At 42.0% G+C, this 144,179-nt stretch overlaps 1 protein-coding gene across 4 annotated transcripts; it reads left to right on the top strand.

Annotated features, from left to right (window-relative positions):
• Positions 1-52,019: 52,019 nt before the first annotated feature.
• On the top strand, positions 52,020-119,127 carry Dyb (Dystrobrevin). Of its 4 annotated transcripts, none has more exons than XM_080264881.1 (18): positions 52,020-52,241; positions 61,738-61,914; positions 67,220-67,302; positions 67,992-68,122; positions 68,692-68,777; positions 71,841-71,992; positions 74,416-74,524; positions 76,657-76,704; positions 81,207-81,373; positions 82,012-82,127; positions 88,516-88,608; positions 94,294-94,390; positions 94,964-95,079; positions 98,994-99,156; positions 105,868-106,084; positions 107,094-107,237; positions 114,530-114,663; positions 117,365-119,127. In XM_080264881.1, exons 1-18 carry the CDS (start codon positions 52,058-52,060, stop codon positions 117,485-117,487), a joined length of 2,340 nt encoding a protein of 779 aa, XP_080121007.1. In that variant the 5' UTR covers positions 52,020-52,057; the 3' UTR covers positions 117,488-119,127. The 4 variants fall into 4 exon arrangements, with proteins under 4 accessions (XP_080121007.1, XP_080121004.1, XP_080121013.1 ...); XM_080264878.1 differs by having other exon boundaries at positions 98,973-99,156; XM_080264887.1 differs by lacking the exon at positions 76,657-76,704.
• Positions 119,128-144,179: the final 25,052 nt, after the last annotated feature.

The raw sequence follows: 144,179 nt of genomic DNA, 5'->3' as shown, positions 1-144,179 counted from the left end.
GATAAGTGGAAATTGTACACTGAGCTGGTAGCAGACATAAGTTTAGAATTTATAGTAAAATTCTGGCATCTTGACCATTGGCTTTTTTTTTTTTTTTTTTTTTTTTTTTTTTTTTTGTTAAGGGCAAATCCAACGTGGGGCTCATCATATTTCGGTTGTTATCTTCCTCCCCGGCTCGGGTTCCTAACAAAGCTCATCACTCAGAGTGGATAACTGCTATAGGCCAGGTATCATATTTCGTATGCAGTATGGAAAAGTACTATATCCGAATATTGATAGGGAGTTCTTTTTTCTCCGGGATGATACTACTGTCATCCTGAGAGTGGCTTTCCTTGTTAGACAACTTTTTTTTTTATAATAATAATGATAGGCCCAGAGATGACACACGGATCATCCAAGGATTTCTGGTGTGTCCCTACCTCACGCCGCATACTAATGGTCTAATTAAGGCCACCTAATGAACCCCTCAGTGTTGTCTGGATGGAGGCCGTCTTGGTTCGCTAATTGGCTCGTAGTCAGTTTCTTGACTTTCGTGGTGCTCAGAATAAAGTCACTTTCCAGAGCCCCCATTTTTTAATGCAAGGTAGAAGAAGCATAGGTTGGAAGCCCACAAGATTGGTCCTTCCAAGAAAAATGAAATTAATAAATAAAAGCCAAATTTAAGATACATTACTTTCGATATACCGGGACACGTTTCGTTTGAAAGACTGGACATTATTTTCAGAAGGAAATGCAGAGACAGAAAGACATTTCCAAAGTTGACTTGTCTGATACATGAAGGACCGGGAGCAACGGCTAACTGTTGCGTTACAGAGTTAGACAAAAGGGGTGAGAGTTTGCTGTCGGACAAGTGCTACGCGCCAACCGTAATGGAGGAGGAAGGCAAGCACAGTTGAGAAGAACAGTGACCATTGAAGTAGCGATAGAAAAGAGATAAAGATGCAGCAGTACAGCTAAGAGACAGAGGCCGAAAGGAGTCAGTAAGAGGAAGAGGGCTGATTAAACGAAAAGCCTTTAACTCCACCCTGTGGAGAAGAGCTGTTTGGCGGGCCCCCTCACACATGAGGGTTGTGCTCTACGCAGGGGCGAATAAAACCTCTGTGTAAAGTCTACAGCTGTTCAGGGGTAAAGAAGACATGGAGTCGGCTGACCAATAATACCCCCAGAGTCCTTAGCCAGACTAATGAACGTTCGGTGTACTTGTTGTACCAGTGATACTCTCTGCTGTGCTACACATCAGACACTTTTGGAGAGTCCTGCCCTCTTCCTCACTTGTCAGTGGAAAAGAAATATTTAGTGGTACCCGAATCCACTGTGTGAGCAGTGAATATTTCACTGTACGAGTATGAGTTCATTCCCTCTCGCCGAAAAAGGCCGGAAACATTCCATGCAGGCTATATATGCGCAGCGGAATCCTTTGCTTAATTGAAGGCGTTTATTTTAGGCCACCCTGGATAAACTCTGGGACTAGGTGTCAGGAAATGTATTTATATAAGGCTGATATAATTTCCTTTTGCGGTAAGCTATCTTTAGGGAGGGGAGAAAGAGAGAGAGAGGAGAGAGAGAGAGAGGAGAGAGAAAGTGGCTATTACTTGTATTTATTCCAGTTAAACCACTCGGATGACTTCTTGCTTTATTTCAGCCTTACTGACGTCAAACGATGTTATTCACCATACAAGAAAACTAGCGGTGAAGGATTAAAGAGCGAATGAGTAAGGAACGACTGAGAGTAAATGTGAGCCTTATAAAAGAGAGAGAGAGAGAGAGAGAGAGAGAGAGAGAGAGAGAGAGAGAGAGAGAAATATTCCCTCCCGGAAATTGTGGGACTTTTCTGACTAATTAACCAGAGAAAAATCCTACATAATTGGGCTTTGGAGAGGAAAAACAGCGACAGGAAAAGTCTGAGGGGAAAGTTGTGAATTAAAAGCAGAACTAAAGCAAAAAGGAATTACCGATATATTGCAGGGAAATGCGGGTTAAAAATAGTAGTAATAGTAGTAGTAGCTGTAGTAGTAGTAATAGTAGTAATAGCAATAGTAGTATACTAGTAGTAGTAGTAGTAGTAGTAGTAGCTGCAGACCCAAAGATAATTTCTTCGTGATTTCGGTGGACTGCATACCAAAGCTGCCTTCTTTCGTAGCCCACCATTCTCCTTTGAGGGGATAGGGAGAGGATTGAGGGACGTTTGTTAACTGGGTTGTTCCACTACCCTGCACCTGAAGACGTCTTTCTCGTTTCGCCACATCCCTTTCGCCACATATCTCCCTCCCTCCACCACATCCCTCCTTCCCTCTGTCCACCACAACCTTCCCTGTCCCCCTCCAGCACAGCTCTCCTTCCTTCCCTCCCTCCCTCCACCAAACCCCTCCTTCCCTCACCACTGCCCCCTTCCGTCCACTGTTTCCTCCCCACCTCCCCCACCACTGCTACCCCCTCCCCATAGTCTTCTGAACCACATTTATTGGTTGCCACTTGCCCCACCACCACCCAGCCTGTGCCCCGCCACCACCACCGCCACGCCACACTCTTGAAGCTGCCTTATCATGCCAACGTCACCGCAGCCTCCCAATGTGCTGCAGGGGACGGCGTGAACAGGTGGAGGAGGACTGGGTGCTGGGGATGAGGTGGGGTTGGGTTGGGCGGGGTGGAGTGAGATGAGATGAGATGGGATTGGGTTGGACAGGGTGGGGTGAGGTGAAGTGAGATTAGATGAGGTCGGTTGGGGAGAGATGGAATGAGGTGAGGTTGGGTGGAGTGAAGTGGAGTCAGATGGGGTGGGGTGAGGTAAGGTGAGATGAGGTGGGGTTGGGTAGGGAGAGATGGAGTGAGGTGGGGTTGGGTAGGGAGAGATGGAGTGAGGTGGGGTAGCGAGCGAGGGGAGAATCGGGACGACTGGAGATACGATGTGAAGTGAGGTGGGGACGACGGCTGAAAGTATTATTTGCTACTGAGAATTACCAGCTGTACTGAGACATGAAGTATCGAAGAGTTTCAGTTCCATCAGAGCGTGAGAAATGATTCCTTTGTTGACTCTGCGTGCAACACTTGGCCATCTCTCTCTCTCTCTCACACACACATTGCTTTGCTAACTTCACCGTAGACTACTGTCAGCGTTACTGAGCGTTTTGTGTGTGTGTGTGTGTGTGTGTGTGTGTGTGTGTGTGTGTGTGTGTGTGTGTGTGTGATATAGTGATTCTGTCGGGTACGCCTTTTGCTGGTATGATAATCATGTTGCTTAATAACCAAAATAATAATCATGGAATTATTACAATGGAAGGTGTTTTCTTGTATGCATTTTTATGTCAGGTGTGTGCAGGGTCAAGAGAATAATATAACAACGCGATCCGGTATCTTACTAAGATGTTATCAGATTACTCCTGATGCTGACTATATGACGCATGTGTGCCGCGCTTCACGTGGTGCGCGGACAAAAACTCACTTCCCGGACCAAATCTCACTGATGTAACACAAACAAGGAAAAAACAAAAACACGCCAGAAAAATACTGGGTAAACTTTTGGTGAATATAAAACGGAACGCTAGCGACAGTTGAAGCTTGATTTGGTAACTAACATTATGCGAAGCATGAAACGTTAGTGATGAAGCTTAATTCATAACTTTATTTGTATGGTGTGTAAGTTCATATATCAGTTGCCACGGAATTGCCGTGGAGTTCATCACGAAAAACAGTGGTGGCCCAAAGCTGTCTTATCATGGATAGACGTTCGTCAGAAGAAGAAAAACTACATAGTTGTAAGTACCTCAAATAGTGAGACTGGAACGAACAACGTATGAGAAGGCTGCAGTTCCTCATTGAAGCAGAAGGTTCTCATCCATCATTCTATAAACAGTTATGGACAGCATTAGGGAGGATGAGTCCCTGGTCAGCACAATTATACTGAAAGGTGGAAGAGGCCAGCCTCGAAAGAAAACAGTAAATGAAACTATGTGGACCCTCCGAGGTGTTTTTGAAGAACCTTTGCGAGGGTTTGGTTGGTGAAAAAAAAAAAAAAAAAGACAGAATTCCAAAGAACTGTTGGACAATGTGTCCTTTTCTAAACACCTATGTATGTAAAGAGTTTTAACTAATTTTCATAACATGTAAATTTTATATTTCATTGTACCTTGTATTTCGCAAATAACACTTTTCAGTTAGTTTTATCATTTTACAGATAAAGCACGTCCGTGCATCTTTTACATGTGTTTTACTCAAAAACTGGTTAGGCCTACGCTGAAATTTATTATCTAATGACGCATTTGTTTTCCTAATACAGAAATGAAATTCTATACGGGGATTTTTTTCTCTCTCCTCATTTATGTCTAACTGGTGGGCTTTTGTCGGTAAGATTTTTGCCTCCCGCGAAGCTGACGGGTCTAAGTGGTACACCTGGGGGATTTTTTTTTTTTTTTCCCCAGAAAGTTCAAATATCTGCTTTTGGAGAGCTGTGGGCGATTTTCTTCTAAAATACAAGTTGCTCAGCTTGAAATTTTGAGTTGATTTAACATGTCAGTTGTCGCATCAGCTGACTATTAGGCGATTTGCAATTTTATTTTTCTCCCTCAAGGAAAGTTCGAGTATCTTCTATTGGAGAGCTCTGAGCAATTTCCTTGTGAAATACAAATTACCCGGCTTGAAATTTTGAGTTGATATGACATGTCAGCCGTTGCATCAATTGATGTATAGTTTCGCCGCAGGTCAATGAATATAATCAATTCTTGCTGCCCCACGACTGCTTCACACACACGTGTATAGAGGTTCATGTTATGTGGGTGGCAGTCAGTAACACACTATCTGCTTTTCATCCCATCACCTTTAGTTGCTCTCTGGTTATTTTTAAAAATGTGTGTGTGTGTGTGTGTGTGTGTGTGTGTGTGTGTGTGTGTGTGTGTGTGTGTGTGTGTGTGTGTGAAATTATTCTTTCTGCAGAGTACTCGTATGTTGTTTAAGGAAAATTAAAAGAATGACATTATATTCTGTATTGAAATATAGGAAGACAACCAGGGTTGGTTGATAACTGCCTGCTCCTCACTGTGATGGCAGCTGATGTGAAGCCTTGATATTGCTTAAAGGGAATAACTTGAAGTTACCTTAAGGTTAAAACTTACATTATGTACTTTATATGTAATACATTTTTATTTTGAACGTATTTAGTTTTACTTAATCTCGGTACGTCGTATAATCATTATTAGCTTTTTGGCATGTCTCCTAAAAAGAATACATGACTAATTAGGCAACCGTCAATAAATAAATCCATATAAAACAACAGTGAGGAGGCGCTATGTCATACTACAAATACAGTAATGCTCGAAAAGCAGAGTCGAATCAACAAGGTGGGAATATTTTGAGATAAAATATGATATATCGATCTCTGACGTCCTCATCCTGGTCAAACACCGTCCTCACACACTTGGCCTTATTTCCTGGGTTGACTGAGTCCGTTCTCTTGTTGACCTAAGCAGACCATATATTTATTTATTTCCTTCAGCTCACAAGATGCACTCGTTATCGACAGATTTCAAGGCCAGAAAATCAATGAACCTCCAATTCAGTAATTTTAACTGTACTGATGATGTGGATACTGCTCAGTGGGAACGTGAGGAAGCTTATTGTTTCTTGTGAAATTTGTAAATTGGACATATACTGTAATAATAATACGGTTCTGGTACTGGTGCGTGTGTACTGTACGTTATTAAGTAATGAACCCATATGCAGTTAGAATTAGACAGGAAATAGCATAATTTTGTATAATATGTTAACATATACAAACAGGAAGCCTGTGTCCCCTCCTCTTCTCGTCATTTCCCTCCAACGTGCGAGTTGATAGAATTTGAGCCAAGTTGCCAGCCACCTCAAGTTATAATGAGGAAATGGTTGCCCGGACAGCGTGAGAGGGAAACAGTCGGGAGGAAAGTCTCCTTTGGCGTTCAGAACCTATTCTATCGATTCATTTATATTCCAATCCTTCTTATACCAACAGGAGAGTAAGGACCCGGGGTTAGGCTACCCAGTTCCGACATTTACGGAGAGGGGCGACCAGCCTCATTTGTCCGTGAGTGGCATTATGTGAGGAACAACTCCCAATCACTCCTCATATGGAACCCTTAGTAACCCCATCCTGCCGGAGTGTCTTAACCCACTATATCACCGGGCGTCACTTGTTTATATGGTTACTACCCAGCGTAGTAAATGGTTGTCTGAGTTGCAGGAAACTACTTGGCTTGTCACTTGGTATTGTGTCACCTGAAGGCAGCAATGACTACAGCCAGTGAATGGATGGTGGGCACCCCCACCTACCATCATGGTGTTGAAATTTCTGTTATGGAAATGTAAATATCTCACAATTAAGTGCTTCATATACATGTACTGGTATAATTGACATAATATTGCTACTACTGAAAATTAATTCCTTTAACGATCTTCTTACTCCAGTCTCCTGCACAATTGTTCTTTGTCATCATCCCATAGTTTGATCTGCATTCTCTCAGTTTTCTTCGTGCTTTTTCTGAAATATCGCATTGTTTCTCTTGTTATGCTTATAACAGCTTCAAAGAGGAAGATGATGAGAGATGACGTTGCTTATAGGGCTTGTGGAAGGGCAGGTGGGGCCTAGAGTTTGGTAGTGGATGTCCAGGATCTGTGGGGAATGTGGCAGATGACTGGATACCAAAGGTGATGTCAGCAGAAAGGCTGAAGTCTTGGGTTGGATGAAGCGATTCTGTTCTGAGAACAATCGGTGAAAAGTTAAGGTTACAGGGCAGGATTAAAAGGTTTGTCAATCATTTTTTTTTTTTTTATCAAAATCAAAATTGAGGGAAGTGTTGAGTGCCAACCAAGGATAATGTGATTCAGTTTTGAGTATAATAAGTCAAAGGTTAAGGTCACAGGGCAAGATTAACTCGGACTTGATCCGATTTTAACCAAACTTAGTGAAAATGTTGAGGCTAAGGCAAGGATTAAATGAATATATTTTGAGAAAAATCGCTGGAAAGCCAAAGTCTCATGGCTGAGTCAAATGTTCAACCATTAGATCAACTGTTGGATACTGGCGTTCCATTGTCTGAGTCTTTTTGTTTTTCTTCTTCTTCTTTTCTGTGATGGCCATGGGAGGCTGGTTAAGAGCATGAGAGTCGGCTCAGTGTTCTTGCTTGCATCTCGCTCCCATTGTTCCCGACCTTGTTATGGTTCTTGACTGGTATGATGAAAATTCTCCAGTTTCCTGTGATTTAAACATGATTTTAATCTTGTTTGTGGTGTCCTGGGGCGGTTTGTTGATTCTTCCTGAGAATGACAAAACTAACTCACTGTGATGACTAAAATGTTAAGAATTTAATTATATAACTTATGATTAATCTCTCTGAACTGAGACGGAGACGGCCACGGACAACACCAAGATACTTGGTACTGTATATGCCACATACCTGCCTCTGATACCTGCTAGCCACGTGGATATGCCACACACCTGTCACCCATACCTGCTAGCCACGTGCATACTCCATGCTTCTGCCACTCATACCTGCTAGCCACATGCATATGCCACACACCTGTCATGTACCTGCTAACCACGTGCATATGCCACACACCTGTCACCCGTACCTGCTAACCAGATGCATATGCTACAGTATACACCTGTCTCCTACACCTGCTAGCCACATGCATGTGCCACACACCTGTCACCGACACCAATTAGCCATGTGCATATGCTACCCACCTGTCACACATACCTGGTAGCCACATGTACGAGTATATGACACACACCTGCCTCCCACGTCTGCTCTTTGCTGCAATCAGTACATACGTTACGTACTCATACAGAACACAGAAGTAAGCTATTTTTACAAGTAGCAAGAAAAAAAGGGGGGGGGACACTTTTTAATGAGAATGCGGGACACTTTTTAATGAAAATGCTCTAATCCTCTAATTATAGAGTATACTCATCGTCATACTTCCTGTAACCCATAAATATTCCATGTACGCACTAGAGAATTTATACATGCAACAGCCACACTTGCAGCCCACACGTCTACACCTACACGTTCATGCACTGCACACAAGGACATGCTCCAATGACCCCCACACATCTACCCCCAGACGCTTATATTTGCGCTCACACACACACACACACACACACACACACACACACACACTGTTCTACATTCTTGTTCCTCTCATCTCAGTAATTAACACCGCTGACTCCTACTGATCCTATCACACTGCAGTAAATTGCCTTGGACTTAACACTGGCAATACACATGTTTCGTCCATCACTAATTCACACTTGCCGCACACCTCTGTCTGACACAATCATACGTATAATTCTTTTTGCACCTCCTACATCCACCTACCACACATATTTCTCTTGCTAACCTTTAATCTGCTCCCTCCTCTTCGTACACACCCACTTACTCTTCTCAACCATCCATCCTGTTTTCCTTTACATTTAATTCACTAGCCTACCCATTTTGTTCTACACGCAGTTTCTTGCATCTCTTTTTAGTACACAGTTTGCGCGTCACACGTTAAATTTTACATCTCAATATATTAAACTTCATGCGTTTTCATTCCCATTCCTTATCCTCTTGACAAGGTAATTTGCTTCCTAATCCCTTATATTCTTCATGTTTCCTTTTCTAAACCTCATTTATAAACCCCCACATTTATAACGTTGCTAATCACACTCAGTCCCTTTCATTCTAATTGCGTTTGAATTCAATATATTTTTTAACCCGTGCGTGTATATATAATTATTACACCCACACTTCTAAGCTTATTGTCAATACCACCCACACCTACATCACCTTTACACAGTACAGAATTAGTTCACACTTAATCACACAACATTTATTTGCTTTTACTCCACGATTAAATCACACAACATTTATTTGCTTTTACTCCACGATGTAAATACCCACACCTATGCACTTCACCACCTCACCTCTCACACACTTATCACCATTGCTCATATACAAACTTCATTACTAAACACAGGTACGGCACACTCCCATACGCACAAATAACCAAACAAAGAGCATCATATATTTACACACACACACACACACACACACACACACACACACACACACACACACACACACACACACACACACTTTCGATCCCTTGAACTGAACTCCTACACACACTTATCCTACAGCCCATTATACACACACCTGCCATTCCCACACCTGCGAGACACACACCTGCCTCATTACCTGCTATAGTCGTATTACCTTAACCTGGCTTTGATTTTTGTCCTCCTGTAGCTTACTTCCCGTATCTTAGTGACAAAAGAAGACAATACCACAGCTCTCCATTCTTCTCATAGAATTTTTTTTTTTTGACGAGCGTCAAATGGTTTGGCCATGTGCAGAGGATGGAGAGTGAGAAACTGACGAGGAGAGTGTATGCGAGTGAGGTGGAGGGGGAGAGAGGGAGGGAGAGGCCAAGGATGAGATGGATGGATGGAATGGAGAGGTATATGAGAGAAGGGGGTCAAAACCTTACTAGCCACATATACCACCGGCCACATATACCTTTCAGCTACATACACTTGCCACCCACATGCATATGCTTGCCACATAAACCTGCTTTACTTGCCTCCACATCTGTTAGACACACACAGCTGCTAGACATAGACACCCCTCTCCCTCCCCCCCCTCTGTGTGTGTGTGTGTGTGTGTGTGTGCTTGCCCGCAACTTACCTGAGAGATGCAGATGAGGTGCTTGTCCCAGTCCCGCTAACACGGCCGCTCCACAGCCTCTGTCTCTCTCACTGCCGCGGGATGCCTGGCTTTCACGTTTTAATCTATATTTTGATGGAACGATAATCCCCAAGGTCGTCCTGGGTCACCACAATAATTTCCCCCTCCTCTCCAAGCGGCTCTCTATCCACTCATCTCCTGCCCTATGTAATCCGTTGTGCCCCTTCATTTCCTTCGCAGCTTGGACTTGGTACGGTGCACCTGTTTGATAAAATTGTTCTCTGGGATTATAAATAGTAGTAGTAATAGGTGTGTGTGTGTGTGTGTGTGTGTGTGTGTGTGTGTGTGTGTGTGTGTGTGTGTGTGTGTTTCGTCCAGGGTTTATGGTGACTGCTGACCTTAAAAATATTTTGGTTTGTATTTAACTCAGGAAACTTTCATTCGTTTTTCTGTTTCGTTCACTTCTCTGTTCCTGTTTTTCTGTTTCGTCTAGTTCTATGTTTTTTTCTTTGCATCATCCAGTTTTTTGTTACGTTTTTTTCCGCGTTGCGTCCAGTTCATTGTTCTTGTTATTCAGTTTCGTCCAGTTCATTGTTCACGTTTTTTTTTTCTTTTTTTCTTTTTTGCGTGTGTTTCGTCCAGTTCTTTGTTGTTTTTCTGCGTTTCGTCCAGTTCTTTGCTGTCATGTTTCTGCGTTTCTTCCAGTTCTTTTTTCTTTGTTTCGTCCAATTTTTTGTTCGGTTTTTGCGTTTCGTATCGTCCAGTTTTGGTTGTCGTTTTTTCGCGTTTCGCCCAGTTCTTTGTTCTTGTTCTGTTTCGTCTAGTTCTTTGTTGTCGTTTCTCCGCGTTTCGTCCAGTTCTTTGTTCTTGTTCTGTTTCGTCTAGGTCTTTGCTGTCGATTTTTGTGTTTCGTCTAGTTCTTTGTTTTTTTCTTTTTGTCCTGTTCTTTGTTCACGTTATTTTTTGCGTTTCGTCCACTTCTTTGTCGTTTTTCTGTGTAGCTTTTCGGAACGTTACGCACGCCAGCCGTAAACCCTAACTTAGCTCGGTCCAACTCGCCGCTTAATTGTCCGTGCTGCAGGGGGCACCAGTGGTGATTGTTGCTGTACTCTCTCCACTTTAACTAGGCCTAAAATTGCCGTCTTTCCATGGTACATCCTGAGCTATGGCAAAATATGAACACTAGAATATGGGACTAGTTATGAAGTCCTATGGAAAAGACTTAGAGCTTAACTGTTAGAGAAAGGATGTAGAGCCAAACTATTGTCTTATTCTGCTACAGAGCTATGGGAAAGAAACGAAAATAGGACCGCTCTTTCTTTGTAATGCCCCGTCTGCCTCGTCTCTCATTTGTCAAAATAATTCAGGAGTGTCATAAAAGAATTCACACTCATAGAAATGAAGTCTTAGATATGATGAGCACAGGAATATAATGTTTTGGCGCTTGTTGAGAACGTAAAGATAAGTACACACACACACACACACACACACACACACACACACACTGCCATGGGCTCGCCGGCAGTCAAGCACCTTTACCATCAACATTTCCCTCACAGAGTTAATGCCTACTATCATGGGAAGGCTGGGTCCCCAAAACAGGAGAACTCAAAATAGTGCGTAGTGGAATAATCCACACAAATATTCACATCATTCAAAGCTTCCAAGTCGTTGTTCAACCCCATAAATAAATATAATCTGCTTTTTGGTTTGTTTGTTTGTATTTTCACATATTACTCTGTAAATTTGCATTGCATCAGTCTGATAGACGGAGTCCACCTTCGACTACAAAAATAAAAAAAAGGAGGTGCGACTCATGTGCTTCTGCGAACATAATCCATCAGTTTTCATCCTTTATCATTATGTTGTTTCCTCAGCTTCCACACCTGGGTTTCTCGCACACAGTACTATATACATTTATCCTCTTCGTCGCCATCCAAACCTCCTCATATCCTCAGACTTACTTACAGATACTCTTTTCACTACCGTAGTCGTACCCAATATCTATTTATCTATCTATATATGGTATATATTTACAGTATACACTGTATATATATATATATATATATATATATATATATATATATATATATATATATATATATATATATATATATATATATATATATTTATATATGTATGGTGCTGGGGAGAGACGCCTTCACGTGGCGGCACCGATACTCTGTATGGAAGCTGCACCTGTAAATAGGCAAACCGAAATCTCTTATTTTGTTTCAATCCTCCTGTCTCACTGGTTGTGCACAGGCAATTATCTCCCGGAGCGCTGCCAACACCTCTCCACACTCCCTCAGCCTTTCATTCGTTTCGCTGTTTACCTCAATACCTAGAGCGTCCCTCGCCTCTTTTTTCGCACCACCACCATTCCTGTGCCCCTCACAACCACGCTAAATTGCCTCTCTCTTAGCAGTCACAGCCTTTCTTTCTCGCACTGAGAAAGTATACCTTCCTCTCCTCGCAACCCCCGCCACCTTCCTTATTTTCCAAACAACATTCCTTCCATTTTTAAACTGCAGTTGTTCCTCCCCACAACCACGTTTACCTCAAAGCCCATTTTACCCGAGCATCTTCACTTCTTTTTCCAGTTATCTCTTTCCACAATACCTCTTTATTTCGTTGTTATCTCTCTCAGCAGTCTTCATCCCCTGCTGCAGTTTTCACTCGCAGCATTGCATATCTTATAACCAAGACTTTCTGTCTAGCATACGGTATATGTTTGTCCGTTTGTCTAACTCTGTGAAAAAAAAAAAAAAAAAACGTTATCGTGATGAAACGTGGCATAAACCTAAAATAGTGTCATAATTTCACTGCGGAACTTTTTTTTTTTTTTTTTTTTCCTGATTTGTTATTACGCTGGAACCTTTGTGTCAAGTGATTCTCCTTCCTAACTTATTTCCATTATTGCTACAGCATAACTTGGCTGGAAGGTTAACGCAGGATGTGAAGTTTCGAAATCAGTTGATCAAGGGATAGAGGAGTATGTATTTAGATAGCATGTATGGACTCAGTCTTAAGGGAGTGAAAACGATCTTTGTAAGTATGGTTTAAGTGTGGTTTAAAGGATGAGGAGACAGGGAAGGGGCCTGAACTTGGTATAGATATTGAGAATACAAATTAGATAAGGAATGAATGAAAAGTAGTGAGAGTTACACCCTTTCTTCAGCTTGACAACTAACAGAATGACTCTAGTCTAAAGATATCGCGAAATGGAAGAAAAATGAATAATTATGTGTGGATGGCATCTCTAAAACTATCTATCTATCTATAGCCCGACGCCCTAATCCCGCAAAGGGTGGCCGCAGACAAAACGCCTCCAAGTCACTCTGTCACCCACCATTTGACTCCCCTCCCCCCAACTCACCCCCCCCTCCCTCATATACCTCTCAACTCCATCCCTCCACCTCATCCTCGGTCTACCCCTCCCTCTCCCTCCCTCCACCTCACCTACATACACCCTCTTAGTCAGTCTTTCATTCTCCATTCTCTCCACATGTCCAAACCACCTCAGTGTATTTCTCCTAATCTTTTCAACCACATCCACATCTACCCCACAACGTTCCTTCACTTCTTCATTCGTCAACCTGTCCCTCCACGTCACTCCACATGCTCCTCACAAGTAACTCATTTCCACTGCTCTCACTCTTGACTTGTTCCCCTCTTGCAAGGTCCATGCCTCGCTTCCATACGTCAGGGTAGGGATCACAATACCATCATGCAGTGACTTCTTAATTTCCATACTCACCTCCCTATTTCTCATCACTGCTTTCAGTGTACCAACAACCTTTCTTCCCTGCTGTACCCTTTCACGTACTTCATCCCCCAAAGTTCCATCCTTACTCATCACACTACCCAAGTACTTGAATGCACTCACATTCTCCATATCCTCACCATCCAACCTCACTGCACACTCTGTGACTTCATTCCTCTCAAACACCATAACTTTACTTTTGTTTACATTAACTTTCAGCTTCCTCCTCCTACACACTGTCCCAAATTCATTCACCAAACCTTGCAACTCCCATTCATCTTCACTCAACAATACTGTATCATCAGCAAACAGCAACACTGGAAGCTTCCAAATCTCACCCTCATTCATTAGGGCCACCCCCACATCCACTGCCCTACCTTGCACCTCCCTTACAACCCCATCCATATATATATTAAACAGCCATGGAGACATCACACACCCCTGTTTCAGTCCCACATTGAGATCAAAGAACTCACTCAGCTCACCATCCACTCGCACCGTAGCCCTAGCTCCCTCGTACATACTCTTCACAGCACTCAACAATTTTCCCTCCACTCCATATATTCTTAATACCTTCCACATACCTTGCCTATCTATTCTGTCATAAGCTTTCTCCAAGTCCATGAAGGCAGCATACACTTTCCTTCCCTTCTCTAGATACTTCTCCACTAAACATCTTAGAACAAATATCTGATCTACACACCCTTTTCCCTCTAAAACTGATCTTAATATTTCGAAGGCTTTATTGTTGTGATGAAGAGCGGATTGAGGTGGTTTTGGCATGTGGAGAGAATGGAGGATGACAGTTGGGTGGGGAAAGTGAGTAGTGTGAAAGTCTGCGAGAAGCAAACCGAGAAATCATCTGGGACAGTGGAGAACCACCATCATATAATCAAGGCTGACGCATGCCAGAATGTTGGAGCCGTTATAAACGATAAAATACGATACAGTATAGGTGTAGGCTACCCACTCAAAGTCAGCTTTCTGTCTCAACTCACTTCTTGATTATTTTCATCTGATGATGATGATGATGATAATGATAACTGCTACTTTTTTCTGGCATTGCAGTATAGGTGAGCCCTCTCCATTTCAGCTTTCCGTCTTCTTGATTATTTTCCTCATTATGCTTCCAATCCTGTATGCTTTTTGCCTACCCTAAACCCTCAGGTTGTTTCCCCTTTTAAACTTTTTATCTTCTATATTCCTTCTCCTCTGTCTCCTTCCTTTTCAGCTTTTCTCGCTCTCTCTTCATTCCATTTTCCCCAGGAATTTCTGCCCCTTCATCTCATTTCCACGCTGAAGCCTGCCTTCCTCAACCTCCTTCTTTCACATTCCACTTTCCTATCTGCCCTCGCCTCATACTCATCTCTTTTCCCTCAGTCCACTTTCCTTTTAACATTTTATTCTCTCATTTTTCTTTCTTTTTTCTCCTGGTCTTTTTTCTCATATAGCCCACCTCACCTTCAACCTGCCCGGTATCCCCAGACACCAACATCCTTCTGCCGTTCTAATTTGGGTGTCCCTTTAAACTCATCCCGTGTGGGCGCTGGAGGTCACATGTTACCAGGATCTCCAATTTACTCGGGACATTGTACGCAAGGTTTTTAACATGTGAAGTGATTTGTAGCTTATTTCCTAACGTAACAGAGGCAACACTTACATTATCATTAACCGTATATTATTGTAATGATTTTTTTTTTTTTTATCCCATGACAAGGAAGAGTTAATATTACTGAGAAAACAGAAGTTTATAACCCAATTCCTTGATAACTTAATTTGTCATTTGTAAGGAAACGTTGCTGCATGTGCTTGTGCCTCATTATTTATTAAGTAATCGGCAAAATTGTGCTCCAAGTGTAAAGAATGGTGAATAAGTATCGACCACGAAAACTGCCGAAAATGCACCCGAACGAATGGTAAAGTTGGATGCGGCCTTAGAGTGGTTTAACGTAAGTTGTTAAATTACACTCGATAAAAATGTTACAGAATCAATGAGAACCACAGTTTTCAAAACAACTAGGCACATTTCTAAGCAATCCTGTTTATATTTCCTAGTGTCCCATTGGTCACCCAGAAGTACGGTACAATTGGAGGCCTGAGTTTAAAATGATCACTTTGAGTTCGTGTGGTAGGGAAAGACTGGGACCTCGTAAAAGTTTATTGTCTCCCTAAATAACCTTCATGCAGTCTGTGAGCATAAATCTAAGCCTTCTATTCCCCGCTTTTACCTTGCCTCAGCTTCCTCACACGTTACTCTCATCCCTTGTCACTCCTTTCTCCTCATATTCTTCCTCTGCCAGTATCTTCCTCTTCACCTGACCTCCTCCCCCACTCCCTCTACCTTCTACATTACTCCTTCCTCCTCCTCCTCCTCCTCCTCCTCCTCCTCCTCCTCCTCCTCCTCCTCCTCCTCCTCCTTCTCACTCCCTCATCCTACTCCCCATCATTTCCTGCTCCTCCTCCCCCGCCAGTCCTTCCTTTTTCATCCTTCCATCACTCTGTCATCCTTCTCCCCATCATTTCTTCACCCTGCTCTCCACTGCTCCCTCCTCCTCCCCTATCACTCCCTCATCGTCCTCCCCATCACTCCCTCATCCTTCTATCCGCCACTCCCAGTCTTCCTCTCCATTATTCTCCCCATTCTTCTCATTCTTCTCCCCCATCACTCCCTCAACCTCCTCCCTACCATTCCCCCACCCTTCTTCCCCGCCACTCCCCCTCCCTCCACATCCCCTGCCTCCTTTAAGCCACAAGCATCCCCCACTCTCCCCTCCTACCCAGCATTCCCACCCCCCCTCAAAATCCCTGCCAGTCTCTTTCCTTCTCCGGATATTATATTTTGACAGGCGGGAGGAAATGTCGAAGGAAACAGAGGGAGGAAAAGCGAGGGAGTAAAATGGGGGAAATACAGTGAGGGAGAGGAAAATGTAGAGGGAAGAGTGTGCGGATGACGCCAGGAAAGGGGTGGGATGAAGAAGGGAAGGAAAGATGTGATAGTAGTTTAAAGGCTGGCTGGCTGGGTTTACAAAAAAAAAAAAAAAAAAAAAAAAAAAAAAGGACAAAGGAAAGGATAATGAATGTCTTGAAGTTAACGGTGAGAATGTACTACAATAAATGGAAAGAAAACATGCTAAAATGAATGAAGTTATATAAAAATAATTAACATTAATATGAAATTGGTTGTTGAAAAACGATGCAGAAAACATGAGGCATGTAAATGAATCAAGAATTAAAGGATCCGAATAAAGTTTAATAAGGTGAACAGACTGACAAATGAGGAGGTGAAGGAGCGTTGTGGTGTGGATGTGGGTGTGATAGAAAGCGTTAAGAGAAATGCACTGAGGTGGTTTGGCCATGTAGAAAGGATGGAGAGCGAAAGACTAACGAGGAGAGTGTATGTGAGTGAGGTGGAAGGGGGGGGAGAGGGAGGGGGAGGCCGAGGATGAGATGGAGGGATGGAGTGGAGATGTACTGTACATGAGAGAAAGGGGTGTGAGTTGAGGCGAGGGCAGTGAATGGCGGGGGACAGGTCGACATGGATGGGATTTATTAGTGACCACCCCTTACGGGATTAAGGCGTCTGGCAATAGATAGATAGATAGAAGGTGAACAGTCACGACAAAACCGCTACCACTGGGGAGATCATCATAAAAATTATTTAACATGATGTCACCTAAACTGATTTCTTTACGAACCTGAACTTTATGAACCTTTATTAGCATGATTGTTTGAACTGACAGAAGCAGTCAGAGTACCCCTGACTGGCTGTGCACATGGCATAAGTGACCTGATATGATTAGAATATAGATGGCCTCGAGTGACTCTGATGTACTCTGAGTTGATGTGAATGGATCTAACTGGACCAAAATGGATCAGAAATGAAAGGATCCCAAAGAGCCTGAATGGACCTTCATTTGTTTGAAAACCACGCCATTTTATCGTACCATAAAATTTGGATGGCTTGTCGTATGACAACCAATCTGTCGTCGAACTCCTAAATGACGCCATATTTTAAATAAAAACTAGTATGTTTGAATATTTAGCTACAATATGAAAACAGGTATTCTGCAGCCAAAATATTCTGCCATGTGACGGGAACCACAAGACTGTTATATAAACGTGTCAGGATTTATCTCGATGATCTCGACATCGTTCTCGTAGCCTGTTCTCGACTGGACAAGGAAAGTATTCGTCCTCGTGTTGAGCACAGGTTATTTGTGTGTGTGTGTGTGTGTGTGTGTGTGTGTGTGTGTGTGTGTGTGTGTGTGTGTGTGGGAGGGGGAGGGGGCGAGGTGAAGGTCAGTGCATACGACCCTTCTAAACAGAGGTGTCAGTATTTTTGTTCGCCGATTCCTCTTCTCTCATCGTTTCCCTTCGGTTTTTCTCTTTTCTCTGTGTGGCATCTCTTACCGTGGCTATCACTGGACACTTTATGTGAACTCTCTTCATACCTTCTTCTCTGTGATATTATTCAGCGCCGTATAGCCACACACTCTCATTTCTTTTTTGCTTGCCTTTTTGATACAAGAGTTTACTGGATTCTCAGTGTTTCTCGTACTCAACTCAATAAGGGAATTTTTCTTTACCCAAGACCTGCAGTATTTCAAAACATTGCATCCGTGCATCACGAAACGAACGTACCTTGATTATTTTTTTCTCTAGCATTTTCTTTGGAAGGAACAGTGTCTTGCCGGCTTCGTATCTAGGCTTTCTTTTTTCTGTATAAAAAAGAAAAAGAAAATATAGACGCGTATGTTAAAGGAAGTGGCTTGACGGAATAGGCAATTGTGAGAGAACGTTGACGTGTTGAGGAAGCAGAAGGGGCTGTTGGGAAGGAAAGTGTGTGGATAGATGTCAGCGAAGAAGGATATTGGAATGATGTTCTAGAAAACTTAAGTATTGCCTAATTATTATGCTTCACAAAATAGCGTACCAGAAACCCGAAAAGGTGGTGGGATAAGCGGAGAAGGATTTGAATATTAAATAAAATAGAAGATGTAGTTACTGTGATTGAGTCTGTTTCTGTGTATGTATGCATATATCTGAACAAAATATCTCGTGAATGCCTAATCCGATCTGCGCCACATCTGACACTGTGTGTGGGGCTGGGAAGAAGTGATTCCGTTTTGGCGCAGATCGATAACATTTCAAATTCTTGGGTCAAAGTGTAAGTTCATTCGCTGCGTCGCAGTGCTTTCTGGGCACGTTTGTTCTGGTCTTAAATGTATGGAGGTAAACGGACGTCAAGTAACGAAACAGGAAAGAACGGAGAGGGTGGGGTGTTGGAGGAGAGGGGGAGAGTGAAGAGGGGGGTAGTGAGGGGTTAAGTGGGTCATTATTTCTTCCTCCTCTTGTCCCTCCTCTTCCTCTTACGCCCTCTCGTGTTCTCTCCTATTATTTTCTCTTTCCTACGGATTCCTCTCCCTATCTCTTCCGCTGTTTCCCTCGTCCCTCTGTCTCTTCCGCTGTTTCCCTCTTCCCCCCTCCCCTGTTTATTCGCTTTCTCCGCTTACCTTCCACTCTCTCACGTTCTTGTTAGTTTCTGCTCTTTCCATCACGTCTTCCCTTTCGCTTTCTCTTTTATCTTTCTTCTCTCTCTCTCTCTCTCTTTTTTTTCACTATTTGTTTTTCTCTCTCCCTAGTGTCGTCCTTCGAAGCTCCGATTTTTCATATGACGCGTCACCATTTACACTGATCATCACGTTTTTGGCGCCACTTTCTTTTGACCGTATTTTCTCTTTACGTGGCACCACGTGCCTAGCGGTTTGTTTTGCATACTACACCTTAATATTCTCTTGTATGTTATAGATAGATAGATAGATAGACAGATAGATATTTAGATAGATAGATATTTATACACTAGTGCTACCCTCGCAAATATATGCTGGAATAACTAATGCCTTTCCATCACAAAATGTTTGCAAATACCGTTATCTGTGTTTCCTTACCGTTATTGAGCCAACAGTGACTAATTCTGACCAAAAAAAAAAAAAAAGTCTAAAACATGATTTTCTCACATTTTTGCATGTTGCTATTTCTGACAATTTCTCTCCGTCGCGTCTCGTGCAATCACTTTTTTTTTTTTTTTCTGACACTCCCAGAACTTACCACGACCTGATGCATAAAGAAATAGGTCGATATCTATTACCGTTCTCGTGGAAGAAGCGAGCAAACGTAAGGACAGACATTTTGCTTATCGCGATTTCGGACATTTTCGTGCCGTCCCATCGGGCAGGATCTCAAAAATTTTGATATTTTTATGACACTCCCTGGATTTACCCCGACCTAATGCAAAAAGAATTAGGTCGATGTCTGTTACCCGTTCTTGTGAAAGAAACGAACAAACGCACTGAAAAACGCACATACAAAGTTTCTCTCTCTCTCTCTCTCTCCAACCTAAATTCAGTCACTCATTCATTGCCAGACGTCATGTATCCCAAACGGGGTGGCCAAGGGCTTAGCGTTAATTGTTTTACAGGGAGGAGCACTAATCCTCCACCAACCCCACTTGACACGTAGGGATGCCAACAGCATCTGGTGTTCCCAGGCGGTCACCCATCCAAGTACTAACCAGACCCAACGTTGCTTTGATATAGGAAAAAGTCCCTCTCCTTTCTTTTCCTCACCACTCTCTTCTCTCCTTCCTACCTTCCCTATCGCATCCTGCTTCACCTTTTATTTTTATTTTCTTCTTTATTTTATTTTCTCCTTTGTCGTCTTTCGTAGCTTTCTTTTTCCATATTATCCTTCACGTTATATATATATATATATATATATATATATATATATATATATATATATATATATATATATATATATATATATATGTATATATATATATATATATATATATATATATATATATATATATATATATATATATATATATATATATATATATATATATATATATATATATATATATATAGAGAGAGAGAGAGAGAGAGAGAGAGAGAAAGAGAGAGAGAGAGAGAGAGAGAGAGAGAGAGTGGTAGGTGGGGGCGCTCACCATCCACTCACTTGATGTAGTGCAGCTCTCGGGTGTCTGCCCTTTCCTCTCCTCCATCCTTCTTTTCATCCATCTTCTGTCTTTCTTTCCTTCATTCTTTCCTCTTTCTTCTGCCTGCGGGTGACTTTACACTCCCTCTTGTGACTTTCCTTCATTCTTTCCTCTTCCTTCTGCATGTGGGTGACTCTACAATGAGTGACAAGCCAAATGGTTTCCTGTACACCAGGAAACCATTTACTACACTGGGTGGTAACCATATAACCAAATTTTGGCTCCTGGTGGTTTAGTCGGTGATAAAGATGCTCCAATCGGATTGAGCCGGTAAAGGTTTATATCCAAGGAGTGGTTGGGGTTTATTGCTCACGTAATGCCACTCAGGGATGAGTGAGGCTGGTCACTCTCATCTTAAATGCCAGGACCAACTTTCCTAGCCCCGGGCTCCTACTCTCCTCATGGGGCAACGTAGGATTAGATGATGGATGGATGGATATATATATATATATATATATATATATATATATATATATATATATATATATATATATATATATATATAATCAATCTTCTTCGTCTCTCGTCGTCTCGTATCGCCTTTTTTCATTCCTTGTCAGCTTTTTCTCCCACTGTATCGCCTGCTTCTTTCCTCTGTTATTCTCCCTTTTTATCCCTCCGTCTCTTTCTGCTTCATATCCTTCAATTTTTCCACGCTTGTCACTCTCCATTGTCTTCATCTCCAGGGTTCTTTTAAGCCAACAACTTCCCTCTTTCACCATATTGTGCAATCTCTCTCTCTCTCTCTCTCTCTCTCTCTGCATTTCTTTCTTCCACCTAATATCACTTCTCCGTTTTAGACTTTTTTTTTTTTTCCTTCACTGCTACCTAATTTTACCTCATCCTCTTTCAACCTGCCTCATCTCCCACTCTTCTTCCATTCTGTTTCCATCCCTGCTCCACCCTTCTTCCCTTGTTTTCCTTTAATACCCCCTCTTCCCTCTTTTTCCAGATTTTCATTGTCTTGTTCTCTTTCTCAGTGTTATTGTTCGTTTTCGCGATTCCTTTTGTGTTCCTCTCCCTTCCCCTCGTATTGTTCAACCTTGCTTCTTTTCTCTTGCCTTCCATCTCACCTTGGCTTCACTCTCTTTCTCTCATGTTTCCTCTCAGTTCTTGCCATTCTTCCTTCTTCTTCCTTCTCATCTTTTATCACTCTTCTTCTTTCAGGCTGTCTTTTGTCCTGCCACCTTGCTTTTTGTCACTCACTCCGTCCCCAACCCTTAACGTCTCTTTGATTCCCCTTTTTTCTTCTGTTTATTTTCTCGTGGTTTTTGTCAGTGCTAGTGTTTCTTCTTCCTTCGCAGCTATAGTTTCCTTTCACCTTTCTGACCCTGTTTTGTTCACCTTCCCTTCTTTATATCGCTCTCGCAGTCTCACCCTTATCTTTGTTTCCCTTTCTTCTTTCCTTTCATTCCCCCTCTTTTCTTCATCTACTTTGCCTCCCCTCTGCCGGTCTATCCCTCCATCGATCCCCGGTGTCTCCTTCCCCCTTTCGTTGATCCTACCTTCCCTTCCTCCCCCTCTCCATCTGGTAAAAGCTTCCCTGTCTCCCTTCAACTCTATCTTTGCCGTCTTTTCTCTCCTCAGTTCATTCCTTACCTTTCATTTTAAAAATTCATTCCTGCCCTTCTTTCTCAGCCCCACCCCTGACTCGTACAGCTTCCATTTCATCCCTTCCTCTTTTCTTCATGCACCTTATTATCCAGATTTCCTCTTTCACTCCCATGCGTCTTTACTTCCCTTCCTCCTGCGTCCCTTCCCTTCCCATCCCTTTTCCCTTCCCTCTGTCACACTCTCATGCTGAACGTAGATAAGCGGTTATTTATTAATGATAAAATGTCCCCCTCTGAAAAGTAAAAAATGAAATATATACTGTATATATATCACACGTTTAATTGCAAATCCTTACTTTTAGGACTGGCTGAGTTATTTTTACATAAAGAGAAGCTGCTGGTATCCAAAACTCTAATGTATACTGTATATGTTGGGTTCAGTATTGCTGTAATATGTATCATTTTTATAATACCCTATACTGTATTTCGTTGTTATTATTACTCTACGTGTTTAGCCTTGTAGTCATATTGTTCTGATTTTGTGTACATCGTTATACCAAAGTGTATGAAAGGCTAGTACAATATCACTGTACCTGGGAGCTCCACATTAATCACGTTACAGACGAGACTATTATATGGTCTTCGAAATACGGAAAATTCACTTTGATCAGTCATTAGATAGAATAGGACATATTTCACCAATACCAGGTAAAGAAATAAAGAAATCATATCAAAGATGATGAGAAACATAAATCCGTCTCCAGCCCTGAATTCAAATTTCAAGGGATACGACAATGTACGCTTAAAAAAATACTGATTATCGGTCCATCAGGCCAAACAGTAAAGGAAGTTCTTTTTTAGTATGAACTTATAAACCAGATTCTGCAGACATGTTCAGGCATACTCCAGTCAATACTGCTTAATAGCTGGTGAAAGCACAACATATAATGCCTCACAACTTAACTGATGTAAACAGATTTACCCAAATACCCACTCAGCCATCCACCCACCTACCAACCCATTCACCCACCCACCAGCCCACGCACCCAGTGCTTAGTGTTGGACAGAGTAACGCTTTCATATACGGTAGGGAGGTATGTGCATGGGGTTGTTTAGTCAGCGTAAACTCATTGCGTCTCCGGTACCAGACTGACATGCAAAGTCTCCTACTAAACTATTAGTTGATGGGAGGCACTGAAATTTATGATCTCACTACCCTAGGCTCCACCCACTATCCTGACCAACCAATTGGATGCACCAGTACCCATGACGATACATCCCTTGCTCCTCCCAATCAATGATACGGCATTGAGAGGCACCGAAACTTCCAACGTTACTTCCCTAAGCTCCGCTCACTATTTCCTCACGGAGACAGAGAGCGGTACAGTAACTTCTGTTAGTAGTAATCACAGACACAGAAAAGATAATCGGCGTATGCCATTTGAACTGCAAACGTCTCCCCCCCCCCCATACACATAGCAGTGACTCTGTGGGCACTTTTCACAGTCCTAGCTCAGACACCTTTTCAACCAGTGACCTCGAAAAATTTTTAGAACCTAGTGTTGCCCGTAAGGAAGCCCTTATGAGTACAATACAAGTGTCATAAGCGTTCCATTTCCATCACAAGTGCAGTATTGCGACATCCGTGAATATAAGAAATTAAACATTACAATCAAGCAGATCAATACTAAACACCCTGTAGCAGGAAGGATAACCAAAACATGATACACAGTACTGTAATGTTTATTTTCATTTAACAGACAACGGAGGAAGTACTTCAGAAATACTCATCACGCTGCAGCTTTGAATTAGGACTGTACAGTGACAGTCCCAGGATGATGCTTACACTGTTTCCTCACGAGAACAGAATAAGTGACGTCTCCCGATAATTGCGGTATCACTAAAGTTAGCTTATTCTGATGTGGTAAATGATAAAGTTGCTCAGTGGCAGGTCTCAACCCACACAGGAAGTGACGTCTATGGCACCATGGCACAACAGACTGTAAAACTCACGGTCAGTATTTCGTAGACTCTCCACGGAATAACTGTTGTTTTTAGTGCGCCTCAACACATCCCCTGTCACCATTCTATTCCTATTCAGTACTCACCACATTTTGATATATATTTGACAAAATTAATTCTCCTGGGTGGGTTGTATGCGTTAACCTTGGATGACAGGTGACCTGGTAGGAGGCAAATTCCAGATTTAAAATGATGCTTTAATTAAGAACTGGTCTCAACAAGGGCATACTGCTGGACATACATGGCACTCGGCATTGCTGTTATAGCCATCAATGGGAAAAAAAAATTAAAAGTTCACACATTCATGCATGGCCGAGGTCTTCAAAAACATCAGCGAAGAAAGCATAAACTCTTTAGCAAGTACAGTGTGCTTTGTTACTACGATTACCAATATTTTTTTGCAAAGATATAATCACAGCTTCATGTACAACACGGATACAGTACAATGCCCAGACCCTCTAGCATGTTTACAATTAGTATTTCCTTGTCCTTGCCCCACGACGTTTTATAATTTCTTCTTACTTTTCGTCACCACTTGCTCTCATATCTTTCTTCAGCCATTCCACGACAATATTCACATCTGCCAGGGCTTCATTCTCAGGCACTACATATCTTCTTTCTGATCCACTAAACCTATGAACTCTTGTTATTTCCTTGTCATTGTTATTCATGGAAAAGATAAACTGCGTCTTCAGGTGTAGTGAACTAAAACAAAATGGGCCTGAAAGATATCTACAGAAACAAGATTTGAAATGATGTGGACGGCGGTGCGTGAGTCAGAGGAGCTAAATATAGAAGGCAAGACGAGAGTGGAAGAGTCGATATCAGATTCAGAAACCTAATTAGCTACTGGAACAAGATGAGGAGGTGGAAAAACTCAGAATATTGGACGCAAGGCCCAATTAAAGGCTCAGTGTTAAAAGAGGCACGGAAAAGGGAAAATGTTACACCACTTTTTATTATTCTTAACTTGTATATGAGGTAGACAGTCTGTTCCCTGACGCCTAGAAGCCTTATGCACAACAGATGGCGCATACACTTTCATATGTCACCTTGGACGCACTGAGGTTCATCTTTCTACCTAACGCCGAACGACTTTAGCCAGCTGTGTGTGTGTGTGTGTGTGTGTGTGTGTGTGTGTGTGTGTGTGTGTGTGTGTGTGAGAGAGAGAGAGAGAGAGAGAGAGAGAGAGAGAGAGAGAGATCATTTTGAGTCATTAGGCCAAAGAATTTACAGAGATAGTCGCCTATGACTGGCTGGTTACAAGAATAAAAAGCACTCAGAGAGCGCATACCTCCTCCAATGCCATTGTCATTAAAAAGGATCTGGATCCGGATCCGTGGATATAGGATCAGGATCCGGGTCCAAAGCTGCCCCAAAATTTAAACCAAAACCTAAAGGTGCATCTTTCAAATCTGCATGCTATAAAATGCCTCATTACATCAGGGGGGTCTCCCCCCAGTTAGCGATAGGGGAGTCAGTGGCAAGAGGGTCTGGCCTAAAATTTCAAATAGGCATAAAATCGTCAATTTTCACCCGATTTACTCCAAATTTGATATGTGACCTTTTTGACTAGTTATCCTGTTGTGTTTATACGTCAGCACTAAAATGACTGCCGGGGACGGGTTTGCTGTGCCTTGGCACCGCTTCTTGTTTGTTCTGATGTAACTCAAGATCTTTTCCTAGCTGTGGCGTCACATTAAGGGAAAAGGATTTAAAAACGAGCCATGTACACCTGATTAGTGGAAAGGAAAATAAGACTGGGAAGAATGCAGCCAACCCAGGAAATAAGTTGCATCGAAAACTACCTGATGCAATTATGTTCAAGCATTTAAGAGTACCGCTTTAAACTTGGTGTGACTGTGGATGAATTATAATGAACTGAAGAGAGTATATACCAAACTTCACTTTAATCCGTTCATTAATAAGTAAACCACTGAAATTATTTCGGGGTCTTGGAGTATTGAATCGCCCTATTTCTGTCTATCTATCTATCTATCCGTCAGTTTGTCTATCTGTCTGTCTTCTTGTCTTCTATCTATCTATCTATCTATCTATCTGCTTTTCTATCTGTTTGTCTGTCCCTCTATGTGTCTAATCTATCTATATTCTCTCTCTCTCTCTCTGTCTCTCTCTGTCTGTCTGTCTGTCTGTCTCTCTCTCTCTCTCTCTCTCTCTCTCTCTCTCTCCCCTCATCTATCATCTCTTCCCCTCTTCTCACCCACGTATTATATCTCTTTCCTGTGTTTTGCCAGTTTTTTTGCTCAGGTAATTTTCCACAGTTTGTTATTTCTTGTCCTACTTTCTTTGCCCCTTCTATTAGTCTCTCGCACGTGTCTATTTGTAACAGAATTCTCTCTTTATTCTTCTCTCCCTCCTCCACATTCCTTTTTAATATTCATCTCTCCCCAGCAATATCTCACCACTCGACCACTGATATAATCATACAGATCTCTTCCTCCTCTCCTTCCTCGTATCTATCATGTTTAGTTCTCCTGCTCTCATTCTCTTTTTCTCTCCCATCCCCATTTTTCTTCATTTCCTTCCTCTTCTCTTCCTTCCCCTCTTCGTCTCTCTCCTTTGAGTTATGTTTTCTTTATCCTCACCTCCTCCAGTCCCTCTTCTCTTTCATATCCTCCTTCCCTCCCACTTCTCCTCTCCATTCATTTTTGCCTTTGTCGCAGGACGCCACGCTAATGAGAGCAACGCGAGCATGTCTTGTTCTTGTTGCTGAAGAACAGTTTGAAATAGCATTCGAACCATTAATCTTCCGGCACTAAATTTTACAGTACATACCTTTATTGCGTCTGTCCACCCAGCCTCAGTTCCAACTCACTCTATCCGTTTCTGTGTTCCTCTCGCCCACTTTTCTACCCTGACCTCCCCCCACCCCGTCCTCGACATCTTCACTTTTAGAGGATATTCTGAAATAAGTCTTCACTGCACTTGAGTCACTGACCCTACAACGCCCATTTTACCGGGTATACTTTCCTGCCTCAGTTCCACAGCACACCAATAATCCATCCCATTCCATCCATTCCTTTGCTCACCTCGCCCATTACTTTAATACTACTTTCATGGTTTCATGACTTGAAGCAGTGCATGTGGTCAACGATTGCACTGGTTGATTTCCTCTTCTTTTTCCCTTTCTCCTTCCTTCCCTGTCTTTCTTTTATTATTATTTAATCTCTCTTCCTTCAGTCTCCTCTCCCCCTCAAACACTCCTTCCCTCCCATTTCGCCTTTCCTTTCATCTTCCTCCCCTCCTCTTCTTTCTGCTCCTCTCCCTCCTTTTCTTTCTGCTTCTCTCCCTGCTTCCCCATCTTTCCTTCCTGTACCAACACAGGGCCAGGTCACAGAGGGAATAGACAATTAGCTCACCTTTGTTAGTCGCTTGTGCTCGCTGCCTCTTGTCTGTGAGCGTTCCCCTCCCTGTTCCCGCCTGCCCTCCTCGCCGCTCCCTTCTTTCCTCCCCTCCCCCACTCCCTCCTTCTCTCCCCTCCTCAACTTCCTACTTCTCTCTTTTCGCTCTCGTGTTCCCCTCCCTTCAACAGAGTGCTCACAACTCATCACGAAAATAATGAATGTCATTCTCTCACCCAATGCCTATAATTCCACAGTTTATTGAGGATGGTCTCGACAAACACGGCCCAGACCTGTGTAGCTCTACCACCACTCCAAGCCGCCTTCCTTCATGCACTCTTATTCCTTTTAAGCACCACTCTACCTCGTTCAGTATCTCCTTCATTTATTCTTCCCTGAGCTTACATTCTGTTCCCTCTCATGGTTAACCTTTCATATTCCTTGCATCCCTTACGACAAAACCATTTCTGCATTCCCTCTAAGTTTACCTTTTACGTCAACTTCCACTTTAGTTTATCAGCGCAATGTCATATGTCCACTTCCTTCTCCAGGTAATTCCGCATTCACTTCCTCCTTAACTCTAATTTGCCAGACGTCAGAGAAACTATAACGATTACAGAATAATTGACTGGCTTTTTTATTTTCCCAGCACTCCATTTCGTCTCCAACTGAGCTGTTAATTCATGTAACATAGCATAATATCCAGATATGTTAGCTAATAACAAAATATCTAAGAGGAGAAAGTGAAGTTACGTTGAGAGACTGACAGACAAATGAAGAAGTGAAGGAGCTCTGTGTTGTTGATGTAAATGTCCTAGAAAGCATTAGGAAAATTACTTTGAAATGGTTTGGCTATGTGGAGAGGATTGAAAATGAGAGACTAGCTAGAAGAGCATATGTGAATGAGGTGAAAGGGGGGAGGGGGAAAAGGATAACCTAGGATGAGGTGGAGGAATGGGGTGGAAAGGTATGTGAGAGAGGGGGTGTGACTTGGGGAGATGACAGCGAAACTGCGGAGGACAGAGTGATTTGGAAGTGATTTATTTGTGGCCACATCTTAGGTGATTTAGAAGTTTGGCGATAGATAAACAGACAGTAAGGTAGGTAGGTTGCTGTGTAAATAGATAAATAAGACAACTTGAGCACTTCATCAGTTACCTGACTCCTGTGCTCCTCACTTTGCTTCCACAGTCTCAGACAACTTAATGAGCTGAGTCTGATGCTCGACTGTTGACGTTTACGAAGAAACTTGTTATGTAATGAGGTCCTGTCGTCCATTCACTTCACACCAACAGCCACCCCCGGGGAGAGGGGGAAAGAACACTTCTCCAGTATTCCCACTTGTCGTAAGAGGCGACTAAAAGGGTTCCTTTTGTCTCCAGCCTTTTGCTTCTTATTGTCCTCTTTTGCTTTTCTGTCCTACCTCTCTTCTTGATATTTCCGTGTTTCCTCCCTTTATTTTCCCTCTACTCCTACAGTGCCATATAGCCATATTATGGCTTGGTGCTAATTCTTCAGTATTCTCTTCTTCCTTCACACCAACAGAAGGCACATCACTCAGGCATTAATAACAGCCGGCTCATTTGTGACATGATGGGGCCATTATATTCTGGATCTGGTTTAGCATAACATGTACAACGTGATGATGGGGCCTAATGGAAGGGCAGTAAAAACTTTTTTGAATACGTTAAATCCTGAAATTGCTGCCTTCAGCAGTCGAGATTAGAATCCGCATCCAAACAAACCACAACTTACTCCAGTCCACCGCCGTGCTCGTTATGTTCTTTCTGCTTTTCCCTTTTCTCCCTCGGTCTTCCTTTAATTCCCTCATCCTAAGGACGCCGTGCCTACTTCAATCCTGCAATCTCCAGTCAGTTTTATTAAGCTCAGGAGGATCTAAAGGAGGTAGATAAAGGCTTCATTATCCCGTTCATCAATATGGTGCTTTAATAACCTGAATCAAATATTTTGGTAGCGCTAAAGAATCAGTTATAAAATGACGTCTGTCACGTCTTCCCTTCAGCATCTCGCTCGTTTTTTGATGTTCGTCTTTCGCCTATCCTTCTGTAACTCTCGATGTCTCTATACCAGTCCTTCCCCTTGCCCAAAGCACTTTCATTTTCATCATCGCTCATTTTGGACCTTACACACCAGTTCATATTTTAAAAATGTTCCTCACAACTTAGAATCTTTTTTCCTCCCTCTCTACTGCTTACTTCCTTCCCTTTTCTCCCCATTTTACTCCTTCCTTGTTCTTCCATTTTCCCAACTCCTTCCTTCATTCGTCCCTCCTGTCCATTCCTTCCTTCACTCCTCCCTCCTCCCGGAGTCATCCTTCACTCCCCCTCCTCCCCAAGCCTTCCTTCACTCCTCCCTCCTCCTCAAGCCTTCCTCCATACCTCTCCACTCATTTCTTTAGTCGTTCTTCCTCCCGACTCCCTGCTTCACCCCTTCCTCCTCTACACTTATCCCTTTTTTTTCCCCTCCTGCTCAGTCCTTCCTTCCCTTTTCTCTTTTCCCTTCTCCATCCTTTCCCTTTCCCTCCTCCACACTCCTTCCTCCACTCGTCCTTCCTTCTCATTGCTTCTTTTCTTTTTCTTAGCTTCCCCCTCCTTCATCTACTAGCCCTCCTCTTCATTCTTACTTTTTCTTCCCCCGTACTTCATTCTCTTCCCTCTTACCCTTTCCCTACTGCTTCCTTCATTCGTCTCATTACTTCTTTCCCGTGTGTCAATGTGAAGGAGTATAGCAGTATAAGGAGTGTAAGTAAGCGAGTGTTGTATAAGTGTAGGGAGTGTAAGGTGTGTAAGTAAGTGTTGTATAAGTGTAGGGAGTGTAGGTGTGTAAGCGAGTGTTGCATAAGTGTAGGGAAGTTAATGCCTCACCTTCTCCTTGGGGACTACACCTTTTCTCCCTGTCTTCCTCCACCTCCTCCTCTTCGTAGTCCTTCTTTCCCGCAAACGTCCTCTTAGCATCCTCTCTCTCACTCTCCTTCCCTCTCTCTCTCTCTCTTTCTCCTTCCCTCTCTCTCTCTCTCTCTCTCTCTCTCTCTCTCTCGTGTGTGTGTGTGTGTGTGTGTGTGTGTGTGTGTGTGTGTGTGTGTGTGTCCTCCTTGTTCCTTCCTCCCAGAATTAATGTTTGCCCTTTTCCTTCCGTGCTATAACAGGAGTTGCATTTAGCAGGTTACGTTAGCGATACATACAGTCAGTCCATTTAGCTGTTAGCCTCAACAAATATAGTCAACATTCATTAATCAAACTTTATTCACGCGCTACATATAAAATTGTTGGGAGTACACATGATATGTATTACTCATAGTGTGTAACTCTTTTAGTGCGATAGCGTTTTTGCCGCACAAGTTAGTGATACGGACAATGAACACAAACTGCCTCAGGAACATCTGTGGAGCAACGAAGTGCCTTTGGGAAGTAGATGGACAGGTAAATGACCACATCATGAAACTGGTACGGTGTTTTGGTCGTATATGTTCGTGGGTGTAAGTGTCGTTGTTGAATGGAAGCTGAAGTGTCTGATGGTACGTTTGTTGAGACTCTCCTGAAATGACAATGCGATAAGAGTCAGTGCATAAATAAATCAAAATGAACCATTATCCCCCATGCGCTCTTCAGTATGGCGCGGGTATATACTGGTAATAAACGGCAATGATATATCTTAACTCGTGCATCATTCATCAGCGGTATTAGCATTCTTACGGAGGGATTCTTGAAATAAGAGTGGAAAAAATACCACCATTACAGTTCCTTCTGTGCCTCAACTCTTCCCCGTCGTCACATCCCTACCTTATTTCCCACTGTTATGATATACGTATGTGGCAATTGTGATTAAAAAAAAAAAAGGAAACGGAAACCCTTAGTATGACGGCAGTCATCTGAGCTTCCAGCGATTAAAGTTGGACATCTCTTCACTTACCATTACTCAACTCAAAGGGCAAAGCCACCCACACTGACTTTTTTTTTTTTTTTTTTTTTTTTTTGTTAACTGCTCTAGCACCATGTGTATGTTTGGGACCGCTATAAAAGAGTAGCTCCCGTTACATTTATCTCCTGACATGTTTCATCCATTCAGTTCTGTCCTCCGTTAATTTTCAAGCCTCCTTATCGTTCATACCTCGCCTTTCCCTTACGATATTATGCCATCTTCTTGGTCATCCACCCCCCTACTACCTTCCATTTCATTCTCACACTCACTTTTCATCATCCTAGTTTTATCCGCTTTCATTGGTGACTCTGCAATCGTATACCACACCATTCTTCCCTTACTAGTAGACTTCTGTACTTTATTAACAGCTTTCACGGGTATATGTTCCACTTCCTAAATTTTCCAGTAAAATAACCTGATCTTACATCGGTAGACTGACATGTAAACAGTCAGTTGTTTAGTCAAATATGGAGAGTGTAAACACTGTACTATTAATTTTCATGTCGAATAGCAATGAATTTTAATGACTGCAGGTTGGACGTCCCTAATAATTTACCGTCAGAACACAACTTTGTAAAAAAGTTTTGCAAACATAATCACGATAGTATGATTAATTAGAGTTGGTAATTAACCAGATAAATTACAGTATGGAGTTGGGTCGGGTATATACTTGTGGGCTCATCACATGCAGTTTTATCGGCGGCGTGCCTGTGTCGTGTCAGCGTAACCATCTGCCAGGAAAACCGTTATGTGGCATAACTTTTAGTGGCAATAATCATCAGTTGGCATAATAGTTAGCGGGCATAGACTTCAGACGGCATCCCGAGCACCAGGATGACTATTGCTGTGCTATCGTAGGCGAATCGATGTTATTTTTTGTTATTGTTTTTCTGTCACCGAACTACGGTAATACTGTAATCTAATTGCGGACTTTATCTTATTTTGGTTTACCCGGGCAGTTTTATCCAACCTGGGAGAGACTGTTGAAAGTGGTATGGTATTATTTATCTCTCTTCAACCCAGTTACTACAAGGGGATTCTCCTTAAGCCAAAAACTAGTGTCCTGGAGAAACAAGCTTGATGTTTATAATTAAAAAAAATCACACTGAAGGAGTTCATCTGGCAGGCTGAGTTACTGATCTTACCTAATAATCTTTCATCAGTTGTCTTCAGTGTTGCTGCTGCTTTGTGAATATGTTAAACAAAAATGGCAATTCGAATGCAGTGATCCCTGACTCTCCATTTATCGTTATTTCCCACATCATTGCATCATAATTTTCATGTGCACACGTATTGCTTTTCATTTGATTGACCAAGATGTTTATCTCATTCGTTTTAGTCTGTATTTTGCGTCAGTAAAAACGTAAGTAAGTTATTATAGCTATTGAAGAATAAGTTGATCTTACAATCCTCGGTATATTCCCAGTTTGGGTGATTCCTGTGCTACGATAATGAAACCCGTCGCATAATGACCGTAGACTTTATCTTGCTTTATTGCCTTCTCACTGAAATAGGATCGTTACATTATATGAGTGTCAGAAAATATGGCATAACTGGTAAATGAATTTGAGAATACTCTTAGATTTTGATTCAATACTAATATGCCCGTTTAGCCTTTTTCTTTTTTATAAAGAAAATTTAGATTTGGCAGTGAGTTATGTTTTCTGTGCCTGCATTTTACCTAACTAAAGCTACTGTTATTACTGTGTTGAAAATCAAGCATGTTGTGTAAGGAACCAAAATAATTGAAATGAAACATTTGACGGAGTAGAGTAGTTCGTTTTTTGGAATAGGTTACCAGCACCGCACTGATGTATTAAAAGTGTATCTGTTCTATTTTTAAACTATGTTTTACATAGGTGCAGGCGATGGCCAGAAAAGGGTAATTTGTGTGTGTGTGTGTGTGTGTGTGTGTGTGTGTGTGTGTGTGTGTGTGTGTGTGCGCGTGTTGTGAACTACTGTATATAATTCAAACAGGTTTGGTCAGATATTAGCCAAACATGGTGGAAGGATTGGGGTTTAGTGAGGGGGTTGGCTTATTGTTTCTGAGAATAGTAGGCCAACGTCAGGGTCAGTGGAAATGTCACCTTCAGACAGTTTTGATCCGATGTGTATGAAACTTGGTAAGTCGGTTAATGGGGAAAGACTGAGAGGATTCCATTTTGAGAACAATGAGCCAATGTTCAAGGTAGCAGATAAAGTTCATGGGTCAGTGTTACGTTGCAAGGTCGGCTTAAGCAGTTTTGATGTGGTTTAGCTAGATCAAAAAGAACACTCAGTCACCGGTCAAGGTCACAGTACAAAGCCAGAGTTCGATCTATGTGTTTGTCTGTGTTTGAAGAAAAAACGATAACTATTTAATCAAATTAGGTAGAAGGGTTGAGGGTCAGCTACGGGGTTGACCTGCTGGTTTTTAGAACAACAGTTTTATGTGACGGAATTGAGCCACTTCCACAACTTAAGTTCTAAGTTGAGGTTGTATGAATTAAAGAAGCTAATGAGGCAGGAATGAGTCCACTTGGTTAGTAATAATATCGATCCTGCAGTGATACCAGAATTAACCATGAATTTAGCCGAAGAGTGTAAGGGTTGAGGTCAGATAAAACACGCTGTAGAGCATTAGGTATTGCCGCCGCATCACTGTTGTGGGGATGGGGTTGTTGGCCGGGCGTGTAGCCAGGCGTAAGATCAAAGTCAGGGTTATATTGGAACTTATTTATTTCACAGAAAATATAAACACAGTGGAAAACACATGGAATACGACTTTCTTCAGTTGATGGTGACCTTCAGCGCTCTGAGGGTAAGGCATACAGTATATCGGTTAATGAGGTGCAGTGGGTTAACGTATATCGAATAACTGCCAAGTTTTAGCTGCTTGGAAACGAGAAGTGTTAAAAAAAAAAAAGTCCAAAGTTCTGTTCAGTCACAAACTCACGGACATTCGCACAGTGTGTTACGTACAAATACTGCATAACGGTAAAGCGTGTGAGAAATATGTCAAATCAGTTTCCGTTATAAATATCAAGAATTACACACACACACACACACACACACACACACACACACACACACACACACACACACACACACACACACACACACACACACACACACACACACACACACACACACACACACACACACACACACACACACACACACACACACACACACACACACACACACACACACACACACACACACACACACACACACACACACACACGGGTCACAGTAAATAAAAGAGGAAAAATGAAAGGGAAGGAACTGAAATTAAGAAAAAGTAGGTGATTAAGGACGAGGAGGATCAGAGTAAATCACACACAGAATCACCCAGCAGACCCCGGATCATTATAATGCTGCCCTGGTTTCACATAAAGCCTTAATGAGGAGGCAGAAGGTAATTAGAGGAGGCGGTTATGCTGGCCAGGGATAATGAGGGACGCGATGGTGGGAATGAAGAAAGAAGAGGAAAATTTGAGATGAAGATGTGATGGATAAGATGGTGGGTTGGGTGAAGGTTCTTAAGACGAAAAAAGACATTTATGGACTGAGCGATTGATCTGACCACGGAAGGGTTGAAATAATGCTGTAGTTATGATACAGGGTGATGCAGAAAGGGAGAGACTAGTACCAGAAAAATGCATTGAAAGTAAAGAACGAAAGGGGAAATAAGTGAACGTAGGAAGTGAGTACATTACTTTATCTCAGTGACAAATCTTTTCAGTATCTCTAAGTTTTATCGACTCCATATGTAAATGAAAGACCTTATTTATCTACACTTGCTGAAGAAAACTAGTAGCCGTTGAAAGTGTTCTTTATTAAATATACATGTCAACGGAAGTAATGAAACCGATGTTATTACTCGTACTTGGACTTATACTGCATACACGTTTGTTGCCACAGCGATGTTATTACTTACATCTGGACATACACTGCATACATCTTTGTTGCCTCATTGTTTACTGATATGTGTCATACTTCTTTATACAAGTCTTGTTTTGATACAGTCGGCAAGCAGATTGTTAATGAGCTGTTTTTCCTATATTACCTTTTCATTTCATGGGGATGTTTTGAACACTTCACACCGTAAATCTGCTTCATCATGGAGTCTTCTTTTTCGCTTAAACCTGATAAGAAGCAGAAATGAGAATACAGCCTCACACATACGTGTGGATGGGAAAGGCACGATGATTTCGCACATTACATTAGATAATAATGAATTACTGGATTTTGAAGTAACTGCATTTTCTAGATTGCTTGAGTGTTTCTAACTGCAGTTACCATTGATCAACTATTTGAACTCATCTTGGCAGTAATCAGAAACGTTTTCACTATTAATCGCAGCTGGATTCCGGGTAAAAAAAAATGAGGCCTGGGGTGCGAATAACAGAACTATTGTGAGTGGATGCGTCGCCTCTGTCCTACTCGAGGAAAAAACCGCACTTTCCGCCTCGAAATCTTTCTAGAGCTAGTGACACATGAAGTGAAGGGGGTCAGGGATATAGGTAGCAAAAAGTCCAGTCATTGTGCTGAAGCATATAGGCTAATTAGCGACACACGTGTAAGTGGATATCAATGAAATTTTGGCATATTCACTTGTATGAGTAAACGTTTTACATTATGTAACATTAAAATGAGCCTAGGCTGATGTAGTTCTGAGTGGAGTGAGACCGTGAGAACACACCTTCAAAGATGCTTCCCTTCTCGAAGAATGTAAAAGTTTCTCTCCTGTACATTACCTCATACACCGTTTTATTCTCCAGACTTCTCGTCCTTTGATCTGCTTAATTTACCTATATTCCCGTTTGTTTACCCCATTATTTTTAAAGTTCCTTCTCTCCAGCCAAGCCCATTTTCCTTCCTTCTTGTCTGTCTTGTTTAACTTCCAGTCTACCTGACTACACCACTCTCAACACTGTTTACCAGCATTCGTTCCTGGACTTTTTTATTTTTACTCCTGCCTGTCATCCTTGCTTGTTATTCCTCACATCTCTTAACTAAACACGAATTTCTTACTTCATGCCTTCCTTCTCTTCTGTCTGCTACCTTAATTTAAGTCTTAATTTACAGAGCGGATCTAGTTTTTCTCTTTCCTCTCTTATCAGCTGGGCCTTCCTCGTTTTCTCCTGTTCTATTTCTCACTACTCTGTCCTATCATATCTTCATGCCTGCTTACTACTGCTTCCCAGTTACCTTTCTTCCTTCCAGTCTCTTTCCACTTGCCTGTTAATGTGGTAAATTTTTCATTCTCTCTCTCTCTCTCTCTCTCTCTCTCTCTCTCTCTCTCACACACACACACACACACACACACACACACACACACACACACACACACACACACACACACACACACACACACACACACACACACACACACACACACACACACACACACACACACACACACACACACACACACACACACACACACACACACACACACACACACACACACACACACACACACACACACACACACACACACACACACACACACACACACACACACACACACACACACACACACACACACACACACACACACACACACACACACACACACACACACACACACACACACACACACACACACACACACACACACACACACACACACACACACACACACACACACACACACACACACACACACACACACACACACACACACACACACACACACACACACACACACACACACACACACACACACACACACACACACACACACACACACACACACACACACACACACACACACACACACACACACACACACACACACACACACACACACACACACACACACACACACACACACACACACACACACACACACACACACACACACACACACACACACACACACACACACACACACACACACACACACACACACACACACACACACACACACACACACACACACCATCCAGTCCACATTTTTAAGTGTTACCTTCATTCACTTCTGTCCATTACTGTTGAACCACACTTTCCTTTTGTCAGCATCTCAACCTAATCTTCCCTCCGTTGTTCTCATGCCTTCAGTCTTACGTACCTTCCTTGTCTTGTGCTTACCAACAATCCCTAACTTCTGCTTACTAATCTCGTCCATCTTGCCTGCTGTCTGGCTAACAACCTGAATTACCATGCATGTTCTGTTTGCCAGCGTAACCTAACTTTTCCTCCTCATATTTCCCCACATATTTTTAGTTTGTTTGGGCTTGCCTATTAAAGTAAGCAGTTTCCTTCTCTCATCTTTACATGGCCAATCTTTCTTCGTACTCCCTTTTCAACTTGACGACCTTCCTTCCCATCCTGCATGCCAGTCGAACATACTTCTTCGTCGTCTGCCTGTAGACTTAACCTACCTTCTATCACTCATGCTTTCTTATAATAGCGTGCTTGTCTTCTTTCCTGTGTGTGTGTGTGTGTGTGTGTGTGTGTGTCTGTGTATGTTTGTGTGTGTGTAATAGCCTACATGTCTTAAATCCTGTCTGCCTTATCTCTCTTTTTTTTCTGGCCTGTGTCTCATATTTTCTATTTTTCTTTTTTTCACTCTTAACATGGCCTTAAGATGTACAGCTCAGATCAGGGAGTGTGAGAGGAAGTGGGAGGCCAAGAAAGTGGGGACACTATGTGAATAAATTTCTGAATCATAGAGGTTTGTAAATCCAGGAGAGTGAGTGACGTTTATGGGGCAGAAAAAATTGGGGTTAAGTGGTCTGTGGGGGGATGGCACACAGTCAATGATCTGTAACAAGTAAAAAGTGAATCGACTGGGGTAAAGAGCAAATCATCTGGGGCTGATTGTGGATGGAAGTATGCTCTAGTGTAGACTATTAATTTCGACAAAGAGTTTAAATGTGAGTGAATGTGTTGCCTCCCTCCCCCCCCTCTTTGTGTGTGTGTGTGTGTGTGTGTGTGATTACCCCGCTGGGATAGAGTACCAGCAGGCATGCAGCATATGAGCGTGCTTCCTCTTCCCGCACGTAAAAAAAATCCTATTCATGCCTCTGCTCTCCCAACTCACCTTGAAACAAAACTTGGATGTGCCAGAACTGATACACCGTGACACCATGACCGGATAAGCACGTAGCCTACTGTGTGGAAAGAACTCGGTGATCTCCTTGGAACTAAAGTCAGGCATTCTTCATTCTACTGGTCAGTGGGAAACTCAGTCCACCAATGACTAAATCTGTTTAATAAGGTCTTAATCCAACACCACACCAGGCAGCAGGACTCACCCTATTCGAACTTTTCTGGCCGAACCCACCACTGTTCCACATAGTACAGTATACCAACATCACCTTGCCAGCCAAGACCAAAAGCTGCATCCGTCGCATATCCTTAACTGTTTAGTTCATGTACAAAATATATAGAGTCAGCACCTGGATGAGTAACCACTGCACAGCCCACGTCACATGTCAGTCAATTACGGTAACTTTCCATAAAATCCTTCCCCTCTCTCTGTATTTGTTTTTTCCTGATCCGAAAGTGCCATTAATGCCTTTCAGTATTTTTCACTTGCTTTTTTCACTGTCTGCCTTTGCGTAAAATCAATATTTTCACTGCACATTCTCTACCATTCAGGGGACCCTTTTTGTACATCACTGATCGGGTTATTTGACACCATTTTACAGTTTGTCTCTCTATTCTTCCATGTACCTTATAAATTTCAGCAGAATTCACGGCGGTACCTTTTATACATAGTTAAAATTACAGCCTTCTCTCACTCCACTGGCGCAACTCAGTTCATCCAGGCCTTTTTGTATTCCAGGATAGCGGGTGAACAACCCTGTACAGGCTCAGAGGCCTAAGTTATGCAACTGAGAAGTGCTACTAAAACCCTAGTCACACGTGCGTATTTTGAGGCCACACGTGCGTATTTTGAGGCCACGAATGAACTATGTATGAAATACGTGGGGTAATACCTATCTTATTCTTGGTTAATCGCAACGGTGACCTGAACAGACGCTGAAATACCTGGCCATGCGTGGGCATACGGGAGGGGGTTACGTAAATTTTGCCTTGTTTAAAATTTACATTGAGGTGGCTACGTAAAAGTAGGTACGCAACGGATGTGCAATATTACGCAGCTAAGTCGGGACCACAGGCCTACCTAACTCATGTGGGGTAGTACGCAAGGTATGCGTTAGTCATTCTTATCCATACTTGGCTTGTCGTCCGTGATTTGTAGTAGGTATACTGTGGTATTCATGTTTGACTTCCTCGTGTAGCCACACATATAAATGCCACGTACAACCACACGTGGCCACGATTTTTTTTTCTTATACCTAGCCATACGTGCCTATACGTGGCATTTTTATACGTATTTTACGAGTGACTGGGGCTTAAGCACATGGCATGAACCCTCACATTTACGGTCCCCCACCCCCCCTTTTTTTTACAGACTTCTTACTTTCAACATGTTTACTTTCATTTGAATTCCCCAGTTGCATATACTTCATTGACTTTTTTTCTGTTCCACTGCCTTTTTTGCTTCCTGATACCACCATGATGCGTCTCACATTAGGCGATACCTTTGAAACACCGCATGCTCGTTTAACTCTGCTAACCAAACATTCTTTATACAGCCAACAAAATCTAACTCAATCTGCCCCGGTTTTATGCACCTGAGTTCCTTATCTGTTTGTTGCTCATATTCACTTATCACTGCCTTGCTTTCAGTTCTCCAACTTTATTTTTTCCGTGTGAGTACCTTCCCACCCTCCTAATATCACCAAACATACTGCAGTCTTACGATCATACAATCCTTCATACCGTCCTCTCCCGACTCTCGTATCAAGGACACACCCAGGCGTCTTCCTTCCTACAAGCAAATTATCAGTAAGGCTTCTATAAATTTTAGCATAGTCTCTGTGCACTGTGCATATTAATGTTCTTTATATTTATGCACAGCTTTCATTCCTGATAAATTATAGGAAGAAAACGAGAAAATTCCGAATTTCAGTGGGAATACCAAATTCATGTCTCGTGGTTGAGTGGCACTGGACCACTGAGGCGGATGTTTGAAACGGCACACAGGTGCAGAGTCTGGAGCCCCGGCACACTGAGGTTGGAATAGAATATATTCTGACGCCTATTTTGATAGCAGTTAAAACTGGAAGAACAACTTGTTCCACTGGACCACGTCCCACGCATTTCGTTTTGTAATACCAGGTATAGTGCAGGTGACAGTGAGAAACGAAATACTTACACATATGAAACGGCGAGTTCTTCTTCCTCCTTGTACCCAGCTTTTGTGATTGGACAGTTTGTACAACAGAATCTTATTCTTAGTGGCATAGTAGGCTTCGTAGTTCCTCTTCCTTATCGATTTATATAGTATATAAAGACTCAGTCTCTGTCATGTTTGAATATCGACATAATGCCCATCAGTATCATACAGGATGATATTGAGATGCAATGTCCAAATAAATCGCAAAGGGAAATGTTACTAAATCATTGAAGCCAACTTAGAATATGACGCTAACACCGACTCCGCGTCAATGTGACGAGCCTCTTAGCAGGATTTCTGAGCAAGTTATTGTTGTTGTTGTTATTCAACGCTGGTCTGTCTGGCTGAACAGACCCATCGACCACAAGCACTCAACTGCCGTCCTGCAGCAGACAGCGCCTCGCCAGGGTTGGAACAGAGCCCTTCCACATGGCGATGTGCCGGGGACATGGATTAGGCATAGCTCTCAAGAGGGTGAACTGTGAGTAAATATATATGAGCGGTAATCTCAGCCATGATTTTGACTGTTTGGTAATGTGGTTGAGTTCCCCGCCTGGCAGTGTTGTGCGTAACCAACTACCGAGTGTTGACTCCACGCCACACCCATGGTAGTACCTCCCAGGATGATGGTAAGCATCTAACAACTACCTCTTTGGAGGGCTGACGGGTGCTACACTTCACCCAAAGGTGAACAGAGGCTATGCAGGGCAGGGGCGTCTATCTTCCCTGAGCCGGGAACATGCCGCATGCCAAGTAGGTAAAATGTATCACGGAAGGAAAAAGAGAATCTTGCTTTCTAGCTTGGTATACAAATAGCATGATCAGAGACGTGCTCACAGCGGACGCATTTCTTCCATATGTAAGCGATATAGCGTCTGGGATACTTGGTAAATAAAGACGGAGTGACGTTAGTGAGCGATGGCCAGAGGGAAATACTGTAAACACCCAGCAGTGTGTCTGACAGATGGTGATGGACTGGGGGCCCTGGATGATGGAGGAGGCCAGGGAGGGAGAGGAGAGAAAATGTGAGCATGGTGTATTATGTTCAAGAGGAAATAAAAAAAGAAAGGGAAAAAAGGTGAGAGGAAAGTGAGAAGAAGGCAATCGATGACCAAAAGAAGTGAAAAAAATAATGAATGATCGATACATAAAGACGGGTGAATACGTAAAGCATTGATAAAGGAGGTAGATGAAATTCAAAAGGAGGTAACAATGACAAGCACAGAAAAGTAGAGAAAAGGAAAGAACAGTAATCATTTCAAGCACTTCGACGAAGGGAATAAACAGTTTCCAGAGAGAGACATAATGAGTAAATTGATACTATATTGCTTTTGTCAGTATAGTGCTTTGGGCCAGCGGCCACTGTCTGATTCAAGACTTTCTTTTGTCGGCCGTTCTCTGGGCATTCCTTTCCCTGAGTAAGAAGGTTGAGGGGTGATGAGGAGGGCTAAGGACTTATGACTATAAACATAAAAATCAGCGAAATTAGTAAGTGCTTAATTACATGGATTATTCATAGAAATGTAATGATACAAGGTCACAAATTTAAAATACAAAATAATTGACTCGAACAGTGCATATTCTTGTAATCATTTGGACGGTGAAGAAGCAGGCTTGGAACCTGGGAAAGACTATGAGGAAGAATCTTGTAATATTGGAAGAAGGAAAGTGAGAAAATCGGGCAACATTTGACGGGCTTATACGAGAAAGGGTGGCTCAGTTTTATGGGTTCATCCACGGCAGCACCATTTTGTGCTGCGGCCGTGGAAAGTGTCTGCTCCTCGTAGTTTTCGAGACTATTATGTACAGTCACTGTAACTTAAGTTGCTTTCTTTTGTGTGGTGGAACGTGGGCGTTCGCCCTAGACTGGCTTCCTGTGGAATACCTTTAGCGTTCCTTGATGCGTCAGCTGTATGTCAGAGTCCCGAGAAGACTAACCAGCATATGCACAAGAACAAATAGAAAATAGCAAATGGATATGTAGATGCGTTGTTTAGATGGCTTCAGGACCATCTGGTACAAGCTGGGGCTTATTTAAGTCGCAGTGCCTCTCTTCACGTACCGTACTGCTACGGCGTCCCTCGTGCAAACTGGCTTGGCAAGACTGGAAGTGAGTTTTCTCGGCTCGCTTTTGGCTTATGCTGAAGGCCGTAACGGGAAGGATTGGTAATTGAAAATAACACTCCACAATTATTTCCTTTGGTACTGCTTTTGCCCCATAAAAATGCCCTTTCCATCGTATCCTTGCTGCTCCCTACCGAGATGCTAAGGCTCCGATGCACTGAGGTAACGCTAGTGGGTCAGTATTTGTGAGTGAAGGAGGTAGAGAGAGCCAGAGAGGCAGGCAGGTGAATCGGAAAGAAGTAGGGGCTATCGGGGGAAGGGCAAGATGATCATACTTATAGACGTCATATTAGGGATAATTGGCAGGGGAGCTGATTGACACTTGAGGGATGAGAGTGGGAAATGAGAAGGCTCCTGTTTGCAGTTGATATTGTGTTGATTGTGAATGAAGAAAAGTTTGGAAGACTGATTAGTGAAATTATGAATATAAGTGCGTGACGAAATCTGAGTTAATGTAAAGAGTATAGACATGTTGTCTGAGAGATAATGATACTGCGCTGTGTAAGGCTGTACAGTTTCGTGATGAAGGAGTTAGTGTCTGTATCTAAATATCTCGTAAGTGTATTTACAGTTGTGATGGTATCGATGACAGTTCAATAGGGCAGGGAATTAACGGTGCACTATTAGGACGGGAAAGTGAGTATGGAAAGTAAAGAGATTTCGGTAGGCTAGCTAGTTAGTTCCGACTTTGACTAATTGGTATGAGACTTAGGACACAAGCCACAACTGACAGCAGCAGAGATGATGCGTCATAGTGCGTGTGGAAAGAGGTGAACAATTTATTGAGGGTGCAGGCCAAGGAGTGTAGAGGTAGGCACAGCAAGTATAAGTGAGAGGAATGTAGCGAAATGGTTTGTTCATGAGGAATAGAAAATGAAAGATTAACTAAATATTGTTTAGAAAATGGTGGGAGAAATAGGAGATGATGACCAATAAGGAGATGGAAGGGTAAAGTGGAAGAACACTTGAGGCAAGACTGTTTGGACTGGCGGGAGGGAGTGGAGGTGAAAGGCGATATAGGACCTTGAGTTTTTATTTTTTTCGTGGCCATATAAGATGAACTCTGTGGTTAGGCGTTTGTCATTAGCTAAATAGATGTGAATTAGTAAAAAACGAAGAGCTGGAAGTAGAGTAAAAAAGTAGTGGAGGTAATGTAGTAGAGAGCTGGAGGAAATTGAAAAGCATAAGTAGACCAATTATTCAGTCAACTGCACTGTTCCTTGACCGCTGAATCATGTGATAATTTATTCTTTTATTATTGCTGCTTTCAAACCTTGTTATTCAAAATAAAGAGGGACAAGAGGTTAATGACAAGTGTATTTAACCCCTCCAGCTGGAAAACCATATCCTAAGCTTTATAAAATGCAAATGAAGTCATGGTACTGACCGGGTTAGGGACCACGAAAATGTGTTGTCCTGGGAGTATGTTTTTCCTTGGGGAGTAGAGACCTCTGAATTGGAAGAGGGATGAAAGAGGATGATGCGTCAGGTATTAGGAATATCATTGAGGGATACTAAGAGAAAAGACGATATTGAGGGAAGAGGAAGGTTAGCATGCGTAAGTGAGAACATTAGAGAAGCTTGATCTAATTTGGATAAAAACTGTATAAGTTGGTTTTGCTAGGTCAACATTTGACCTGGCCTCATGACCCTGGCCTGTGACCTGATGTTCTAGAGAATAATAATAGGTTTGCTTAGTGGCTGACCCTCAACCCTCAACCAAGTTTGGCTGCAATCGGATAAAAATATTTGAGTTATTTTGTTCACACACACACACACACACACACACACACACACACACACACACACACACACACACACACACACACACACACACACACACACACACACACACACACACACACACACACACACACACACACACACACACACACACACACAGCTCAAGCATAATACCTGCTCTTGGTCCGGGGGTGCAGGTTTGATAAACTCATCTGACAGCAGCAAGAATAAATTAAAAAGGATATCACCCGGTGTCCAGGGAGAAAGCGATTAGGTGGACTCTGCATCACATAAACCAAGAGAGATAAAAGAAGGTGTATCGGACTTACTAACGAGACTGTTCTGCAAAAACAGACTTTATCAGTGACTTCAAAGTAGAGAATGAAGAAATGAAGCACTATAGAATAAGGAGAGGGAAAAGGAAGTAATGATAGAAGACCATAGTGAATAGAACTCGGAGGAATGTGCAGCTTTGAGGGAGGGAAATAGCCAGGCACATAATCATTAAATGCGTAATAACAAGGAACAGTAAGAAAAAATTATTCAAAACAAAAATATGAAAGGATTAAAGATACCAGTAAAATGAATATACAATGATGAAAATTTTAAACCATAACGAAACTATGAAAACAATAAAGAATGAAAACTAAAAGAAGGAAGGAAGGAAAGGAGAAAGGAAAGAAGGGAGGAAGAAAGGACGGACTGAAGAATGCCGACATGAAGGCAGTGGACCGTGCCGAAGACAAAAGAGGGGGACTGTAGACGATGAGGCTTCAGGTATCTTGACTCGGCACTTCAGATGCGCTTGGTCAAAATCGCTTTACCTCGCGATCCTCAGACGGGTTAGGGGGTGAAGAAGGGGGAGGGGTGGTGGTGGTGGTGGTGGTGGTGGTGGAGGTGGGTCAAGGTTGGTTCCGTGAAGTGGAAGGGGCGTGAGTGAGTGCACGTGGGTTGAAGTGGGTGGCGGTGCTCGAACGTATAACCCCCTTTTTCTGGAATGAAGACGAACCTTACTTACGAGTGAGTGAATGGGTGCTGGGTCTTGTCTCTGAGCATTGTTACTTTTGTGTTTTCTATTTTTTTTCTACCTATCCAGTCTATTAAAATAGTGGAAAATTAGGCAAGGATAATAAGTGTGGATGGAGTCTTGGCAAATCGACAAACCAAATTAAAAAGAGGTGAAATATTTTAGTGTGCAGACATTGACAATTATAGGAAATATCGACTGGGACTGAACACCTAGAAAAATTGGAAGATGTGAGAGTGGCTGGGTGTTAAATGATGTAGGTTGATGGAGGTAAGTGTAAGGAATGAATGGCCGTAAGTGTGTCAATGACTATGTTTCAAGATTCTCAGCGTGTGTAGGGTACGGGGGAAACGGTGTAAGTGGGTCAGCCTTGATCTTATGAGAGTAGCACCCAGTAAGCAGATACAGTGACTTAATCAGAGTGTTAGAGGATGTTTTATGTGCAAAGTTAATGAGTAGAAATGACAGACCTGGAAGATGTATTCAGAGAGGTATTATATTCTCCTGGATGGTGTTGTATACCAGACTTGAAGGAAATTTTTTAAGTATTCTCCACCTGTTTCCTCCTTTGTTCTCCCAATTTAGCTTTCTGAAAATACTTTCAAGGCATGATATAAATAATTTTGGTGAAACACTATCTCTCTGACGCACGCCTTTCTCAGTTTTGATTTTTTCTTAGTCTTTATGTAACGTAAGTTTAGTAGAAATGTTTTCGAGCAGTTTTAACAATGTTCTCGTTTACTCCTTGTTCCCGCAATGAATTTATAATTGTTATGTGCTCCACAGAGTCGAAAGCCTTTTCGTAATCGACAAAACCTAAGGACAATGATTTATATTCTGTAGTTTTCTCAGTTAGTTGATTCTATGTGTGTAGATGATCAGTAGTCAAATACCCGCTTCGGAATCCTGCCTGCTCACCAGGTTATTTTTACTTCAGATTTGTTTTACTGATGGTTATACTGGTTTACGGTTGTACTTGCTTGACGCAGGTACACAGCAGATGGACTTGATTACTAATACCTCATCTGTTGCATTTTGGTTTTATTCCATATTTATAACACCTAGAATCTTTACCATACCTCATAGATTTCTTGTACCGTGGCACTTTGACGCGGTTTCCACCTTTTTTTTTTCTTTCCCAGCCTTTTTCTCTAAGTCTTTTTCACTCCACCATGACCACATTACGTTTCATCTTCCCTTTACTTTCCTCCATGTTCTTTTACTATCGTTCCCCTCTTTTATCCCTTCTTTTACTCTTCTATCCTTTTATTACATTATCCTTGCATGTACCTCTTCTATTCTTTTTTATTTCTCACTCTTACCCTTATTTGCCTCTTTTCTCCTCCCATCATTCTTGTCTACCACCTTTGATTATTCTCTCCTTCCTCATTTATTTCTTCTCCGAGCAGCCATCATCACACTTCCGTTCTTCCCCTTGTCCGGTCTTTCCTCATCATCTCTATTTCAGATTCTTCCCCATTATCTCATCTCTCCTCAGTTTCGCTCTCCTTTCCTGTCTCCCCTTTCGCGTCTCTTATCTCTCCCCCACGATAATTACCACGTTGCATATTCCTTTCCTATCGTTCTCCGTACTCCTTTCCGCTGCCCGTCTCCATCGCCTCATTTATCTTATTCTTCCTTCACTTTCTCACACCATTTCCTACATTCCTTTTCCACTGTCTTTCCTGATTTCTTTCATATCCTCGTCTAGTTCAGCTCTTGTGTTTTTTTCCTTGTTTCTCTCCCGTAATTAATGTTTATCTTTAGTTATAACTTCATTTCTCCCCCGCCTTTCTGTAGTCATCCCTTCCCCTGTTTCTCCCTGTTCTTCCCCCCCCCCCTATTTTTACTTGCATCTTCGTCCATTGTCTGTATTTCGTAACTCTCATCTTCTATTTGCATTTTTCTTCCGCTTCTACTTTCACTCATCCCCTTTAGTTGTACATTTCCATCCAAGACAGTACACTCTATCTTTTTCCCCCGTCTACTCTCATCTTCCCTTTCCCCCAATCTTCGTGGTACAGTCCGAGTGAAGGTAGTTTTCTCTCCCCCATTTTCCCTCCACCTCTCATCTTTTCTTCCCTCATTTACATTTCCCCTCCATCTCTCATCATCCGCTTCCTATCTTCCTTTTTTCCACCCGCCTCCCATCTTCCGTTACCTCTCCTCCATTCTCCCTCCCACTTCTCATCTTCTCTTCCATCTCTTCCATTTTCCCTCCACCTCTCACATACTTTCCCTTCCATCTTCGTAGTACACTCCCGACGAAGACAGTTCCTCTCCTCTATTTCCCCCTACCTATCATTTTCTGTTCCCTCCCGTCCGGTTTCCCTCTATATCTCACCTTTCTTTGCCTCCCATCTTCGTAGTACTTTTCCAACGTCAGCATTTCCCTCTCCTGCATTTTCCCTTCACTTCTCTTCCCTTTCCCTCTAACGAAGACAGTTCTCTCTCTCTCCCTCCCGTCTTCCCTCCACTTCTCATCTTCCCTTCCCCCCACTTCGTATCCCTCGGGAACCTGAGACAGGGGCCTTGGATCCTGGCTCAGCGCGAGTCAACATTTGCTCGTCAAGAGGGGCTCGGTCAAGGTGAGCCGAGAGAGGAGGTGTGGAGGGAGATAGCGGAGGTGGGAAGGAGGCGACCTAGATTAATGCCTATCGATTACGCGGGGGTCATTTAGGCAGCCATTCGGTTTTTGTCAAGTCCTGATTGGTCCTGATCTTCCCCCCCAGGCCACCACACGCAACCGCCAAATTTATAATCCAGGTTCCCGTTTCAGTTTTATTGGGTGGGAAGGAGAGGAAGGCTTAGATTAATGCCTCTCGATTACACGGAGGTCTTTAAGGCAGGGATTCAGTTTTTGCCGTCGAATTTATAATCCAGGTCCCTATTTCAGTTCTAGATACGAATAGGCTGGAGTATGAGGAGTGGAAAGAGTATGAGCGGTATGAGGAAGTTTTAAGACGAATAAGCGAATGAGCTGAGGATAAGTGTAATATGAAAGAAAGATCACAACACTAAAGGAAGCATCATAACTGTTCATCTTTATTCTCCTCTTATACACTCGTTAAACTGTAGGTCTTCGTATCTTGTTTCATGTTCTTCATCTTGGAAGTCAAAACAAACACACTGAGCTGTTTCAGTTTGTTCCCCTGCCTGTTTATCCTCATGCTCTCTGAAACGTTCTTCTTTTCCAGATATCTAAGCCGACTTCATCGTAATATTCAACATAGGTTTGTGTTACTGCGCTGGTACACTTCTTGCATTAGCATTGAAAAGGAAAACTCGTCAGTCACACAGGTTTCCATTGACAGCAAAATCCTCCAAATTGTGTGCAATAATGTGTGGCAAATGCCGTTAACCCATGAAACAAACTTTCATATCATGTTACCTAGTAGTTGTGTTGACATTATTCACGACAAAGGCAGTCACTTCGCCAGCATGTTGATTCAGTTATCTGCAAAAAGAATGGTGCTGAGAATGAAACATGCACTGCAGTTTAATGTGTTCATGGCGTAGTATTGGCATAGCTTATCTGTTTGCACAAGAGAACGCGTAGCCTGTAAACAAAGTATGTTAGAGGATTATAGTTTTATATATATAAATTATATATATATATAAATCTATCGATCTGTCTGTTTATTTACTGTACTGTATATATATATATATATATATATATATATATATATATATATATATCTATATATATACACACACACACACACACACACACACGTCTTACTTCCTCGTCTTTTCACATCGCTCGTGGCCTTCATCACAGGATCACTCTTTCACATCGCACCAGCATCACCACCACCGCCCCTCCCCGCCTCGAGTGTCTCGTCCTCTCTGCTTTGTCAGCTGGTGGTCACGTGTTCCTCTGCTTCTGTTTCTCTACTCGATAGTGGCACGATACGGCACGGTTCAAGGAAGTGGTGCGGCGCTGGGCGAGGTGGGTGGCGTGGTGGGCGAAGTTGTGTTGAGAGGGACGGTACAGCACGTGTACGGTATATCATGTATGTCACGGAACGAAAGATGGCTAGGGAGGATGGACAAGTGTGGTGGGTGCGATAGTATTAAGGAAGGATGAGATGTATAGGACGGGGTATGATTAAAGACTTGCGATAGCGATGTTAATTTTGACAACCCAGAAGAAAGGGGCAAAGTATGGAGAAGGTGCCCTGTTATTAGTGATATATTATACTTCACGTCGGAACAATAGAAACTTTAGGTTTGGATGATATACAGGTGACTGAAATTGCACTGGTAAATGAACGTAGTGACTGAGGTGAAATTGTCTGTGGAGGGTCAATAGAATATTAAAGGGAATGGGTAGCAATGATAAGGGTTACGGGCGGCAGATGTACGCGAAAAAGTCGGCTGGTGTAATAAATGGCTTGCACTGAGAGATTAATGTTGATTGAATGTATATGAAATGCTGATAAAAAAAAAATGATATAAATGGTGTGTGTTGTAGGGCACGTATGGGCAATGGTTGTGTGAGAAATAGGCCCAGTTTTTGCTGGGTAGGAAGGAGCACAGGGATGATTGGAACAAAAAGTGCTACTCCTATGAGTAGTGTGTTTTGATATACCATGAATGACAGTGAAATTATAAACAACAGGACAGTAGTCCTCCTACATACCATACACCTCTACATGTCACCACTTCGGCGCTGACACCCACCGTCCATACTGAATACATGCTAGGGCTGTCTCATACAGGACTGGTGTATTGGTATTAGTGTGGGTATTTTTACATGTCGGCGGGTCTTCTGGTAGATCAGTAAAGTCTGCCTTATTAAATTCAAATCATTAAACTCTTCCTTGCCCCAGCTGGGATTTGAACCGGGGTCCTCCTTCCCTGCTTTCCTACCGACGTGTGGTAGGGAAAACCTTGTACCATTTCTGGGGACAGTGAGACTGTGCAGATAAATATTAGGGATGAGAGAGGATAGTATGGTTACTTATTCGCAATGTGCAGATAGATTTTGTTAGCATGAAGATTCAGATATTACAAACGTATGTGGCTCACCCATAAGCAGTAGAACATGAATATACAGGTAGTCGCTGTTAGGAAGCCAGCTGGGTTAAATAATATCGTCAAGTGGACAAGTGCATGAAAAACACAGGTTAGGACATACGACAGAAAACATTTACACGACTTGCCGCACCATTTACGAATAACTTGTTGATTCCAGCCTGTTGACCAGTGCTTCTCTGCCGTGAGCTGGGTTGAACGGTGGCTGTATACACGCTGGCATCACCTAAGAGAGAGAGAGAGAGAGAGAGAGAGAGAGGAAGTGTGTGTGTGTGTGTGTTGGGATGAGGTGAGGTGAGGTGAGGGGCTGGGAGGGGCGCAGGCAGGCAGGAAGGTGCAGGAAGCGAGGCGCACCGGCACACCAGTTAACAGGGTGGAGGCCCAGTCGATAGTGTGGCTGCCGTGCCCGCCCCAGCTGGATGTGTTGCTGCTGCCTCCACCTGCCTGCCTCTCTCGCTGTCCTCTCTCGTATTCCCAGCAGCGTCCTTCATTAATCACTGCGCTTCATCCGACGGCCTAGATCTGTCTTACTATTAAGCCAGTCGTTAGTCCATTGCCACAGTGCAGTTTTATGAACTAGAGCACCTCGAAGTTGATGTCCCAGGCAAGGGGCCGATTAATCTCTTCTCAAGTTTCTCTGAGGTTTTAAAGTTTTCATGGGCTGTCCCAGGCGGCAGGGGCGAGGTGTGCCAGGAAGAGCCACGTTTTTCAGGTGTTGTCGGTGGATCGACTGCGACTTTGAAGCACAGCACTGAGGGTCTGAGTGGGAGAGAGCGTGACCGGGAATTCAGATATAAGTGATGTTCTCCAGTTTCCAAGAACTACGAACTTTAGCCGGAAACCTCAATTGTTATTTGCGCTTTCATATCGATCACTGAGACAAAAGTAGAAGCAACGCCTAGGGAACTTTGCAGCTGCACTATAATTATAAAGCAGTATTAAATGTGAAAGGCGCTAAAACATTCAAAAACAGAAACATTACCTTCACGAATAAACAGCAGGAAGAGAAAAGTTGAAAGAGCATCATCATCAGGAGGCATCGTTGGGGGTGGCACAGACGTCGCCGTTACGTAGATACAGGGAACGTTGATAAGTCTGAACTACGTGGAAAAATAAAGGAAGACTGTAAGAGAAGAAAATCCAACAAATAAAAGACACAAAACTGAAATATCAGTCACAAGGGAGGGAAGATGCAGAAAGCGAAAAAGAAGAAGGAATAAAAACTTAGATGAACTCTGGAGAAATAAAGGAAAAAATAAAATGTAATTTGACATAGCTGATGATCAATAGAAAGGAAAAAGATACGGTGATTAAAAGAAGATTTTGAAAGAAGAGCGAGAAGGAGAGAAAGAAAGAAAAAAAACTGTGATAAAAAAAGTCAGAGAAAAGAAGAACGGTAAGGAGTTTGAGCGAGACAGGTGTTGTGATGGTGGTGTGTTGTGCAGGTGAGGGCCAGCAATAACCCGGCACCAGCGAGACCTCATGTTGCGTCCGTCGCCCGAGCCCAGAGCCACACCTGTTATCATCCACCCTCACAAGATGTTCACCGCCAGACGTAAGAGCCTCCCTGACACCTCCCGCCTCACCACCTCCACCTCCAGCTCCACCGGGTTCGCCTCCAGTCGTACCACCAAGCGACGTGCCTCTAATGGCTTCCTCAACCCAGGTACAATGGCCGCAATTAACCTCAAAATATTATATCGCATGTTGGAGTCCTGACCCAAAATTTTCCTCGGCCTGCCTCCCCGCCTCCTTCCTCCTTAAATGTTATGACCTCTTCCCGAATCCCTTTGGTACGGTGACGCCTTCTCTTAATTAATTCCTGCTACCACCAAACGCTTTCATTAGGCTTAGGAGAGACATGTAGTAGTGAATGAGTTAATTTAGACTATATATCTAATTGCTTCAGGTCGAAAAGTCTCCCCAGTGCTGAGTAAAATCGTCTGAAGATAGCAAGAACAACAGAGTCCTTCACTGGGTCAGATTCAAGGGAATGTATCGCATGTTGGAGGCTTGACCCCAAATTATCCTCTCGACCTCCTTCCTTGCTTTCCTACCTCCCCGCACCCTCCCTACCTCCTTAACTGTTATCGCCTCTGTCCTAAACTCTCTCCTTCCGCCACTGCCTCCCCCCCTTCCCTCCTCCCTCTTCCTCACTTTCCTTTTATGAAAGAATACTTGCCGAGAAAACTTTGTATTTGGCACGAAAGTTAAAGCCAGATCGCCAGCTCTCATTTTCTCTCTCACTTCGTCCTTGGTCTTTACTTTTCCACCTCCCTTGGTCGCTTTGACTAAATGTTTTGCTCCTCCTCTTACTCTCACTATTCTTCCTTCACACTCCTGTCTGTTCATGTTTCCTCATCTTTCTCTACTCTTTCATCCCCCCCCCTCTCTCTCTCTCTCTCTCTCTCTCTCTCTCTCTCTCTCTCTCTCTCTCTCTCTCTAATGCTTTGACCTTACCTCTTTTTCCCTCATACCTTTCACTTTCGTCATTCCTCATCTCTCTCTTTATCTTCACTTTTTCACTTTCACACTTACTCTGTTTTCTTGCCTTCTCATCAAATACCAATTAGTTTCTCTTCCGCGCGCGTTTCCTCTTTCTTCTCTCTCTCTTTTTCCCCGTATCACTTCTGCACCCGTCTTTCACATTCGCTTTTTCTGTCGTTCCGTACTTCTGTTTTTCTTTTCATCTATGTATATTCCTTTCTGGTAATTTTTTTTTTATCTGTATTGTAAGTGCTCTCATTTTTTTCTCTCTTTAGATTTCCTGCTCTGTGTCCTCTTTCTTCCCCTCTTTCAATTTTTTTCCAGTTTTGCATTTCAGTTAAAGATCTAGCGGAAATCCTACCAACTGTGGTGAATTTTAGAGACTCGCACCTTTAGACTGCTTCCTCTTTGGTATTCATCTATTCTCAGTGCTTTGAGTGAAAAAGACTAACACTGGTTCGTTATTATTCACCTCTCTCTCTCTCTCTCTCTCTCTCTCTCTCTCTCTCTCTCTCTCTCTCATGGAACGGGATAGGGTGAGTTTCCGACAATGATACCATCCTGTTTCGCAGGATTGATGCATAACCTCCAGGTGCCATAACCATACTCCCTTCAGGTGCCATAACCATACTCCCTCCAGCTGGCATAACCATACTCCCTTCAGGTGCCATAACCATACTCCCTCCAGGTGCCATAACCATACTCCCTCCAGGTGCCATAACCATACTCCCTCCAGGTGCCATAACCATACTCCCTCCAGGTGCCATAACCATACTCCCTCCAGGTGCCATAATCTTGCGACTTCCATGTCTCAGTTTTGAAAGAACGTCCAGTCATGCAGTCATTCTTCTCTTAAATATGGCCAAAATGAGAGAGAGAGAGAGAGAGAGAGAGAGAGAGAGAGAGAGAGAGAGAGAGAGTCAAGGTTCGTCAGGCTCGTTATCATGGCCCATCGTGATGGTTGCTGTGATACTGGTTTACATAGTCCACATCATTCACTTTTAACATGCATATTCACATTGATAATACGACTTGATATATCGTTCACAGTTCCCCTTGAGATAATAATGATAGCTTGTTCCTTGATATACCTGGGGGGCAGAATCCTTAGTAATCGTGCTAGAATGTCTATAAAAAGGCTTGTTCAAAAGAAATGTATAACGAGTCGTCCATTAAGGCCTTCATGTGTTCCCTTGGGATGTTTCCGTTATACAGGGTGGCCCGTAAATTACACGCTGTTAGAAACTCGGCTAGCAGTGTCTTGTGTTTTGTGGCAACGGCTGATTCTGCTGGTGTAGGTGTGGGTGTGGTAGTGAGAATAGTAAATGATGCAGAAGTGATAATGCTGACTGATCCCTCCCCACAACACGAGAAATCGCCCGGCGGAGTGAAAGACGAGCGTTTTACAAGGGTCACCTTGAATGAATACGGTAATAATGTTTGTTCTTTAGTCAGTCTGTCAGATTTCTTAGACTTAAAAGAAAATAGGATTGTTGATAATTAATTGGTGTCGCAAGATGTCACGTTCTTTGCAATGTGGGACGAAGATATCCGTCATGAAGCCACTATTTATCACTTTACTACAAATACCAAGAGTAGCCTTGGTGTGTACCGGTTCCTTTACTACAGTGTTTTCACCTTAACTTGCCCAGATATTGGTCCTTTTGCAGCTTATAGTACGTAGCACAATTGCAGGAAAAGATAATACCACGGCTTTGTATATTTTTCATAGCACTTCTTCGTGACTACCATTATATTCAGTATCCAAAATGAAGAAACGGCAATTTTAGACCATTTTTTAATAAAAAGGGTACAGGCCAGAGTGTGTCCCAGCAGCTCGCTTCCCCGACCACAATACCTCCTCCCAACCTTTTCAAACTTCGATTCCCGCTCCATCGAACCTCTTTCCCATCTTGTCTTCCCTCAGTGTCATCCTCCTCTCCCCTCTCTCCCTTTACCTATTTCCAATGAACTCCTCCTTCCCCTCTTCCCTGTCCTGTTCATTACCTGATGGCATATCGACGTAGTCGAGGCTTTCTTCTTTCATTCATTCTCCTGGACACGCAAATTTTAAGTTCTTTCTCTGCTGTGCGTATTCCTCCTGTAATTCCTTTTCCTATTCTCTCCCTTTTTTGTCATGTATTAATCTGATTTCCACTCTGTTCAATCCTTCATATCTTCGTGCCCCGCTGTCGAGCTGTTCTTCCCCCATTGTACTTTGTCGACTTCTTCCTCCCTTGTCGAACCACACTCCCTCTTGCTACACTTCTTGATTATTTTCGTTTATTGTTGTTGAGTCAGTCGTGCTTTGCGAACACACAGGTGACTTCTTTCGTATTTCTGAGGACTCTATTGGATTTCCGCATCACAGTGGAGGTTTAGTGTACTTCCTCAATTTCTCTCTTCCTCTTCTTTCTTTATTCCAGGCACTTTTTAGTTCGGAGCCATTCCATTATTTCTTCAGCGATTCACTTCACACTTTGCTCAGTTGTTCCTTGAGCAGATACCCCCTTACTACTTTTTTTTATTACTATTACTACAGTATTATCATTAGTTTGGTATTTTAGAGGGATATATGGGGTCAGAGGTCAAGCAATACAGAGACACAGATTTGGGGATCTTGTGTTCTTCAATTTTCTTTAATCATATTGGCAAATTGCACAGAAGTATGTCAGTGCACTACGGCTGTTAACTGGGTGGAGGCGCAAATGCGGCATCCACCCAGAAACCAAACCTCCACATTAATCCCAGCGTTTCGCATGTGGCGAGGCGCTGTCAGAAGCATGGGAGCGCCCTGCAGGGTCGGTTGCTTGCCTGTGGTTGATGGGTTTGCATGATCAGACAAACGGGGGTAGCGCAATAACAACAACAACAACAACAACAACAACCGTCAGATGAATTTCTTCTGCTTTGGAGAGATTTTTGATCTGGAGGATTTAGTTACAGTTTCATAAACCACTTCACTGTTAGATGTCTGTCCTAAGAAAAATAAAAATCCTTTGGTGGCTGCAAGAACAAAGGTAAAGTCACCGTACTGAAGGGGTTACATCTGCTTTCAGACTCTGTATACAGCACAGTTCAACTGTTATTTCTCGTACAGTACCTCCTTCCTGAATTCACTGGAAGAGCTACTGTACCTCAGATTGTTTTGTCTCTTACTCTAGGTTCACTTAGGTTCACCTAGATCTTTCTGAATTAGGCTGGATGGAAGGCGAAGAGTGGGAGGGATGTGCTGGACTGATGGTGGATGGCAAGGCATGTTAGGGAAAATATGTGCTGTGAAGATGGTTGTGTAGATAGCCCGGCAATCATTGGCATGTTACGGCAAAGTTGAGATAGCAAAAAATTATTGGTTTGGGCAAACAGGAGTTGGTGCAAAGGGCTGTGTTGGTGGTGGGTAGTGGAGGCGTAGAACGAGATGGAGACACCTTATGAAGACTGACATCGCAAGAGGAGCAGCATTGACGATGGCAACATACTTTTATTCTAAGTCTGGTTTTAAGACAGTTAAGTGGGTGCAGAGGGATGGGTAGGCTGGGTAGTGATGGTGGTGGGTGGTGAGGTTGTATGAAGAGCCGCATCGAATATGGATAAAGCTTTCCAATAAAAATTTGTCACTGGGAACAGAAAAGCGGCATAATGAGTGGAGTTGGGTGCCGGGATGGAGGAGAGATGGTGATGGGCGATGGGGCAGGGGAGCTAATACAACGTTTGAAATTGGATTTTGTCAGGGCGACGATGGCATATTTAAAATTTTTCTTCAAAAAGGGGAAGAAGGAGAAGGAGAACAACAACAACAACAAAATAAGTATGCGTTGCTCTTATATACCTGGTATTTTACGACGCTCGGTAAAAATGCAACACTAGCTGTATATACGAGCGGCCTTTATCGTTGACTGTACAGTGTTAGTGGAAGTCCATAAAATAACCATATAAACGACTTTTCTGTAGCAAAGGGTGTCACTGGGCTTTTAAACAGCTAAGAGTAAGTAATAAAAAGTGTTTCATTTTTAAGGTTCTTTATATTTATCTTTTTTTTTTTTTTTTTTTTTCATATTACCCTCTGGTACCATCTAAATAGCCACGTCCTCTTTCTCAAGCTCATTATTTGACATCAGAAATATAGAATACAGTATATCAATCATAAGCATATTGATAAAGCAGTCTCAAGGAAAGAAACTTAAATTATCCTGAAAAAACTAAATGCCATAAGAATTCCCTCATCCAGTGCCACGGGACCAGGAAAGTGAGAGCAACGCGAGCCTATCATATTAGTGGAGAAGACTTTGAAGTAAACCTTCACTGCATTTAAACCACTAACCCTACAACACCCATTCTCACAGGGTTTACTTTCTTGCCCTCAGCTCCATCGTCTACCAAATTCCCATCCCATCCCATCCCATCATTCCTTTCCTCATAACACCCATTTCATTACCACCGCTTTGACGGGTTTATGGAGCGAGGCAGGTAAGTCGGTCAACGAACATGCTTATTACATTACCTTCATGTCCTGCTTGTATTCTGGTCAAATGAAAAGTCAGCTAACTTACTTCATGATCATTTCAGTGTAAAAACGGCTCCTGATGCCGTCATACTATGGTGATATACACTTGGGTTTTAGAGTCTATGGGTTGTAGCCTTAAAGCAGAGTGTGCGAGAGTGTGGGCAAGTCACTGCTTCTCGACAGTCAGTTTCAAAATATCTTTGAAGACTTAAAGCTGTTAAGCCGCATTCCAGTTTACTTAACTCAGAGATGAGGTAGGAAAATCAAGCTTCTTTTCATCGTGTTTTTAGTATTATTGTAAAGAATATGGGGTTGCTTTCCACTTCTCGATCTTAATTTAATAAAAGGTCCGCGTGTCTTTAGTTGTTGGTTATTTGCGCTAATTTTAAGCTTGGCTTCAAGTTTTTAATCAGACATTGGGATCAGTGCGGCTGGGTCGTGGCGGACTTTAAGATTATCTTGTATGGCGCAAATTAATGATTGTGGTTAAGTAAATACAACGATGTGGGAGTTGAGGAAAGATGAAATGCCACCAGATCCTCACAGCACTTACCCAAGTACTGTACCATCATTGTATACTGTACTTTAAAACTTTTCGATACAGATACTAGAATGACGTCGCTTGAAGATTTATTTATGCTTAAAGTGTGACTCTGTGATCCACATATAAATATTTGAATACCTTAAGGTCGAAAGACACTTAGGTGCCATATTTTGCTTACCTCTAGACGGTAATCTTTTTCTTCCAGGTAAGGAGAGACCTCTCAGTTAAGTATATATTTGTTGGGCACACTCTCCCCTCTTCCTCCAACCTCGCTTCTGTATGCATTTCATCTTTCCACTTCCCTTACATCAACCACTCTACTTTTCTTCTCTCAGTCATCTTGCCCTCTCATATACTCTAACTTTTCTCCTTCTCTTTGCCAGTCTATTCCTCTTCCCGCTTCCCCATCCGTTTCTTCCAGTCTCCTTACTATTTCCTCTTCCTTTCCTTTCCTCCCCACTTCGTTCTCTTCCCCTTCCCTCTTTTCCATCAGCTCCTTCCCATCTCTTCGCTCTCTTCCTTTCCACTCCTCTCCTTCCTTCTGCCAATGCACTCTTCTTCCCTCCCTCCCAAACTTTTCTTCCCGTCTCCTCACTTCCTTTCCTTCCGCTCCTCTCCCTTTGTTGCTCTCTCACCACACTTTGTCTCACGGTTCGCACAATAACCCCTGTGACACCGAGTCTGATGTTACCTCTCTTCTCCGGGATGCAAAATGGCCCAATTTCTGCCCCGCCTGGCTCCTGTGGTCTTATGTCTTTTGTTTGTCGGACTGATGTGTACTACTTCTTTTGTTTTTATTGTATTAAGCCTCTTATGGTCGCCCCTTCTCTAGTATCTCATCTCACCCAACCCCAGACGATTTTACTCAGCTAACAATGAGTAATGGGTGCATGAGTGTTAATGCTGTCACCTTTATTCCTCCGACAGATGGAACAATTATTGTTCCATCCCAGCATGCTCCAGACGCTTTTACTCAGCCAAGAGCAAGTCGTAAGAGCCTGAAAGTGTTTAGCAGTTTGTTTTAGACTAGAATGCGTTAGTGTGGGCAGCGGAGTTTATTGATTCCAGTCTTGAAGGTACAACAAACTCACTGCCCCGACCCAACAGGTGCACATACGCTCAGTGGCCACCATTACCTGGGGAAGCTGACGAACGCTGGCCCCGCTGCACACACACAACACCCGGTTTCCTCTGGCTCGGTGTTGCCTTTATAAATACACAATGAAAATATAGTTGCGTGAAATTCTTGCTATGGAGGGTATAAAAGTGCAGTTGGATTATTGCACGTGTGGTTGTGTGAGGGAAAATTGGAGTGGGGTTTTAAAGGGGAACTACCAGGGCTGTGTATGTGTGTGTTTGTGAGCGCTCCCCCGTGTCTGTGCCGGAGACTGGTTCTGTATCTCCTCCATCTCACGTTCTCTGACACAGCATTCAATCACTCTGAAGATCTCTCTATTTCCGATTTTGAAGGTGTGAATCGCCTCCTGTTTTCCATATTTTTTGGTCGTTGATGCAGGATACTCTCAGAGACCTCTTTCAACAATCGTTCAGTGGAATTGACGCAAAATGGAGGAACAAAAGTGGGGAAGTAGAGATGGAAGCAGAGGAATAACTGAGATGGGTAACGAAGAAAGAAATGTGTTCCGATTTATTGAAGAAACAGTAGAGGTCGAGGTAATAATGAACATATGAGAAATTATTGTAAAAGGGAAAATTGATGGATTATGAGTGACAGATATGAAACAAGGTTACGGAAGTGCAATAAGTCCGAGTGAGGAAAAATGTGAGTGAAGAGACGATGGTAAGAGGCACAGACAAGAAAAATGAATTCATGAGACAAGAAGCAAGAAACTGAAGTAAGTAATATAGCGACATATTAAAGAAAATAACATCCATGCAGATTTTTATTGAAAGTAAGGAGAACAGAAAGCGATAGGAAAACTTGTTGCACATGATTTTCTCTGTCGAGTTTTTTTCTTTTCGGGTTTCAAGTCACGTTCCAGAAAAAGGTGTCCCGAGTAAATTTCTTGCGCAGCAAAAATAAGGTCAAATTGAAGAGAGGGGTTTTTGTTATCTGTTGTGTCATAGTGCAATCCAGCGTTACCCTGTGGAGGTTGCCATTGCACGGCGTCACTGCATGTTGCTGGGTGGCCGCGTTTAGTTTGTTGCCAGGTATTATCTAAAGCGGTCTTGTGTTGCTCCATGTCCCTCACTGTTGCCTACCTGTTTTTACCTGGTTTGCCTAATTTACCTTGGATTTTCGGTTCTTAGTGATGCACTGTCTTGGAATTACCCAATGTTTTCAAGTTTGGTCTATTTCTGGCTGCTTCCATTTATTTAACATACTTTTTGTCGCATATTTCCTCTAGTAGCTATGTTTGGTTTGGTTTTGGTTTTGATTTATACTGCATTTATTACATTTACTAATGCTCTGCAATAAGTGTAGCGTGTTTCTGTAATACGTATGCTATTTTTCATATCCGATTCTCTTTCTTTTTCTTACTTTCTAGTTTGATTCTTTTTCTTTTTCTTATTATCCAGGTATGAGTCTCCTTTCTCCAAATCATCTTTGCTTCACCTTTCAGTCCCATTGTTTTCCATATTTAAAGAGAGAGAGAGAGAGAGAGAGAGAGCACATTACAGGATGTATGTATACGGAATATTAATATACGATTAGCTTAAGCAGTAGCAAAAACAGTTAGCTAAGGTGTTAGCTACAGAGAGAATTGTGTAAGAGTAAACTAACCATTTCCCCAAAAGAGAATGACATATCTTGGAGAGGAATAACAGCATATAAGACTATAATCATGTTTGTGAGTCCTCTTGTGCCTGACGGTACAACGTGCCTTATCAACACACGTGTACAACGTGAGCCTAGCACACGTGTCCAGCATATAGAAAAAGTTCAGCAAGTGGTATATATAATTAACCTGGCCTCAAAACACAGAGGGAACCTCAGTTTTGAGATGCAAGTCTAAATCACACACAGCTACCTGACCAGCCCTCACTAAAAGCAAGTAAACCTCTACGCCAGCTCCTTTTTGTAACTTACAGTATATCGCATCAAGAAGTGACGAGGACAGACGACACAGAAATGAAGAGACGAAGAAGAAGAGGAAGAAGAAGAAGAAGACGGAAAAAGAGGAGGAGGAGGAGGAGGAGGAGGAGGAGAAAGAAAGAGAGAGAGAGAGAGAGAGAGAGAGAGAGAAGGTGGGAGGGGGGGAGGGCACTTGATTCAGCCTTAGCTACTTCCTCAGCGAACCTCGGGTCAAGAGGTCAAGAGGCCAAGGTTCTGCACCAGCTTCCTGTCCATTCTCCCTCTTGTGTGTAACAATGACTTGTCTTTGAGTAAACCAACACCTTTCCCTGTTCACCTGTAAATCTACACAGTCGTTGGATCCAGACCACCACCATCTCACCAGCAACATTTATATTCTCATATATCAAACAGCAGCTTTTTTTCCCCAACTTTATTCCTGCAAGTGCTGCATTCACTTTCATTTTTTTCACGACTAATAACGAGTATTACATTACTGTCCTACAATACCCTATAAAATGTCTCTTTTGCCTCTCTCTCTCTCTCTCTCTCTCTCTCATAAAATTAGAACTTTTTTTATTGTGTTACAGAGGTGATGGCGGTGCCGAGTACGGGTGGTGGGCCTGGTGTGAGTGGCGGCGGTGGCGGGATGGCGGGTGACGGCAGACTGCTGGTGGCCGACCTCAGACACCATAACTTCGATGCCATTCGCTTTGCCTCTTACCGAACCGCCGCCAAGCTACGATTTGTGCAGAAGAAAACTAACAGTAAGTATTGAGAGTTGCCTTGCTGCAGCACCAACACAGTACAACCAAGAACTTTATGACTACAAAGACGCCTAACGTATTGACGTAAAGACAGTTCTACTTTTTAAAATATTTACAAATTTTGCTGCTGTGGCTGCATTTAAGTGATTCATTTAATCCGACAGTACATGATTTTAGGCCTTTAAAAAAAAAGTATTGTAAATCGTGTAAAAGTCTGACTCTATTACTGCGATCGCTTCTATGGACACTACTTTACTCAGCTGACCAAACCAGCATTGCTATAAGAGGCAGCTTCTACAAAATTAAGCCAAGCAGTAGTCATCCTGCTAAGCAATGACCCTTGTTGGCGCGACACACCTCTGCACTCCATATATTCTCCCTCTGTTTTTCACCACCCTCTTGGTCTTCCTCGGCTCTTTCCATCCACTCGTCTTTTACACTCTTTTAGTCAGTCTTTCCTTCACCATTCCCATCCTACGACGGAAACACATAAGTAGTTCGATCTATTTTCTCCCAGCATGTAAACATTCACTAGAAATCCACTCATTTATTCATCTGTTTTTCCGTGTCACTTCACAAGTACCTCTTACGCAACTTGATTCAGAAGGCACAATCCTTATAATTGTCTCACGCATCACACACACACACACACACACACACACACACACACACACACACACACACACACACACACACACACACACACACACACACACACACACACACACACACACACACACACACACACACACACACACACACACACACACACACACACACACACTGTGGAAGCATACGATTCCTTATGTGTCAAACATCCGAGGAAAAAAATACAGTGAGGAAAATGATAACTTACTTTACGATGAGATATATTCAGTCACAAATAACAAAGACACGGCCAATATCGAAATCAGTAATCCCAACTTGACTGGAGTAACTACTGTGACAGGAAAGATGGAAATGGATTAGCAGAATTAGTATATTGGGTGGTGAAACTGCTATACTCTTATGTGAGGCAGTTTGAAGGTGGGAGGAGGAGTGGTAGAGGAAGGCAGATGGATATGGAAAATGAGCGTGTGAGAAACTGAAGCTGATGAGGCCAGGGAAGTGACAGAATTCCAGAGACGTAAATGCTGAGAAATGACTGTGTGGCCCATTTACCTAGGCATGTTGTTGATAGCGTTCCCACTTCCGCAATTTCTCTTTTCTTGTACCTTTATGCCACCACATCCTGTCCTTAGGTGGAAGAAAAGGATCATTATGATGATGATAAGGAGGGGGAGGTGGTGGTGGTGGTGGTGGTGGTGGTGGTGGTGGAGGAGGAGGAGGAGGAGGAGGAGGAGGAGGAGGAGGAGGAACTGAGGAGAAGAAGGAGGCGGAGGAGGCGGAGGAGGAAGAGAAGGATCTGAGAAGAAAGAGATTGTTTACCTAACATTTAGAAATTCTATGGTAATTACGTCGCTGGACAACACGAGGTCATGGTAACCTCTAATCTCGAAATCAGTGACTCGTTTCGGTAACTGGAGTATGCCTGCATCTATTGAAACACATCACTGATATAATATTGCTCCTGCTGGGTACTCAGAGCTCCAAAAACACCTAAATATTAACTATTATTGCATTATACTGTATACTGCAAAAAGCTTGAAAAATATCATGTATCATAATGCAGCCTGAGAACACTGACATCATAAGGCAATGCCAGCTGCGTCAGATGCTGACACAAGTACAAAGATACTGACAGTATTTCCAAGCGTTATGTTTTGGGGACCCCAGTAGCACTTTCTAGTATTTACCCCCTTTCTTCCCCTCGCCTAGGGGGCACGGGAATCTGTGTATGGAGTGCATGCTAATATGAACTCGCTTAGTTCCTATGGCATATTGACTTTAGTATGCGTGATATCATATGGATACCATCAGTGTTAGAAGATTCATATGCAGATATTGTATAAAAGGCAGTTGTAGTCGAAAGAATGTGACATTTGGGATGAGGGTAAGGTAGAGGAGGGTGTGGGGCTGAACCAGATGCAACAAGTAAATCAAGTATTGCCATGCAGTACAACCACAATCATGTATTTGACCTTGGATGTAGATGGCTGCTTATTCGAGCGACACACCGTCATGCTGTGGGGAACATTTGTGTGAAGGTATATGAAAATCTGTCCATGCATGTGCAGGTTACAAACCGGACACGAAATTGAGGAGGCCGGACGGACATACTGACGTAATGACGGAACTGCATAAACCTATAGTTCCCGACCAGTTTGACCGGTAAGGGACTAATAATTTCATTTGATCGGTGGATGTTTGTAGCGTGGCAGTGCTGAGAGCGAGCAGAAATGGTGTGTGTGCAGACGGGAGTCATTATTTAAGAAAGACTGGTTGGGACGGGCTTAGATCCTACCACAGGATGCTACTGTGGTTTGAAGGTGTGATGGAGTGAAGCTTCCCTGACGAGTCAGTGGAAAGCTGAATTGTGCAGTATGTTTGAAAGTTTTATATATATATATATATATATATATATATATATATATATATATATATATATATATATATATATATATATATATATATATATATATATATATATATATATATATATATATATATACTAGCGGCACTACAGCCAGAAAACTGTTTGGCATTTGTACCACCGGGTGACGACCTATGAAAAGTAGGCTCGAATATGTTAGGATGATGATTGTGACTGACGAAATTCGCTTGGTCGCCGTGATAAAAATTTTATTTTATTGTATCTAAGTCCAGGACTGAGGTGTTAGCTTGGCTATGTACCTACTCAAGGGTAGTAGTAGTAATTGATTTCCCCCCCTTCCCTGTTAGAGAAGGGGGGCTGGGCCACCTCGTAGCCCAGTGAACGTACTCAAGGGTTTTCTTGAGGTTGCTTATATGTTGGAGGCTGGAGACTTCAAGGTGCAATGTGGAATGTGAGGTGGTGGCGAGGTGAATGGCTCGGGTGCCAAAAATAGTCATAGGTGTTAAACTCTGTGGAGTCATAGGGAGCAATATTGAGGCCTCAGTGCACAATGGAAACGAGGTTAGGCCAGCCACAATGGCCTCGTCGGCCACGGCAGAACTCAGACTGTTCACAAAGGCCTGCTAGCCGCACTGGCAGATGCCGGTGGATTGTGGTCTGTAGCGGGAGGTGTGGGAAACCATGTAACTTTAACGGTCACTGAGAGAATATTGACCCAGTAGAGAGTGACAGGCACTCGAAAACTGCATATAAGTTGGTTGTTCTGTAGACACAACTGTTATGTACAGTGGGAATGAATCTGTCAGGATGAGGGTAACTTATACAGGTATTTTAGCACTTAGTGGTATGTGGGTGCGTCCATCATTCACTCACTCGGTGGAATGCTAGCATTAGGTGATTCTGCACTGAGTGACAAGCCAAATGGTTCCCTGTAACCCAGGAAAACATTCACTTCTTGAAATGGTAATCATATTAACAAATGGCGCCAGGTGGCCTAGTGGGTTACAGCGCCCGAAACAGATATGTTTCATAATGATATACATCTGAGGAAGTTGGATTTTTTTGTTCAGATACTGCCACTGGGCACTCTCGTCTTATATGTCGCCATTTGCAAATCTAGTTCCGGTTCCCTAGGTTCCCTAGGCAAAATATATATATATATATATATATATATGTATATATATATAGATATATATATATATATATATAGATAGATAGATAGATAGATAGATATGTATATATAGATAGATATCATCTCATCAGCTGTTTAAGTGTCCACTGCAGGACTGGCCCATTCCTACCGAAGTGGGGACGATACAGCCAATGTATCTCTACCAAGTGGCTTAGGCTGTCTGGTAGAGATTGTATGTAGGGTGAGACGTGCTTGTAAGTGTAACTGTAGTGTTGTAGTGGTTTTGGATGTGTGTGTAGTGTGTGAACCAAGTGTAATCGGCCCACGCAAGCCGACTGGGTGCAAGCATACTTTATAGTATGCGACACTGGTTCAGCCACAGCACCCCTGATGTCTGCCAAACATTACATGGCCAGAAGAACGCTCCCAAAGTTTATTACCCTGGCGGGGAGCGAACCCTCGTTCTTCAGTGTACGAAAATGCACACTTTACCACTGTACCACAGAGGCTTCATATATATATATATATATATATATATATATATATATATATATATATATATATATATATATATATATATATATATATATATATATATATATATATATATATATATATATATATATATATATATATATATATATATATATATATATATATATATATATATATATTGCAAACAAGGACTAAATCTGCCCCCTCCCCCATCCCACCTAACCCCCCAGAAAATCGGGTTACTGTCCTCACATACTTCTTTTTCCACTTCATTCTTGTCTGTCACCACTATGGCCTTTTAAAATCAACTCAGTTCACTTCCCTCACTTTACTATGCTATTTTGCTAACTTACAACTTTGCAAATCAAGAGAAGTGAAGGTTGCAGTGGTTCTAACCGAATGTCCCTCCTGTTAAATGTTAAAATTATTTGTTCTGAGTCACCTACAGTACTCATAACCACCACACATGTGAGAGTGAGCCACCTCACGCTCAGTGTTACCTTATACACTCTCTCCTGTAGACTCCCTCGTACCATGCATCCCACACACTCTTTCTTGAGCGTCACCTTTCAGCGTCACCCTGCACACTCGCTATCATGGTTTACCCCATGCCCAGAGTCTTCATGCACACTGTTTCTTCTGAAGGACATCTTGTTGCAGTGTGCCACCTGCGCGCTTTCCCCCTCGGGACACCTCACGGTCAGTGTGCCAATGGCAGATACATAATTTTATGTGGAAGCCTGGGCTAACACAGAAATTCGTGTCATTACTTGACAGAGCCACACATTACCGCTAGGCTCATAAAACCATCACCACTATGGACATTTATTCGCCAACCTTAGTGCTGCAGAAGGAAGCCGTCAGACATGAAGAAAACATTACAAAGAAGAGTTGTAATGCTGAATGTTTCATCACTTTGAGCAATATATGTTTGAGAGAGGACCTCCTGCCTACATGTACTCTAAAAGTAATTTATTAGTTTCAGAGATACTACACCATACGTTGGTGTCATGTGATTTACCAGGTTAGTCCAGTCTTGTGTGGCTGCTGGAAGTGCATTGTTTACACTGATAAATTTTGTTCCATGGTTTACAAGTCGTATTTTGCACTGATACAGTGTTCCTCATTGTATGTTTATTTGCAATATACTTTCTGCTATGTAAATAACTATCATTCTCCCACAGTGCACCGGGTGGATATCTGGAATATCATCGAAGCCTTCAGGGAAAACGGACTTAACACTCTCGAGCCATACACAGAGGTCAAGGTGAGTCATTTCCCACACCTTATGCAGCGCTTGGTAATCTGCAAATCCCTTAGCCACAAACTCCCAAAAGTTGCCAATGCTCACCTTATAATTGAAGTCAGTCACCTCTTCCTGGCTCACACAGCTGTATACTTTCTAAAATCCCTTCCATGATAATTATTCGTGAATAGTACATGAATTCTGCAATAATGTAATCATTAGTTATTATACTTGTTTTCTAGACATGAATGGCCAAATGTGCACTGTGTGAGATGAAGTATAAATGCTGGGCGGGTCTGGGGGAGAGGGGAAAGCAAAACCCTCAGGTTTCAGGGCCTCCAAGTTAGGTTTCCATGCATGAGTTGTGTTAAGGTGAGCGGCTGTGGTTATCGTCTCCCAAAAATTCCAACAAGGGTTTATATATGTGGTAGGGCCATATGAGGAGAATGAGTGATACTGATGAGAAACTGATAGAGATGTATAAATCAGAATCAGAGGAAGTGAGGGGAAGAGGGAGGCCATGCAGGAGGTGGAAGGATAGTGTGAAAGGACTGTCCATTACCATTGAAGAGAAACCATTACCATTGAAGAGACTTGGGCCACATGATTCAAGCAGTTTAGGTATTTACTGTGTATCTGCTACATAACAATACAGCATTATGTCATATTGTTTATCTGTTGTAATAAGAGTACCGTTTGTGGTGGGTCAGGTGTCGCGACTGGAGACGCTCATCTCAACCCTCTACCACAGCCTGAACAAGAGGTTGCCCGTGGGTCAGCATGTTGTCATCGAGTCATCAACTTCAATACTCCTCAACTGGCTTCTCTCCGCCTATGATAAGTGAGTTTCTAGTAGATTTTCTCTACATCTTAATTTGTGCCAGTAATGCAGACTGTCTTATATGCACCCGTATTACTGATCTGACAAGCCTCTAATCATAATAAGTAAATTGTGTATTAGGAGTGGCCTGGGTAACAGTAATACAGGCAGAACACAAAGGTAGAACAGAACTATGCATCATGATGGATATCTGTGCAGTTTCGATCAGCAAGGTAAAGTGGATCCTATCAACATTTATACAGTTGCTGGATTTTTACATAACGGATACCGCTGGTGGCAGATTCCCTCAGCGATTATCTCAGAAGAGAGAATTTCCTGTAAATGATTGACCTTTCTTACATCAGCAGGTTAATGCACAGAATTGTTTCAGACTGGACACGTAAAAGGCATACAAAATGCTTCGGTCCTTTACCCATTCAGGACTTGTGGCTTTTCACAAGATACTGTGCACATCTTTGCTCTTTGTGGACAGTATTAATGATGGTTAGTTATGAAAAACTATCCATATCAACATCCATAACTTTAAAGTACAGTTTCTCGTTCATTAGTAATATCTGTATTATTTCAAGGGAGGACGAGGGAAAGCTGCGAGTGTTCAGCGTCAAGGTTGCTCTGGCTACTCTCTGCAGCAGCAAACCCCTCGACAAGCTCAGGTGTAAGTATTTTACCTCAGTTTGATCTGTTTATGTATTGTGGTAATGTAAGAATTAAAGTATACTAAATAGATTCAGAAGTCAAGAGTGCGCAACATAGTGAAGTATTATAAAGTGTGAAATATTACTGTTCTATAACCGTAACGGTCCATATTAGGTTCACTGCAAGACCGAACCCTCCCCGCAGTGGTAGATCCAGATTTAACCGTTTTCCATCCTGGAGAAATACGAACGGGGACGGGGTGTCTTTAGTAAGAGTGCACGTTGGTACATTAAGACGAGTTTCCTTTGTTCAGTTGCTTGGCATCTTGGGTGAAAAATTAGCTATTATTTAAAAAGGAAAGTCTTCTGCGTTGGGATCTACTCGTATTCATTTACCATCATCACATGTACGAGATTTTGCTAGGGTGACATCGGTGGAGGAGGGAGCGCATAAGCTGAGGTAGTACACAGGTATAATTCTGCACAATACCTCGAAGCCACGGTGACTCAGTGATGGCGTGTTTGTCTCCATATATGCCTGTGCCCTGAGTATGGAATTCGAATCTGAGTCATGGAGGATATTATATAAAATGGTTATTGTTTGTATGGCCTTTAATTTGTGACTTTCCCAGCAACTTCCTCTCTCCTGATCATCACTTTTCATTTTCTAATCTCACTATCTTTTTCTCACCGAAACTCATCTGACTGAACCACTATCATTAGCTACTTTTTTGTAACCTCCCATTTCTTTATACTCATTTTCATTCCAAACGTCTGACTCAGTCTTGTGTTTGCGAATTTGGGTAATCTTAATTATCGCCACCATGGCTACGGCTATCCTTTCCTTCTCTAAATGTTACTACTGGCTATCCAGAATATATTTGATTTTTAATTGGAATACATTCATTCCAAAGGTACCGTTGCCACCTTATTCATGAATCATGTGCTTTTTTTCTCTGCTTGATAACAGGTTAATATGATCTATTCATACCTAGCCCAAAAATTGCAATGACTTTACTCTTTCTCTAATATTTCCCGCTCCATTGGGTATGTATATGTTTCCTCATTTGATAAAGTATATCGCTGTTTTCAAACTTTGCCTCTAACTATACTTTCGGGGATTCAGGTGTTATTCCTCTATTTCCTCACTCCCCTCCCCCGTCTGATTTCGTCTTGTATGTCATTAAACATTCTCCAAAAGATGTATACTTGCCTCCCTCACGGGCTTCAGTACTATTAATAAGACACATTATGCTGATGGATATCATCCTGTTGTTCTTTAGGAGCTGTGCTTCCGTGCTGACTTCCTGTCTAGATAAATTCTTTCGCCTCTGCCCTTTCCATTTGCCTGGAACTTTGCATTTATTAAGTTTGTCCCAAAGAATGATGACCACTCCCATCCATCCAGTTATCGCCAAACTAGTTTGATGATTTGTATATTTAGAGAACATGATTCTCTCCTCAAGCAGTAGATTTTGAAGCACATTTTCTTATTCAACATTCATTCTCACCGCCAGTATGGATTCTGTCAGGTATTATTTCACTAGCACTGTTTATACAGTCCCTTCAGATTCTTAATCATCATACCGGTAGTTTGGTGAAACATTTACTAATGCTATAGATATCTCAAAGGCTGTAGACAGAGTTTGGCACAAATCCATATTTTCTAAACTACTTTCCCAAGGTTTCTATCACTCTTTCCATGCCTTCATCTCAAGTTCCTCTCCAGTCGTTCAGCAGCTGGAGTTGCAGATGGCCACTATTCTAAATACTGGTGATCATCAGGGTTGTGCCTTTTCATCTACTTCCTTCTCCCTCTTCGTCAATGACCTGAACTGTACACCAGTCCCTGTCTATCAACATGTTAATGACTCCACCTTTCCTTTTTTCTACCAGCTTCTCACATCGTCCTTTACACCAATACACCAACAGTCATGGGATGATTCTTTCCCTCACCTTACTTCTAATCTGTTTCATAATGCTGACTGAAGAAAAAGAAACCTTACTGAATACGGTGCTTAAAAAACTGAGTTCCTCCATCGCTCGACTCGACATAATTCTCCACCTGCTTTTCAAAAATACACAGCTTAATCCTTCATGGTGTCATAATATAGCTGGTGTCCCATTTCTCGCAATCTGTCTGGGAGGGATCGTGTCACTTTTCTGTGCTAAAACGGGTATGTATAAGTTAGGTTTACTGAACAGAGTCCATTCATTTTTAATAATGCTCTATTGCTTACTGTGACTTTATGTGCCCCCGTAAGCACAGTTATATATGTAGCGGCCTTACCACATACTGTATACCACTTCCAGGAAGGGTGTTTACAAAGGGTGTTTTCTCTCTCTCTCTCTCTCTCTCTCTCTCTCTCTCTCTCTCTCTCTCTCTCCGCCGTAAAATTGCGTCTCTTCCTGTCACCGCTGTTCTAGTCGCTGTTCTTCAGAAGTCTGCTTATCCTGCCCTCATTGCGGAACGAATCCAGTACCCATCTAACTACACGCTCATTCTTCTTCTGTTCATCACTATACTACCAGAGTTAATTTGGTAAACTCAATCTCTCATATACGCAGCTGGTCAACTCTGAAATTATCTTCCCCTTTCCCTTTCCACCTTCAAATTCGCCCAGATATACCCTTTTTACCACTTCACTCCAGTTCTCTCCACACGAACATGCCACCTAAGCACACCCTCTTCAGTTCTGGTGTCCACAGGCTTCCTTACTCCTCATCTTTCAAGATTCACATTATTCCTTATCCTATCCACTCTCTGCATTCCACACATTTCTCAAATGGCCTATGTCCGCTGCTCTTATCCTTGCATTCTCATTTTTATGCCACACCACAGCCTCCCACCCGTATGTTAGAGGAGGCATTAAAACTCCTTCATTACTGCCTGCTTAGAGAGAGAATTTAGGTGGGAAAGAGTTAACAAAAGTCTTTTTGACGCCGTCACTACAAAATTATTTCCCCAAAGCTAATAAAATCTCTTGGAGGACGCAGGAATAAAACTTAGCAGTACAGTACGTCATCAGATTGAAGAGGTTGAAGAATGAAAGCAGCATCTAACTCATCTCTTTCCGTTTCAGATATTTTTTCACAAATCTCTGACGGCAATGGACACCTATCCCTGACGCGCTTCTCCGAGTACCTGAAGGAAGTCCTGGCACTGCCCGCTGCTGTCTTTGAGTCACCGAGCTTCTCCTACTCCGAAAATCTTGTCACCCATATTTTCGACGGAGTAAGGGCTAGAACATATATTTATCTATTTATTTGTTTTTGTTTATTTATTTTAGTGGCTGTCTTTGAGTGTAAATAATGGTAATTCTTTTGGCCATAGTTATAGCTTATTACTTCATGCAGTTGTAGGCCTCAGGTTTTCACATTTTGCATAGTACCTTGTCTTTACAGTCATACCTTTTACAACAATGGATATACTGCAGTTTTCTAAAGGAGATTATTACCCTGGCTGTGTTCGTCCACAATATTTCTGCCATGATGATGATGATGATGATGATGATGATGCGATTTTCTGCTTCTCTTACCAAAGCTGTTATGAAGGCAATACATTAGAAGTATCCTTATTGTTGCAATAAGGCTGATCCTCTCCCTGTGAGTCAAAATTACCACCACTGTTTGGGGTTACTCTTGTCTGCCTTCCCCCCCGTTCCCCCTCTCCCTTACCGATAGACTGTTTTGTATCGATCATTTTCTTTACTCCTTCAGTGGCCCCTGACATATGTTTATGCTCAGATCTTCAAGAGACAGTAAAGTAGAAGTACAGGCAACATATTTGTGTGTTAGAGCACAAAGTGGTATGTTTTGTCATTTTAGGCGGTATTTTCACGAGTAATGGCAGATGAACGTCATCCACTCCTTAATCCTTTCCGTATAGAAGACGATGTTGTTCAGATTTGGAAAATTTTAGCTATCAGAAGCCTGAAAACTGCTTCGACAAACCTCTACATTGCTTGAATTTCCCTTGCTTGGATAAAATTGCCTGAATTTAGCATTTGTAAAAGGCTGCGTGCGTCCATGCCAGCAAAAGAATTCAGTATTGTTTTCGCTCAGTTATTTTACAAGCATATAACGAATTAAGATTGGCAGGATAATCTGTGGACCTCCATGTGTCTGGTTAAGTTGCTGATGGATAGAGGGTAGTTGCCATCTAGGACAAGACCAGACCACTCGTACATTGAGCCCGATCAGTTTTTATTTTTAATCGCCCGTCTAGTGAGGCGATAATGTAATTGCCTCCCTCTGTGTGTGTGTGTGTGTGTGTGTGTGTGTGTGTGTGTGTGTGTGTGTGTATCTGACGGTTCCCCAAATACCTCAGAATCAAGTGTGCAATTGTATCCAAACCTTGCAAACAGTATCCCGGGATATATGGCTTGTTTGTTAATAATTTTGGCGAAGCTGCAATGATATGTAACTTACTGGGAGAGGATTTTGCGAGGAAAAATACAATCTAAATTTTCTTTTTGCCTGCCATTATTCACAGTCTTCTGTTGTAGTCATAATGAAGAAAGCATATATTAATAGGGTACTTACTAGGAATTTTTCAAAGGCCTGTTATACCCAATGACCTTCACCAACATAATACCCCTGACTTCAGGCTTCTAAACACTAGCGTGATGTCTAATTTAGTAGGAGTAAACAGCGAAATCCTAAGAGATTTTTTTCCGATTTTGGCGCAGCTGCGATGATATATCTTCAATTGCCAGAGGATTGCTGATCTAATTATTGTTGCGATGGTGGGCGTTCCGAAATCGTGGGTGAATGCTTTGGCTTTTACTTTTCATAAATTTGTTAACTTTTTCCAGGTTTTGTGAGAATTTTGTGTACGTTTAATTAGTGTGTTTCCCTTTATTCCACTTCTGATTAACGCGGTAATCTCAGCAGTTGTAATATGTTGATGCTGTTTAATAGTTAGACCTTCTTAATGCTGTATCACATGTGATGGCTAAATAACAAAGTAGAGCGTGGTGCCTGCTGATTAGTTTACTTGTATTTCCCTTAAAGGGCATTAGCCAGGAAGACTAAACAATACGCATCCACTTTTCCATCTCCCATGGGAGTTCAGTAGATACCTGTACGTGTACATGATTTTTCAACCCCTGTATACCTTTGCATTTATCCTCTGCCACTCCTCACCATATCTAGCATGACGGGAGATAAATTCCCTCTACCACATAACATTGCGGTAATAGGATTCTCCGAATTCTTGGATGCCCAAGTTACAAGACATATAAACATGGCTGTTATAGTGTTGAGGACACTGTGATTAACCTGTCTCGGCCTATGTTAAACCAGCATACATTGTTTACCAGGTATTGTAACAGTAGCTTGAGTCAGACCCAGCGGTATAAACAACAGATTTTCATCCTGACCGCAAAACTTGTTTACGTATAATTGGGATAAAATTTATGGTATGTACTGTCAGGCATATAAGTCTCCTAAATGCCACTACGTCTGTTTCCTACGTGCAGTATGTTATTCACTTATCTCCAGAACGCATCTTATCAAAGAGGGTCATCTGCTTGCACATAGGCATACCAAGCCTCTCTCAGCTTAGGAAATAAACTTCAAGAGGGCAGTGAGAAGCAGAATTGGTATGAATTATATCCCTGACTGTAGAGCCTTCCCTTTCCCATTCCGTCCCAGGTGAAGCAGATCAACGTGAATGACTTCCTGGAGGTGGTGCTGGAGGACCCGGGGCCTGAGTGTCTGGCTTGGCTCCCCCTCCTTCATCGCCTCGCTGCCTCAGAGACGGGTTAGTTTAGTACTAAATATGAGTGATATTAAAGAAATGTAATCCATGAATCTGTTTTGCAGCACAAGTAAAAACTGGGTAAACCCTGCTATTTCCTTCATTATACTCTTCCTAAACTAACAAACAGCATCAAAATTCTCTAACTTACACTACTGTAGACTGGCCAGTTGTTCATCAGCAATAAGGCTAAAAGAATGTATCTTTTTGACTTTTTATAATTGTCAGTTACCAACTGGATCTGCTCCATAAATGTTTCGAACGTAGAAACTACCACTGACATATAGTAATTACTCACACTTTTCGTGTGTAATGGGACATGTCGACATACAAATAGACATCAAAAACCATATAAGTGCCGAGGTGCGTCTTGTGACTGTAATGACAACAGTCCCGTTGCCTTCTCCATCCCTTCTTGGTTTGGCATAATAAAGAAGATAAAAGGCAAAGGGGATGCTCTGTGACGCTGCCTGTATGCTTGCATCTTGGCAGATCGTACCTCCGTTTTCTAGATGATGGTGACGGAGGGTCTAAGGTGATATAAGAGAGAAGGTGTGAAGGGAGTAAAGGGGACATGACTCCCTCACAGGACTGCTTGAGATATGAGTTGACGTTGCATCTGCACTTGAAGCGTTGCCTACAACTGCACAGCCTCTTCCTCTGTGCACCCTTATCGACCGGTATTACATAATTAAGTTCGGTGTATCTAAAGTCGTGATTATCCTAAAGTATAATTAAGTGAAAAGAAAACACACACACACACACACACACACACACACACACACACACACACACACACACACACACACACACACACACACACACACACACACACACACACACACACACTATTGCAAAAATCATTGACAACCTAGACTTCCGATCTCTGTAGTTACAATAGGTACTGTATCTCAATAACCCAAACTTCACGGGAATTTTCTTTGAAAATACGAATAATCTCTGAAAATATATGAAAAAAAAAAAAAAACTCTTGAGAGCTGTAATTCGGCACCTCCTAAGCATCCACCACTGTGTTAAAATAAACCATCTTTTAATGCATCATTTCATGCCCATAGATCTACGCAAATCCTACAGGGCATTTGGTGCATCTCTAGGCTGTTCATGGTGGATTCACAAGATTAACAAACCTTGCTTATGCAGATGTCTTCAGAAATTGTGCCATATACTTCATGCTGAAATTTTCTATTCAGTAGCATCTGATTAGGAGTATAGCTTAAAAATAAAATGAGATGTATGTACCCCTCATGGTTAAAGTCGTCACGGTCAGAGGATTGAAAATTTTCCCCAACGAAGTCAAGTTGATTTCATCCTCCGCATTCCTTCGAGGATATGAGTATTTGGGCTGATCATGTAGAGCTTCACCGCAATTTTTTTTTTTTTTTTTTTTTCACTTTAGCCTTGTCCAAGATTACTGCGGGATGTCATGAGCAAGATCATGTTTTCTTTATGTCAACGAAATGGAACTGAGTCGCCTAACAGTGCATTTTCGGCTTCTTGGAGCAGAGTGCCTTGTATTCCCTCATTGCTTGAATGTACTGAGATTATAGCACAACATCAAGAAATTTCAGTGATGGGGGATTGAAGTTTAAATACTTGCATTATTCACTGGTACTAAGTTTGAAGAGTTTGGGGGAAATTAGGAGCGCTGACTCACAAAAAATAACGTACCAGTCACTGGTTCCGCACTAATTGTTCCTTGATTAAAAGATGTATGTGTATCGGAAAGGGCAAATTGAAAGCATGTCCAGAGATCCTATTGTTTCATATGTCATATTAGATTTAAGGCAAACGTCAGTCAACTTCGTATCTTTTAGGCAGAAAGATAAGTTTTGACAGACCTAACATTTTGCTTTAGTCAACCTCTCTTATTTTATACCTTTATTTTCAATAAACCCTTAAGTTTTGTTAATAGTTCTCATATCCATTAGCCATATAATATTTATGAAGCTGTGTTTTGTGGAAGTGAGCATAATCTTAAAATATGAGTTATATTATGCAGGCCTTTTTTTTTGGTGCACAGCGAATATGTCAAGGTGTTTTTCTTTATTTATGATATTCTTTAGTGGCATTTTAATGTTGATTTAGTTTGCTTATTGCTACATTTTGATTTTTAGATGCACTGTGGGCTGTTGATCTGATTGACGATGACTATGTCGATGAATGTAAGTGTCCTACAAATCAGTTGGCCTGTATCCCCGAGAGTGCTGTAGTTATACTTGACCACTGTCCTGTTTGGCACACAACTCAACACCATGAAAATCTGCGTCCGTTTTTAGTACTGGTAAAACAGATTTCTTTTGACTTTTATGTTAGACAACGCAAAAGTATTCGTTGCTCTCTATTTCCTTTACAATCCAACGCACAAGGAGAAGAGGTAAAACTGTGCTGTGTAGCCAACTGATACTGAAACAGTTTGTGAAGTCTGGAATTAGGTACTATTTGCGGCACTTGAGCGATATTTGTTTAAATATACAATTCTTGTGTATGGAGCGCACAGAACTTTACTCCTTTTCAAAAATAGTAAAAAAAAAAAATCAGTAGTGAATGCCATATGGTGACGATCTGGAAAGCTTCAAAACATGCCTGACTCCTCATATGAAAAAGTAATGAATAATTGATCTTTAAAACTGGTCAAGAGAGAGGAAATTTTAAAAAGATGTGGTATATACGAAGCCTGTCTTGTTAAACAGACAAACTAGTCACTAGCAAAACTGACGAATACATAATATTTCCTAAAAAGTGAATAGCAGTATTTTAGGAACCTAAACGGCTTATTTCTCTTTTGTATTAGCCTGCCGTAGTTTCCATAGTTTTACCACAGAGTTGTAATATCTTGATTTCATCCCAGATATTGTCACAGTAATGCCAATACTTTTATCAATGTGCCAGCTACAGTTGTCTTTTATTATGACTGCAGTGCTCTCAGATAAGACCCCTCTGCCACATGTCTTCAGTGTTGTACTGTAGGTTGTGTTATCGTATAGTGTTAGTGGAACGTTATAGTGAAACAAATGTAATCATTCGGGTAATTGTCACACTGGTGAAATGTTATGTCCATCCCTGGAACGTAGAAAAAGGACTCATAGTACCTCCATAGCGAGAAATGCCGAGGGTTTTTCGCCTTTATCTACGGCTTAGAGAGAGAGAGAGAGAGAGAGAGAGAGAGAGAGAGAGATACATCAATTTGAAATAAGTAGCAGGTAACAGGTATCAACTCTTAGATGTGGAAAGTGTTCGAGGCGAGCGGAATGTGTTCCAGTCGAATAGTTTTTGGTGAAAGTGATGGTACAGATGTTATTCACATTCACCACTTTCCATTGTAACTTCACCCATTTCTTAGGCCGAGGTGATATTCTTTATATTGTTTGATTTCCGCTAAAGTCAAATAAGCAGGTAGCGGAATGACACGCCAAAACTCTACTTCGCGTACTTTGGGCAGAGCAGTACCAGGCATTACCAGACAAAATCTGCCAAACAGAATCTTTCATAAAATCTGAACCATTTTTCATCAGTTACTGTAAGTAATAAATTGTATGTTTTATAAGGATGCACAATCAAAAAAGTAATCTAGAAATTCAAACTTCAATAAATTCAGGGGTGGTATCTTAAAAAAATGGCGTTTCAAATAAAAGAAAACTAATTTTGATTTTTTTTTTTTTTTGTGCAAGAAAGAAGGAACCAAAGGCTAGAAGCCAGCAAGATTGTTCTCGCCAGGAAAAACTAAGAACAAGATAATAGAGAGCCAAATTCACATGGTTGTATTAATTTTTCATACTGATTAAAAAAAGGTATACTTACAATAGTATCTTTTCGTTTAATATGTCCACAGAATTGCATGATTAGAGGATGTCTCAATTAACACCCTCACCCAGCCTTTGACTGTATGTTAAGTGTTCTCGCTCATTTGCTCGAACAGTCACTACATCAGAATCGAAAGAAAAAAAAAAAATCTGCATGTACACAAGAAATGTCTTACTATATTACCGTTTGAAAAATGCTTCAGTTCCCTTACCCATAGTTATGCTGTGGAAAAAACCCTCCATCATTCAGTCCTACAACCCCGAAAAACCACCTTTTAACTCCTGAATGAAGCCATGTTCTACCTGTTGCATAGTTGACCCACCAGGTTAGTTCTTTGATTTGAGCATAGCAACTTCTGAATGAAACCTTAGTAGCTAGAGTCCAATTTAGTATTGTCTGATTAGAAAATGGAGAGTAGGCTAATCTAGTTCAGTATGTTGGCAGGTTGTTCACATATAGCAGAGTGTAGTTTATAAATTAGTTTTCTTGTTGGCATTACTATTTAGCTATAATATACTCAGTGAGATCAGTGTATTAACTTTTTTTTCCAGAAAAAAAATCAAAATAGTTCTCTTTGATAAATTTGACTGTCACCTCACCAAAGCTTGTTATAAACTTCAAAAACAGTAATTATTCTCGTGTCGTTGTCGTAATTCTACGTCAGATATTCATCATAGCTTACATCATTTAAATGTAAAAACAAGGAAAACAGATGTATATAGCACATTAAGCTGAACAGTTAAAATATAACCTCCTGGTTGTAAAATGGCAAATGTATAATCACATAGTACTGTTACAAATGATAATGCGAGAAGAGAAGTTCAGAGGCGGATCCACAGGGAAGAGGTGTCGCTTAGCCTTATATGAGTAGGTTGTGCTGTTGACGTGTCCCTCCTCCCAGGATTCATGGATTTTTGAGTGCAAATACGTAAATGATAAATGACTGAACTTAGACTAAGATGCTGAGTTTTTCATCGTCCTTTCTCCTGACTACTGTACTATTGTTCTGCCTCATTCAAATTTGTATTAGTATATTTTGATGTAATTTTCCATACCTTCCATTTCTCTTTCAGATTTCCACCGTTTCCATTCTTAATCCAAGCAATGTCACTCTTCTAACCTCTCCTAACTACTTTTTCCACTACAATGTTTTGCCTCTGAAGCTATCAACAGCGTTGTTGCTCAGCGCTATGAGGCTATGATATTCCTGTCATCTGTTCTGTGTTTTATATCATAGCCTTATTATGCTCCGGTAAATCAATGTACAGTTGTTTCATTTCTATCTGCCATATTCTTCCGCGACGCCATCCCACTGTCTTCAAAAACACCTTCATCAGTCATTTATTTTCTTAAAACTAGTTTCTCAGAGGTTTGACACTTTGAACCACCTTTGTGCCTTCTTCACTTCTGCATATGCTGACTTTGTACAGCGACTTTTTTCCCTCTAGTGTGGAGTACTGCACTCGAGTATGCGTATCTATGTGTGTACGTGTGTGCAAAGGAGAGGAGGTGGGGGGACAGAGGTTTGCCACTTACGGCCCTTTTAAACTGAGTGGAGTCAAAGATCGTTCGTTTCAGCTCCTTTCCTCTCGCTGACTCTCCGTCTCGGTCTTTCTTACTCTTTCCCGTACGTTTTGCATCACTCATTCTTCATTACTGATAATGCACTGGGTTCTATTCGTTTGACTTATACAACTGCATTCCTCACTCCTCAAGGTGAGCACGTGGCTTCCTGCTGGCTACACACCCTTATCTCGTCTCTGTACGATATTCTCACTCCTTTTTATACACAGTTGATACCTCTGAATCAGCCTGTTTCTCATTCTGCTTTCCCCCATGTCTACGACCTTCAGTCTTCCAAATGCAATGTGTTCAGGCATCTCGGGATGTACTATCTTAATTTTGTTTCTTCCTTCCTGAATTTTCCTTGAAAGGGACAGTTGCTGCAGAATTTTTGTTCTTTCTTGTCACATAAAAACAAACACATCCACACTTCATACGCTGTTCAAATTACTTTAATATTCATATCATTCCGTAGCTCAAACCTCACAACATTTTGAGTGTTTTCCTTGTCAGTCACGCATCAGTAGTTCCCTTATGCCGTTGATTCACCTCTGCATTGAAATTCAGTCTCTTCTGTGTGGATCTTGACACGGATGGTATTCGTATGTGTTGGGGGGTGGGGGGCATTAATTCGGTTAAACAGTAAATTCCACAGTACAAAAAAATGGTTTAGCAAATAAAAATCAGGTGCCCATGCGATTCAACATAATCATGAGCTTAATGGTCGTCTCAGTGCTCATTATAATTGTTTAGTTGGATACACCTTTGTACTATTATTGGGTTAGAATGTACCGTGAAAAAGAATGAATGGTTTTTATATACGCCTATCCTCAGTGATCCCTTTCCTTCTCTTTCATACTTATTGTAGGCTAGATCCGCCACTGACTCAACATGTCAACGTTATGAAGGCAACGTAGTAAACACAACAGCCCATCAATATCAAAGTGCCTTTCTTTGTCTTCTTTCTCCCCCTAAAGAAAAAATGGAGGAAAAAAACACTGTTCTTTAAAGTGGTTCACGAGTTTGATATCAGAGGTAATCTACGATGCTCCTCATTGGACCTGTATTGTACGGTACACATACTGGGAAAAAGTATACAAGAGTGAATCATTCCTCAAGGTTAAAACATCATTAATGACCCGCTGAAGGCAAACATATAAACTTTTTTTACTGTATTTTATTGATTTTGTTTTTCTTCATGTACCATTTGTTTGTGTTTTAATATGATTACAAGAAATTATAAAGTATACCGGTGTGTATTACTGTGATGGAAACTTAAAGTTTGTTGCGTGTGTTGCAGTTGTGCACCAGACTATGTGTGATGGATGCCGCAGGGAAAACTTTACTGGACTGCGTTACAAGTGTGAGAAGTGCCACAATTACAGTATGTGCCAAGAGTGTTTCTGGCTGGGAAGGTTCACACCACCACACTCCATCGACCATCAAGTCAAGGAACACACCTCATTTGTAAGTGCTCTTCATTCCCCCTTACCCCTATAATAACCTACACCGTAATTAGTGTTCATATGGGTTCAAGAATATCGATCTATCTTAGCGTCATCCGAAGTCACTTGCATGATGAATGATACTGTAGTTTAATGCCGTATAGATATATTGAATAGACAGGGTTTAAATAATCAATAATGACATCTATTTGAAATTACCTTAATTCACTGAATTATCAGTATTAAAGTTATAGTTGAGTTCCATAGGTGGGATAATAACTTGTTCATTTATTCACTTCAGTATGATGACGACTTTTAATTTCCATTTTCCTTGCAATCTCCTAGACTGTAGTGAGCTTCTTCATTATTGTTTAATAAAGCTAACACACACACACACACACACACACACACACACACACACACACACACACACACACACACACACACACACACACACACACACACACACACACACACACACACACACACACACACACACACACAATGTGTATGTGTGTAAGATAGGCAGACCTCATGGTATGGGAGGGGCAACATAAAAAACGATATCACTCTTCTCTCTTCGTTCACAGAATATTTTATCGCATACTACAGTAAGATCACGTGAAGCATTCTGAGAATTTGTGTTACAATGTATTTCAGACGCCTACAAGACACTCTTTCCGCCGGAGCTTGAGGTGTGTGCCAGACAGACCATCTTTGGACAGACCACGCTTCCCAGAACACCCAGAGAAGACTCTCAATCTCTCACATATTGTGTAAGTTGCATTTAACTTCATATTTTATGTGGATTTGCTAAGTGTATACTCTTCCTTGGTGTCCAGTTTCCTTTTCTTTTTTGTGCTCAAATCAAAATTAAATGACAGATCTTTCCACGTAGAAAAATAATTGTTCACACGTATTTTTTTTTTTTTTACGTGTCCGACTCTGGGCACAGGCTTCAGGGCCTATTTCTCGGGGGCAGTAACCTATCCCAAGGCCCAGTAGTCCTCCTACACCTCCACATGTCACCACTTCGGCGCTAACACCCACCATCCATATTGAATACATGCTAGGGCTGTCTCGTACAGGATTGGTGTATTGGTATTAGCGGGGGTATTTTTACGACATGTCGGCGGGTTATCTGGTAGATCAGGAAAATCTGCTTTTTTTAGGAAATTCAAATCCTTAAACTGTTCCCTGCCCCAGCCGGGATTCGATCCTGGGTCCATTAGGACCGCAGGCCGCCTCTCTACCGATTCAGCCATCGCCTCCCCCACATAGTAAGCCACGTTGACTACTACATCAATAGTTTGTTCTTGTTACCTCTTGTTCCCTATTTTGCCTATTCTGTCTGTCGTTCAGATGAGACTTGTATAGTGGTCTTGTGGCCACAGGGGCCTGGAGGGGACAGCGAGTTGTTGCATTACTCCAAGGTTCCCTTGCATATGTAATGAGGACGGTGCTTTAAACTATCCCTGTTGAAGAACAAACCAAAGAATCCCAGAATTACACGCTGCTACTTCCGGAAAGAGGTCAGCAAAACTCCCTAATAGGTCAAGGGAATAATATCACTGACCATGAAAGTTTATTTCAAGAAGTATCGCCATCATCATTATCATCATCACCTTGCTCCAGTCACGCTCTTCCAAATCTTACACATGGGATGGGTAGGATGAAAACACAAAGTAAAATAACCAGTATTACTCTCCACCGAGTATGGTCACAGTCGGCCACACCTCAGTTAACTCTCCTCCCAATCTTTCGAATTGTCAGTATGACCCTGTCGGAGAAATTCACCTGATTAAATACTTTCACAACATCTGTTGGGTAGACCCCTTTCACTGGTTGTTACATGATAACCTTTCATGATTTGGGGGCTTTCTCATCTTCCACATCTCTTTTTTTTTTTTTCACACTTTCATTTACTATACTAAACCATTTCCATCTCGACCTGCGATATGTCCTACCTTGTGCCTCACCACCCTAGTCTTACCTCTGTTCTACTCTCTGATCCGTTGTCTTCCTTACTCCACAGTTTACGCGGACCTCAATACTCCTTGTCCAGCCCTTGCCATCCATCATTAATTTTCGAAAGCCTGTCTTACATTCTTGGTTCCTACACTTTCTTACACCTGCAATGGACTACACATTGTTTCCACGATGTTTTTTTTTACTTGGAGGGGGGGGGGGAGTTACCCTTTCTCAAAAAATTTCATTCCACTTTCTTCTCTCACCTGCTTTATGTCATGGATATATCTTATCAGCACCTGCCACATTCCCATTCGTCAGTTTTTCACAGCTTTCTTCACTTCAGCCATTCATACATTATCGGGTACATTTTTTTTTTTTTTGTGCTCCACCACCCTCAGATATATTAGCTATTGCTTTTCTCTTGGTATCGTAGTTTATCAGTTATTCAAAACAGTCAGTTTGTCTTTTTTTAAGCATTCATTCACTTTTATCCTTCATAATTTTCCTGAATTTTACATCCTTTTCAACAAATGTCCTTTTTCGGAAAAACTTGTATCCATGTCACTTCCAAACACTTTTTTAGTTCGTTACTGATCTCTTTATATGTTTTAAATTCTCAGTTTAATCCTTCTTTCATCTGACACGCCTTTATTTCATCCAGCCCACGCACTTATTCCATTTGTCCTTCACTTTTCTCCCTACTTCTGCGTAACATTATACTAGTACTCTCTTGTTACCCAGTATCACACACACACACATTTATAATTCCCATCCCGACATTCCTAGTATGCATTCCACGATCTTTCTAAATCCTGTTGATCTCATGCTCATATTCTCTGCTGCGTCTTTGTCAATTATTCCTCTACTTTTTTTTTTTTTTTTTTTTTTTTTTTACTCTGAGCTGGCCTTTTACCTAGGTTCTTTCAATGTCCTGCTTCCCTCAGTTTCACTTTACATACATACATACGCACATACACACACACACACACACACACACACACACACACACACACACACACACACACACACACACACACACACACACACACACACACACACACACACACACACACACACACACACACACACACACACACACACACACACACACACACACACACACACACACACACACACACACACACACACACACACACACACACACACACACACACACACACACACACACACACACACACACACACACACACACACACACACACACACACACACACACACACACACACACACACACACACACACACACACACACACACACACACACACACACACACACACACACACACACACACACACACACACACACACACACACACACACACACACACACACACACACACACACACACACACACACACACACACACACACACACACACACACACACACACACACACACACACACACACACACACACACACACACACACACACACACACACACACACACACACACACACACACACACACACACACACACACACACACACACACACACACACACACACACACACACACACACACAATTGTAGGAAGCTCTGAGGGAGTGGGGAACAGAGGAAGCACAGAGGGATGCTTTGCATGAAGAAGTTGGACTGAGAGCTCCAGGCGCTGTTTGGGGAGGTCCTAGTGCAGCCTGTCATGAATGTGAGAAGTTTAGTGGGCGCCGAGGAGAGGCATTACACGATTCTGGCCGGGGTAGGGGAGGAGGGGTAGGGATAAGGGCCAGTAAGCATGAAAATGTGTTTTATCGAATCGTCCCTCGTAGGTTGTATCGAAGTCCGATTGCCTGCCCTTGTGTAATGCCTCTATCACATTGTCCCGTTGAATCGTTAAGGAACCTTTCCAGTATCACTTGACACGGCCAGCTTGGCTATAATTACGACCTTCCTCGCCTTTTGTCACTTGTCACAACATAGCTCTTTAGGCTTTATTAGATAAACTTATTATCCGTCAACATAAACCGCGGGAAAAACTCACACAATTGTCTGAATTATTGATAAGCGTGCATTATTCGTGTCTAAACCTCCTCATATTTTGCAGTTTCAATAGACCTGTATTTCTGTAGAGCTTGGTTATATATGAGAACAAGTGCCCAAGTCGACCACGTGCCTGTGTCACACCGACTTAACCCTGATAACAAAAGGCGAAAGGGCCTAATACTTTTCCTCGTGAATTAAGTAGGAAAAATATTCAGCAGTTTATTCACAACATTTCAGGTTCCTTTAGGATTAATTTTAGTCCCTTTAGGTCCATTCATGTAACTTACGGTCCCGTTACATCCATCTGTTGATTAGAGATAGTAACATCATTTTTGAACAGGGCAGTAATCCTGAGGGGGATGTAAAGGAAGCGAGAAGGAGAGTTATGCCTCCTGTATCACCATTCATCATAATCCTGATTGCTTATAGTACTCATTTCGTAGTTTTCAGATCATTCTGAGAACTGTCTAGGATACTGTCCTGACATTGTCCGCTAGATACACCAAACTATTTACATGTTTTCGACGCACACAAGTTTTGATATCTTTCAGATTAGTAATGAATAAATTAGCCTTGGATTCTGTAGGGGAGAACACCATAAATATTTCCATCAGAAAGCCATAGCAACGGCTTGAGATATTGACTTGAAATTTTGTATTTGTGTAGAGAAGACCCTCCTTTATCATGGCCTCTCGGGAAATTTGGGAAAAAAAAAAAAGCTGAATTCTCGAAATCACAAAATACCGCATTTGGCATACCTGATGAATGGATTGAGATATTAAGTTGACACTTACAGTATTTTGTACTTGGACGACACTCTTCCTAATAAGGCCTCATAATTATATTATACTAATTTAATTTTAGCAAAGATTACTGGTGTAGGTTTTTGATGCGACATGCATTAGTAAGCGAATCCTTTGCCAGCGTTCATGTTATTCCTGTTTACTTGGAACAGCTTGTGCAGCAACCTACCCGTATTCCTGAGCATCTTTGAGAGTTCCAAAATACTTGAATTTTTTCCCATGAATTATCTATCTGTGCATTCTCTCTCTCTCTCTCTCTCTCTCTCTCTCTCTCTCTCTCTCTGTTTCCCTTTCTCTCACATTGCCTCGTGGTTCCGAATTCTAGTAACGACATAAAAAATGTGATCTTACTGCTGCTTTTGTTTTGTTGTACCAGCCTTTACGTATGTATATATATATGTATAAATATGTATGCACACTGATGCCTTTTATTAGAATATCGACAGCATGCACACAAACAGGAGACATGTACTAAAATTGTAACTTGTAAACTAAAATCAAAGTTTAATTAAAATGCATTTCTCTATTTTCATAGATCCTCAGTTAAAAATAGTGGCCCAGGAAGAGGTGTGCTTCCTACAAGTGATTGATAGCCACTGATATTTGGTATGAATTGTCCACTGTTGTTAGTTTCATTTCGAGTTGTGTGAAGCTTCAGTTGCCCCATTTTCGTAATTCGGAAAAAGGTTTGTTTTTTGAAGCTGTAATTGGGTCAGTGTCTCATAGATCTCTGTTCAGTAATGGTTTAAATTTGCTTATGAAATATTTTTCCTGGGCCACTATTTTTAAATGAGGATCTATGAAAATAGAGAAATGCATTTTAATTAAACTTTGATTTTAGTTTACAATATACAATTTTAGTACATGTCTCCTGTTTGTGTGCATGCTGTCGATATTCTAATAAAAGGCATCAGTGTGCATACATATTTATACATGTATTTCCCCACAAGAAGATTTTCATACCTTATAAGCCTATATATACAGTATATATATATATATATATATATATATATATATATATCTCATCATTCGGACCTCGTTTCCCACCCTAGGGTAGGGTGAGAAATAGCAATGTCCATATATATATATATATATATATATATATATATATATATATATTCAGTTTTCCATTAGTTTTTCAAATAATCAGTTGTGCGTTTCTCCGCTGTGAAGATGAAATATTTTGAATATTTCAGTCCTGAAAACACTCATCGCCACAAAGCCATAACATCTCAATGGTGACACGGTAGGAAATTATGGTGTCATAACACCGCTGTTCCATTCGGATGGCAATAAAACGGTACTGACATCACGCCCACAGGTAATCACGTTACTCCATCTTACATCCCAGACCACTGTTTGTGTCGGAAAGTAGTAAATATTAGATTCCGACGGCATCTACATTTGTGAACAATAGATGGTTTCCACCTGTGATAGATCATTTCTTGGTTCATACTACAGACTCGCTTTTGCCTGAATTCTGAGGTGAAAACCAACTTGAAGCAAGTGCTATGACAGTAAGAGAACGTTAAAAAATCGATTCCTGTGACTGGAGCCAGTGAGGGCAGTTCTCAGTTACTGCTGTCCTTTGTAAGGAAACGACTTCCTCACTAGGATATTTGGTTCGTGCATTCTTTTGCAACTGTCTTTCGTCTAGAGACAGTCCAGTTGTCAAGCTTTTGATAAATTACTTCACCAACTTAATATCACCACCAGCTTCATAAGGACAGTACTGTACAGTTCACCCAAGAAGACAACAGAACCTACAGAGAGCTCAAATCTCACTCCACCCCAACGCTCCACCAACACATTTATTGTTACAGGGCCAAGTATATTCCTCCTCATCCGGTCCTGCAAACGGAGATCCACTGAGTAATAATGGCGCTTTTGATTCTCCTAGTCTTGCTGATGTCAAACATTTGTCTAATGCATGGCTACTTAACATTTAGTAAGATGTTTGATAGTGTATGTGCCCCTAGATTGTCACGTACTGTACCAGCCAGTGTTTGTATTGCTAAATCATCATCAGTCTGTTGCATCTAAAGTTCCCTTGTAGCATGTAACTATTTGTGGCCCACGTATCAACGTTAAAATTCACCCTGTCTTTGGAAGTTGTTCCCTCCAACTGATTGTTATATTTCCCATTTCTTACACGATTGGAACACATTGTTTTTCCACTAGCAAAGCCGTTTAGTGTATATATATATCTATATATAGATATATAGATATATATATATATATATATATATATATATATTAGTCCTGTTTTGATACGGGATTAATATTTTCATAGAATATTGACAAAAGTAGCTCGCTTTGGAGAATGTGCTGCTGCTGATGTGTTCTCCCTTTAACGTATACTACACTTCACTTTTCTCTTTATTTAAAGGCCTCCATCTCCTCTTCCTTCTCACAATGGGTTTGAAGGTGGTTCGGCGGCTGCTCAGTCTACCTCCCTGGATAGTCGGTCATCCAGCAGAAGGTAACTCATGTCCTTCACTGCTCTAACCTTCACTCATCTTTCTTACATACTAACACACGTGTTTTCTTAATTAGTATATCCAGTATACGCACAGGCTGTAATTAGTAAGCTTTTCATTTTGTGAATACATACTAAATAATTTTGACTTAAAAATATATCAGAGCATTACTTACTCGCAAGCGATTCCAGTATAAGGCGCAGACGGTATGACTGTTGAAATCCTTATGAACTAGAACGGTAAGAAAAGAACTGTCAGTAACAAAATTAGCAGACGGATTTACAAAGCGTATGGACACTTAACTAATTACTGTATACTGTTTTTTGAAATAAGACGGCACAACCAGGAAGGAAGGTAGTAGTGGTACTGACAGAAGTGGCAGGAAAGTGATGTGAGTTTGTAGCAATGGAAATTTTTAGTAACCAAACAGTATGCCTAGTGTTGGTGTTTAAATATGAAAAGTGGGTGAATTTTTAATCGAGTTATCTTAGAAGTGCCGGCGAAGTGACTTGAAGGAGTAGATGAACTAATTTGTTACGTGTGGGTTGACGAGCAATGAATAAATAAATAAATAAGTAAATATTCTGAGCAAGTTCGAGTATACAGAGTGAAAGAAGATACTAAGAGAATAGGGGATCTTAAAACGCGTAGGGTGGTTGGAGAGTATACAAAGTAGGGTAGTATGCCAATGCAGGAAGGATACATACTGTACAGGGACAGAGATGTATGGGTGTCATTTTGTCATCCCCTACAGAATACAGATTCAGACAATACGCAGGAAATGTAGATAAGTAAAGCGGCAAAAATAAAAGTTGTTCATGGCCTGTGAATGCAGTGCAGTAGATAAACATGATTTTGTTCCCCATCACTGCAGCCTAACGATAAATGATAAGAATATTCATGTAATGGTGCAATAATGTTGCATATTGTACATGAGGTATGTGGAAAACGAGTCGTTAGGAATATACAACCGATATCAGAGTGCCGAGTGAATGATAAGTAAGATATCATATGGATAGACGATATGTAGGCTACAATGTATTATCTCTGCAATAAGACGATTGTGAGGAAAGCACTCAAGAATGTAAGCTATTATAGATAGATAGATAGATAGATAGACAGATAGATAGATAGATAGATAGATGGATAGACAGATAGATAGATACTGTATATGGCATTTTTGATTTTGCGAAGGTCACTCATTTGAGTTTCTAAGCTAATTCCTTAGAGTGATCAGAGAAATTTGACAATTACCATAAAACTGACTAATATCATTGGAAGCCTTCCTAATGAGAAGACAATCAGGTTATGCTTAGTGGGAAGAGAAGAGTCAGGGGAAAGACTATCCTAGTGTTAGAGCGGATCAAAGGATTTTATACAGGATGCACACGTAATGATTTAAAAATGGTTTGGCAGGATAGAACGACAAATTCTGTTTCCGGAGGGAGACAGAAGGAATTGGCTTGGAAATACGGTGGTGGATTTTGTATTAATTCCAGTATGGTTGTATATATTTTTGTTATTTCGCTTCCATTAAACTTTCACATCAGGTTTTCCATACTGCATGGTTTTCCCTAATACTTTTTTCTGCCCGTGCTTGCTTGAAGATCTGGCGGGAGGGGGAGAGTGTTCTTTGTCTTACTACGTTGTCGAGTCAAATCCCTACACAGGAGCGGCCTTGTATTGATCAGCCAGTCTATGCAATTATCCACTTTTCTCACCTTCTTACATTCGTATGTGATGAGATGAATGAGGTGGAGTTATGGCTGGTACTGTACATTCAGTGAGTAGAACTGCTAAATGTAGATGAAGGCCTTTTATGATGATAGTAATGTTTACGAGGGTAGATGGAGGCTTGAGTTTACTGTGTTTGTTTGAGTGAGACAAGGGATTATGGCCCCAAGAACGAGACTGTGCGTATGTATACAAATACTTGTGTGCATAAGCGTGCATGACTCTGTACTGTATATATACAAATACAAGTATATATACATATGCATGTATGTATGTAGATACCTGAATCTAAACCGATATATATATATATATATATATATATATATATATATATATATATATATATATATATATGTACAGTACGTATATAGGTATACATGTATACACATGGTTAACTATTAAATTGATTGTCAGGGGGAACACCTCCACTAGCTCGTAGTCAGTGTAACAATTACCTCCCATTATCCCCTTATTTAACTCCTTGTTTTACCCGGTACTGTACCTTTACTGCTCTTCATACTTCCACCTTCCACCATGCTCTTCCATTCTTACCGTTCCAGTCTTACTCGCTGACATCTACACATCTTTTTACATTCTTAGCCATACGAGTATGCCTTTTGTATGCGGCATACAAATTTTTCAAATCCATCCGTTCCAAGTTCTCTATCATTTGCTTATATTAATGTCTTTATAGCTCTTTTTGTTTTGTTCTTATATATTTTTTTTTTCACTCTGACAAGCCCTCTTACCCTTCTTCTATGCTCCTCTGAACTTAATATACAATTATCCACACCCTTCATTTTCAACTCTAGTGTTTGTAACACACTCAGGCACCCTTCTTACTTTACATATATAATCAAGCTTCTATCAAAAGTCTGCATATACAGTATGTATAATTACTTGTAATTCTTATGCACTGTACCCTACTTGGGTACAGACTAGACAGTCCGTGCCTCGAAGTCCATAGGCCCCTTGAACAACAGATGTCGCCACACACCTCTTCGCATTTGACTCCTAAAATCCTCCGTCCTTACATGAGATAGTGGTAAATTTTGGGTGCCGAATATCCGAGAAAATTGATGATCCATATAAATATTTTTAATCTACCATGACGTTATTGTAGTGTGCCCTCAAAACTGAGCAGCAAGTGAGATGCACTTAGAAGGTATAATGAATGCCACAAGAATGTTTACCACTTCTGAAAATTAATTATAGCCAGCAATTGAAGGGCTTAGGAGTAAATTCTGTGTTTTGAATAATTTATCCAGGCATAATACGAATTTCTGTTGGTACCTAAAGCACAGTTCACACTTTGTGGAAATATGATAAACCACAACGCACTTTTATATATATACTGTGTAACTTTATTTGATATTAGACTGACTGTGGGTAAATGTCGTCCAAGTGTATAATTTGTACTGCAATGTCACGAAAATAAACATCAGTGGACAAAGATTTCAGAGCGGTGTTCAGGTGTGCTTCAGCAATGCTCCATTCGTGCTTCATGCTGAATATATACCGTAGCAGGTGTTCAGTCACAACAGGTGTGACCGTACTAATTTGTCTTGAAGAAGATCAGTGAAGTACCGATTTCACAGAATTTTAACCCCCCAAACTCTTCCTTGCTGCCAGTGGGGAACGGTGTTTCGTTCTTTAGGTTAGCAATACTTTACCACTCCTTTGTGCCTATAAGATTAAGTACTTATACACAACATTTCATGACAAATACCGTTCTGCTCGTGTCCGATATCAGGTATAAACACTACAAGGCTCTTGTGAAATGGTGAGAAGTACGCAGGGGTAGCCTCGGAGAAAACAGTGTGGGTTCAAGGGATCCAGCACTCAAATTAGTGCAAATCAGCATTATTAGTTTATCACATTTATCTGTGTGTGTGTGTGTGTGTGTGTGTGTGTGTGTGTGTGTGTGTGTGTGTGTGTGTGAACAAAATAGCATGTTTTTATCTGATTTCAACCAAACTTGATGACAGGGCTGAGTGACAGTCACTGAGAAAAGCTATTGTTTTTAGTGTAATCGGTCGAAGATCAACGTCACAACGCTAGGATAAACATTCTCCTGTCAGAATGAACTTACAGTTATTATCCATGTTTGACCAAACTTAAGGGAAGTGTTGGAGGTAAGGCAAGTATGAAGTTATACAATTTTGAGAATGATCGGTTACAAGTCACGATCACAGGGCAATGTCAAAGTTCAACCCGTGTTTTATATATATATATATATATATATATATATATATATATATATATATATATATATATATATATATGTGTGTGTGATTCTGGGCATAGGCTTAACAGTCTGTTCCCTGTGACCCAGTAGTCCTCCTACTTACTTTACCTCTACATGTCATCACTTTGGCATTAACACCCACCGTCCATATTGAATACATGCTAGGGATGTCTCATGCAGGACTGGTGTATTGGTATTAGCAGGGGTGTTTTTACAACTTGTCGGCGGATCTTATGGTAGACGAGTAAACCCTACTTTAACGAACTGCAGATCCTTAAACATTCCCTGCCTCAGCGATTAGAACCTGGGTCCATAGGGACTGCAGGCCACCTATTTACCGCCGGGTCGGTAGACAGATGATAAGTGGCCAGGGTTGAGGGTCAGACAGGAAGTGAACCTACTGTTTTTAGAGCAACAATTCAAACATCAAGATCATAGGACAAGATTAATTTAAACTGTTGCTGTCCATTGCAGACCAAAGTTTTTGGATGGGTTGAAGATAAGGCAAAATTAAAGGGATTCGATTATGAGAATAATCAGTCAAAGGTCAAGATCACAAGGAATGAGAAATGCTTAAACCACTAGGCAAGGTCTGCTCAATCAACTGTGATCTGACTTCAACCAAATTTGGTGGAAATGTTAATGATCAGGCAAATACGAAAGGATTCAGTTTTGAGAATATTCGGCCAAGGGTAATGTCAGAGTTCAACCCATGTGTCTGTGTGAACAAAATTGCTGAAATGTTTTGACGATTTGGATCGAACCTGATGGATGAGTTAAGGATCACAAGAGGTTTATTTATTAATTTTTAAGAGAAAAATAGGCCATATGTAAAGGGCATATGACGTGGCCAACTTACAGTTTTGTCCGATATTAACTGAACTTTGCGGAAGGGTTCAGGCGAATGCAGTGATAAGAAAATCGATTTTGAGAACAGTCGGACAAAGGTCAATGTCACATGGAAAGGTCAAATGCAGGTTTACTGAACAAAGTCAACTGACAAAGTTCTTATATGATTTGAACCAAAGTTGGTGGAAGGGATAAGGGTTAAGGCAAGAATAATGTAATGCTGTTTTGGAAATAATCTATCGTAGGTCAGAGCCGCAGGGCAGTTAAATATTCGGCTTTCATATCCGTTGGTGGGCGCGGATGGTGCGCTCTCTTGAGTGCTCTTTTTTGTTCTTAGTGTGGCCATGAATGGGCATCTGCTTAAGGCGGGGAGTGCTTCGCAACCACCATACTGCATGAAAGTGCGCTGTAGTTGCTTTTGTGCCCTATTTTTTTTTTTTATGTGTGTGTTTTCCGATTCTGGGCATAACCTACTATCAAGACCCAGTAGTCCTCCTACATGACAATCACCTACATCCAAAAGCACAGCCCACCTCATACCTTTAAAACATACTCTACATCAGCATCTTATGCAACAGATTGAGGACTTTCAATCCCCAGCCATCGAGAAGACTTCTCACATATTCATCTGTTATCTAATTTACACTTTTGTACAAGTCAGAAGGTCTTAGTGTGTTCTCTCCAGTTAGTCTCGCCGTATATTACTTCAGGAACATTCATAACTAGGCCTAATTCTTTTCATACACATTTTACGTTTTTCAATTTTCCAATACAAATTTCAGGTTCTGTTGTGGTTGTTTGCTTAATTTACTTTACTGACTATCTCTAACCCTGCTTCTGTCCTTTTGGGGCCAAGTTGCATCAGCAGTTTACCAGACTGGAGTCAACTGGATGAGGAACACCGGCTCATTGCTCACTACGCAGCCCGCCTTGCCAGCCAAGCCTCGCAGTCAGTAAGTTACCCTAACACATGCTATGCAGCTTTGCGGTAATGCTTTACATATTAACTTCACTTACTCTAAACAGTGTAGTTAATAACTTCACTAACTGTATACAATGAACTTTTGTTCGTCTACTCTTCATCTCGCAGTACCTAAATTCAGCATATTCTGTGACCATGTTGGCCATCATTGCTGGTGAGTACGTGTGTTTACTGTGTGAAAGATAAACATTGCTTACTGCACTCCACCTGTGTAATGGAAAGAAACTATAATAATTTATGTGTCATGTGTAGACTACTATGCGATTATTACTGTGTGTGTGTGTGTGTGTGTGTGTGTGTGTGTGTGTGTGTGTGTGTGTGTGTGTGTGTGTGTGTGTGTGTGTGTGTGTGTGTAACAGGAAAGGAAAAGCATTTGTCTGTCACATATGTATGGACTACTCTCGATGTAAGGGAGGCGGCTCCTTAGCTGAACAAAACCGTCTGATATTATTAGAGAGAAAAAAATGATTAGTAGTTTCATTGTTGCTTAATGTAGTTAGTGCTAGTTCCCGAGTCAGTATGCTAACTCCCCATCCCACCCCAGGGCAGCGACAGTGTGGACTCCAGCCCAGGGTTTGACGCTTCCAGTGCACAACGAGAACTCATCCAATCCCTCGAAGCCAAGAACCGAGAGATCATGAGAGAAATTAGTGCATTAAGGTAAACATGCTTTTGTTACGCGGTTTGTTTGGTGGGTAAGGAGTTATTTCTAATCAAGCAAAAGAGACAGAAGTAATTGGTACAGGCAGAAATATATTTGGTGACTATGTGGACAGCAGATTAGGATAATACACCATACATGATTTTTGTTTTAAGCTACCTGTCAGTCTATTGAAGTGCTTGAAAGGGTACAACAGGGAAGAAAGGTTGCTGGTTCCTTGAAAACAATGATAAAAAGTAGGGAGTTGAGCATGGAAGTAAACAGAGTCACTGCTTGATAGTACTGTGATACCAACTCAAACGTATGGAAGTGAAGCATGGACCTTGCTGGAAGGACACATGTCAAGAGTGAGAGAAGTGGAAATGAGTTATTTTAGAGGAGCATAAGTTACTTGGAGAGACAGACTGGCAAGTGAAGAAGTGATGAAGCATTGAGATGTGGATGTGGATGTGATAGAAAGCGTTAGGAGAAATACACTGGGGTGGTTTGGCCCAATGGAGAAAATGGAAGGCGAGAGACTAACGAGGAGAGTGCATGTGAGTGAGGTGGAGGGGGAGAGAGGGAGGGGAAGACAGAGGGTGAGATGGAGGGATGGAATGGAGAGGTATACGAGAGAGATGGCTGGGGGGGGGGGGGTGAGTTGGGAGAAGGGAAGCGAAATGGCCGGGATCAAGGCAACATGTATGCGATTTGTTTATGGCCACCCCTTACTGGATTAAGACGTCTGGCTGTAGAGAGGTAGACAGACTGACAAGGGGATAGGGACAGTGACGACTGTACCATTAAAATCTGTGATGTAAAATGACAGTAAAGTGAAAGTTGCCGAAGGATGAAAAGTTTCTATTTGGGCTCTGAAAAGACAATCGATGTGGGGGTATCATAACGGAAGGGGATCCCTTACGACTCTCTTCCTGCCAGCAGAGGATGTTTAGATCGTCCGTAGATCTTTCAGCCATATTTTATGTTAAGGTACGGAAACGTCTTTGGCAAGATCATGCTGAGTCATCAACTTAGTAACTACAGTGAGATTGTACATGGATTAGGTGTATGGACATGGAGAACGTTACTAAGAGACAGCATGTACCCCTGTAAGCAGCTACGATGTTACGAGGGAATGGGGAGGTGGAAGCAAAATGTGAAGTAGATGGAAAGACTAATTTTATAATAACTGATGAATATGAATGACGAGAGAGGTACAAGGAAGTAGGCTGTTGTTAAAATATGTGTAGATAACAGAATCGAATGGAACTATACATTATTTGTGAGAATTATGACAAAAAGTTTGAATGAGTGGAGTAGTACCATTAGAGTAGAGGAAGCTGTATTTGTGCCCTTTGTTTCATAGTAAAGGTGGCCGAAATGAATGGAGAAATCATCGTTGAATAAGTCTGCTGTGTTTAGTGTGTAAGGTGTAAGGACGAGTAGTGACAGAGAAGGTAAGACAGGTATCAGAGTATTGGTGAGTGGTGAACAATGGGGCTTCAGAATGGTACGGGGTGAGGATCAGATATTTGCAACAATGCAGATAATGGAGAAAACTTATGAGAAGGATTTCATAATATGGCATTTATGGATCTGCTTAAACATATGATGAAATGAACGGGGAGGATATAAGGAAGGCTTGATGCGAAAGGAAACTGCCTTATGCTGTAAGCATTATATTTTATGGTGGAAGCGAAGCATTATAAAAGAATGCTACTTTCTGAATGAGTGGACCAGTGTCGATGCTGAAGTAAGGCAGAGTGTGTCATGTTCCCATGCTTATTCCATATATCCAATATGTTGATGAAGTCATGAGAGTCAAAGCAAGACGTGCAGAGGAGGGAGTGAAAGCGATGGTGAACGGTGAGGTAGAATATTTCGGATCTGATGAATCCAGATGATGTTATCCTTCTTTCTAACAGTGAACGAAATATTTATAGAATGGTTAGGAATTGTGTAAATGAAAGTGGCGAGATCTGACAGTAAATGATGATTCGAGTATGACAATGATCGTGATGTGATAATGAGTGGATAGAAACTGAGACTGATGGGAGAACACAAGTGCCTACAGTGCGCTGTAAATGTGAAAAGGAATTGAAAATTAGAGTGGTTCAAGGACGTACAGTGGCTGGTGCTATGAGGACATTGATACAGAAGAGGTCTGAATACAGAAGCTGCAAGATGACTGAATGAAGTTGTGCTAGTGGCCACATTGATTTATGTGTGGGTGATGTGGAATGGCTGGAGCATCAAAAGTCAAGAGTGAGAGCAGTAGAAATGAGAATGATGAGAAATGTATATGGACTGCATAAACCAACTGCATGAAAAATGTGGAAATTCCTGAAATATGTAGTAGTAGGAAAGCTATTAATCCAGTGATAAAAAACTGTGCTAACACTATATCGTTACATGGAGAAAATGAGTATTACCAGTGAAGTGCCCTTTGTGAGCGCGTGACGAGAGAGCCAGTGTTTGTACATACGCCCATCATCATAATTTCATCTTAGTGTAAACATTCAACATTTCTGTTGAGACAGTTGAACAATGACAGAAGAATAATTGAGCTAAAATTTTTATTTTCTTACGTTTTCTCTCTCACGTTTTCTTTCGGGATGTGCATATAGCGAGGTTCCTTAGCATTTATCATACGCGCAATGTTCAGTTCTCTGCTCCCGACTTGCTGTGTCAAAGAACTGCGTTGGTAAACGCATTGCAATTGATCGACTGATAAAACCCATAAATGGGGCTATTACCCTTGCTGATTTCACCCCCTAAACATAGAAAAACGTTCATCTAAAACTATGAGCGTAATATCCGATACTTAACTGCTAGAATTCATGCAAGAGAACATGATGTTACAACAGGGAATCTTTTTTAATTCGATTTCATAGTGGAGCATGCCAACTGAAACCCTCAGAACATTCCCTTGAAAAGCTTGGATTCCAAGGGGTTTCTTTGGTCTCATGAGTAAATATATAGCTAAAAGCAAAATTTATTGAATGTACCTACTACCTGCTGAAAGAATCTCCTCTCTGTCTCACGCAGTGAAAAGTTATTATCCTCTGAAAACCATTGTGGTCGGGCCGTGTCGTGTCAGGCTAGGCCGGGTCATGTCGGGCCGCTCGTTTCTCAGCTGAACATACAATAAACATCGCTTCGCTTGCTTGTAATTAAGGTGACGATGAGGTTATATCAGTGATTTATTTGGATAAGGGATATTTGCAGTCAGGGAGGCTGATAGTTATGGTAAATGAAAGTGCTGGTGAGCAAGGTATGGACGCTGAGGAAGCGAAAAAATTGTTGAAGGATATAAACGTATGAATAAAGGATATGTTGAGATACTTATGAAAAGGGCTGCATCCGTATTGTAACTTGACTATCAGCGGAATTACCTGTATCCCACAGACGCGATGTGAAGCACTTTTTTGTGGAACTGAGGATATTGAAGGCTCGCACGATGACCCCATGGATGTGTGATCCATTTCGCAGGGTACTGTGTTTGTCGTTCCCCAATTTTTTGTGGTGTTCAGACCCATTTTCTTATCTCTTCCGCCACACGCATTACTAGGAACTAAGATTATGATGATGATGATGATGATGATGGTAATGATTAAAAATATTGGTGCAGATGACACTGACGTTAATAGAAATAATTAAGCAGCTGATGTCTAGTTTAACGGAACCTCTTTCATATAAGGAGTTTTGGTCGCATTGGCCATTCTAGCCTTCAGCCCTTGCTTAACATTGCAAGTGTGAAGTTCTTCGCTCGGCACCCTGATGACAGTCTTAATGGAGTCCTGCATACGTCAGTACCGATGAGTACTTCAGTCATGTGTAAGGTCTAAGGCAAGTAAAGAGCAGCATGTAGACAGTGACCAGCGGTCAGCTTACAAACAAAGTTGGATTTCAGGAACAGAGTGTATGTTTGCAGGCGCCAGCAGGAGCGAGTGGAGGGCAGTGGCAACCCCACCCTAGTGGCAGAGCTGCGAGCCCTAAGGTCGCACCGCCATGAGCTGGAGTCCAACCTGTCATACCTACAGGATTCCCGTAAGCAACTCATGCAGCAGCTGGAGGGACTTATGAAGATGCTCAAGGTATGCTTCCTGTTTATATATATATATATATACAGGGTGGGCTAAAAGTTGCTTTACCATAATATTATTTGATTAACACAGCTGTATTACAACTAGAACACAGTTATATTTCAGCCTCCAAGTTAATATGGATGCAGGATGGTACACCTCCTCGTTATGGTAGGAATGTGCGAGATTTTCTCGGTAACACTTTCGACACATGGGTTAGAAGAAGGGGTACTGTTGAGTGGCCTTCAAGGTCACCTGACCTAATGCCGTGTGACTCACAGTTTGGGGATGATCAAAGAGAAAGAGTAAAGACAAAGCCTAGAGGTCTGCAAGAACTGAAAGAAAGAATAACAGCAGAATCTGACAAATTGATAAATGATCATGAGTTGAGAAGTAGAATTTGCCACTCTGTGTCTACGAGGTGCCAATTCTGTTTAGGGGAAGAAGGAGGTCATTTTGAACATTTAATTTAACTTGATTTTTAATTTACTTGATGTGCACTTCATTTAGTTAATATATAATTGTTGTCGAGTTATAGATAGATAGATGAAAATTGATAATTGTTGTACATTTTATTTCTCCGAAATATAACTGTTAGTAAAATAGTAATATAGCAAAGTAACATTTGACCCACCCTGTATATATAGATAGATAGATAGATAGATAAACAGACAGGTTGGTCCATATATATCGTTCCATCCGGCGATTTTTCTCCTGTGTTGCTTTGTCAACGTTTAACCTGTATCATTTATTTATTTTCTGCTCGCAGTGACACTCCCATTCCCAAACCAGCAGACTGCGCGATCCCAGAAACAGTACATAAAATACTACCAAGTAAGTTTCTAGTAGAGCACTATTTACAGACCATCCTATATCTATCTATCTGTCTGTCTATCTGTATCTGTTTATTTGTTTATTTATCTATCTGTGAATATATAGATTGATAGGTAGATAGATAGATAGATGTCCACATGTCCAAATCATATGGATCTCCAATACGTATAACATTACCAGTGCCATCAGTTCCCAGTCAGTCTGTCAGCTGTTCATTCGTTGTGCTGCCATTTGCAGTTCTGTCATTTAGGGACGTACTACACATCCCTCTGACCATCCCTCTGTACGCAGCAATCTACGCACGTCCTCCTCCATTATTGCCCCACGACTCATTGCTGTAAAGCACCGATGCAGGAAATGTAAGGAGAGGGAACAGTTCCGTCAGCTTCTTCCCTACACTCCTATACCTAGCAGTGTAGCCTACTTCATCCTCCTCCCTCCCATCACAGATCATTTCAACAGATAGCAAAGTTCCTTTTCAACTCCAAAGACACTTCTGCCAAGACTGTTTTGTTCAGGTTTCCAGCCCTCTCTCCATATTCCTCTACTTAGCGCACTCAAAGTCCACGACATCTCGTAGCCTGCCTCTGACACCACTGCACCATTTGCGTTCCCATTTGTTGCAAATTTTACATAAATATGATGGAGTCGCTCCCAACGCTCTTCCGCCACATAATACATGGTTACACGCCTTCTGCCACAACAGTGACTCCATCCGCACGAGTGATTATTGCTTTCATTTTACCCACATTCACTCAAAGATCCTTTGACTTCATTCCATCTCTCTACCCCCTAAATTTTTATGGCATCCTTCTTACTGTATATGGCCAACGCTACGCCATCGGCATAAAACAGCTCCCAAGGGTGGCTGGTTTTAAACTCACTCAGCAGTGCCTCGAGCACAAATAAAAACAGAAGAAGACCCAAAACAAATCCCTGATGCACTCCAACAGGTAGTGAAAATTCGTCACTCAGGCAACCATTCACTTTCACTTGGGTAATTGTATCCTCGTATACTGTAACCACTCTAGCAATCCACTCCTTATCACCAGTTTCCATATTGTCCACTGTACCTCTTCTCCAGACATCCTGTCGAAAACTTCCTCGAGGTCACCAAAAAGGAAGTACAGCCCGCTTGTCTCCAATATGCGCTCCCATTCCATCTAACACCCACTACAACACCTCGTATACCTCACAGAACATCACTTATCGCTGGCTGCACCAGTAATACTCCCACAGTTCACTTACGCTTTGAAAACAATGTCCTTCCAGTCAGAAAGTATTTATATAAGAGAGACACACATTTCTACACGGCAGCCTGTGGTAACATAGGACATCCCTGTCGTTATATAGCTAAGCTACACAGCACAACTACACAAAATAATCTCCACACAGCTATTACGGGGCTCTCTCCAGCAACCTTCCACCTCCAGACACTCCAAGCGAGCACTGAAGAAGCGCTTACATACTGGTACTGTTATTATGAGCAGGGCTATACTGCACGGCGATCAGTACACTGTATCTCAGGCTGCCACTCCCGACATCCACTCATAAGAGGTATCGTTAAACAGAGCAGATCGAGTTCACCTAGTTAAGCTAGGATCTGGATGTCACCCAGCCCTCCTCAGTTACCAGCTTAGTTTTGGATTGGGTAGAATCACAGACGACAGGTGCTTCGCTTGGAGAATAGATTCGCATAGCATAACCCACATAGTAGAACACTGCATTACACATGCCGCATTAAGACGCAAACACAACATGAGCGGTGTAGTGAACCTCTGGGACGACCACTTAGGGGCAGTTGTTGTACCTGCGGTCAGCGGGTCTGCCGGCCGAGGCAGACCGGGGTTGAACAACAGCAACCCTAGAACTATTCTTGGATTTGCCCAGCAGCAAATATTTCGTCAGTGATTCTCTGTGCAAGGCGTGCAACCCAGTTGCATCCCGGTAATATTCACTCCCTCTCCATTCATACACTACAAAACTCCACTACTTACTTTATCTGATCCAACAGTTTCAGGCCACTGTAGTTACAACGATCAAAAACATCATCTTTCTGTTTATAAACGTTCAAAGTCACATTCTTCAGCCAGTCGTTTCCTACAGAGCACTCATGGATAACTGCATTATCAAATGTGCTACAAATCTCACTGCTTCATCTCTGGACGTTTTCAACGTTTCACCTACCACACCCACATGCGCAGCTTTATCCGTTTTCATCAGTTGCTTTAGTTTGTGTTAAAATAAGTCAGTGGACAGGGATCTAACATTAACTTAGCTGTCCCCAGATTACCCCTATGCCAATTAAACTCCCCACACAGCAGGCAACTGTAATGTGCTCTGCATGCGTACTTGATATCGTCGCTACTGACTGCTACCCTGCCTTCACTTTTCACCAGCAGTATTGTTGTTTTCTCCCTTCATCTGCATAAATATCCTAAATGCCTCTTTCTTGATGCCCACACCATTTAACTTGTTTAGTAAGGGTTCCTAAGAAGGTGTTTTAGTCCTACATACCTCTACTGTAACTCTACGTTTCGTTGCAGAGTACTCCTCGCCCTCCCGCCCCCCCCCCCTTTTTTTTTTCTTTCCCTTAAAAAAAAAGAAAAAATCTTTTTCTCTTTTAGCGTTGCATCAACTCCCTCAGCCCACAATCACGATACTTTATAGCCTAGATTGACGGGACCGTAGTCGAGCCACAGATTAAATTGGTAACTTCCACTAGATCCTCCATTAGAGTATCAATCTGCTCCTTTACACCACATGCCTTAGCACCTCGTCTTGTCATCCTCATACACATCCCTGCATAGAAAGCTTCTCTGACTGTCTGGCTCTTTAGCTTCTGCTCTCATTTCCTAGGTACGTAAATATTTTTTTTCTTCATTTTTATTGACAGCATATTTGTGCTGTCATGCACAATCCTCGCCTTCACTGACTTTTAACACCTCTGACTAGCTTCTCATCTATCTCTGTATAAAAAAAAAAGTTAGCCTACATACTCCTAAGTGACACATACTGCCTCAACATTTTCCACCCGATGAAAGAGTAGTTACCATGGGCGCTATTCCCAGATCCAGTTCCCTTTCTGTCAGCCGGTGGTGACAGCTTGTGAAACCACAATGTCCTGTACCCTCAGTCACAGACAGGGCCGGATTTACGTGTTGTGGGTCCCTGGGACCTAGAAGTTCGCGGGGCCCTGTCAGGGCCGCAGCACGTTGGGCCATTTTTACACTCATATATGCTGATACAATTATCCACATATAAATGCACCTAATTAGGCTTGGCAAAAGCAAAACAACGGTTTATGTGTGATAAAACATTTAGTTCTGAAAAAAAATCCTTTGATAAATATTAGTATATTACACTACAATGAAATAAATTAATGGCATAGAGAAAATAAACACAAACTAGACAGTAACAGCACACTGAAATTGCGAGACATTGAAAACTTAAAATTTTCTCCTGGCTTTGAATTGAGCAAAGTTCTCTATTATTTCCCGTGTGCTGACTCTTCTCAATAGCACGTATTCAGCACTTAGTATGACCAGCGATCCCAAGCGATTTTGGCTGTTGATACTACGCAGAGTTCTTGATACTTTTCAGTTTCGACATTGATCTTTCGCCAGGGCAGTTCGTCACAAACATTGACAGGTAAATACATAGTGTTGTCTCAACGATGAGGAACGCTGCCATTATATCACAGCTGTGTATTTTGGAAAACATACTCGTTTCTGTCCATTATTCAGTCTTCTGTCTGCATCGTCTTAAGAAATTTCAGGAAATGTACAGTTTTCGAAACTAGACAAGGTTCCAGGTCACTCGAATGATTATTGACGAGGTCACAGCAGCCGTGCAGCACTCAGCAGCATACTGTACATCCCGATAAGGTTCAGAGAAGGATCCATGCAAGGAATAAACTCGGCAAATTCACAATGACTTTTATGTAAACCGGGGTGCCGCAGTATTTTTCAGACATGTTGCTGGCGTTGTTGTACGACTGCCCGCGACTGTCAAAGATCGGATTTTTTTTTTTTCGTTCCCAGAAAATTCAGCATTACTTCTGCGATCTCCTTCCCAGAATGATTCAGTAAGGATACGAACGTCAAGAAAAGCTCTACTGGCCCCTCTGGCAACACGTAACGGATAGTTAGACGTAGCTGGTCTATGTGCGACACATCCTGAGTAGAGTCCACTGATACAGAGTAATAATTGGCCCTTCCAACTTCTGCTGCAATGGCACACATCACTTTTCCACCCAGCATATTAATTAGTTCGTTACATGCTGTCGATGAGAGGTAGTTTACGTGACCACTTCCGTGGTTGGCATGTTTGTAGAGACGCGACGAGAGGAAAGTGTTATACTTGCTAAGAAGCTCCATCGGTAATTTCCGTTATGCACTTGGTCAACTGAGCTAGTTTGCTAATATTATTGCTTTATCGAAAAGACGAAGTGTGTCATCAATTTGCCTGACATAAAGTATGTTTTGATATACCTTATTTCAGGATGTTCATAATCGTATTATCAGTTTACAGGCTTTGGACTTTCACACCAAAGCAGTGCTAAAACACACTTGCCCCCCACCCCCTTTTTTTTTTTTTTTTTTGCTATTTTTATCAGGATATTGCTGAATTTGAGCGACAACACTACAGTACACTTCGGAAGAAACTTGGTGCCTAAAATTCTTGCCTTATATGGCTTGTAAAATTTCCCTGTTTGTGGAGCATCCACATTTTGTTTTCTTCTCAGCTACTGAACTAGTTGTGGCATGCCATAGCCTACCATTTTGAAACTCACAGAAATTGTCTTCCACTGGTACCAGACCTCTTCCCCCGTCGAGCAAATTTTAGCCATGCAACGCCAAAAATACCGATAGGCAAGAATACTCGTAGAGCTTCAAAGCTTTTCTCCCTCAGCAGTCAGGCAAATTATGGCTTGACGCGCTTTTTTAAAATGTCATAAAAACTGCCTTCCGTTGGTACCAGTTATTAAATGAGAGAGAGAGAGAGAGAGAGAGAGAGAGAGAGAGAGAGAGAGAGATTTACCGAAATAGGCCAAAAACACAACCTTGCTCTCTCGCACACGTCCCACACTTGTGAGGATGCCTTTTTGCCTTTTGTCCCTACCTCCCCTCCCCCCCCTTTTTTTTTTTTTTTAATTTTGAGATATATCTCATAAGTTATCCCAGATACTTTTCCACAAAATTTTTGTACGATTTGTGCTGATCTTCCGTCGCTTTATTATTGTCCAAGATGACACTGTTTTGATACGGTTTGGTGATCAGTGTGGCCTTTTTTTGAGTAGGCTAATATGGTACCAGATTTTGTGAAAAATATTTTAAGTATCATCTACTACCTCGTCATACACCTCCCATTACACTGCCCTAGTAACACCCTTCTTCCTCCTTCACATGCATATGCACAAACCCACAGCACCACAGCCATTCAAAACCTCTAGCCAAACAAGATCTACATGGGCCCCCCACCGGACATTTGTCCTTCAAAAACTGTCCTTCCCAGTGAGACAAGTGCACCTAATGTAACACTAAGCCAGACCATGATATGGCCATCACTCATTGCTTCAGCTACAGCACAAAATTACAACTCACAGGCAGTTACTGTGCCTTATCTGAAATAGTCTCTCATTCCACAGCACAATACCTTATCTCATGCACCTCACTTTCTCAACATAGTATTCAACATAACCTTGACAAAAGATCTTTCGGAGTGACCAGCTAAAGTAGTCGGTTTCCTGCAGTCCACTAGGTTCACGTCGTGATGGGCCTTGAACAGTAATAACAACAGTATCGACAGTAATAAACTGAAAAAATCTTGCAAGCATTAAACTTTTACACCTTAGAAACTGAAGGCACACTCTTTTCCTGGGTACAGAATCAAGGATCTCATCAGTCGTCGCCAACCACCCCAAATGGGTCCCCACGGTCCCCTCCCTTCTCCTCCAGCAGCCTAAGTCTGACTCCCGGCACGCAGGGATCCACTCCATCCTCACGCTCAGCACCTCCCACACCCTCACACACTGCTCAAGTTTCTACACTGGACTCCCTCTCATCAATACATGCAGATGGACTTCAGTCAGCTGTATCTTCTGGTAAGAATGAATCAGTATTTTGGGTCCTGATATCACGGTGTTGGGATCTGTTCATTTGGAAGATTTTACCTACATTTGAGAAAGTTTTACTGGGGAGATAAAAGAGTTTGGGCCCTACTTGGAACTTTTCAGGTTTGAATTTCCTTTTCCAGATGTGGGTATAGTTTTTCAGCAGGATATTAGTTTCAGAATATCTTTGTTACTCCACACAAATCCACTTACAGCTACTTCGTTTGGTTTCTTCAAGTATTAAAGGTGGTAAAAATATTCAGTATATGCCCCACCTCTACCGAGCAGCTGTGCTTGCGGGTAGCTGCTCTGACCAGTGCAGAAACATGAGTCAGGCAGAAAGATGACCTCTCTCTCTTGGGGAGAGGGTGGGGCGGGGAAGATGGAGTAAACAGACTGATGGGTTTGGGACTGTGGTCTCGGGTTCGATCAGTGATTGGAGGGAACAGTGTAAGGATTTTAATTCTGTGTTACTGTGCTCACAGCTCTTCCATTTGGATTAACCCCTTCATACACTGACATTTTTTCACTTGGTTCTTAATACCCCCAAACGATGTATGGGGCTCGAAAGAATTTTTTTCATACTGGAGGTGTTAGATATAGCCTTCACTACTACAAAAGCTTTGCCTAGATCTGAATGCAGTTGTCTGAAGGTAGCAAGAAGTAGTCAGAGAAACATGCCACCGGATTGAAGGGATTAATACTCGTACTAAAACTAGAATACAAAATATGGAGAGAATATCTAGAGAATATTGTAAAAAGGCTAGGTAGCAGTATCCAAAGTAACGTATGAGGGCTTTCCGGGATCAGTCCTCTTAAAATGTGTGTGTGTGTGTGTGTGTGTGTGTGTGTGTGTGTGTGTGTGTGTGTGTGTGTGTGTGTGTGTGTGTGTGTGTGTGTGTGTGTGTGTGTGTGTGTGTGTGTGTGTGTGTGTGTGTGTGTGTGTGTGTGTGTGTGTGTGTGTTAAAGGACTTTGTGTGTCAGTAACGTTGTGTGCCAGTTTTTTCCAGTGAATCCAGCCTCACCCCAGACAACTCCCCGGCTGAGGACTCCGTCGCGTCACGCAGCCTGAGAAATGACCTGCTGGTGGCCGCCGACTCCGTCACTAACGCTATGTCCAGCCTCGTACGGGAGCTGAACTCAGGTGTGTTGCTTACCATTGCTGTGATAATTTAGTAAACATAAAAACAAAGTTTAGCACATTCGTTTGTGTTTTAAGAGTTGGGTACACCCAATGCTGGTTCAGTTCAGCACCTAGGATTACATATTTACCACCCTAGTAAATGTGAAGAAACAGTTTGAAGAAGCTATTCATAATTATAAAAGGTTATCATCCAGCAATTTTCCCAGATAAATATAAAATAAAATTTTCCAAAACTTGATATAGGCCGAAAGACTGAGAATCATCATCATCATCATCATCCGGATCTCCTTTCCCACCCAAGGGCAGAGTGAGGTGTAGCAATGTCCAGACTGAGAAACCCAAATATAATATCACAGTAACTGGGGTTACTCTATCATGAATAATGTATAATAAAAGAAACCTTGCAGTGTATTAATTATGGAATAACGTGGGAGTTACATGTGGTCATGTCTTCTGCCATGCTGTGCGTAATGTTCATACATATGCTTAGTGATGAAAGGTACGTATTAATGCCTTAAGTTTCATTCATCACCATCAGTATCCTGATTTTATTCTCCGCCACATAATCTCACATAAGTAGATACCACAGTCATAGTCTTCTCTATAACACACAGCCTCGATAGGATCATCAGGTCTGTTGCTGTTTGCTATCCTTTGTTCTCCCTTTTACTCTAACTGGGGTTGTTGTTGTTGCTGAATAACCCCGGTCTGTCTAGCCGAGCTGATTCATCAACCACAGGCAAGCATTCACCCCTACAGGGCGGTCCCTTGCAGCTAACATATTGTGTTCCCTTGCGGTGGACAAAGCCTCGCGGGAGATGGTTAAAAATAGGAGATTGCTACTTAGGCTTACCATCGTACTGAAACAGTTTTCTACGTAGTAGTTTAGTGACATCAAACGCCCAGTAACTGACCTCACACAGCACTCCTGGATAGGAAACTTAATGCTGTCTCACACCAGATGTTACGAGAGCCACGCTACTAGTCTGTGATAGATGTCTAAACTGTTGTTGTGCTTTTTCAGTGTGATAACTCACACTAGAAGCTGTGCTGTGTACGCAATGTAGCATAGCTTCTGATGTGAATGACCTCATTTAACAAGCTCATCCGCAGTACAAAGACACGAAGCACACAGCACAGCGTGACCTGCTTAACATCTGGTGCGAGATGGCCTTCAGCCACAGTTAGGCTATACTGTCAATATTCCGGCTGAGACTACTGGACATACACGTTCATGATTCTATTCCCCGAGGATAGAGAAACACAGTACTACCCATATATTCACGTAAGGTGTAAATGCGACGAAAAGGGCAGCCCCTATATCTTCCATCTTTGGAATGATGGTTTCAAAACTGGAGGCTCTGGGTGAGTGAGATAGGTTCCTTGAGACCCATACTTGTTTGCGTGGATATGTGTGGGTATAATGGGGTTAAAGAATGAACGGAGTTGAGCACACCTATCAACTCTGCGAAGCAGTCTTTGCAAGAAAAGAAATGTAATCTTTCTAGAATAGCTTAGCATATGTTGTGCATCGTGTTTAAGCGACGCTACCGCACAAAAACTCCGCCTGCGTTATGGTGTTGATGTGAATATGCTAGGCGTTCGAAGAAATACTTTGAGAACAATTGGCCAGGTGGAGAGGATGGAGGATGAGAAACTGGGTAAGACTGTGTGCGTGAGTAAGGTGGAGGGGAGGAGATAGACCGAAGATGTTACGAAGGAATGGCGCAGAGAGGTATATGAGAAAGGGTTGTTACTTGGAGAGAGGGCGGTCTGTTGACGCAGGGCAGTGACATGGAGGCATTGTGGCCACCCCTTGCAGGAGTGAGGCTTTTAGCGATTTATCAATATTTTTAATGTTTTTTAATGTCAAGACAATTGCTGATGACTTCGTTTCGTATGACGACTAGATATAAGCTGGAGACAGGAGGTCGTTCACCAGCTTTGCTGCCTCAGCCTTTTTTTTTTTTTTTTTTTTTTTTTTTTTTACAGTGGCGGATTCATAACCCACCAACGTGATCGATGGATAATTCTAGAGGTCACTTTTGATCCAGCTGTAGCTGGAAATACAGTGCTAAATCCTATAAGTCTAAGCAAGCAGAAGTAATTTCCACTACGTAAATGAGGTTGCTCTTGTCCTGAATCATTTAGCAGCAATTTACGAGCTCAGAATTTTATTAATGTCAGCATCAGATGGTTTTGGTAAGCTCAGAGAAACCCAGTGCAGCAGAATGGTTACATACTGTAGAATCTTGACTGACGTTGCTTGCCGGGTCCCCCCACCTCCAATGGTAGGGTGGTTCGTAGGAAATTTTGTTGTGTAGCTAGTGAGACATGGTAGCTCATGTCTGGGTTGTGTATTTTAGGGTGATAATGATGTGACGGATTGTGTTTCTATGATGATAATGATGTGATATCTGGGTAAGAGGGGGTGCGGTTTGCCTAGTGAGGGATGAGAATGTATTATGAAGTGTCACTGATAATGAACATGTTACTGAGTTGTGAAGCAATGTCGAGGCCTTGTTGGTTGTGTTGGCTGTGTTGGTACCGGACAGTTTTTAGCGTTAATGTCCCCAGCACTAACAGAGTTAGGTGTCTGTGTTAAGAGGAGAAGCTGAGGGTTGTACTGCGCAGGTACTGCGTGGGAGGTGTCAGTGGGAATGTAAATGTTAAAAATGTTGATTTCTTGTTTGTGCCCAGATTTGGCAGTAACTATTTTTATTATATAAGGTATATATACACATGGGAAAAAGTCAGGATTATGATGTTGATGATGATGATTATGATGATGATGATGATGCATATATGTGATTCTCATTACAGTTACAAACATGTTTATGTGTGTAATTTTCATACTTATTTATATAAGAGTACATGTACATACAGCGATATACGAACGCAAATATGTAGAATAAAATACGCACAAATACGTATGATGCAGTCATTCATAAGGTTTTACGTAAGCACAGGAATACAAACTTGTTAATGTACCGACATGTCTAAACTCATGAGTGAAAGAGCGAGAGAATGAATGAGTGTAGATGAAGGTGACAGAGTGAGTTGAGTAGGACGCCGAGTAGGACTGCATGTTAGTGACTATGAGAAAAGGCGACCGTAAGAAAATGAGAGAGAGAGAGAGGGGGGGGGGGCATGAATATACAGTATAATCAAAGAAAATCTATACTTCTTAAAATTATGGTGGAATGGTGAGAAAAAGTGAGACGGATTAAATTCAGGCCATTATAAAATGGGTTTTTGTGAGTGTAGAACCTCAACCCATAACGTTTATATATTATATTTTTGCTCCAGATCTTTTTATTATCATACGGAGATGAATATGGGGTCTCCGTAGATGGTATAGTTAACTTATAACAAAAACTTCTGTGGTTTTTTTTTGGAAGTCGCACGTAGTAGGGAGGCAGAGGGCCTAAAAACGGGGTAGGATGTGGCATCAAGGAAGGTACTTTCATCTTTGATTGGCACTGCTGTTTTCCCAGTCTATCTGCATGCCAACTTTCCTTACAATTTGTGCTCGTAAAGAAGTTGGATGGCAGACAGGCACAGAAACAGATAGATGCCAAAACTATCCACACAATATGGGAGGTCGAATAAGCGAAAATGATACCGCTCTTCTCACTTTGGTCGCAGGATTGATAACAGCACTCTTGGTAAGGTATGAAGTCCAAATATTGCACTGCTAATTTAAAACGAAGCATTTGAAAGCCCGGGAAATGTTCTTCAGACACAATGTTTGTTACTGTTTGCGGACTGGGTTCTTGCAATATTATATAAAAAGGAGCCAGCATTGGAGTAAGTTGTGAACTGGTGGCATTATTATTCGATGATAAAATTTCAAGCTGTCAAAAATAAATTGTTGAATTACTGTAAAATGATTTGTTTATTTCAATGGTATGTAAACAAAGGAATAGCTACGCAGGTAATAGATCTAAATGAAACAGAATATTCTTGAACTGTTTGTGGCCTTTTTAGGGTATTAAAAAAGACGTGTATAAAATTACAGAAAGTTCAGATGATGACTCTCTACTTACGAGACCACTGCCTGAGCGAGGTAAGTTTTTCACCTCACTTCAGTTTTTTTTTAGTCAGCCAAGATTTGCCTCATTTTGTACTTTCTCAGTGAAAGTTCTGTGTTGCAGTATTCAGTGAAGATTATGATCACGGTGTCTTTCTTTAAATACTTTAAATCTCTTTTGCCATCAAGTTTTGCACATTTGCTCCTATCTGTTCTGCACACTGTGCCTTGTTTATCAGGCTTTATGGCGTTTGCACGCACTTCAGGCATATAAATATGAGCTTGACTACTGCGCTCAAAGCACACTCATAATCTGATCAATCCATTTTGCAAGTTTGACCATTCATGTACACAGCAACAAACTCTTAATATGCAGATGAGAATGCGATAATGAATGTCTATTTCTTGTTTATTATAGGCTTTACATTATTTTTCATTTTGCTCATATTTATTGCATTCCCACATCTGTTGTCTTTGTATAAGCAAGCAGTGGCTTATTGCTTCACTTATGCATCAGGTAATTAAACAGTGCTATGCTTCTGAAACATCTAAGTACAGTAATTATATCTAGCCTGAAACATACTGAACATTGTATGAACCAGACTTTAGCCATATCTATCTCCCTATATATATATATATATATATATATATATATATATATATATATATATATATATATATATATATATATATATATACTGTATATATATATAAGGAGAAATCGAAGAGGTTGTTAAAGTGGATGAATATTCAGATGAAGGGACGACAAAGATACATGCAAAGAAAGAAAGAAGGAAAAAGGGTTAAAACAGAGATTGAGAGGACGGTGAACGTCAGCCTCTCTGAAAGCAGGAAACCACTAGGGGAAAACGTGCGGGGATGAAAGTGGATACGCTAGATAAATCTGAGGAATGGAACTGGATGAATGTTGACAAACGAAGAAGATAAGAGGGACGGATGGATTAATTGGTTTCCAAATAAGGTCGAGGGCTTTGGCGTGCCTGGGCAAAAAATGAGTTTTCTGTCCGTCCGCTTGCCCGTTCGTGATGTTGAGGCCGAAGTTATGGACCAATATTGACTGTCTCATGTTGATGATGTGCCCTTTTCCTAGGAGTCGAAACGCTCAGCTCGATCACATGGCCACAGTGACCCAAAAAAAACACTAGGCCAATCAGATGGGAATCCCCCTGTGACGTCATAAGTGCACCAGCGCCTGACAGCCAACCAGTGGCCAAGACTCGCCCACACCCGCCTTTCCCGCCCTCTGGCACTCAGAAACTGGAAAATTTTAACGAGAGAGGGGGGTGGGGTGCCGGGGGGGAAAATATTATAAAGGATGAGAGAGAGAGAGAGAGAGAGAGAGAGAGAGAGAGAGAGAGAGAGAAGAGGGGGTGGGGAAAGATTATAATAAAGGATAATAGAGGAGGGGGGAGGAGCGTTTATGCTAAAGGATTAACATGCACCTTAAAAGCTTCCTGCAAAAGGATCATGCAGCTCAACAAAGTGGCTGCGAAACCTAAGATCGCCGCATAACGACGAATCTTCTGCACGCGACACAAATCATACAAAACTTTCTCTAGTGTGGCAACATGCAGCTAGTATTATAATCTGGTGTATGGGGTTGATGAGGCTGGTGATACACGTATTAGGAATGTATCAACTGATAACCCAAGAATGTATCAAGTTCAAAAAATGAAGAAGGCTGTGAGGAAATTGAAGAAAGGGTCTTGCTAGTAAGATATGTGCAGTAGTGAAAACATGAAGAAACTGCAGATGAACTGTGCCAGGGAAATACAGTGATGTATGCCAATAAGCCTTGATTAGTGGAGTTGTAGCACTGGACAGGAAAGAGGCTGTAACTAAATTTATGTCGGCTGCTTAATATGGGTGGCTGAAGATAGTGCAAACTCTGTCGTAGAATGAGTTTGCTGAATGTGAAAAGAGCAATGACTGAGAAGGTAAGATAGCTGTCAGATCTGATCGGTGATGAACATTGTTTCACATCATGGAGATACCGAGTAAAAGATGAGATAACGTAAAAAAGCGGAGCAGGGGAGAGCAACAGAGGAAAAAGATAACCACTTATTAAATCCGGATTAAATGGGTCTCTCGGAGGATTTGTTAGGATTAAGGAAGCAACTTCAATTCAGGCACACGTGAGTGTCAGTACGAGCTGGCATTCATCTGCTTCGGGTCAGGTGTGTGGCAAGGCAAAGGCTGGCGCAGGCAGAATTTCACTGGATCACTTGCTCCCAAAGTCTCCCAATTCAACCCCTTGTTGTAGATGTGACCATCAACCAAACCACCTACTCTACAAACACCAGCCCTTCCACGAAGTTCTTTGTGTGTGTGTGTGTGTGTGTGTGTGTGTGTGTGTGTGTGTGTGTGTGTGTGTGTGTGTGTGTGTGTGTGTGTGTGTGTGTGTGTGTGTGTGTGTGTGTGTGTGTGTGTGTGTGTGTGTGTGTGTGTGTGTGTGTGTGTGTGTGTGTGTGTGTGTGTGTGTGTGTGTGTGTGTGTGTGTGTGTGTGTGTGTGTGTGTGTGTGTGTGTGTGTGTGTGTGTGTGTGTGTGTGTGTGTGTGTGTGTGTGTGTGTGTGTGTGTGTGTGTGTGTGTGTGTGTGTGTGTGTGTGTGTGTGTGTGTGTGTGTGTGTGTGTGTGTGTGTGTGTGTGTGTGTGTGTGTGTGTGTGTGTGTGTGTGTGTGTGTGTGTGTGTGTGTGTAAAAGTGTTGGTGAACCACTGAACCTCGTACAGAGTCTCCAAAGTCTACGGCCGGATTCAGAGATGCTGCCGTCAACCTGAGTACATAGTCCAGCCTGCCACTGTACAGGATGTGCTGCCTGCTCGCAAATGCTTTTTGGTATACACAACACTGGAGACGCTGAAATATGGTCCACCACCACTACCACCACTTCCTCTATGTTGCCACACGCACATTTACCTCCCACTTTCGTAGTCCAAAACTGATGCATGCTTTTTTACACAAATCTTATCTGACATGGAAAAGGGGCATTAGAACGCTTACAGGCTACTCGTATGGAAAAGAAAAATAATTATGTATTAAGACAGGCTGTTTATAAATATTCTACAATACAGTATTAATAATAATTAATTTTGACACATGCACTTCTTCAGAATTCCTACTTTGGAAGCTATAATGTTTGAATTACTAAAATATTATTTTCTGCATATCAGCAACGGAATCAGTGATACAATAACTTCACCATATAAAAGTTTTGTTAATTGTAGCGTAAATTGCAGATTATGACTTCAAGGGTCTGTATGAAAACCCCAGCTGGCGGAGTGTAGCGGAAGGATCCTATAGTGACGCTGACGAATCACTTCAGCATCTTCATATCCGAAAGTCCAGTGAAGACCCTCAGTTTCCACCTCAGGTCAGTGCCTCAAGCTGCTGTATTTAAGGAAGAATGGCATTTACGTATCGGCATGTTTGTGAAATTCATATAAAAAATGTGGCCTGGTACGTTCAAGTTTCTGGGTATATGTAAAGGTATGTACCGGGTATTTTCACTGGGAGAAGATGTTGTATTGATATTGCCTGCATGCATTAAGTATACATGCACAATGAAAAGGGGTTTGGAAGATGTGGTAAAGGAGGAAGCACACACTCACTAAGGTCGCAGTGCCCTTGGTAAGCAAATAAGAGAGTAAAACGATATTGGATGTCAAGCGAAGGACGTGTGTCAGAAGCAAAAGTTGTACATAGGTAAATCATACAGCATAAAAAGATACATTATCATATGTTGTGTTTGTAAGAAGAATGGTACTAATATACTGATATGTTACTGATAAGAGAACTTAGGAGAGGAGGGGATGGCTGCATCAGTAGAGAGGTGGCCTGCAGTCCTAATGGACCCAGATTCAAATCCTGGCTGGGGCAGGGAACAGTTTAAGGATTTGAATTTCATAAAAGCAAACTTTACTGATCTACCAGAAGACCGGCCAACATGTCGTAAAAATACCCCCCCTAATACTAGTACACCAGTCCTGTATGAGACAGCCCTAGCATGTATTCAAAAAGGACGATGGGTGTTAGCGCCGAAGTGGTGACATGTAGAGGTATATGGTATGTAGGGACACACACACACACACACACACACACACACACACACACACACACACACACACACAAAGAATGTGCGGAGAATTGTCTAACCACATAACTTTTATGCAAGGAAGCAGACGGATGAGAGGGGACCGCACAATGAAAACAAGACAAAGGACACCTTTGATAGCCGCATCCACCCCACAATGTTGTAAGGGGAAAGAAAGAATTATTTATGGAGAGGCAGAGGGGTGAGCTCCTCGGAGGTCCAGCCCTGTAAACTCTGATCCGGATGAAGGTCAGCTACTGTGCAGAATTTCTTTTGCTTACGTAAAAACTAAGGCATTTTCTCGCTTAGGGGCAATCCTTCTCCCACCCCCCGTGGGGTTGGCTATCGAGGGTCCCACCCTGCCTAAAACGTGGCCAGGGTGACTTCTTCAAGTATGCAGAATTCGTGTTCCTAGGTTATAAACCACTAGCAGGGGCTCCTATGTGCCACTTATTGGCACATAGGAGCGAGTTCAGCGAGAAAATATGATTTGGCAACGTCATGCCTTCGCTCGGAGATAGATGAAGCAAATCGGCGAATCAAACCAGAAAATCATCAGAAAATCCATGTTTTGATATTAAACTGAGCAATACCTAACCAGCTTAGGCTTAACCCAACGTTAACCTACCACAATATCTTACTTTATTTGGGAGGATGACAAAGGTGCGACGCTGGTGAATCTTATCTTGAGGCACTCTATCCAACGTTGCCTGCATGACTAGGTGATTGACTATACCAAGAAAAAAAAAAAAATTGCTGCCCAATACTCAGCGCTGCCTGAATAAAACCCTGTGATCGTGCGTACCAGCATTGCTTGGGACCCTGGTTGGCCACTCCCCTTGTGGAAGAAAACCCCCAGGGTTCTATTTTACCCATTAAACCTACAGTATGTTCCTCCTTAGGCACATTTCCCCAGGGGTATATTCTCCATGGATCTGTTCCTACCATGGACCCATTTTTCCCCTACCCACCCACCCACTAACCCTTCCCACCCACCTGCTCACCCACCCACCCTATCCATCCGCTCACACATCAACACAGCCCCACCATACTCACCTAACCCTTCCCACACACCTCACCCACCCTGCCCCACTACACCCATCTCCCACCCTGCCCCTCCACACCCACCTCCCACCCTGCCCCTCCACACCCACTCTCGCAATGAACCCTGCCTATCCACCACACCCGCCCCGCCTACCTTGCCAGTCCATCCACCCATCCAACCCTTTGTAGCTAATAAATATATAGTTGTGCTCGTACATGTAGGTGATTTGACTATTTCTAATTAGTTATAATCTTGGTCATCAGAGGCGTCAGTTTAGTAACTACAATGTACAATCGTGAAACACACACACACACACACACACACACACACACACACACACACACACACACACACACACACACAGAGGCGGGCAAAAACATTATCGCTCCGCCTTGTAAGGGAGGGCGATAATAACTGGAACAGAGCAAGAAGGATAGCTAGCCATCTTTAATACTCCCACTTCTCTCTATTTCTCACTTTACGTGCAGACTCTTCTTTTCTCCCTTTTAAGATTTCACCTTCATTCCAAAATGAGTATTTTACAAAGTAGTACCTCCTGAAGACGGCTTGCTGATGTCCGAAAGATGTCTCGAGAAATTAAAACGGAATTTATTAACTTACTCAGTACTCTGAGCAACGAACATCGTATACTCGTCAGAAGCACTGACAAAACCACAAATAAATTGAACAATGATGTCACTGCTGTAGACTTCAATAAAGTATTATGTGTAAAATATGTTGTTCCTTAAAATAATGAGTTGTATTAACGCTACAGATTGAGTATGAACGCTGGGTTGTGAGGAATGACAAAGCTAAAAAAAAAATGAACACACTTCTAGAAGGCCTGACGTTGGCCATAGACCTCCTAAAAATAATCATGAAAATGCATACTTTATTTGTTGCATTCAGTTACTTATTGTATTATGTATGACTCAGGCTGGCGGGAGAAGCAGCAAACGGCGGCCCAGCACAGAAGGAAAGGAACAGGAGGACCTGAAGAAGGAGAGTGGTGACACGTCATACTGGGAGGAAGGTGGCACGGGCTGGGTTAATAGGTGAGCCTCACCTCACACTGCGCTGCATCAGCCTTGCTACCTGCCTTCCCAGCCTCAACAACTGCTTCACCCCTTCCACCTCCCCCACCTCCCCCTCATTCTCCATCTCCTCAGACTCGCCAGCTACCTCCTTATCCCACATACTGGCACAGTGTTGTCCACACAAATCCCCACGACCACTATAAGGAAGTGCCGTCAGGATGGAAACAGAGGATGGAATCAAAAGTTGGCTCAGGATGATCTATACTGTTGAACAGTGTAATTGGTGACATGCAGTCAGTTTGACACTTGTAACTAGAACTAGATTGCAAAAGGTTATAAATGTACGTTTCGTTTTTTCGAGTACTACATTAGTTGGCAGTCTAAATGTACGTAAAGGAAGTGTTGAATGAGTAGTTAGTATGGTAGTCTGTAACTGTTGGTTATCGATAAACTGCCACTCTGTGAACTGTTGCAAAATAATTCACATAATTATATGTCATACAAATGTGAGTGATGTCTGATTTATAAACATGGAGCTATACGAATGTGTTAATACAGTACCAAATGTATGCATAAATGTATATACATTAGCAACTTTTTTTAGTATACTTTAACAGTGGCAATTTGCACAACTGGGCATGTTTAAAAGTCCTTACCTCATTCGTAGCGGTCCAATGAGTGTAGTGGGGGAGGAGCCCCGTTCACGAGGCTATGCTGCTCAAGTGGCCACAATGGGAGATGAGACTGCCACTTGGATAATCCTGACCACTTCTCAGTGCTGGACTTGTCAACAGGTGCAGTTTTAAGTCGAGATACATAGGCGTGACCAATGCAGCTTCCATTAACTCGCGCTATTTTTACAAACATACGTTCAGTATATTGTCCCTTGCCTGCAGTTAATTTATAAATTCTGATATGGAATTCCTACTAGCATCTTCGAGATAATTACCAGATACTAGGCAGCGAAGCATAATGCCAGTGTATCCTGACGTAAAAATGTCCCTGTATAGCGGTATGTGTCTTTGGCTCACGCTGTGCCGAGCTCGCCTTCTTCCATAGAAACTAAAATAAATATTCGATTGTAAGCGTGAGTGACATTATAGTGTTTGTATAACGACAGAAATACAGAAACATGTAACATTGCTCAAAAAATGTAAGCATTTGTTCAGAAACGAAATGCCTAGGCGACTCCCTTTATAATCTGTGAAATATAGGCACCTACTGCATAATTAGGCCTCTGTTTTACCGTGAATAATAGATTTGATTGCTTAGTTCCTAATATTTTAGTTAGTTGAGTATGGAATCATGTGTGTCGGCAAGATACCTGATGGCCTGTTGTGAGAAATCTTAATTTTATAAGTAATCCAATCACTACTCACCGTTATAATCCAAACTAAGCGTTCTTATAAACACCTAAATTCTATTTGCTCATTATAGTGAATCCTAACCTGGTTTGCCTTTTTCTAGCTCATATAAATTCATAATTTTGATAAAACCTGAGCTTAATGTATTTGCAAGCACACCTTTCGTAGCAGACCTACCCAGTCAAGATAATCCTATCTTATCGTAATGATAAAACTACATGGAATACACTCATTTTCATAATTTTTATCTTTTGTTATTATGGGCAGACAAATCTATTGTACTAACTTTTCTTGATAATAAGACAAACACTAGTTCATTTTCACTAACTTAACCATTCATAATCTTATAGCTCAAATAAATATAATACCAAACCTGCATATTTTTAATAACCAAGTCTAACTTGCATATCAGTGATGAGTCAGCACTAGGCTATAATTGCTTTCCCCTTTAGTAAGAAGTGGTACTTTTTCTGGTTATCTTCATATGGCTTCCTTTGTATTGAGAGAGAGACTTAGAACTGGAGGGGTTAGAATCAATCTCTGTTAATCACTTTTGTGTGATAATTATTTTTTTCAAACCCGTGCCTATGACTGCGCGGCGGGACATTGTTTTGTCTGGCGCACGTGTGTGTGTGTGTGTGTGTGTGTGTGTGTGAACAGCATAACTCGGACATTTTTGTTCCTATTGTAACCAAGCTTGGTGGACCATCGAGGGTCAGCCAATGTATTTGAGAACAATAGATCAAAGGCCAAAGTCACATTGCACGGTCAGTGTATACAGTTTTAATTCAGTTTAAACTAAACTTTCAGGAAGGGTTGAGGGTATGGCAAAAATGAAGTAATTCGATGTTGAGAACATCCAGAGTTTAAGGTCACAGATCAGTGCCACAGTTTCGACCATATAACTCGGACATTGCTAATTCGGCTTGGATAAAGCTTGATGCCTGACCCATGAGCTATGAGTCAGGCAAGGATATAGAAATTCGGATTTCAAAACAATAGGTCAACGACCAAGATCACAGTGAAAGGTCAATTCTGACAACTTTGATCCGATGTGGTGGCGGGGCTGAGGTTCAGGCAAGGATAGAGTAATTTGATATTGTGAACATTCGGTCGAAGGTCAAGGTCAAAGTGCAATGTCAAAAAGTTCTGCCTTCACAGCAACTGTAGGGTGCGGATGTTGCATTGTATGAGTGCATCTTCTTCTTCATGTTATGACAATCACCAGATCATTTAACTCAGCTTAGGTCTCTCGGATATAATTTCTTTTGTCAGATTCATGCCAGCTGCCTTTCTGTTAACTGTAAACACTATGGTACTTATGATTTACCAGTATCACAGTGCCATGAACAATACCAACAAGACGCCAAGCTGATACCTTACCGGTATTATGAATCTCACAATGAAAGAGAATATACAAATTTTGTTAGCCTAAGGCTTTCTCATAAGAATGCTGACATTTGGTAATACGGTTGATTAAAGTTGTTTTCTACCTTGATAAGAAGAACAATAAGGACATAGCGCCAAAACCCAGCTCAGAGCCGGATCGTCGGCCAGAAGTTGTGTATGTTGGGCGGGCCGTGAACACTGACGCGGCTTGGTTAAAGAAATGTATGAACGGGAGAAGTATATCAAATTACAAACGTGACAACTGGACTAGGGAACGGAATTAAATGTCGGAAAGAAACCAATAGAGGTAAGGGAGGACATGATAATTATTACGGAAGGAAAAATACGATGATTCTCAGAGGAAGTCTTCAAGATGGGGGGAACGTCGAAGGTGAGTAGAGAAAGGAAAAGCAACACTTCACTGTAAAGTATTAAGAGGACAATCAGGGGAAAATATGGCGTACGGAGAGGAGGTTGCTGCAATGAATGCAGAGGGGAATTTGGTCACCGGACATCACATAAGAGAGTAAACCAAGAATGGCCAATTCTAAGACGAGCTAAAGCAGTCTCCCACCTCCTATTACGGTGGCAAGTGGTCAACCAGGGAGAAATAAAGAGTTTAACAACATGGAATTTATTATTAGGGATAGAGTCCCAGCAAGACTGCAACCGATATTAAAGGAAGGAAGATGGGACACAGATGGCTCACCAGCAACGTCTGCTTAGACATTGTGTTCTTCTCCGAGTTGGGAATACGCTATTGTTATTTTTGTTATGACAAAACTCAACAAGTGCGCCATTTATGGCAACGAAATATCCATCAACGCGTTATAATGATGTCATAAATAAATCGTACTTACATTTGCCTGCTAAATACCATTGGCATCGTTTAGTATACAAATAAATGGCAGAACACTAAAATAACATGAATTTCAGCGACTTTACGTAGGGCTTTGGCTGTCAATAGTTAACTATTTCATCGATAATAATAGTCTTGATTAAATAATATATCTTCAACTAAGGCCGATATCTCAACATTTTCTCACACTGAACGGGAAAACGATAGTGACCTTATTTTCCGCCGTATAAATCACAAACATAGTATATTAATGCAGTATTAATGTAAAGTCAGATGTTTAGCACTAATTCCTTAAGATTTGTCAATGAGGCTCGAATGAGATTTTATCTAGTACCTACATTTCCGGTGATTGGCTGCGGGGCATGACGCCGGAAAGAGATGACATCTGATTGGCTGTGTGACGTCACTGGAGCACCCGCAACGCAATAGCCGACTAGAAAGGCAGGCGCAGTGAACGAAGTTATCGGTGTGGTTATATGTTGGTGTATTTTTGGAAATATACCTGCTTCTGCGGCACTTACAGAAGACTATGGGCCACATCAGCTGTGTGAGACAACAGCGAGCTGCCAGAACGAGAGAGATTGTGTCTGGAAGCACAGATGAAGGGGTAAGGAGTGTGAAAATATGAAGCCAAGCCTTGTGTCAATATGGCAGGTGAGAGAGTGTGAGGCGTGAGATGTGGATGCGTGAACCTGACGCAGTCCCATTGTTTTGTCAATACCATCAATATAGTTCATGCACCCTTCATGGACGGATAATTTTGTCATGTTGTAGCTAATTTCTTACAGATCAGATAAGGCTTAGAGATACTGGAATTACATCACTTCTGTAGCACTTACGATTAGCATCGTGATACCGTGTTACCGTAACGTGTGCCTATCACCTCCCTTCCTGCTGGAGTGGGGGCACCCAGCACCATTACCATTGAATCACCTAACCAACACCAACACCACCCGTCCTCCATCACCATCACCACCCGTCCACCACCATCACCTTTCCACCACCGCCACCACCACCACCCGTCCACCACACCATCACCACCCGTCCATCACAAGTATCATCACCACCCGTCCATCACCACCACCACCACCCGTCCATCACAACCATCACCATCCGTCCGCCACCACCATCACTACCCGTCCACCACCACCCGTCCATCACCACCACCACCACCCGTCCACCGCCACCACCACCTGTCCATCACCACCACCATCACCACCAACCGTCCATCACCACCATCACCAGTCCATCACCACCACCATCACCAGTCCATCACCACCACCACCGCCCGTCCGTCACCACCACCACCACCCGTCCACCACCACCGTCATCACCACCCTTCCATCACCACCGCCACCACCCGTCCATCACCACCACCATCATCCGTCCACCACCACCACCATCACCCGTCCACCAAAACCACCACCACCACCCATCCACCACCACCACCACCACCCATCCACCACCACCATACCACCACCACCACCATCATCATCACCACTTGGATCTTGAGCTTTTCATTAATTCATGGCAGTTTTTCATGTGTGTGTGTGTGTGTGTGTGTGTCCATTTTATATTTTCTAGTTTAATTATTCTCTAGTGTATATATCTTCTTAGTGAAGACAAGCATAGGAACACTTGTCTGCTTATACTGTTGTGTATGATGGTGCACTGTTTTTGCTGCCTCCATTCTATATTATTGCTAGTCCCCCTCCGCTGGCTAGTATTTCCACGTGTGAGCGGCTTGTGTGGGTTCTCTGCCTCAGGAATTATTAGTCCCACCGCTGCCACCATATCTCACAATAACTTTGTAAGTGCTTGTAGTGATATTTTGTAGATTAGTTATATATATATTAGACTCGTGGACGAGCGGTTGTTATACGTGAGTAGCTTTGTAAGTAGATAATCTTGGTTCCCTTTTGTCATGCAATGACAGGAGAGGTAAAGAATAGTATGGGACTATTATTATTTGTCTTGGAAATATTGACAGTACCTCCTGTCTCACTCTCTCTCTCTCTCTCTCTCTCTCTTCCATGTTGCTCGGCTCTTCTCCCTACTACCTGCCGGTTCTATAGCTAACCTCCTTCTGCCCTCTGCTTCCTAAATTCTGGTGAAGCAGGGGTCGTGTCACGTGTGTTACACTGTGGTTGGAAAGTTCTAGAAACCTGTGTGTGAGTATGTGTGTATGTGTGTGCATGGTCACGAGGCGCTGTCGTGTGCCTATAAAGGTTTCCTTGAGTTAAGAGTGTGTAAGCATGTTTAGCATTGCTCGATTCTCGCAGACACAATACCTTATCATCTGACTTGCTGCTTCTATCTGTCTCTCTATCTATCTATTTATCTATTTATCTATTATGATTTGTAACTATAATATGGACTCATAACACCTGTCAAACCGGTCGGGGACTCCAGGTTTGCGCGGTTCCCTCAGTACATCAGTCCGTCTGCAATTTGGGTGTCTGCTCTGTAACTTCCACACATACATGGGCAGATTCTGATATAGCTTCACAAAATTGTTTCCCATGCCATGAGGGTGTGTCGCGTGCAACAACCACCATCTTCTCCCAAGAACAAGGTCACACCTGGGGCTCAAACAAGGTCGTCTGCAGTATCGTGTCCACTCTGTAACTTCCACATGCATGGACATATTTCGATATAACTTGATTAAACCAAGTCTTTTTTGCGTTAGTCAGAGGACATGAGAAAGGAATGTATGGTTCCATGCCAGAGAGAATAACCTCCAAATGCGCGAGGCACACTCAGATGGCTCCCGGCCATGGAAGCAGTAATCATTCCAGGGAAAATAAAAGAAGTACTGCCTGAGGGCCTCCCATGCAGCAGCTCCAATGTGCCACAGACGACGTTTCTTTGGAGGGTCCACAGGCCGTACCAGAGCGATAGGACAGGTTAAGGTGATAAGGTTGTGATCGGAGGAGCCCAACGGAGAGAAAAGATTAACAGTGTAAGCAGAAGGATTATTTGTAAGGAAGAGGTCAAGTATATTGGAGCTCTCTCCAAGGCAGTCAGGGATACGAGTAGGGTGCTGTACAAGCTGCTCTAGGTCATTAAGGATAGAAAAGATGTAGGCTTGTTCACCAGGTGGATCAGTGAAAGGAGAGGAGAGCCAAAGGTGGTGGTGAACATTGAAATCACCTAGAATGGAGAATTCAGAGAAAGGAGAAATGGATAGAATGTGTTCCATCATACAGGTAAGGTAGTTGAAGAATTTTTTATAGTAGAATTAGGGGATAAGTAAACAGCGCAGATATATTTAGTCAGAGAATGACAGGATAGCCGAAGCCAGAGTGTAGGGAATTTAGAAGAATCAAGTTCAGGAACACGAGAGCAAGATAAGTCGTTGTGTATATATACACAACAGCCACCTTTGGCTTTGAAATGAGTATAGAGAAAGTAGGAGGGTACAGAAAAGGGTTTGCTGTCAGTTGCCTCAGACAGCTGAGTCTCAGTTAGAAAGAGAAGGTGAGGTTTCAAGGAGGGGAGGTGGTGCTTAACAGACCAAAAGTTAGAGGAATGGCCACAAATGTTGCAGAAATGAAGAAGCGAATCAGACAGTGGTTCCAGGCAGCTTTAAGTCGTCACTGGGAGAGGGGCGGAAGGTGGGGGCATTTATGGTTCCTCCCCCTGGGGACTCTGAGGCTGGGTGTTCAGTCGCCATAGTTTATTATTGAATTTTGGAAAAGGAAGTGTAGTGTGTACTGTGCATGTAGTTTGGTGTAGATAGAGAAACTTCTATTGGAGAGCATGCTGGCCTACTCTCTGTGTTACTGAGAACTGAAAAAGTTCAGCAAAGGGGGATGGTCAGGAACTAGTCCTGAAGGCTGATGAAATGGGAGCTTCAGCTCTCCCTGTCATCAGCTTTCCATCCACCTCGGGAGTACTGCCCTGCTCGACTGGTGCTACAGTCTGCTCCTACGCTAGTTACCCATTTGGTAGCCTCTTCATTCCACTGTCTTCATCGTTGTCTCTTTCCTACCATCTCTTCTAAACACTGTGGGGGAGCGATCGGTGTTGGTTAGGTGCTGCAAATTAAAACTGAATAATTGGTTACCTAGTCCCTGTTTGATGTTACAGAACGATGTCTTATGCACCTCATGGACGTGAAAGTAATTAAGTGGAGCTGCTAGGAAGAATTTTAAGGTAACCATCTCATAATGTGTGAATGTTGCTGATTATCTTACTATATTTTTGCGTTTCTAATGCTATAAATTTATACTGAGAATAAGCCCCATGAGGGGGTATTGTCTGCAGAGACGTGGGTGATACGTAAAGGGTTTTGGCACCCCTTTGGTCCTGAATCAATTTTTTTCAGCTCCTCAACTGTCCCTCGTTTCTTTCTTTTTTCCTCGTGCTTGCTGTCCCACTTTATTTCCTTCTCCCTTGTGCTACAAGGTCATAAGCCCCTGTCACACATACGCGACTCAAGAGCCGACCGCAGTGAGACTCAAGGTTGTGTCCTAGTTGGCTCCCACGCCTTCCGACTGGCCCCAAATCTGCTCTGCTCCTGACTACCTAACAATCGTGTCAGGACTGCTGCACGACCTGTCATGACGTCCTCAAGAACGCGACATGATCACGAGGCGACGGAACTACGAGTCTTCAAATTTGAAATTTAACAAATTTTTGTCAGCCACGACCGTGATACGACCGCCCACGAACACAAGACAACTGCGTGATGCGTTTGGGGAATGCACCCCAAACCCCCCACAACACCCCCACGTCCCCCCACGACCGATTCATGGAGTGGGGTATCATCACATCTAGACCACCAATAACATCCAGTGAGGGGCAGGGCATCACACCTAGACCACCAGTGACACCCAGCGTGGGGTGAGGTATCACACCTAGACCACCAATGACACCTAGCGCATCACCATGGACCTCTCCTGTGTCTAGTCAATTGATAAGGTATACGCATTCATAACGGATTTTTTGTCAGTGATAGCATCACGACATGCAGCGATCGTATCATGACGCATCCAATTGAGCTAAGACTGCTTCACAACCGACATACGACACTCCCGACTACCATGCAACTGTGACCCAACTTTTGGCAAGTCGTGAGGCTCGAGGAGTCGTCCAAGAGGCTCATGACTGCCCTCCAGAGTCCGGGCTTTGTCGGAGAACCGATGACAAAAGCCGTTACGACCTTGAGTTGCGCCGTGGTCGGGCCTTGAGTCGCATAGGTGTGACAGGGGCTTTACTGGCTTAGTACAGTCTTCTCTCTTCGTATTTCAGTATAATATATTTGGTGAAATGGTAGTAAGACAGAAAATTGTTCGGTATTAATTTACTGCCTATGCATATTAACAGATATCATGTGTCACAGAGCATAATAACCCTTGAAATTGATGAAATGTAATACCAGTATTACATTCGTTAAAGAAAGCATTGCAGGTTCTCTTCCTTAGAGGTCAACATCTATTAATCTGATTCACTAGACTTCGTTTCCACTGTTTCGAATATTATGAATAAACGAAACTACCAGCTGACATGCTGCTCTTCTGTTCTATGTTGCCAGTTACGTTTTACAGATTGCTTGTGTTTATTACTCAATTATACTCCACGTTCAATCATTAAATACTGTAGTATTCTCTATACATTGTTTCGTGCCATTTATTAGTTATTAACCTTGATTTACGCATAATATGATGAGACTATGCTTCACCACCACTCAAAAGTTCAGCCAATCACTGTCCTCGTTACATAGGCTCTAGGTTCTGAGTGATTCATTCATAAAGATACGTGGACTTACTTCAGGGAACTGCCAGATGTTTCCGTGTACCCCAATATTTTTTCGCACTTTCTACTTGCTCAACTGTACATATTACTAGCACGATTACAGTTCCTCCCGACTTACTGAGTCAAACGCCTTCTTGAGATCCATATAGGCTGCTAGCAGACCTTGTCGAAACTCAAGACAGCGTTCCACAAGAACTCGAAGAACTAGGATATGGTCAACAGTAGACTTCTTGGGTGTGAATCCGGATTTCTCAAGCCTCTGAAACTCTAGCAAATGGTCCCAACCACACATCAGGAGAATGTGAGCAAGAACTTTGCCAAACACACTGAGCACCATGGTAGTCACTACAGTCACGCTGGTCTCCTTTTTCTTTCCAGATAGGAGTGACCAAACCCTTTGTCCAGCCTGGAGGAATGATACCAGTCTGCCGAACGGCTTCCATGTCTGCATGCAACCCCTTGATCAGGCTTCACCCCCAGCTTTGATCAATTCTGCTGGGATGTCACGAACACCAGCTGCTCTACCATTTTCAACCTAGCCACTGCCTTCTTGATTTCATCTAGAGAAGGTAGGGCTTTGTCAGTTGGTGGGACAGCAGTCAATGGTTGTACACCAGCCAACGGAAGTTCTCCACAGGGAGGTTCAACCATATACAGCTGCTCAAAGTACTCAGTCCAATGAGCTCTATACTTACTTGCCCCCAACACGAACCGTCCATCTGCTGTTCGAACAGAGTTAACCTTAGAGGTGGGTCTGGAGTGGAGCCTCTTCGGGGCTCGGTAAGCGGGTCGAAGGTCATTTGCATGAAAACAGCCTTCCACCTCATCAGCGATTTCCCTGACATGCCTCTCCTTGTACCTTCTCAGTGAAACTCGTACCCGTCGAGACAGAAGTCTGTGCTGTTCCCGATCCCCAGCCAGTCTGGCAGCACGCCTCTCCTCAGTTGTTGTCAGTGTCCCCGGCGGGATGAATCCCTTCCTTGGTCTCAGATGGTCAACAATACACTCATCAGCTGCTACCAGGGTAGCAAGCTTAAAGGTATTCCATAGTTCAACAGGATCTTCAACTGCATGAACACTTCAAATCGCTTTGAGACTACCACCTCTCATATGCACATTTCTCATCCCAGAGTTTCTCAAGATGGAATCATTTTTGGTGGCATTTTGAGAATCTCTCTGTTTTGACTTGTAGCCTTAGAGTAGCAATAAGTCTGTGATCAGTAGCAAAGAACTCTGCACTCCTGAAAACCATGCAATTCTGAAGGATCCTCTAGCGAGTACTAACAAGAATGTGACCAATCTCCTTAGCAATCCCTCCGGTATTGGAATACGAAGTCCAGTTGTGAAGATCTGGCCGCTGCATGGAACCAGGATCCAGCAATTCTTAACTTAGGGGATTCTACGAAATCCAGAATGTAAAAACTATTGGAATCCCTGAAGCCCTCCCTGTCAGTGCCATTAATGTCGCCTAAGACCCCAAGAGGGGCACCGTTCCACAAGAGTCGAATTTGGCGTAGAATAGCTGTTTCTCTTCAAGATCATTCCTCTCAGTTGGAGCGTACACTGCAATAAGAGATGAAGCGGGGTTGCGAAAGATTATAATTGTTACCCCGTTTGGTGTACAAAATCCTTCAAGAATGTGTAGCTGAGTTTACAGAAAACAAACTATTTTAATCCTCATAAATGAGACATTAATGTGATTTGAATTCCAGTCATATTTATTTATCAAATTGAATTAGGGGAGGGCTTATGATACATTATAATTGTTATACCTTAAGGTGGAATCATTTTCTTCAAAGGTACGTAGCAGAATTGACAGAAAACGAACTATTATAGGTCAAATGAATGAGTTTGATTTTACGGCGTATTGTACAGATATATACGTACTATGTATGTGTGCATATGTGCCTCTGTCTGCATACGTATGCACATACGTGTGTATCTATATAGGGGCCTACCTCTTTACCCATCTCAAGACATGTAATGATAATTACTGTAACAACTTTGTACTATGTACAGTATGTGCCATTGTAGGCCCTATGTCTTTGTTCATTATTGTGCTTGTGATGATAATTTCTTCTATACCTTCTATGGCCCTAAGATACCGATTTTTTCCCCCTGCTCTCATGCATCCTTCCCTGCTTGGCCTTCAGGGACAGTGTTCCCCAAAGTGCTGGGGCTTGTATTGAATGGTAAATAAAGAACCAAAATAAAAATATAAAGGCTTATTTGAATGTACAGTATCTTCAGCAGCTTGTTTATTACAAAAAAATGTCTCATATAGTGGTACAACACATAATGCATCACTGAAAATGGTGAACATACGCATTACTTTAAGCGCCAGAAGCACCGTACCAAATCAGTTGTTCTTCCTGATAGCCTTTTATAATTTTCTGGTTATTTTTGGGGTGGTCAATGAATGGTCCACCTTAAATTTCTTCCCCTATTGTTTTTAGCTATGTTCCCGGCCCTGCATTCTTCTCAGCCACCCTGGCGATCCACGTACTTTGCCGACATATTCCGACGACCCATAATATCCACTGACCCCTGCCACCCAACCTCTCCTCCCACCGACCCTTTGGCCTATCCATTTGCCCAACCACCTTTCTTATCCGACCCCATTCACTCCCCCATCTCTCCCACTCATTCGAACCCCACTCATCCACCAGACTCATCCCATCCAAACCTAACATACCCCTCCCCAATCACCCACCGATCCAGCCACTCACCCACCCAGCCCACCTCACGCATCCACTTACTAACTCATCTACCCACACAATCCACCCCAAGCCATTCCACACACCCTACTCAACCAGTCCACCCCAAGCCACTCCACACACCCTACCCATATCAACCATCCTGCCCACCCACCCTGGCGATGCACTGAACCACCACACCCACCAATCCAACCTAATCCACCCAACCAACCGACTCCAAGACAGACAGACAGAGAGAGAGAGAGAGAGAGAGAGAGAGAGAGAGAAACATTAAGAATCACTCATACACAGCCACACGCGCACATACATGCGCACACACACAGACAAGCATGCAAAGACAAACACACATACAGACACGTTCACACGCAGACACACAAGCACACACAGACACACTCACAAAGCTACAAAAATGATGTGGAAACCACATATGCTGAAATGGTGAAAGTAAAGAAAGACTTAGAAACAAGAGTCGAAGAGCATTAAAAAGGGAGTGAAGAAAATAATCCAAAACAATCCAAAATTGATCAAAGATTCTGCAGACATCAACAAATCTATAGTAATCACTGGTATAGGGGAGGAAGAAATAATAAAAAAAAAGATTTCGAGACAAAAAAAGAGATTGCAAATGTAATGAACATATTGAAGGAAGTATCGAAGGAAATCTGTTGTAAAGACATAGAGGAACACAAAAGGCTAGGGAAATATGAGAGAAATAAATCAAGGCCCCTGAAAGTAACCTTCCAGAGTGTAAACACTGTGGAGGAAATACTAAAAAATGCAAACTTATGGAAAAAGAGGAATTCAAAAATGTATGGATAAAAAGATGCCTAACTCAAGAGGAACTGGGATCGAAGAAAGAGAAGAGGGAGGAGGCAAAAACAAAGAACGAGGAAGAGAACGCATTTTTTTTTTTTTAATAACTGGATTACAGGTACGAAAGTGGTACATAAACATGAGGGAATAAAAAGGAGGAAAGTAGTAGACCCAAGTCCTGACAAATATGTAAACAGGATGATTAAGTTGATGTACTCTAATGTAGAGGATTGGTATCTAAATTACTAGAGATGAATGATTATATCAAAGGAACCACATACTGTTTGCCTAACTGAAAGAAAATTAACATCAAGGATATCAAACGATACACTAAACCTAGAGGAACACAATATATGGAGAAAAGATAGGAACTTAAAGAAAGGAGGGAGGAACTATAATATTAACAAAGAAAACTATGCAAGTCAAAGAAATAGAACTGGATGTACCCTCACAGGCAGAACTGATCACAATATTGATTAGTATGTTTGAAGGAAAAGTAATTGTGGCAAATTTATACATGCCACCCAGATGAAACATTTGAGAAAAAGGCGAATATGAAGACCTAGCAGAGAGCACAATTCAAAGTTTAAGAGCATTACTACATAGAATGGAGGGGAAATCTGAAAGAATTAAACTAACTGGAGAATTCAATACAAATATAAATTGGAATACCCTAGATATAAATAGCCAGGAAAGCTGTTGGGGCCAAAAGCTCCTGGACCTTGTGCAGGAGTTTTTCCTAAAGCAACATGTAAAAGAAAGCACCAGAAAAAGAGGACTTGATCATGTACCATCGGTACTAGATCTTATATTTACGAGGCAAGAAAACGATATTGACATTACTATGTATCACCCTCCAATTGGCAAAAGCGACCATGCAGTATTAAATTACAACTTCAGGGTTGCATATGACATGGTTAACAGTAATGAAAGTTACAAAAAGAGCCTTAACCACAAAAAGGGCAACTATCATGACCTAAAGATATACTTCTTAGAAACAGATTGGGAGAAAGAGCATAGAGGACAAGATTTAAATGTTATATATAGAGAGAATTCTATGAACTTTATGAAATAGGAGTCCAAAATTACATCCCTCGGCACAAAGAAGCGGAAATGAAAATAAAGAAAAGGTTAATAAAGAATGTAAAAAATCAAAAGAAAAACGAGACTTGTGGAATAGTTACAAAAGACACAATAGTGAGAGGGCATACAACAACTATAAACAGGCAAGAAACGAATACACAAGAATAAGGAGTGAAGCCCAAAAAGCTTTTGAGGAGGACATCATAAATAAAAGCAGTGGTCAACCGAAGCTATTTACAGCTACATCCGAAGCAGAACCAAAGTAAAAGATAAAATACAATCCATTATGGATGAAGGGATCCTCTTTACACAAGAGAAAAATATATGTGAAGCACTAAATAAGAATTTCCAATAAGATTTTGCAGAAGAAAATAATTTTGAGAAGGATGATATGGAACATGCATGCCCAAACATATTACCAGATATACAAATATCGGAAAAAGAAATACAAAGTAAATAAGACAAAGGAAAAGCAAATGGTCCAGACGAAATTTCATGTTGGGTGCTACATGAATGTGCAAAGGAGTTAAGTAGACCATTATCCTTAATATTCAAGGAATCCTTGGGTCAAGGTAAACTACCCGATATTTGGAAGAAAGCATACATTGTTCCCTTATTCAAGAAAGGGAATAGACAAAATCCACTCAGCTACCGACCAGTATCACTAACCAGTGTTGAAAGTAAGATACTGGAAAAGCTGATAAAAAAAAGTTTGGGTAAACCATCTAGATCACAATATGATAACATAAAGGCAGTTTGGTTTCAGAAAGGGAAAATCATGTGTTACTAATCTATTAAGCTACTATGACAGAGTTGTAGAAACATTACAGAAAAGATAAGGATGGGTGGACAGTATCTATCTAGATTTCAAGAAAGCATTTGACAGAGTACGCTACCAAAGACTTTTATGGAAACTGTACCATCAAGGAGGAATCCTAAGCAAACTGTACTGTTGGATGCAAGATTTTCTCAGAAAAAGGGAAATAAGAACAGTACTAAGAGGAAATTACTCATCATGGAGGGAAGTGACTAGCGGAATTCCACAGGGCTCAGTGCTGGCACCAATTATGTTTTTAGTGTGTATAAATGACATAGATAGTAACATAGTAAATGAAAGCTATTTAAATATGTTTGCTGATGATGCAAAAATACAGAGGAGAATTACTGACACAGACACTTGTAAACAGCTACAAGAAGAATTAAATAAACTTCATGAATGGAGTAATACATGGCAAATGGAATTCAATGTGGACGATGTGATCAAGTTTTGTAAAAGTGGGAAAAGATCAGATTGGGATTATAAGTTAGGAAGTAAAACCCTACACATATCAGAAAGAGAGAAGGACTTAGGTGTGATTATTAATAACTATCTCCGGCTGACCCCATAAGTGAGAAGGTACGGAACATGTACAGTATACACTGCTTGCAAATATGAGAATAGCTTTCATATACATAAATGAAGACATGCTGAGGAAGATAATAACATCTTTCATCAGACCAACCCTGGAGTATGCATCAGTAGTCTGGAATCCTCATCTAAAAAAATACATAGATAAGACTGAAAAAGTTCAAAGGGTCACTACAAGATGGGTACCAAGCTTAAGGGATCTAAGCTATGAAGAAAGACTAGAAAAACTGAATCTGCCAACACTACAGGACAGAAGGAAAGATTGAGACATGATTATGCTATATGAATGCATATCAGGGAAGGAGAAAATAGACATAAATGAATATATAACCTGTGGGGAAGCATCAGCAAGAGGACACTGCAAAAAACTGCATAAAAAGAGAGACGATAAAGACGTAAGGAAATTTAGTTTCCCAAATAGGGCAATTGATCAGTGGAATGCACTACCGAATGAAATAGTGTGTGCCAAGACAATTCATAAATTTAAGATTTATGATAAAAATGATTTAAGACACGGGACAGTACGAGCTTGACTTATTCCTGTAAAGTTACAATTAGGTAAGAACAATTAGATAAGAACACAGACACCCGCACACACACAGAGACAGATATACCCACACAGCCACAGGCAGACGTCGAGCAAAGTAATATTTCGTTCGCGGTTTCTTGGGAGTATAGAAGTATACCGTAAAGGGATATCACGAACGTATCATTAAGGGGTAGAGAGTTGTGTTTACCAATTTAATGTTGGGGAAAGTGAAAACAGCTTGTGTGGTCAATGCTACAGGTTAGAGTCAAATGTGTTCTTGACTGCAACTATACTGAGCACTATTTGGAAGAATCAGCCTCAGGGACATTGCATCTGATTTTGTGACAGCATGCCAATAGTTTTTCTACGAATTGTTTGTAATTCTGGGATTGTTGCTGGCATGCCATCTCTTATGCCATGCAGGGGCAGTTTCGGACTCCAGTGAGTCGACATGCAGGTTATACAAACTTACGAAAAGTTACTCTGTTTTAACTTATGAAAGGTGTTCACACTAGCATTAGTGAAATCCTATGTCGTAAAAGGTGATCTGTGTGTGACATATAAGACTGCTGGGCCCCAGGCAAGAGGTTGCTAGGTGTGTGTCCAAAGTGGGAAACACACAAAAAATCCATTTGAAAATTAAGGATTATGTAAAGCATACATGAGAGGGTATTAAGCCATGTAACTCTCAGTGATTGCATAGAACACTGGCAATTTCTTTGTAAGGCAGGAATGGAAACATGAGAGTATTTATTGCCTGTGAAAACTTTCTGTAGGAATAACTGAGACAGGCCTATATAGCCGGCTAGGCGAGGCAGAGGAGGTGGGAAAAGAGGGTGACGGGCGAGGATTTGGGGACGGTGAAGGGGGAGGATGAGAGGTGGAAGTGTCAAGAATTGTTTTAATAGCAGTTTGCACAGTTTATTGACTCGTATCTTCGAGATACACCCTTTATTGCAGCTATGTTATACATGTATATCCATTATAATCCCATGATTTGCTATTCAATAAACAACAGTATTAATGAACGAATAATTTGGTAAAATATTAAATATCATAACTATAGAAGATTCATTACACTGATCAACAACTTTTACAAAAATTTGTTTCGAAAGTTAAAATAGTCAATTATGACGTAAATAAAGGCGCTGAACAAGAAAATAACACTGAAAAACTTGCAATGGCTATGGTTTTAGTAAAACAGACACTCATGCAGAGTCACTTTCTATCAGACATTGCTGCTTATCTTGTCGCTTAGATATAAGCTCTGGAGAATCTCTCGTCACATTCCAGCACTAATCTGCCAGCACTGAAGGGCTCCATCTACCTCAGTACCTCTTTTCCACTGAAGCAATATCTTGGTGAAAAAGCACACCGTATTCATCACTCACTGCGCTGCAGTTTTCTGGAAAGATATCCAAATGTGAACTTAGGAAATGTAATTTCAGGGACATTGCATCTGATTTTGTGACAGCATGCCAATAGTTTTTCTACGAATTGTTTGTAATTCTGGGATTTCTTATTCCCCAACATGCCAGCAACCATCTGTCGGAATGCGTTCCATGCTCGTTTCTCGTCACCAGTGATGATCTGGTCAAATACTTCATTTTGTACTAGAGAGTGGATGTCAGGGCCTTTGAAAGCACCCTTATTTTCGCATCACTTAGCTCGGGGAATTTCTGCCGTAGGTACAGATAAGCTGTCTGTGTCCAATCCATGCTCTTCACGAAGTTCTTCATTAGGTCCATTTTTTTTTTCTATGCAAGAAAGAACGAACCAAAGGCCAGGAGCCCGCATACCGTTCCTTCCAAGAAAAAACAAAAATAATACGACAGTGAGCCAAATTCAAGATCCGTTCATATCGAGATGCCTGGACACATTGCTTTTGAAAGACTGGAGATCATAGGACGTAGTAAATACGGACAGAGGACACAGTTCCAGAGCTGACCTGTTGCATGAATGAAGGACTGGGAATGACGGTTAACTCTTGCATTTGAGAGTAGGACAGAAAAGGGATGAAAGTTTGTTGCTAGACGGGTGCTAGTCGCCCGTCAAAGAGGTGGAGGGATGCAAGCAGACAGTTCAGAGGAGCAGTGACCATTGAAATAGCGATAGAAAAGAGATAAAGATGCAACAGTGCGACAAAAAGACAAAGGTTGAAGGGAGCCAGTAAGAGGAGGAGTGTTAATAAGACGAAAAGCTTTTGACTCCACCTTGTTGAGAAGAGCTGTATGTGTGGATCCTTCCCACACATGAGAGTTGTATTCTACACAGGGGCGAAGAAAACCTGTGTATAAAGTCAACAACTGTGCAGGGGTAAAGAAGGTACGGAGTCAGTTTAGCACACCCAATCTCTTGGAAGCAGATTTTGCAAGATGTGTAATATGGTCTTTCCAAGATAAATCCCGAGAGAATGAAACCCCAAGTATGTTTAAAGATTAAGCAGGATTGAGTTGGATATTATTAAACATTAGTGGGTACTCCTGTGGAAGATTTTATGGGTTGATAGGTGTAAGAACTGAGTTTTTGACACATTAAAAGCAAGATTACTTTTACCCCAGTCAGAGATACGAGCCAAGTCAGATATTAGGTGTGCCATAACCTCATCCCTTGTTTGTTGAAATAACTGCTGAAATGGACGCTGAGGGAAGCGAATGGAAAGGTGAAACATACGAGTGAACAGGGTTAGATGTACAGAAGGTCAATGATGAATAAAATGAAGAGAGTTGGTGGTAGGGCTGAGCCCTGAGGAACACCACTATTGAAAAGAAGAGAAGAACTGTGGCCGTCTGCAACAGCAGCTATAGAACGACCAGAGAGGAAGCTATAGATGGAGTCACAGATAGAAGGATAGAGACCGTAAGAGGAAAGTTTGGAAATTAAAGATTTATGCCAGACTCGATCGAAAGCCTTTGAGATGTCAAATGCAGTGGCAAAGCTTTCGCTAAAGTCCCGAAAGGAGGATGACCGGGAGTCTGAAAGGTAGGTGAAAGGATCAACAATAGAGCATCCCTAATGGAACCCATACTGACGATCAGAAAGAAGGTTGTGATAGGAAAGATGCTTTAACATTTTTTTTGTTAAGAATGGACTCGAAAACTTTTGAGATACAGGATGTTAATGCAATTGGGCGATAGAGGGTTGGGAATGGTCGCCATTCTTTAGGACAGGCTGAATGGGAGCAAACTTCCAGTAAGAAGGAAAGGTACACGTTGACAAAGGCAAAAAAAGTTTATCAGGGTGTAAACACAGATGCACAGTTCTTGAGGACAAAAGTAAGGACCCAGTCAGGCCCATATGCCTTGTTAGTACTGAGGTTAGTGATGGCAGAAAATACATCAGTTGAAGAAATTTTAACGTCAGTCATAAGGAAGTCAGAGGGGGGAAGTGATGGAGTAACAACACCAGAATCATTTAAGGTGGAATTGGGGGAGAAAGTCTGAGCAAAGAGATCTGCTTTAACAGTAGAAGAAACAGCTACAGAGCCATCAGAGTAGAAGAGGAGGAGGGAAGGATGAAGAGGTGAAGATGTTGGAAAGGTTTTTGGCAAGGTGCCAGAAGAAGCGGGAAGAGTTCGATTTGGAGAGTTTGGAGCATTTAGTACGGATGAAATTATTTTTCTCAGAGTGAAGAACAGACAGCATGATTCTGGGCAGAAACATAAAAAAGATGAGATTCAGGGATGGGTTGGCCCTGGTACCTGTTGTGGGCCTTCTCCTTGTTCTGAACAGTATTAGAACATGCGTGATTAAACCAAGGTTTCTTAGAGTTAGTCAAAGGATATGAGAAAGGAATGTATGCTTCCATGCCCAAGAGAATAACCTGCATAATGCGCAAGACACTCTCAGATGGCTCTCGGCCATGGAAGCAATAATCATTCCAGGGAAAATCAAAGAAGTACTGCGTGAGGGCCTCCCAAGCAGCAGCTCCAAAGTGCCAAGTCGCTGCTACATGGGAGGGTCCACAGGCCCTATCTCTATCTATATACCTAGGCTGCTTCCCCCAAGGAAAGGGAGGTAGCCGTGACAGGACGACACACTCCCCATTTACTCATCCATTCAAACATATTCATTCGCATCTTAGCCCCAAAGGAGAGAACGGACAGATCCTCACTGCACCACACTGCACAAGGGTCAACTGCGCAATGCAATCAGTGACATCCGCAGCAGGGCCCAAGAGCAGAACTGGTTTACACCTGCCAAATCATAACAGACCCATCCCCTTACCCGCACCTGACCTGACTAGCTGATCAGACCAAATGCGGGAGAATATCCCCTCAGGGCCGCATCATCATTTATTCATTCACAATTTCTCTCCATTTATTTCTGTCACGCACAGCCACTCTTCCTTGCTCAACAGACATCCCTCTCGCATCCAGCACTCTTTTCACACTGTTCATTCATCCTATTCGTGGTCTCCCTCTCAGCCTTACACCTCTCACATCAGATCTAGTTATCTTCTTCACCAATCGCTCATTATCCATTCTCTCCATATGCCCAGACCATCGCATCACCCTCTGCTCAACTCTATCAGCCATCTCCAGAACAACTCCAGTTCTCCTTCGCACTCGATCCATTCCCGTCACTCCACACATACTCCTCAGACACCTCATCTCCATTACATTCAAACTTTTCCTCTCTGCTACACCCATATTCCATATTTCAGCCCATAACGCAGTCTGCACCACAACACCCTCATACAGCCTTCTCTTTACTTCCATTCTAAGTGTACGACATCTGAACAATTTTTTCATTCCTCCCAGCACCTTTCCTACTTCATTCATTCTGAACTTCACTTCTGCATCTATTCTTCCATCCACAGCAACATGTGACCTTAAATATTTAGACCACCCTACCTCCTCAAGCAACTCATCACTCAAAACTATCTTCATCCCCCTACCATCTACCAACCTCGTACATTTCATCACTTTACTCTTATTCTCATTTACTTTCAATTTTCTCCTTCACACACCCTTCCAAACTCCTCTACCAACTGTCTCAATCTCTCCTCTGAATCAGCCACCAGTGCAGTATCATCTGCAAACAGCAGCTGCTTCAGGTTCCACTCTCCACCATCAACATTCATCAGACTCAGACCTCCACCTCCACCTAAAACTCTTGCATTCACCTCCCTTACAACACCATCCATATAAATATTAAACAACCAAGGCGACATTACACATCCCTGTCGCAGCCCCACTCTCACGGGAAACCAGTCACTCACAGCTTTTCGCACTCTTGCACACGCTTTACTATTTACATAAAAACTTTTCACCCCTTTTAGTAACCTACCATCAAGTCCATACAATCTTAAAACAGTTCGTAAAGCCTCCCTATCAATTCTATCATACGCTTTCTCTAAATCTATGAATGCCCAAAACACATCCTTGCCTTTCGCTAAATACTTTTCACACACTTGTCTCACAGCACACACCTGATCCACGCATCCTCTCCCTCTCCTAAAGCCACACTGCTCATCACCAATCACTCTCTTTGTACCCTCTCTAACTCTCATAATTAACACTCTACCATACACCTTACCTACAACACTCAACAGATTTATACCTCTAAAGCTAGTACATTCATACTTATCACCCTTGCCTTTATACAACGGGACCACACAAGCACTTGCCCAGTCAATTGGCACCATACCTTTCACAAAGCACACATTCAACAATCTTACTAACCAGTCAGCAATAGTCACTCCACCACCCTTCAGGCATTCCACAGCACACCCATCCATACCTGCAGCTTTCCCTGTTTTCATCTCCTTTACTGCCTTCTCCACTTCCTCCTTCGTGATCAAAGAATCATTCAACTCTCCTAACACATTTATTCCTTGCACACTTCCATCCGCCACACTCTCAGCCACCCTTTCCTCCTCTACATTTAACAATCTTTCAAAATACTCTGCCCATCTCTTCCTTACTGCATCCATCTCAATTAACATCCTTCCATCCTCTGCTTTTACTCGCTTTCCCTTCCCAGACTCTCCCTTTTGCACCCTTTTCACCTCCTTCCAGAACATTTTCTTATTCTATTGAAAATTCTCAGTCAGCCGCCTACCCCACCTCTCATTTGCTGCACGCACAGCCCTTCTCGCCCTATTCCTCTTTTCCTTATACCTCTCATATGACACCTCATCCTTCCTCTGCAGCCACAGTTCATATGCACGTCTCTTCTCAGCCACAGCCATACTTACTTCCTCGCACCACCATTCACTTCCTTTTCTTACACCACCATCCACACGTCTCACACCACACACCTCTTCTGCATGCCCCACCAGAGCACTCTTAAACAACTGCCATTCCTCCTCCACACTGCCATTTTCCTGATCTTTTACTGCGTTCCACTCATCTTTCAATTTCTCCTGATACTCTATCATTTTCTCTCTTTTATCCAACTCACTTTCAAAACTTCCCTGCCACACCTAACCCTCCTAGCTCTCACCCATCTCTTACCTACTCTTAACTTTCCCTCCACCAGGTAGTGGTCAGACATACCTCCACCCTCCCCTCTCAGAACTCTCACATCCAACAATCTTCCTATTACATTCCAAGACACAACCACATAGTCCATCAAAGCTCTATCAACAACCCTTCCACCCTCCTGTCTCACCCATGTATACTTATATCTTTCTTCTCAAACAGCGTATTCCCAATCACCATCTCTCGCTCAACGCACATCCTTATCATTCGTTCCCCATTTTCATTTCTCCCAGGCACACCTTGCACACCAACTACACCTTCAACTGCTATATTTCCCACTCTAGCATGCAGATCTCCCATCACTACCACATTCACATTCGCTCCAGAACTCTGCAGACACTCATCAACATCATTCCAGAAAGACTCACTCTCTTCTTCATCCCTCTCACTACCAGGCCCATATGCACTCACAAACACCCACAACTCACATTCAAATTTCGCTTTCACCCACATTAGTCTCGATGACACCTCCTTCCATTCAGTCACACACTGCTGTACTTCCAGACTCACTAACAAGGCCACATCTCTTGCCCTTCCTCTATCAACACCTGACAATCTTTCATTCACACTTCCAAACATAGACTCACCCTTCCCTTTCATCACAGGCCCAACTGGAGCAGCAAGATAGGTTAAGGTAATAAGATTGGAATCAGAGGAGCCCAATTGAGAGAAAAGATTAGCAGCATAAGGAGATGGTTTAGTTGTAAGGAAAAGGTCAAGTATATTGCAACTCTCCCCAAGGTGGTCAGGGATACGGGTTGCTTGCTGTACACGTTGCTCTGGGTCATTAAGGATAGAAAAGATGTAGGTTTATTCACCAGGTGGATCAGTGAAAGAAGAGGAGCACCAAAGGTGGTGGTGAGCATTGAAATCACCTAGAATGGACATTTCAGAGAAAGGAGAAATTGTTTGGATGTGTTCCATCTCAGAAGAAAGATAGTCAAAGAATTTGTCATGGTCAGTCGCCTAGAATTAGGGGAAATGTAAACAGCGCAGATATATTTAGTCAGAGAATGACAGGATAGCTGATGCCAAAGAGTAGAGAATTCAGAGGATTTTAAAGTCCAGGAACACGAGAGCAAGATATGCTGTTGCATACATATACACAACGGCCACGTTTGCCTTTAAAGTGATTGCATAGAAAGGAGCAGGATAAGAAAAGTGCTTGCTCTCAGTTGCCTCAGACAGCTGAGTCTCAGTAAAGAAGAGAAGTTGAGGTTTAGAGGAGGAAGGGTGGTGCTGAACAAAGAGAAAATGAGAGGAAAGGCCACAAATGTTACAGAAATGAAGGAGCGAGTCAGACAGTGGTTTCAGGCATAGCATTTGTCCGTCACCGGGGGAGGGACGGATGGTTGGGAGCTTTTATGGTTCTTCCCCCATGAGGACTCCGAGGCTGGGTGTTGGGATGCCATTTTTTCGCATAAATTTAGAAAAGGAAGTGTGCTGTGGAATGTGCATATACCACCAGTTCTCAAGGGTTATACAGACAATAAAGTTCGAGTGGGAGTAAATGTGTATTAACAAGACCAAAAGAAAGGTAGAAATCTTCCCCATCTACTTGCTTTACAGATAAAACCTGAATCAGTTGGCAAGTTGTTCAATATATATATATGTGGAGAGGATGGAGGGTGAAAGACTGACGAAGAGAGTGTATGTGAGTGAGGTGGAGGGGGGAAGAGGGAGGGGGAGGCCGAGAATGAGATGGAGGGATGGGGTGGAGAGGTATATGAGAGAGGGGAGTGTGAGTTGGGAGCGGGGCAGTGAAATGGCGGGGGACAAGGCGACGTGGAGACGATTTGTTTGTGGCCACCCCGAACGGGATTGAGGCGTCTGGCAATATATATATATATATATATATATATATATATATATATATATATATATATGGTCCTAATATCAAATCCAAAAAACTTAGCTCCTTTGTCCCAGTCCAATATGTTTCTTCATAATCATCCCTCTGAGCACATAGTTCACTGGTCCAGTCTTCTGCCACTGCCGACCTTGACCTCCACACTGGGACCTTGACTCACGCACTGAGACCTTCACTCACTCACTGGGACTTTGACCTCCACACTTGGACTTGGACTCACTCACTGGTACTTCGACCTCCACACTTGGACCCGCTAGAAGTTAATATGTATAATGAATAACTATTCTCCCCAATACAAGTAATCCCTTCACAGGATCAAGAAAATCTCATAATAAAGAAACATGAGTTACAACACTCGGCCTCTCAAGTAACAACGGAATAACACATGGCACAAGACACACAGGTCTGCTCAAAATAGTACTTATTGTAGGGATAACATAGAAGAAAAAGTACTATAACAAATACAGTAAGCATGAATAACTTTAACTCTAACCGTGAAAATCATCATTGTATCAATATGATTGTGCCTCACAAACTACTTGAACATTAACTCACAACATAGCCCTAATAAGTACTGAATTGCAAAGTCATCCCGACATATTAATAAATAATTCACAGTTCCCTGGCACCTGATACTTGACCCACAAAATCACACATTTATCTGAGACTCAGACAGAACTAGATAGCATTCTCGTATTCCAGTTACACACTAAATAATAATATGAAGTACAGTACACAAATATATGGGAAATACCTCACTATTCAGCTCACGGAATTCCAGAGTGGTGAGCGGGAAACTCGGGACTCGCTCTTCCAGTGGCTAATGGTGTCACCGATACACACTTCCTGAGGAACGACAACACTTGATTCTACCCCGAGTCTATTTATTTCTTCACTATTATCGCTCGTAGAGTATCACTGTTCGCGCCTCAACATATCAGACATAATATCAAATTACTTACAAAATTCCTTGGGGGAGGGAGGATGACGACAGTACTGACCATCCGCCATCTATCACGGCCGGTGAGCTAGTGAAACACACGCCAAGACTACGTGATGGAAAGGGGGAGGGGGTGGGGATGACGGCTTACGTTATTTAAAATTTTCATTATTATAGACTCGTGATAGACTCAATATGATGTCTTTCCCCTTACAATCATTACCCGAAAGAAATGACATTCCCTAGTTATAACAACTCAACAACACCTCTCTCTTTATACCTTTACATCGAAAAACAATAAAAATCATCGTGCCTTACATCACTTTGTGGACGTGTACATTATGCTGGATTACATGACCAAGGCACAAATTCCCATTCACTCGAGATTTTATATTATAAAGAGACTTAATACTAATAAATTACAGTAGGAAAAAAAAAGACTTAGCAACTAGGTAACTTAATCTATGTTCTGGTCACGTCCGCATGGTAACAACTATGCCCAGGCCATAGACTCTCACTTAACCGTACTTTTGGTCATATAAAATGAACTAATAAAACTCATTATCACTTCCGGGCATTACATCCGCCCACGGTTAGGGAAGACCAAAAGTTCGGGCGACTGGTCGTGAACCCCTTTAGAAAAACTCAGTACCCATACTTAACACACACGGTACGTAAGTTCACCTACTTGATCAGTCTCCCTCAATACTGCTACTGTTGGGTGTTCCACACGCTCCTTGCTCGTGAGGGGAAACCAATCTACATGCCTCTAAAACACCAGGCAACGTGTCCTATACTGGGACTGTGGGATATTACATTAGCTCCATTCTCGAGAACAGTCGGCGGCTATCGTGTTCACAAAAAAAAAAAAAAAAAAAAAAAAAGCACGAGTAAATTTTCTCCTGCTACTCACATTATGCAACTGACGACGTATGCCACTCACCAGGCATATTACTTACAAGGAGAACGTCCTGCTACAAGGAGAAACTTTGTGCTTAGCTAAAAATAACACGAGCAGCTCCATTGCATTCTGTCCAGAGAGACAGCGAAACCTACCTACCTCTCCTAACATGCGAGAGCCCCATAGTTCAACTTCTCCAAGCCCTATAGAGAAACTGAAAACTTCCCCTCTGTCTCTGAGCAATCCTATACTGCAGTTTGGGTATTACATTCACTCAGCGCTTGAGGTTCTCAAAGCAAGTAGGAAACCTCCAGGTGGAGACCTTCAGGTAGAACTGCCTCTCACATGTACAATTCCCTAACTCGGGGAAAAAAAAAAAAATATCCTAACTGTGAGAGCTCATTCTCCCTAACTGAACCTAACAATCTACCCTAAAAGAAAAAAAAAAGAATCGAGATAAGGCAAGAACGACGGTCTATACACTGTGGTGCACTCGATTTGATGAACACGCAGCTTCCATGCCTCATCTCTCCAAAAACTGGACATACCCTAAACAACTACTCAACCCAATTAATTGACCCAAAATTACAACAT

The sequence above is a fragment of the Coenobita brevimanus genome, chromosome 14 (genome assembly GCF_032717465.1).
Source record: "Coenobita brevimanus isolate Jiangsu-jjx chromosome 14, ASM3271746v2, whole genome shotgun sequence".
Taxonomy (NCBI): Eukaryota; Metazoa; Arthropoda; class Malacostraca; order Decapoda; family Coenobitidae; genus Coenobita; species Coenobita brevimanus.
Note: the sequence above shows the minus strand (reverse complement) of the source record. Positions and strands in the feature narration are given on the sequence as shown.

Excerpts from the sequence above, each read along its gene's own strand:
- Dyb (XM_080264878.1), top strand. The coding sequence starts at position 52,058 with ATGTTGCGTCCGTCGCCCGAGCCCAGAGCCACACCTGTTATCATCCAC. Across the intron at positions 68,123-68,691 it reads CTTCTCTCCGCCTATGATAA|GGAGGACGAGGGAAAGCTGC; the intron begins GTGAGTTTCTAG and ends TATTATTTCAAG. Across the intron at positions 88,609-94,293 it reads AGTCGGTCATCCAGCAGAAG|TTGCATCAGCAGTTTACCAG; the intron begins GTAACTCATGTC and ends TTTGGGGCCAAG.